Source organism: Hordeum vulgare, chromosome 2H (assembly GCF_904849725.1).
Source record: "Hordeum vulgare subsp. vulgare chromosome 2H, MorexV3_pseudomolecules_assembly, whole genome shotgun sequence".
NCBI lineage: Eukaryota > Viridiplantae > Streptophyta > Magnoliopsida > Poales > Poaceae > Hordeum > Hordeum vulgare.
In genome coordinates this window covers 68,966,426-69,110,604 of record NC_058519.1, presented here as the reverse complement: position 1 = coordinate 69,110,604, position 144,179 = coordinate 68,966,426, and the positions used below count along the sequence as shown (strand labels likewise).

The 144,179-nt window shown below is 44.1% G+C and overlaps 2 protein-coding genes across 2 annotated transcripts in view; both read right to left on the bottom strand.

The window, feature by feature from the left end:
* LOC123425067 (calcium/calmodulin-dependent serine/threonine-protein kinase 1) overlaps positions 1-1,842 on the bottom strand; it is a 5,855-nt gene extending 4,013 nt beyond the window's left edge. The window contains exon 1 of the mRNA XM_045108736.1: positions 526-1,842. Coding sequence (XP_044964671.1) covers positions 526-1,065 — 540 coding nt within the window. The 5' untranslated portion in view covers positions 1,066-1,842. The remainder of the gene's footprint in view (positions 1-525) is intronic.
* A 140,535-nt stretch (positions 1,843-142,377) lies between these two features.
* LOC123425065 (protein N-lysine methyltransferase METTL21A) overlaps positions 142,378-144,179 on the bottom strand; it is a 3,940-nt gene continuing 2,138 nt past the window's right edge. The window contains exons 5-8 of the mRNA XM_045108734.1: positions 144,087-144,138; positions 143,880-143,981; positions 143,656-143,764; positions 142,378-142,760 (exon numbers count right to left, since the gene is read on the bottom strand). Of these exons, the coding sequence (XP_044964669.1) occupies positions 142,640-142,760; positions 143,656-143,764; positions 143,880-143,981; positions 144,087-144,138 (384 nt within the window). The 3' untranslated portion in view covers positions 142,378-142,639. The remainder of the gene's footprint in view (positions 142,761-143,655; positions 143,765-143,879; positions 143,982-144,086; positions 144,139-144,179) is intronic.

The window sequence follows — 144,179 nt, the reverse complement described above, 5'->3', positions numbered from 1 at the left end:
GCTCCATCGCCATGAATGAATGCCGCGGGGTGGCGGCGAGCTTTGCCGTACCGGCAAGGGCGAGGTCGTTCTCCCTCCCACCAACAGTCACGACTCACGAGCGCCCCGGGAGCTGAAAGGAAAGATTGGGTTGCTTTTCGCCAAGCAATGGTTGAACCAAGCGACGCTCTAACGAATAATTAGTAGTCGTTGATAGGACTAGCACATATGCAACACGAGCTCAACGGATCCGATTTTCCAAATCTCAAGCAGAAAAAAAATGCCTAATCGACGAAATGCAAGTCTTGGTCAACACCTGGAGAACTCGAGATGAATCTAAAAGACGGATCTTGACGACAAAATGAGCAGAGACAGCATCATTCAGACGGACATGCTGATACCGAATCACGCGTAGAAAAAGAGGTGGTAAAATGCAGGGTATGCAACCGAACATGGACGGCGGCAAGAGACTGAATGGCAGATGCATTTCTGCAAGCAAGTCGAGAACGAGAGGGCGTGGCAATGGCGAGAGGAGGAGTGTCGGACCTTGGCCTTGGGGATGACCTTGACGGCGACGTCCTGGCCCTTGTGCTCGCCCTTCTTGGCCTTGGCGGCGCAGGTGTAGCCGAAGTGGCCGCGGCCGACCTCCTCGCCGAGCTCGTACTTGGCGAAGAAGTGCTTGGAGAAGCCGAAGCCCTTGTCGAGGCCCAGCTCCGGCTCGCCGCCCTCGGGGATGGACGCCTCGTTGGGCTTGACGGAGCCGTGCCGCCGCGCCAGGAGCGCGCGGATGTGCTTGGCCGGCGACGGCGGCGGGAAGGGCCGCTTGAACCCGCCGCGCGCGGGGGTGGACGCGACGCTCGAGTTGGCCGGCGAGCCGCCCTTGTAGCTCGACGCCGGGAGCGGGCTCGGCAGGTAGAAGGGGAACTTGGGCTGCTTGGGCGTGCCCGGCTTCGCCGCGGGTGCCTGCGCCGGCGAGGCGGCGGCAGCGGCGGCGGTGGCATCGCGGGCGCCGGAGGAGGCCGCGCGCGGGTCCTCCTCCGCCTCGGCCTCCGGGATTCGCGAGGGCTTCCCGTGACAGAGACCCATGGAGCCCGCGGATCAAGAACCGAGCTCAGCGGCCCCCGAATCGACGCAAATTCCGCAGAAAATCACGCGGAATTGCCCCCCGGGAACGGCGTCAGAGAGCCTCCCCGACTTCAAGAACCCGAGAAAGCATCCCAAATCCCTGTCCCGCCAACAAAGCAACCTCTCTCCACAGGACGACGAACCTGCCCCCAAAATTGGATCCCAATCACGGCAGAGACCAGGCCGCCAGAATCCCTTCCTTGCGGCGAGCCCCGCCGCAGCGAAATGCCGCCGGAGGAAGAAAGAACGACAGGAGCCTGGGCTTGGCTTGGCTTGAAGGAGGGACGAATGGATCAGAGGAGCAAGAACATATTCCGAGATTCTTGAAGTGACCAAACAATCGGCAAAAGCCGGGGGCTTTGAGCGAAAGGGTTGGATCAGAGCGAGGAAATGGAGGACCGGGGGGGGGCACCACCACTGCCTGCCTGCTCTCTCTGCTGGGAAGGAGGGGAGGGGAGAGGAGAGGAAGGAAAAGGAACACCCAGCTGGTGAGTGAATCCTGTGTTGAATTGGGAGGGGGGAGGTCTGCCTCTGCCTGCTTGGTTGCTTTCTTTTGGAGGAGCTCTTTTCCTTTTCAGCTTCTTCTTTTTTCCTCTTTTCTTTTGTAGCTGTAGCCCATCTCCACACACACCATCGCCATGTATGTGCCGTGCTGTGCTTTGGTGAAGGAGGGGGAGGGCAATGGGGACCTGGGAGGGGTGTGGGGGTGGCACAGCACAACATGGGTGGCTGGAGAGGCCAACTATTTTCTTTCTTTTTCTCCCCTGTTTCTGTTGCCATCTACTCCTTGTTTGCTGGTCACCACTCATCAGGGCAAGGCAAAGGAACAACTGTACTGACAAAACTTCCACGGGATACATGCAACTTATTCGGCACCATCGTCTACTTGGAGCCTCCTTGGGCCTCAAGGGGTCTGCCCCAGAATGATCCTGCCCTCAAACAGAGAATTTTTATCAAAGATTCAAACTTCAAACCCGCAAACGCTGCGTATTCGGTCAGTGATATTACAATTAAATACTACTCCCTCTGTCCCAAAATAACTGTCTCAACTTTATACTAGCTCTAGTATAAATTTATACTAAGCTTAAGGCACTTATTTTGGGACGGAGGGAGTACTACCTACTCTTTCCGTTCCATAATGCAGTGTAGTGTAAAAAAAAACGTCTTATATTATGGGACGAAGGGAATACTATTGTTCTAGCCTGCATTTTTTTAGTCTGTGGTAAGAGTTTTTTAGTATGTCAACAAAACACAACTTTTGCTAATACCACTTTTATTTATGGAGAAAACATGAGCTAATGGATTGTTCATCATTACTGATCAAATATACATTTTAGCAATTTCCAAGATTTTACTGAAAGGAAGCCTCATGTCTGTGTCACTCTGAATCTGAACTCTGAAGCCACCCTTCTCTTCTGCAATCCAAAAAAGGCCACACCGCACCGCACAGGCTGTCCTTGCGAGAGCCGAGCTGAGCTCCTCCAGTCCAATCCAACCTCCCCAAGGTATTAAACTGGGGAGTAATGGTGGCATCAATGCTGCTTGCTTGGTGCTCCTCTTTCATCCTCTCATTCATATCCCATTACCTAAGCAATGTTGACTTGAGCAGGCCGCCTCTGGATTATATACTTCATTTGCTCTTCAGATCTGAACAAGGCCACCTGTCACTGTCCTACTGTAACCTTGCATCACTTCTTTTTGTTTTCATGATTTTCTACCGGGGGTTTATTGTGTAAATTTATGCCGACTTCACATGCTTTTCCGGCTATTAAATAATTTGCATAATAAATGGCATAAATTTAAACAGAAAAAACCTAAGTGGTTCAGCTATTAGTTTACAAGGTAAGGTCACTTTCACTCATGCACCTTTCGGTCCCCATAACCTATGTGTGTCAAACTTGTAAACCCTTCTCCCCCAACACTCCAGGTCCAGTTTGAAACGCGGAAATTGTTTTCAGTTCCGGCGGAAAAACGACGAATATTCTCAAGAAACCAGATTATCAACGCGCTCCGAGAAGGACCTCGGAGATTTTGTGCGAGAAAATTAAAGCGTGTCGGATTGGATTGCAACGCTTTATGTGTGACCAGTTGGTCAGGGTTTTGGACTCCCTGCGGTGGTGGAGTCTAGAAATGTTGATTTTTCATGGATTAGAGGAACTTTCTGATTGAATTTTTCGAGAGATAACAATCGGTAAGAAATTGCGAGCATCTGATGAGACACTCCACGGGAAGCAACCTATTACCCATGCAGCTGGTTTTCTGTAAAGGGGTAAGATTCAGTGGAGAGATGTCTTTAAGCAATCATTTTCTCCTAATGGGAAAAGGCAGGCAGACAAGCGTCCATTAACTGAAAAATGCAGTGACAGGAATTCTCCTCACACGTGATCTAGATTAAAATAAGTCCTGGGCTCTGGTAGATTCTTTCTAGAAAAGACTGCATCGTCTTTTTTTCTTTTGCGAAGGAAAAGTACACAAACCCTAAAGCGTTGTATACTACGTATTTTGGAAAACTTCAGATTTTTTTTTATCTAAAACAAAGCAAAGAAATGAATATTATGTGTTATGTATCAAACCTAATATACTCGCTCCGTCCTGAAATAAGTGACTGGTACAAAGTTGAGTCACTTATCTCGGCATGGAGGGAGTACAGCTGTACTAAAACTGGTTTTCAGACAGCTGTATATTATATACATCTGATCTCTTGTCGAGCTTATCATTTATATTGGTAAAGACTTGCCCTCACCTAATACCAGTACTAACTACTTTTCCTTCAAAATTCCTGAACCTTTGTAGAGGATTGCATGGAATAATTCCTTTGTTTGTCCAGACCACAGATTATTTGCAGATACAAGCCCTGCCCTGCATTCTTGATTGGAGCAGTGCCTCCACATTGGGATGATTGATGCTGCCTCACCCTCACCTCACCTCCAAACAAAAAGAAGGAACAGGCAGCTTCAATGAAACTGTCTAATTCTGTTGTCCTCTCTCCTGCACCCCCCTCACATAAAAGAAAGAGGTTGGAACCAGTATTCTAAGCATGTTGGGACTAGGGCTGTCACCTGCCTAATTTTCAGGGCTGGCCCACCGTCCAGCATCATTAGCCCTGATTAATTATTGGGACACTCACACTGCATGCATGGCATTCTCCTGAAGTTTCTTCCTCTGCTGCTTAACAAGCAGGAACAGTGTACTATTTAGTACTATGATTTACAGTGGTAGTACTACTCATGTTGCACTCTGATCAACAAGGTTTTCATGGGTAACTGGAATGGGTGAAAAGTTTGTGGGTGTTGCCTAGTAGTGAGTAGTACATGTATGTAGTGCATTGTAGCCATGGCATGGGGCACTGTGACCTTCACCCTCACCAAATCCCAGATGAGCCAAGCAAACAGGACCATCTCATTCCCTTTATTTTAAATCAGTGGGGGAATAATTAAGGGGGATAGATAGATAATGAGATTGCTTTCACCACCCCACTATCTGCCTAAGCAAATTGCTTCCACATTTTGTCTGCCCCTTTTCTGGAGGTCCACTGGGGGGAAAAGGAGCAGCTAATGGGGACAATTCAGTTGGGGAATAAAGACAGCAAAGTGCTAATCACACGCATGCTTGCATCATAATATGCTTGCTCTCTTTGATGTATGGCGCTTGGAGTCATTTTTCTGGAGTATATTCCCTAACAGATACATGGATCTAACCATGTTTTGTTAGGCTAACAAATTTAAACAGGTTTTTACAAATTAAGATACTGAATCGGGCTCGACCCGTCAAATCATGAGGATTTTTTCGTTGCGAAATGGGGTTCGATATGGCGGTATTTATAAATCTTGTAAAATCTGTCGAAGAACTTGTTATAAATAAACGGTCCGCGGGCGAAAATGCTGCTTCTTCTACTACAGTGCACTACACAATGAGTCTTGGTCTAAGTAATTAAAACCCAATCAACTTGTTAATTCTGCACAGTCCAAGATCACAGCCAACAGCTCAGATACCCTAGCGCTAAAATAATCCCAGCCTTGGGTTCACCAGGTGTGAGCCCTGATTCCAAGTCAGTCCTATGCATGCTAAGCAAGCAGGCCCAGAGCTCATCATTCCTGAGCCCTCCCCTAATGCATCCATCAATCATCTCGCCCCCAAAAGATGAACATCTGCACCCACACTCCCATGTTTTTGCGTCCTAGGAAAATAATCAAGCAGGCGCATTGCTCCCGAGACCTTTCGGAATCCTTGCAATGCGATGATGCTCCATATCCCCTGCGTATCCCAGTGACTGCAACGTCGCCCAGCAAAACTGGTTGCTCTGGATATCAACGGAAGAGCTTGCAGGAGAAGCAAGCGCCCGAGGAGGGGGAAAACACAGGGTGGTTGGGGCAGGATATGATAAAGATGGAGGAACATGGGGGTAACATGGACACGATGGGCTGCTTTCATGCCATTGCAAGAAACCGCCCCCCCCTCTCTTTGCGGTTGAGCCATGCATCCATGCAATCCTTGTGGGTTACTTCCTACCTCTGATTGCAACCGTCTCATTGTGTGTCATCACCTGTGTGGAAGCCTCCATTTTTCTTTTACTTTTCTTGGGGGGGTTGTTGGGTAGTCCAGAGCAAGGAAGCGAGCTGCATTCTGCACTTGCTGCTCAGATGATCTCACTCTGTTTACTAGTGGTGCTTAACCACACCTGGTAAACTGCAACATCTTTGTCATCACACCAGGTAAAATAGACTAGTTCTTGATTACACCAGGTAAACTACAACATCTGTGTCATCACACGCCAGGTAAAATGGACTGGTTCTTCTTGCACAGAGCGTGTGGCATCATGGGAGGAGAAAGTTAATTAACGCGTCGTTGTCAGTAAAACCGTTTTTCTATGACCATGGATTGGAAGGGGAGGACTAGGCACCAATTTTGCTTGTCTGGCTCCTTGTTCTCTGGTGATTTGGTTGTATCGATCTTGAGGCGGTTTCTTGTCCTGTCTCTGCAGCTTTCTTCCTTTTGGTTTACATTTCAAAGAAAACGCGCCGACCTCGACAAAATATATTCCAAATGATATGCAGACGACAAGTACAACAGAACCACCTTTTGTTAGGTTTTGGGGTTGTGAGGTGTGATTTCTTCCACTAGGGTTCGTTGCTTATGTTTGAACGTGTGGGGCTGTGCACCCGCGGGAGCTTTGTGGGTTTGTTTCATGTCTCCTTTATTTGTAGGTGTGTGTTAAGAAGTCACACTCGCGTGTATGTGCGTGTGGTTGGATGTACACACGTGTGCGCCTCTCCTTTATTAACAACAACAAATCTCTTTTTCAAAAATTAATAATTAAAACAAAAGTTCACAAAAATTCTTCTGCATGCTGTCGAAAGTAGAAATTGGTGGCTTAAATAATAAAAAAAAACAAATATGCATACATTTTTCATTATATTAGAGCATCTCAAACAAGAGTAGTAAACGCAACCTCAAATGATTTTGAATGGATCGGGCTACAAACCTGGTCCAACAAGACCCCTACTAGAACCTCCAAAAATCAAAGGCCCTCAAATCCCCACACCCCATAGCCTCGGTCCTAGGGAATCTAAGCCGAACATCTATTCACAGTTAGCACGTTGGGTGGATAGCTCACCACGACCTTCATTGCAATGCATATCCTTCCTTCTTTGTGAAGGCGCCAACGCTCTCGCTCTCTTATGCGGCCCTTCTTTCCCTCTCGGAGCATACCCTGTTATTGGAGTTAAAAGCATAAAACTACTATATTTCAGACTTCTTTTGCAGAAAACGATGTGGTCGCTAATCATTTGCAAAAGCCACGCCGCATTCAGTAAACTTTTTTCAAATAGCACTAATCGGGTGATTTATAGCGTTTGAGGGCGTTTCCGATAGGTGGGTCCCGAATTTGGTGACGTGATGTAACAGCTTGGCGGACAGCGTTGTTTGACGTCGTCTCGTCAAAATGACTCGGTCAACTCGGTCAAACAGACACAGCGCGTCTAACCTCCACTCTCTCTTCTCTCTGGCACCCGCGAGCTCCCTCCTGCTCCTCTCCTATCTCCTCTGGTCGTCGTCGGCCGCCATGGTGTCGTGGAACGATGGCGATAGCAGCCAGTCCTCGGCCGCACAGTACATCTCCTCCGACTCCCCTGTTAAGGTTAGTTCGTTCGACTCTGACTGGGTTTAGGGTTTCGATTTGGGCATTTAGTATCTAGGGTTTGAGCCACTTTGGCTCGATTTGAACTCGTTTTTTCAGTTTGGCACACATACCAGCTAAAATAGATGACCCGTACTACTCTGGTGACAATCATATAGTGATGTGCGAGTGATACTTGTCATTTGTGTTGGGTTTTCCGTGAAGAGGAACGAGTTATCATACCACAATGTGGGTAAGTATTTTCCTCACTTATGAAATCAAAGTTTATCGAACCAATAGAAATATCAATAACAACTGTCTTGAGTGGTTGCACACAAAAGAACAAACAACTTGCACCCAACGCGGGCAAGAGGATTGTCAATCCTCTTATTCTTGTTATCTGCAAGCGAGTGAGGTGTGTAGATAATTGCGCATAGCAAGATAAAATAAAAACAAGTAAATGGCACCAAGGTATTGAAGGTTTTTTAATATATGTTGTGAATAGAGTCAGGGGCCATAGTTTTCCCTAATGACATCTCTCATGAAAAATAGCATACGTGTGTAAACAAATTACTATTGGGCAGTTGATAGAAAATCGGATAGTTATGCAATATTCACGTTAATGATCATGTGTATATAGGCATCACGTCCATAAACAAATAGGTCGCCTGTACCTATTACTATTATTCCACTCATTGACCCCTACCGGCATGCTTCTAGAGTATTAAGTAAAATAGAGTAATGTGTGCAGAACAATGTCATGATGTAGACAAAGTAAACTCAAGCAATATGAATAAACCCCATCCGTTTATCCTTAGTAGCAGCAACACAAAGACGCATCTTGTCCCCTTCTGTCACTGGGATATAGAAATTCGCGAGGTTAAACCTACTATAATGCACCTCTCTCACCGAAGAAATATCAATCTAGTTGATCAAACTATTTCAATAGATTATAGAGAATTACGAAGCTATCATAATCATGCACATAAGAATCATATAAGCATTCAGAGGAGACTCAAATATTTATCATGAATAATCTGAGCATAAACCCACAATCATGTGGATCAAGGCGAAGATGCGATGATCATTGTAATGAAGATCAAGAGAGAGAGAGAGATTGTCATCTAGGTACTGGCCATGGACCCATAGGTCTGTGGTGAACTACTCGCACATCATCGTGAGGGAATCAAGGTTTATGAAGAGGCCCTCCGTGTTCGATCCCCCTCCGACAGGGTGCCGAACGGAGCTCCAGATGACCTCCCGTCAGAACAAAGACTTGCGGCGGCGTAAAAAGTGTTTCGAGACTCCTTCTGATGGTTTTAGGGTATAAGAGAATTTACAAGACAGAGAACGGAGTCGGGAGGGCCTCGAGGGATCAACAGGCCAACACGGACACCCCTAGGTCGCATCGTGTTGGCTTGTGGAGCCCTCGTGTGGCCCCCGGCCTTCCTCTGATGCTTGTTGCTCTACTTTTGGTCCAGAAAAAGTCACCAAAAAGTTTCACGTCAATTGGACTTCGTTTGGTATGGAAAACCTAAAAAGTGAAAACATGCAGAAAACAACAACTAGCACTAGGCACTGGGTCAATAGGTTAGTGTTGGAGCATATATCTCCATATGTGGTTTTCGTACTTGATGACAATTCCTATGGACTAATGGTTGCCTTAAGTTACATTTATAGGATTTGTCCATAGGCACTTCTTGAAGCCCACCTGTTGGGTTCAAGGAGTTTATATGATGACCAAGATGGTATTCAAGGTATTATCCAAAGAATGGTCATAGAGACACATGGTTGATCAAGATCTCAGACAAAGAGTAAATCAAGATGATCAACACACAAAGCATACAAGATGTACCGAGAGGGATCAAGTGATCCCATGGTATGGATTTGTCCATAGGCACTTCTTGAAGTCCATCAGTTGGGTTCAAGGAGTTTATATGATGACCAAGATGGTATTCAAGGTATTATCCAAAGAATGGTCATAGAGACACATGGTTGATCAAGATCTCAGACAAAGAGTAAATCAAGATGATCAACACACAAAGCGTACAAGATGTACCGAGAGGGATCAAGTGATCCCATGGTATGGATTTGTCCATAGGCACTTCTTGAAGTCCATCAGTTGGGTTCAAGGAGTTTATATGATGACCAAGATGGTACTCAAGGTATTATCCAAAGAATGGTCATAGAGACACATGGTTGATCAAGATCTCAGACAAAGAGTAAATCAAGATGATCAACACACAAAGCATACAAGATGTACCGAGAGGGATCAAGTGATCCCATGGTATGGTAAGCATTGTCCATTACGTGTTTGTGTACTAACCCATGGTCTTCGTGAGAGTTCTATGTGGGGGTTAGGTGTGTTTACATGGGCTTGCGTCAAAGGGAAGATCTCATACAACCCATGGAGTATGACGTCAAGTTGTGATCATCATCAATGGTTGATCAAGATCTCAGACAAAGAGTAAATCAAGATGATCAACACACAAAGCGTACAAGATGTATCGAGAGGGATCAAGTGATCCCATGGTATGGTAAGCATTATCCATTACGTGTTTGTGTACTAACCCATGGTCTTCGTGAGAGTTCTATGTGGGGGTTAGGTGTGTTTCCATGGGCTTGCGTCAAAGGGAAGATCTCATACAACCCATGGAGTATGACGTCAAGTTGTGATCGTCATCAAGATTGCGATGTGCAAGTTCAAGTGGATCAGCACGAAGATAGCATGCTTGAAGCTTGCCGTCAATTGTGGTGGCAATGGACTTGTGAAGATATGCTGAAGAGTGGCTCACCCATAGTGAGTATGGGGGAGAAATCAACTAGTCTTCATCAAGCCAACACAATCAAGAAAGGTGGTCCATCTTGAGGAAGCCAAGATCATCATCATCTAGCTCAAGAGGACGAGGTGCAAGGTATAGGTTTGCCCTTGATAGGTTTTCTGGTTAGGATAGATTGTTGTTCTATCAAGGGGGGCTCTCAAGTGAGTAGCTTGATCGTATCGTTCGTTGAGAGCTCAAATCATTTGCATCCTTGCATCATACTTCTTGGTTCTTGTTTGGTGTCTCTCTTTGTGAGTTTTAGAGCTTATGGTCATCTTCGTGACAAGCTCGAGTTCATCGAAAACGGAGTCCATATGCATCTACTATGATGTTTTCGATGTTGGAGTTTTTGCCGGTTCTTCATTCATAGAGATCTCACATCTCTAGATCTTTGGCATATTCATAACCGCATGGTCTTTGGCATATGCATCTCGCTGTTTGGATAGCCCTTGTCGTCCTGAATCCAACAAGCTTGGGTTTGCTCGATTCGGAGCTCGTATGCGAAAGTTATGGCTGTTTCAGTGGCGAGCGGTAGTACCGCTGGACCTAGCGGTAGTACCGCTGGAGTTGGCGGTAGTACTGCTGGCCCTAGCGGTAGTACCGCTGGCTCGCGGTAGTACCGCCCCTGGTCAGCGGTAGTAACGCTCCAGGAGCTTAGTACCGCCTGCCTAGCGGTTGTTCGTGGACGGACCTTTTTGCGAAGACTTTCTTCGCGGTGGTAGTGCCCTTGCACTACGAGGGGCCCAGCGGTAGTACCGCTGGAGTGCCAACGGTAGTACCGCTGCAGCCAGCGGTAGTACCCGCGAGCTGGCGGTAGTACCGCTAGCTGGCGGTAGTACCGCTGGAGTGCCAGCGGTAGTACCGCTGGAGTGCCAGCGGTAGTATCGCTGCAGCTCGGGCAGAAAGTGGGGGTAACGGTCTGATTCTTTCCCCCACTATATAAAGGGGGTCTTCTTCCCCCTTGGCCTTATCCATCTGTTGAGCTCTTGTTCTGTCTCCATTGTTGACATTCTTAGAGCTTGATTACTCTCTATCCCTCCAATGATTCTTGCTTGTTCTTGAGGGAAAAGAGAGAGGAGATCTAGATCCACATCTCCACCAATCACTTTCTCCTCTATGTGAGGGGAACCCCTTGGATCTTGATCTTGGAGTTCTTTGTGAGGTCCTTGTTCTTCCTCTCATATTTCTCCATAGCTTTTGTTGTTGTGGAGGGATTTGAGTGTGAGGGACTTGACCACTTCGTGTGTTCTTGCCATTGCATTAGTTGCATCGGTTAGAGTTCTCCACGGTGATACGTGGAAGTGAGAAGTTGAGAAGCTTACTACCTTTGGTACTTAGTACCCTTGATATTGTTCTTCGTGGATTCTTTGGCGTCCTAGAAGCTTGGTGGTGTCTCGGAGCTCAATCAGTGTGGTGTGAAGCTCCGGGAAGTGTCAGGGTCTCCAATTAGGTTGTGGAGATTGCCCCGAGCAATTTGTACGGGTACCGGTAACCGCCCCCAAGGGTTGCCACGTGTACGGGTTCGGTGACCGCCCCCAAGGGTTGCCATTTGTACGGGTTCGGTGACCGCCCTCAAGGGTCCCTTAGTGGAATCACGGCATCTTGCATTGTGCGAGGGCGTGAGGAGATTACGGTGGCCTTAGTGGCATCTTGGGGAGCATTGTGCCTCCACACCGCTCTAACGGAGATTAGCATCCGCAAGGGTGTGAACTTCGGGATACATCACCGTCTCTCCGTGCCTCGGTTATCTCTTACCCGAACCCTTTACTTATGCACTTTACTTTGTGATAGACATATTGTTTATTGTAATATATCTTGCTATCACTTAGTTGTTTATCTTGCTTAGCATAAGTTGTTGGTGCACATAGGTGAGCCTAGTTGTTTGTAGGTTTTGTGCTTGACATATTAAACGATTAGTTTTATTCCGCATTTGTTCAAGCCTAAACCTTAACTATTTTAAAGCGCCTATTCACCCCCCCCCCTCTAGGCGACATCCACGTCCTTTTCAATTAGTGCTCAAAAATAAAATAAATTGGTAAATAAATACCACAAAAGTAGGTAAATGATAAAAACAAAAATTTGATGTTACATGCTATCCTTGATGTAACCTTACGCATGTATGCTCATTGAGAAACGATGAATTAAGATATATTAACACACCAATACTTATAGGTATAAGTAGGAGAATCAATTAATCTTTCAAAATATACAATCCTCAAAGATTGTTTTACCCCATTCATCTTATTATATTATCAAGGCATGGCTCCATCTTCACCACATTAATACAAATGTCAAGCACCACGGGGTCCAAGTCACGCAATTGGATCATACTTTTTCAATATGCGCCAACTTTTTATTCTTCACGCAATACATGAGCGTGAACCATTGGACATAGCATAAAGGTGGAATAGAATATAACACTACTAGGGAAAAACTTATACACACAAGCGTACCAGTAGCGCATTTTAAAAGGAGGCGCTGCTGCTACTTAGCAGTAGCGCGTGTACAAAAACAACGCTACTAATAAACTCATATCAGTAGCGTGGCTCTTATAAAACGCACTACTACTATATTTGCCACACCATTCCCGACAGGCTAGGTATAGTAGTAGCGCCCTTCCTAAACCAGCGCTGCTGCTAGTCTACTTAGCTGTAGCGCTTGGCACCAACACGTGATGCTGCTATGCCCACCTTATCCACCCCGTGCGCTCCCTCTCTCTTCCTCACTCCTGGCCCCTCAGTCCCCCCTCACACTGTCGCTCCATCTCAGCCCCCCGCCGCTCGCCACCGCCGTCGCCTACCCCTCCTCCCTCTGTCGTCGTCCCCTCCCCCTCCTCCCTAGACTCGGTAATCCCCCTCCGCCCTCTACCGCCGTCACCTCCCCCTCCTCCCTCCTCCCTCCTCCCCGCCTCACCTCCTCTGTCCTCCCTCCACTCCTCCATTCGCCGTCGGTCGGCCCCTCCTTGTTCCCTCCTCCATTCGTCGCCGGTCAGCCCCTCCTCGCTCCGCCTTCCTCCTCTGTCCTCCTTCCTCCTCCCTCCTTCAGTCGCCCCTCCTTCTCCCTCCTCCCTCCTCCATCCACAACCCCTCCTCCCTGCTACATTTTGATTTAGTAGGCTAGTTGATATTTTCTTGTTGATATGCAACATTCTGATTTACTTAATAGTTTGTAGTTGATATATAGCAATTTTGATTTAGTATGATTAATTGATTAGTAAAATTTTAGACATAGTTGATTGTTTTTAGTTGATATAAGCCTCTGTTCATATATAACACTTTGATTTAGGATAGTTTCTAGGGTTTAGTTGAACATTTGATAGGATTTAGGATAGTTTCTAGGGTTTAGTTGACATAGTTGATAGTTTTTAGTTGATATAAGCCTCTGAAACTATTTACTCATTTGCTCGAATGAACATGTCATATTTCTTCTTTATTTCCTTGTGCTACCTTATATTTCAATATAAGTATAATGTAGTTTTTTTTACTATTTTTAGTAAGTGTTTATTAGAAATAGTTTATTTAGTAAGTGTTTAATAGAGATAGTTTAATCGGTGAGGGAGTGTCCACCATATATGAGAGAAGAAGAATGCCGACTGTTGTCTTGGGGGTCGTTTCTCCTTCTTCTCCTTGTGCTAGATATTTGTTATGCACTAGGGGAAGTAGGAGTAGCAACCATCATCGACGGTCGAAAAATCGGTGAGGGAGTGTCCACCATATATGAGAGAAGAAGAATGCCGATTGTTGTCGTGGGGGTCGCTTCTCCTCCTTCTCCTTGTGCTAGATATTTGTTATGCACTAGGGGAAGTAGGAGTAGCGACCATCATCGACGGTCGAAAAATCGGTGACGGAGTGTCCACCATATATGAGAGAAGAAGAATGCCGACTTTTGTCGTGGGGGTCGCTTCTCCTTCTTCTCCTTGTGCTAGATATTTGTTATGCACTAGGGGAAGTAGGAGTAGCGACCATCATCGACGGTCGAAAAATTGGTGAGGGAGTGTCCACCATACATGAGAGAAAAGTGTCCATCATATGTCGTTTATTTAAGTTCCTCAACCATATTTATTAAGTAATTTATGTCGTTTATTTAAAAATATTTGACAACTAATTTCTTATTGTTTAATTTCTATTTATGTCATTCTCCTAGAGTTAGCGCCGCCGCCTCCAGCCACCTCCGACGTCGCCCCCGGCCACCTCCAACGTCACCCCCGGACGGTACTACCACGCTCTCGCTCCCCTCTAGTTCATACTACCTCAAACTTGCAAACATGCACAATCATATTTGGTTAATTTGTCATATGATGTTGTCATGAGCGTTGATCCCCTGAACATGAGCTAATTAGTTTTTGTCATATGAACTTGGTTAATTTGTCATATGATGTTCCCATGTTCTCTTGAGATAGCCTATGTAATATTTGGTTAATTTGTCATATGATGTTGCCATGTAATATTTGGTTCAAACATTAAACATGAGCTAAAAAATTCAGAGGAATTTGTCTCGACGTCGACGATGCCCATCCCTCATCCTCGTCGTCGACTCGGTGGCGGCCACCTGCTTGATAGGCGCTAGCATGTGTGGGACTGGGCTCCGCTGGTCTAGCACTGGGAGGTGCTACCTTCTGGGGGCGCACCTTGGTGCGGAATCCGGGTCTCATCGTTGACCCGGAGCTTCTTCGGTAGCGGTCGTGTGGGCCATTATCGATGACGAGGGAGCCGGCCCCCACGGAGGTGGTACGTCGCCGTGTCAGGGAGGAGGACGAGCACGTCTATCGCTACATGGCTGCGTTGGATGCCAGGTTCTCCAATACCTGGCAGGTTCTCCAGGGACATCACCCGAGCTATGATCCGATGATGGTTCCTTATCTTTGGGTTGCCACTGCCTGCACCGTGAGGCGTCAACTGTATTATTATTAGTGATATGAGTATGAGTTATATGAGTATGAGTTATATGGGTATGAGTTATATGAATATGAGCTATATGAGTATGAGTTATATGAGTATGAGCTATATGAGTATCAACTATATGAGTATGAGTTATATGAATATGAGTTATATGAGTATGAGTTATATGAGTATGAGCTATATGAGTATGAGTTATATGAGTATGAGTTGTATGAGTATGAGTTATATGAATATGAGTTATATGAGTTATATGAGTTGTTAAATGAGTATGAGTTATATGAGTTAAATGAGTATGAGTTATATGAGTTATATGAATATGAGTTATATGAGTCGTTATGTGAATATTCTGAATACTACTAATATTGTCGACGATGACGCATTCTGATAGTAAACGTTAGCAGTAGCGCTGGAAAATATTAGCAGCAGCGCTTTCTGTGAGCAAGTGCTCCTACTAAACTTACCAGTAGCGTTGTTAGTATCTGCGCTACTACTAGTTTTTAGCTGTAGCACGATAGCAGTAGCGCGTGGACCAGTGCTACTGCTACTCATATATCCAACGCTACTAGTAGGGTTTTCCCTAGTAGTGTAAGTGTATTAAAGCTCCACTGAAGCTAAGTGGGGTATGCATCCAACTTGCTTGCTCATGAAGACCTCGGGCATTTGAGGAAGCCCGTCATTGAAATATACATGTCAAGTTTTTGAAAAAGTTATTCCCACCATCATATGAATGACATAACATGAGACTCTCTATATGAAGAACAAGGTGCCACTTTGAGGCACAAAAGTGGTAAAGAATAGTGGCAAAGTCCCTTCTCTCTTTTTCTCTCATTCATTGTTTTCATATTTTTTTTCTTATGGTGGGCTCATTTGGCCTACTTCATTTTTATTTCCTCACTAGGACAATGCTCTAATAATGATGATCATCACACTTTTATTTACTTACAACTCAATATGGAAACTGATAGGATGATATGACTCTGTATGAATGCCTCTGGCAGTGTACCAGGATGTGCAAATATCTAGTGTGACATGTATCAAAAATACGATGAATGGTGGCTTTGCCACGAATACTATGTCACCTCTATATGATCATGCAAAGCATTATGATGATGAACGAACTAGTCATGTGAAGTGACGATGGCATTTGCATGGCAATATATCTCGCAATGGCTATGGAAATGCCATGATAGATAGGTATGGTGGATGCTCTGAGGAGGATATAAAAAGGCTTATGTGCAACAAAGCATATCATGTCACGAGGTGTGGATGCATCGGCGAAAGTTGCAGCAATCCTCAAGGTGAGAACGGGCGATGCACGGTACTGAAGAGGCTAGCAAATATGAGGAGGTGAGATTGCGTATGTCCATGATGTCACAATAGTCATGAAGAACCCATGTACTTATTGCAAAGTTCTATTAGTTTTATCATAGATCAAAGTACTACTCACATGCCCCGAGGGAGAGGGTTGGTACGAATTAACCATCGCGCGACTCCGACTCAAAACAACACTAGGATTTCTACGAGGAATAGAAATGCTCACACATCATCACCATGCCCTTTTAATTTTTTAGATGAACAAGAAGTTTAACATCTCTTAATATCGAGACCTTTCTAAATTAATAATAATGCACTCACACCTTTTTCATATCATCACATCAATATCATTAACCCATAATTTCTCTATATGTGCTACATGATGGTTTTAGTTATCACTCATTGAATACCCATTATTTTTTATCTAGTCTTATGACCCATGCAAATTACTGTAACTATTTATTTAACTCTCAAACAAATACAAGTGAAGAAAGAGAGCATAATATTTCTACAAAATCTACACGCCACCATGCACAAAAAGATATAAGTGAAGTACTAGAGAAACTGCTAAGCTCAAAAGATATAAGTGAAGCACATAGAGTATTCTAACAAATTATGATGATGTGGTGTCTCTCTCAAATAGGTGTGTCCAGAAAACGATGATTGTGGAACCTGAAAGTAAAATCAAACAAAATAAAATGACGCTCCAAGCAAAACTCATATCATGTGATGAATTAAAATGTAGCTCCAAGTGACATACCGATGGATTGAGACGAAAAGAGGGGATGCCTTCCGGGGCATCCCCAAGCTTAGACGCTTGAGTCTTCCTAAAATATTACCTTTGGGTGCATTGGGAATCCCCAAGCTTAGGCTTTTTCTGCTCCTCAATCCTTTGTCCATAGGGATAATACCCGAAACTTCAAAACTTCAATCACATATAACTCAACAAAACTTCGTGAGATCTGTTAGTATAAGCAACCTATCAAATACTTTCAGGTTATGTTATAAGCTTATTCTTATTTTATTTTAGCATAATTATTGTATTCTAACTTCTCCATGGCTTATACCCCCCCCCCCCCCGATACAATCCACATCATCATCAAAACAAGCAAGCTATGCAAGAAAAACAATATCTAACGGACAGAATAGTTTGTAGTAATCTGTAAAGAACCTATACTTTTGTAAGTCCAACAATTATGAACAATCAGTACAGCCTGAGTAATTTGTATAGCAATACTTTGTAAGAAATTCAGCTTAAAAAGACGTTCCAGTAAAATCAGAGAAATTCTGCACTAGACGTCAAAGTTTCTGTTTTTGCATCGTATCAATTCTACTCATCATACAAATCACCCAAAGGCTTTACTTGACACAAAAAGTAACTAAAACATAAAAACACAATAATTAGAGAGGCAATAATCATATTATCACAAACAAACAAAAATTACAAGACGAAAATAAAGATAACTATTGGGTTGCCTCCCAACAAGCACTATTGTTTTACGCCCCTAGCTAGGAATATTGCATAGTTTCAAATGTTGTCATCCTTGTCATCAAGCTCCTTAATAACACAACCATGGATAATAGGAACAAGAGGAGGATTTAGAATGTGATTCTTTATTAGGTTTATCAAGTTGGGGTGAACACTAATCGTTTTGAGATCTTCGTTTCTTTTGGTAGGAGGTGTGCTAATGCTCTTAGGAATGTATATGAACTTGGGACTTCTGTTTCGAGAAGTACTAGCATTAGTTTTAGGTGGTGTGAAGGTGGAACCCACTTTGTCAATCACCTCCTACATTTTATCAATTCTACTCAAACCTTGTTCTACCCTTTCATCAATAATAGTACCCTTCTCCTTTAAAGTTTTCAAAGTCATTCCTACACGTGACCTGCTTAGTCTCGCTGATACGTTAGTTTACCTCCAAGCTTAAAGGGTGATGTAGCATAACGACGACAAGTATTTCCCTCAGTTAAGAAACCAAGGTATCAATCCAGTAGGAAGATCCACAAGGCTATGTAAGCAGCACCTACACACAAATAGCAAATCCTCACAACCCAACGCGTGGAGGGGTTGTGAATCCCTCGTGAGTAAAGTAAGGATAGATTGATAGATGCAAATAAGAGTGATAGCAAATAGAACGCATCAATGTATTTTTGGGTTTTTTGATAATATAGATATGAAAAAACTGTTGGAAATATGCCCTACAAGCAATAATAAGTTAGTTATTATTATATTTATTTATTCATGATAATCTTTTATTATCCATGCTATAATTGTATTGATTGGAAACACAAATACATGTGTGGATACATAGACAAAACACTGTCCCTAGTAAGCCTCTAGTTGACTAGCTCGTTGATCAAAGATGGTCAAGGTTTCCTGACCATAGACAAGTGTTGTCACTTGATAACGGGATCACATCATTGGGAGAATGATGTGATGAACAAGACCCAAACTATAAACATAGCATATGATCGTGTTAGTTTATTGTTACTGTTTTCTACATGTCAATGTATCTATCCCTATGACCATGAGATCATGCAACTCCCGGACACCTGAGGAATACATTGTGGGTTATCAAGCGTCGCAAAGTAGTTGGGCGACTATAAAGGTGCTCTACATGTATCTCCAAAGGTGTCTGTCGGGTTAGCATGGATCAAGACTGGGATTTGTCACTCTGTGTGACGGAGAGGTATCTCGGGGCCCACTCGGTAATACAACATCACAACAAGCCTTGCAAGCAATGTGACTAAGGAGTTAGTTACGAGATCTTGTATCCGGGGCGCGCCTAGGGGGCTCGTGACCTCCCACGAGACCACCTGCCTTGGTTCTCAAGTCTTCTGGGTATCTTCTGTTATGGAAAAAATCATCCCGCAGGTTTTATTCCGTTTGGACTCCGTTTAATATTCTTATCTGAAAAAGGTCAAAAACACAGAAAAAACAGAAACTGACACTAGGCACTGAGTTAATAGGTTAGTCCCAAAAATGATATAAAATAGCATATAAATGCATATAATACATCCCAAGTTGATAATATAATAGCATGGAACAATAAAAAATTATAGATACGTTGGAGACGTATCAGGCGTCCTATTGGCTTGTGGGCCCCTCGAGGCCTCCCGAATGTGTTCACTCGCTTATAAATTCTATTATACCCTAAAACCATCAGAAGGAGTCCCAAAACACTTTTTACATTGCCGCAAGTCTCTATTCCGACGGGAGGTTATCTGGAGCTCCATTCCGGCACCCTGCCAGAGGGGGATCAAACACGGAGGGCCTCTTCATCAACTTGCTTCCCTCACGATGATGTGTGAGTAGTTCACCACAAACCTATGGGTCCATGGCCAGTACCTAGATGACAATCTCTCTCTCTCTCTCTCTTCATATTCAATACAATGATCATCGCATCTTTGCTTTGATCCACATGATGTAATTCCTTTTGTGCGGTGTGTTTGTTGGGATCCGATGAATTGTGGGTTTATGTTCAAATTATTCATGATAAATATTTGAGTCTCTTGTGAATGCTTATATGATTCATATGTGCATGATTATGATAGCTTCGTAATTCTCTCCGACCTATTTAAATAGTTTAGCCAACTAGATTGATATTTCTTCGGCGAGAGAGTGTATTGTAGTAGGTTCAACTGGCGAATTTCTATATCCCAGTGACAGAAGGGGACAAGATGCATCTTTGTGTTGCTGCTACTAAGGATAAAACCATGGGGTTTATTCATATTGCTTGAGTTTACTTTGTCTACATCATGTCATTGTTCTCCATGCATTACTCTATTTTACTTAATACTCTAGATGCATGTTGGATAACGGTCGATGAGTGGATTAGTAGTAATAGGTGTAGGCAGGAATCGACCTATTTGTTTATGGACGTGATGCATATATACACATGATCATTGTCATGAATATCGCATAACTTTGCGCTTTTCTGTCAATTGCCCAAGAGTAATTTGTTGACCCACCGTATGCTATTTTTCATGAGAGATAACAGTAGGGAAAACTATGGGCCCCGTGTGTATTCACAACATATATATATAACCTTCAATACCTTGCTTCTATTTACTTGTTTTTATTTTTTTTTCTATCTACAATTATCTACACACCTCACTCGCTTGCAAATAACAAGAACAAGAGGATTGACAACCCTCTTCCAGCGTTGGGTGCAAGTTGTTTGTTATTTTGTCTGCAGCCGTTGAAGACGGTTGTGGTTGATATTCCTATTGATTTGATAAACCTTGGTTTCATAACTGAGGGAAATACTTACCCACATTGTGCTGCGATAACCCGTTCCTATTCACGGAAAACCCAACGCAGATTACAAGTATCACGAGGCTAGGGCCAGCCCGAGAGTGTGTTTCCAAGTAATCGAATCCAATAAAAGATTTCAAAACCTTGGAAGGTCCTATAATTCCGCCAACTAAAGTAATCTTCTCAGGAGAAGGAGGAAGAGACCAAACTAAATGATCGGCACTACGTGTGACACGGGTGGCGCTATCAGCGGTGAGGCAACCGACGACGTTGCCAGTTCATGCTTGTAAGACTGAGAAACATAACCAACTTCACATAGTGTCTCAATCTCCGCTTGGCTGGCACAATAACGATAACCCTTGCATGCATCATAATTCAAGAGAGTTGCAAATCTAAGGCTCTTCTTCCTGGGTTGGCTAGAAGGATTTTTAAGAGCTGGTTTAATTGGTGGATTTTTCATGGCTTGTAATCCAAGCGCAAGCCAGTGTTTAGAGGGACACACAAGTGTCCACTATTGCTGGCATTCAAATTGCTAATTTCTAAACTCTTTCTCCCAATCAGGACCGCCATGGATCCAAAGATGAAAATGACATTTGAATTGCGGGCAAACAAAATTCCTCTGATTTGGAATAAAGAAGCCAACATCTTTGCAGGACCCATTGAAGGAAAAAACGCTATCATGTAGATAGGATACCTTGAGTGCGGAGCAATAACATCCAATGGTTTCTTCGAGTGCCAAGCCAACGCTATCCTCATCCAAATGAAAAGAGCTACTCAGAAATGACACCACCAGGGTGAAGTGCCCTGATCGATCTCAGGGATGGACTGCGTGACAAAAAACATGCCGGATCTCCTGTGCCATGTCCATTCCTGAAGAGAAATGCAAGCCGAGAGAGATGAAAGAATGTACCGACATTCAAGAGACAACTAGTAGGGGGAACCAAGTGTGCCGAAGAGAATGGCCGAATTAGATGGGAAAACCACCATCAGACGTGGAAATTGCCGGTGTCGGAGGTGTCTAGGGTTTAGTGGGAGGGTGAGAGCGTGGGAGCGTGATACGTCTCCAATGTATCTATAATTTTGATTGTTCCATGCTACTATATTATCATTCTAGGATACTTTTTGAGTAATAGTTTACCAATTTATATTTTTTTAAGTACTAACCTACTCACCTAGTGCCTAGTGCCACCTGTTGTTTTGTGCGTGTTTTTTTATTTTTTAGGTTTATAGTACCAAATGAAGTACAATTTCTCCGAAACTTGTTTATGATTTTTCTAGACGAAAAGAAAACTTGGAAGCCCTCGAAGAAGACCAGAAGCCACACGAGGGAGGCACAAGCTAACACGACGCAACCATGGGGTGGGTCGGCATGCCTGCTAGCTTGTCCCTCCCTGATGGCCCCTCTACCTTTGTTCTCTAGCCTATAAATGCACATACATTCCAAAAACCCTAGGGAGCATTGCGAAAAACTTTTTCCGCCATCGCAAGTCTCTGTTCCAGGGCGATCCCATTGGAACTCCGTTCCGGCACCCTGCTGGAGGGGGGTCGATCATGGAGGGCCTCGTCATCAACCTTGCTGCCCTCATGATGATGTGTGAGTAGTTCACCATAGTCCTACGACTCCATAGTTAGTATCAAGATGGCTATCTCTCTCTCTCTCTCTCTCTCTCTCTCTCTTGATCTTCAATACAATGGTCATCGCATCTTTGCTTCGTTCCATCTGATGTAATACCTTTGTATGGTGTGTTTGTTGGGATCCGATGAATTGTGGGTTTACATTCAGATTATTCATGAAAAGTATTTGAGTCTTCTCTAAAATTATTATGATTCTTAATTACATGATCATCATAGGTTCATAAATCTCTTAGATCTATTGAATTGCTTTGGCCAAGTAGTTTGATATTTCTTTAGTGAGAGGGGTGCGTTGTAGTGGGTTCAACCTGATAGGTTTCTATATCCCAGTGACAGAAGGGGACAAGATATGTATTTGTGTTGTTGCTACTAAGGATAAAACAATGGGGTTTATTCATATTGATTGAGTTTACCTTGTCTACATCATGTCATCGTTCTCCAAGCATTAGTTTGTTTTTCATGAACTTAATAAATAGATACGCAAGCATATAAGCGCTCTTGAAGTGGAGTAATAGTAGTATGTGCAGGAAGGAGTCAGCCTATTTGCTTATGGATGTGATGTGTATATACACATGACCATTGTCGTGAAAATCGCATAACTATTCACTTTACTGTCAATTGCCCAATGGTACTTTGTTTACTGATAACCCACAAGTACAGGGGATCAATTGTAGCCTTTCTCGATAAGTAAGAGTGTCGAAACGAATGAGGAGCTAAAGGTAGAACAAATATTCCCTCAAGTTCTATCGACCACCGATACAACTCTACGCACGCTTAACATTCACTTTACCTAGAACGAGTATGAAACTAGAAGTACTTTATAGGTGTGACAGGATAGGTTTGCAAGACAATAAAGAGCACGCAAATAAAAACTAGGGGCTGTTAAGATAAATAAACAACTAAGTTAGCCTTAGTAGAGAGATTTTTGCAACAAGAAGGTTATTTGTCCCTAGGCAATCGATAACTAGACCGGTAATCATCATTGCAATTTTATATGAGGGAGAGGCATAAGCTAGCATAGTTTCTCTACTTGGATCGTATGCACTTATGATTGGAACTCTAGCAAGCATCCGTAACTACTAAAGATCATTAAGGTAAAACCCAACCATAGCATTAAGTATCAAGTCCTCTTTATTCCCATATCTAAACAACCTACTTACTCGGGTCTCTGTTTCTATCACTCACGCCACCCACCATAAGCGAATCATAAACATATTGCAATCCCTACAGTGGGGATCCCTCACACTTGCGCGACACGGAGAGAACCGTAGGACAGCACCAATAATAAAACATGCAACTCAAACCAATCATGATCATCAATCAACCCATAGGACAAAACAGATCTACTCAAAAATCATAGGATAGCCATACATCATTGGGAAATAATATATAACATTGAGAACCATGTTTAATTAGAGATTACAACGGAGAGAAGGGGTGTTACACCACTGCATAGAGGGGGAGAAAGTTGGTGATGACGGCGGCGAAGTTGTTGGTGTAGATCGTCATCACGATGATGGCCCTGGCGGCGTTCCAGTGCCACCGGGTGAGAGGAAGAGAGATCCCCCTCCTTCTTCTTCCTTGTCGTTCCCCCTAGATGGGAGAAGGGTTTACCATCTGGTCCATGGACTCTATGGAGGCGAAGGGGCGGGAGCCCCTCCAAGATTGGATCTCTCTCTGTGTTTCTGTTTGTTTCTGCGCTCTAGATTCTGGCATTTCACCATTTCTTATATTCCGGGAGATCCGTAATTCTGATTGGGATTAAATTTTAATACGATTTTTATCCGAAAATTAGCTTTCTTGCACCGAAATAAGGGCACCAACCGCCTTAAGGGTTAGCCACAAGCCACTAGGGCGCGACCTTCCCCCCCCCCCCAGGCCACGTCCGTCTGGCTCGTGGGCCCCTCAGGCACCACCTTCTGTTGATTCCACTTCCCAAAATTCACAAATATTCCAGAAAAATCTTCGTAAGTTTTTATCCCATTTGGACTTCGTTTGATATTGATTTTCTGCGAAACAAAAAACATGCAACAAACAGGTTCTGGAACTGGGCACTGGATCAATATGTTAGTCCCAAAAATAGTATAAAAAGTTGCCAAAATTATATGAAAGTTGTAGAATATTGGCATGAAAAATAAAAAATTATAGATACGACGGAGACGTATCATTTACCCACCATATGTTGCTTTCATGAGAGATGCCACTAGAGAACACTATGGCCCCCAGGTCTATTCACTTATGTATTCACAAAACTTATCTTTACCTTGTTGTTCTTATTTGTATTTTATTTTATTTTGCAATTTACAATTGTATACAATTATCTACACACCTCATTCACTTGCAAATAACGAGATCAAGGGGATTGACAACCCTCTTGCCCGCTTTGAGTACAAGTTGTTTGCTTTTTTCTGTGCAGCCGCTGAAGATGGTTGAGGATTGATATTCCTATTGGTTTGATAAACTTTGGTTTCTTAGATGAGGGAAATACTTACCCGTATTGTGCTGCAATTACTCGTTCCTCTTCACGGAAAACCCAACGTAGATCACAAGTATGAGGAAGAATTTCTGGCACCGTTGCCAGGGAATATCATCACCAACTATCAAGTAACTTCACACAAATTGTCATTCACTTTTTCTCCTTTTTATTTGTTATTATATTTTGCTTTCTTCATAAAAACTAAAATACAAAAATATTTATCCTTGCTTGTTACTATGGCTAGTTCCTCTTCTATTTTGCTTGCTTCGGAGAATGAAGTGTTCAATTTTAAACAAAGGGGATGAGAAATTTAAAAGATGCTTGGTATAGGATTTGCAATTCTCAAAATACATGAACTCATAAGCAATTCAGTACCACCTTATTTCACAATTTTTATGCAGGTGTCACAACTTGGTATAGGTTTGTCCTTGACACTATTACCAGTGATAATTTCTTAATGTGTCACACTTTTGATGCCTATATCGCTAGTGAAAATCTTGTGGGGTCACCTCCCACTATTGTTAATGGAACCATTTTAACCTTGGAAGATGTCATGCGTAGGCTTGATGATATTGAAAATAAAATTACTACTAATGAACAAATTGAGAGTTAAACAAAAAGCTTCATAATCATATCACTCAATTTGGGTCACGTGTAGGAATGCCTTTGAGAACTTTGAAGGAGAAGTATACTATTATTGATGAGAGAGTAGAACAAAGCCTCGATAGGATTGATTAAATGGAGGAAGTCATTGATAAAGTAGTTCTGCTTTCACACCCTCAAAAACTAATGATTACCTCTCAAAGTAAAAGTCCCAAATTCATATATATTGCTATGAGCATTAGTAGCCCTCCTACCAAAAGGAACGAAGATCTCAAATTGATTAGTTGCATCCCAACTTTGTAAAATTGATAAAGGATCCTATTTTCAAGTCTCCTATTGTTATTGAGGAGCTTGATGTAAGGGATGAAAACACTTGATAATATGCATTATGCCTAGTTAAGGGCATAAAACAATAGCGCTTGTTGGGAGGAAACCCTATAGTTATCATATTTTTACTTTTTTACTTTCTATTTTGGTGTGATGACATGATTATTGCCTCTTTAATAGTTGTGTTTTTACGTTTAAATTAGTGTTTGTGCCAAGTAAAGTCTTTGGGATGACTTGTATGATAAGTAGAATTGATACAATACAAAAACAGAAACTTTGACGTCTAGTGCCGAATTTCTATGATTTTACTGGAATGTCTTTTTAAGATTATTTTTTTATACAGTATTTACGTACAAATTCCTTAGATCGTCCTAATGTTTCAGAGTTTCTGGAGTTACATAAGTATGGGTTCTGTACAGATAATTATAGATTGTTCTATTTTAGGTAGGTTTTGTTTTTTTGCTTGCATAGTTTGCTTATTTTCATGATGCTATGGATTGTATCGGGGGGTATAAGCCATGGAGAAGTTATAATACAGTACCTATTATTCAATAATAAAATATTAATCAATTTATAACAGTACCTAAAGTATTTGATTTGTTTCTTATAATAATGGATCCCACGACGTTTTGTTGAGTTTTGTGTGATTGAAGTTTTCATGTTTTGGGTGTTATCACGATGGACAAAGGAATAAGGAGAAGCAAGAGCCTAAGGTTCGGGATCGTCAAGGAACCCCAAGGTAACATTTTAGGAATACTCAAGTGTTTAAGCTTGGGGATGCCCCAAAAGGCATCTCCTCTTTCGGCTCAATCCATCATTATGTCACTTGGAGCTATATTTTTATTTGTCACGTGATATGAGTTTTTTTGGGGCGTCTTTTGATTTTATTTGCTTTTATTTTTAGTTTGCCAAAGTCATAATTTGCTGGAAAAACGAACTTAGAGAGACACATGATCATCATGATTTGTTATAATACTCTTATGTGCTTCACTTATATCATTTGAGCTTAGGAGTTGCTCAAGTACTTCACTTATATCTTTTCTATCACGGTGGCGTATAGATTTTATAGAAATATTTGCACTCTATTTATTCACTTATATTTGTTTCAGAGTTAATGAATAGTAGTTGTAATTTGTGTGGGTCATAAGGCTAGTCCAAAAATAATAGGTATTCAACGAATGATAATCAAAACCATCATGTATCACACATAGAGAAATTGTGGGTTAATGATATTGATGTGGTAATATGAAAAGGGTGTGACTTGATCATTGTTGATTTGAAGAACTATCGGTATTAAGAGGTGTTAATTTCTTGTTTGTCTGAATATTAAAAAGGCATGGTGGGGTTGTGTGAGCATTTCTATTCCACGTTAAAAGCCTATTGTTGTTTCGGGTCGGAGGCGCGCGATGGTTAACTCCTCCCAACCCCCTCCCATGGGGAATGTGAGTAGTGCTATGATTTGTGATAAAACTAATAAAACTTTGCAATAAGTATATGTGTTCTTCATGACTAATTTTAAATGATGGACATACGCAATCTCACCTCCTCATATTTTGCTAGCCTCTTCGGTATCGTGCATTGCTCATTCTCACCTCGAGGATCAGTGCAAACTTCGTCGGTGCATCCTAACCCCATGGCGTGATATGCTCTGTCACACATAAGCCTTCTTATATGTTCACATCCTCCATACCAACCTATCATGGCATTTCCATATCCATTCCAAGATATATTGCCATGCAAATTCCATCGTTACATCATATGACTAGTTTGATCATCATCATATTGTTTTGCATGATCATATAGAGCTGACATAGCATTTGTGTAGCGACCCGACTTAAAACGAGTCAAGCCTCTGTGTATCTGTGCCATCCCTGGATCAGTATGCTGGCACACACAGTACATCAATGTATATATCAAAGTGCAATCACATGGAAATAGCGTAAAACTGATATATACCTTAAATATCTCAGCGGAAGCAGTCAAGGGAGTGGAGTCCCAATAAACACCAACGGCAAGTTGAGTGTAGACCGTAACCCTGAATCGTACTCTTACTCGTCGAAGAAAAATATCTGCAACATAAGACATTGCAGCCGTGTAGGTCAGCATATTGAATATGCCGGCAAGTCACATATGAGAGGGGATAAAATATCATCTATACTATATGCATATATGGAGGTGGTGTTGTAAGTTTTAGCGTAAAGCAAATTTTCTCCTACAACAAGAGGGGCTAAAAGCAAAATGTTACTACGCTGTTGGTTGTTAATGAGATGGTTCCGCCAACCAGTTCTCATACCCAGGTTATCAATATTACCCACATCAAATATATATAAATGGTGTTGAGAATTCCAGATAACTTCAGTTCCTTTGGCTCAAGTTGTCCATGACCGTGGACACGGCTAATCGATTAGGTTTGAGTACTTTGCAGAGTTTTGCACACGTTCCCCACAAGATTTGATCGCCTCCGTGTATGTCCTCGCACTTCAGGGTGTTTGAAGACCGGATGATCAAAACATGGTCTTTCAACGTGTCCCTCTGAATCCCTGTCGGTGCCCATCCAAATCCTACCGTTCTTCTACATCTGCTGGCACCGCCTGTCCAGAGTCGCCGCGTTGTCCAACCAAGCCAGAGCCCATAATGACTTGTGGCTGTGCAGGTAAGCCTTGGGTCTTGAAAATATTCGTCCGTCTCTTTGAGCCTGGGTGAAGCTTTCCACAAGATGTCATGGCACGTCTCCAGCATCCCGGGTCATCCACTGGTTTCTCCAGGGAGCCAATCAACCATCCTTCACCCAGAGTTGCATTGCATCACGAGGTCTTAAAAAGCCTTGACTTAACCGGTCTTGGTTATTACATTATTCTCGCATCAGACGTGATAAACTCTCAACTAGAATCCCATCTACTCAAGCATAGCAATATGAAATTTGTCGTCCCGGGCCAAGTAACGGGGTTGTTGGGTTCCTACCACATGATACTACAATATGTAACCATAATTTCCAAGTACCTACTCAGCATGCAATTGGGCATAGGATGGTAGAACTACGATGCATAAAACATAGGTGATACGTGATCAAATGACTTGCCTGGTGATGTTGACAAGGAAGAATTATCGTTTCTCGAGAAATAACTTGATAGATTACTCGTCACTCTCCGATGAAATCTATATAACAAACATATCATTCACATAAGCACTCATACTATCAATCAAAACAAAAGAGAGAGCGAATAAGAATCCGAAAGAAACATCAAATAAAACTAGGGAGTCTTCTACTACATCAACACTAAATAGTTTTTGTCTAACAGAAAATAAAATACTTAAATATCAGGGAACTAAGATATAAATTTAACTAAGATAAAATAAAGTATTTTTCACAAAACTATTTGAAGGTATTTCCAAACGGGATTTGAAACAGTAGAGAAACCAATTTCAAGTTATTAGAGAACTAGAATTGATTTTATGATAACATATAAAAATAAAATCAAAACTTTTTGCAAACCTACTGTTAACTAACAGAAACAGAACATAATATTTCTGAAATATAAAACAAAAAATAATTTAAAACAACTAAAGAAAGAAATATAGTCATAATCCTAAAAGAAGTGAAACAGAAAGTGTTTCACCAGAAATGATGAGCTAAAATACTCAAACAATTCTGAAAATTTTACCACTGATAAATAAGATTACTAGTGATCAGTAGCAAAAATAATTAATTAAAAATATATTTTTAAACTCCCAGAATAACCAAAACAAGTTTTAAACTAAATCTGATCTAATTCAAATTTGAAAACTTCAAACATAGGCACGTAATATGTTTTTGAAAACTACAGAAAAATTGTGATCTACTGGAAAAAGAATCAACCTCATTGGATCTCTAGAATAAAAGTGATAAAGGAAATAAAATTTAAACTCTCTCCGTTTTCTAACTAAAACAGAAAAAAGAAAATTCGATCTAGCGGACACGGGGGGTATGTGGCAGCTCCTGATTGGCCTAGATGGTGTGTGCTGCGGGGCTAACTAGCAAACGGTCGATAACTAAACAAAACTCAGACTAAAAATAAGTGAGACAGAAAACTGTTCGGTTCTTTAACTAAAAACCGAAGGGGTAAGTTGTTTTTAATGTACGCAGTTGGATCTAGATCTAACGGTAGGCTACACAATACAAAAACAAAAACAAAACAAACAAAAGAAAAAAAAGAAAAGGAGTAGTTACCTCCCGTGGATGGAGTTGCTGGGCACGACAGAGGTGCTCCGGCGAGGGGGATACGCCAGCGAGGTGGGGGAGAGCAGCTCCGGCGTTGGGGAAAGGGTCGCCGGCGGGGTGGGGTGGCGGAGGAGGGGGCCGGTGGAGGAAGGGGTCGCTGGTGGGGGGGTCCTGGTGGGGCTCCTGATGCGAGGAGGAGCGGCGGGTTCCTGGTGTCGCTGCTCTCTGGCAGGGGCTCGATGGGGTGGGGGATGCAGGGGTGGGGCGGGGTAGGGGGTGGTGCGGCAGGGGGCCAGGGGTGAATGGGCGTGGCCTGGCGATGAAGGGGGGCGACGGGAGAGCTCGTGTGAGCTTCTGTCGGCAGAGAAGATGGAGGTGGTGGCGTCAAGGCTACGGGCAGGAAGGAGGAGATTTAACTGGGGGAATGGAACGAGGAGGACCTGGGGACTCTTATAGGGGCGACGGGAGGAGCTAGGAGGGAAAGGAATCTGCGAAATCCGGCGAGGAATTTTCATGGAGGCGCTGGTCATGGCCAGAGATGGAAGGCGCTCGAGGTAGGCGATGACGGAATCCCTGGGCCGGATCTGTTTCCTTTTGGGCCCAGATGCCTTTCCTAAATAAAAGTTGTTTCCTTTTTATTAAAACTAGGAAAGAAAAACGTGTAATAGGAAATAGTTGAAGCACAGAATATAGGGGTATTATATACCAAAATTTTCACAAAAATAATCTCTACACGATGAAAATTTTTCCACGGCCAAAATAAAAACTTCAAAAAATGTTTTTTCAGAAAAACCCATAAAGGTTTTATTTCCTTTTGTAATTATTTTCTCAATAAAGATCTGGTTTTCTTGGCTCAAAAATATTTCCAAGATGCCCCTGATTTTGGGAGGGTCATTTTCCTTCGCTCTTTCTTGCTTGCGAGAATTTATTTTTCGGGGTATTTCTCGGGGAAGAAAAATATAGAAGTGAGGGCAAATATTTGAAAGGATTCAAATGCAAACTCCGTTCAAATTATTTATAGTTGAAGAAGTCATGTCATCTTCTCTCTTTGCTTTTAAATGATTGAATTTGAATTCACCGGAGAAGGGGAAAGTCATTTTATTCCCTCTCATTCAAAAGTTTTGAAAAGTTTCATATTTCACTCAAGTTTCAATCACTCAAGAAAACAAACAAACAATCTAATAATTATTTTAACATTCCAAAATTTGGGATGTTACAAACCTACCACACTTAAAATGAATCTCGTCCTCGAGATTCGGAGGGGCTAGAAAGAAAAGGTTAGAGTTCGGGGTCTTCTAACAAATCCAACCTCCAGCAAATTGGGATGCTACCACACTTAAAATAAAGATTACTGGTCCCTCAAAATGTTTTAACGATTCTCTGGGGTTTTTGGCAACTGACTTCTCACAGTCTTCATACTAAATCCTTTAGTGATGCTCTCCCGTTATATTCATAACGTCTCCATCAAAATCGAAGGTTCTTTTGTTGATATAAGCTTCTTCCGTTACTGGGTCTTCTTAACTGACAGTCTCACAGTCAATTCTAAATAACCTATTGATGATTCTCATGGTGGTCTACCATTTGTGGTTATCCTGCAGAGAGAGAGGTCTTGTCTTCATCCTCACCGTAAAATTTCCTACGCGTGACAACAAATGCCATGTACATGGGGCTTTCATCATACCATTCTAGGGCTCAAACAAAAGCTTCAAAGAACATCGTCTCTCTCTATGGGTAAGTCCCTCAGATTTACCATTCCGAATAGCAAGAGAATGATAATAGTAAGTCGTCATGGTGGCCAAGCCATGTCGCACTGAAATCATTACCTTGTATAAGGCTTAGTGAATCTCGTATTCTAACACTTGGGCATCCTCACAAGCGTTGCAGAATTTCTCTTGTACACGGACGAAGTTCGGATAAATCCAATGATTCTGCAAGCTGAACAAAACATCTACCGTAACTTCACAACTCTCAGGTTTTCGTATGCTCCTAGGGAAATGTTGCTGATACAGGTTTCCTTTCCCAAAAGATAGTACTTGATCCTTGTTAGTCCAGGGGTTTGTGGGTTTCAGGCATACTTGGAATTACTCTGCCTTTAAATCCTATAGTGTTTCATTCCATCGTACTCTTGGGGTAACCATCATATAATAATAATCCTCAGACTTATTTTTGGTACATACTCCACTCCATGGGATACCATAAGAAGATATTGCTCATCGATAATTCATACTTTATTTCATATTCAATCCTTTATTACATCCTTAATTTCTTCTCAAAAACTCCAATTCAAAAGTACTCTATTACAATGCTGCCATCCACATTGTTCGGTATGGTCGAGCATTTCTGCCAACATTATTCATTCGTGTCTCTTGGAGGTACTTTAGTTCCACTCGAACTTTCCTAGGTGCTCCTTGAAATCATCCATCTTTTGCTTCATCATGGTGGCCATGAGCTTCATCTCCATCATCTCCGCACGTACCTCACTCAGGTATTCCTGGGTATGACGGAGTCTTGCTTCAAGTATTTCTCCAATCTGACGTATGGCTTCCATAGCAGCTTCACGAACAGCATCAAAGAAGGTTGCTCGTGGTACACGTGAAATGAAAAAGTATTGCCCCATAGTCTTTGGACAAACTCCTTTCACATGGTGGAGGTGTACTTCCACATACCAAAGTTCTACTCCACTTTCCATGAATGGGTAGGCTTTGTAGACTGCATCTCCTTCAAGATGAATGTGCTTCATCATGTCCTTCAGGATTTTCGGGTAATCATGATCAGTGGTCAGGGTCATGATCGTTTCTGTCCCTTGAGGAATGACTCGTAGAGAGTTGTCATCTGCAGGTGTCAGTAAATAGGTACTCAGAGGAGTGTATGTGTCTCCTTGGTAATGCATGGTACATTCGTACTCATTGGATCCTGTGGGTTCACTGATTACTACCACACTTAAAATGAGATATACTCATGCCTGCATGGACCATATTTTCTCATATCCTCATAAATGTTCATAGATCTTTGTTCGTAGAGAAACAACGCATACAGTTTCAACATAGGCAATCATGAGACAATAAATTCCATTTATTCATGAAGTTATTACAATCTCAGGGACTTCTGTTACAAAAATTCAACTCCATGATTTCATGAAAAACAAGAGTGCTTCAGATTACACTAATTGTCGCGGTCAAAACTTAGCTACTCCATTTTAGCTTTCTTCCTTTGTGGACAATCATTAGCAAAATGTCCTGCTTCCTTGCAACGAAAGCAAATGAGTTCTGACAAGTATCGAGGCGTCTTAGTGTTTGCTTTTGCTCCTTGGGTTTCCGGCTTCCTTCGTGAGCACATGTATTTGTGGTGGCCAAATTCCATGCACTTGTAACATCTGACATGACTCTGGTCTATATCTGCACAGATTTGGCTCTTCCGAGGGTACCTTTTTTCTTTTCTTTCCGGACACCTTTATTTTGGCCAGTTCTTCTATTTCAAGTGGATCAAACTCCACTTTTTTCGTCGGGAAGTTTCCCAGATACTCTTGGCTTCCCTTTGTGCAATCCTGTGAATAATGTCCTTCTTCTCCACATGAGTAACACGCATTGGAGAAAAATCTGGTCAAACCTTGTTCATCAGGGTCTTCTATATTTTCGTTCATCAAAGGTTCTTCTAGAATCTTCTTCTTGAGGGTTTCCTTCATTGCATCTTTCTGCTGCTTGACAACTTGTTGCACCTTGGGGTAAATGTGACACTGAGCTGGGTAGTGGGTGGTTCCTTCACAAAGGAAACAAGTCACCTGACTACTTGGGCACTCCTCAGCTGGGTGATTTTCTTCACAATGAGTGCATCCATCCTTGTGTTCTTCCTGGGTGTGTCCTATTTCTCCACAGATCTTGCATGCACAAGTCTTCTCCTTCGGATTATCATAGCACTTCTGAATAAGTCGGGATGTTAACAGAGTGTTCTTGAATTCGTCCCAAGTTTCTGCTCCACTAAATCCTTGTATGGCATGGTGCATTTTCCACCAGATAGCAGCACTTTGGGTAAAGTACTGGAGAGCGTGTTCCACTTCATACTTCCTTGAGATCAAGTTGCTCCCGAAGTGGTTCTCCATGTTCTGAATCCATATTTCAGCCTCCAGCCGGGTCATTGGTCCAGAGATTACATGTCCAGCTTCATACCCCATCTGGTAGGGTTGAGGTTTTGAGATGGGTAAGAGAGAGAGAGGGAGATACACACAATATAAACAATATTTTTGAGAATAGGTTTTACTTATGGCCGTCTGAAAACACACACCAAAGACGGCTCACAAATCATCGTATCTAACGTGGGTAAATAACAGGGGTTTGGACTTCTAATGGTCATATAAATATTCGAACGCTTCAGGGTCTTCGAATTCTTCGGGTCTTGAGAGTCTTCAATTGGTGCAGCTTCAATTCTTCAAATGCATGATGAAATCCTCTTTACCATGAAGTGGGACTCCGTTGATTCTTCATGAGGTCAAAGGGGTAAGGGAATTGTATAACTATTTGAGGTGAGAGAGAATATTTGATGAAATCAGAAGAGATGAGAAGTGAATGGTGTTCTCGAAAATAAGATTTTTGAGAGATCCTATCCTAAGAAGTTTCCAGTTTCTAGGGTCACGTCCTACAGTCAACATGTGCTCTGATACCATTTCTGTAGCGACCTGACTCAAAACGAGTCAAGCCTCTGTGTATCTGTGCCATCCCTGGATCAGTATGCTGGCACACACAGTACATCAATGTATATATCAAAGTGCAATCACATGGAAATAGCGTAAAACTGATATATACCTTAAATATCTCAGCGGAAGCAGTCAAGGGAGTGGAATCCCAATAAACACCAACGGCAAGTTGAGTGTAGACCGTAACCCTGAATCGTACTCTTACTCGTCGAAGAAAAATATCTGCAACATAAGACGTTGCAGCCGTGTAGGTCAGCATATTGAATATGCCGGCAAGTCACATATGAGAGGGGATAAAATATCATCTATACTATATGCATATATGGCAGGTGGTGTTGTAAGTTTTAGTGTAAAGCAAATTTTCTCCTACAACAAGAGGGGCTAAAAGAAAAATATTACTACGCTGTTGGTTGTTAATGAGATGGTTCCACCAACCAGTTCTCATACCCAGGTTATCAATATTACCCACATCAAATATATATAAAATGGTGTTGAGAATTCCAGATAACTTCAGTTCCTTTGGCTCAAGTTGTCCATGACCGTGGACACGGCTAATCGATTAGGTTTGAGTACTCTGCAGAGTTTTGCACACGTTCCCCACAAGATTTGATTGCCTCCGTGTATATCCTCGCACTTCAGGGTGTTTGAAGACCGGATGATCAAAACATGGTCTTTCAACGGGTCCCTGTGAATCCCTGTCGGTGCCCATCCAAATCCTACCGTTCTTCTACATCTGCTGGCACCGCCTGTCCAGAGTCGCCGCGTTGTCCAACCAAGCCAGAGCCCATAATGACTTGTGGTTGTGCAGGTAAGCCTTGGGTCTTGAAAATATCCGTCCGTCTCTTTGAGCCTCGGTGAAGCTTTCCGCAAGATGTCATGGAACGTCTCTAGCATCCCGGGTCATCCATTGGTTTCTCCAGGGAGCCGATCAACCGTCCTTCACCCAGAGTTGCATTGCATCACGAGGTCTTGAAAAGTCTTGACTTAACCGGTCTTGGTTATTACATTATTCTCGCATCACTCGTGATAAACTCTCAACCAGAATCCCGTCTACTCAAGCATAGCAATATGAAATTTGTCGTCCCGGGCCAAGTAACGGGGTTGTTGGGTGCCTACCGTATGATACTACAATATGTAACCATAACTTCCAGGTACCTACTCAGCATGCAATTGGGCATAGGATGGTAGAACTACGATGGATAAAACATAGGTGATACATGATCAAATGACTTGCCTGGTGATGTTGACGAGGAAGAATTGTCGTTTCTCGAGAAATAACTTGATAGACTACTCGTCACTCTCCGATGAAATCTATATAACAAACATATTATTCACAGAAGCACTCATACTATCAATCAAAACAAAAGAGAGAGCGAATAAGAATCCGAAAGAAACATCAAATAAAACTAAATCTGATCTAATTCAAATTTGAAAATTTCAAACATAGGCAAATAATATGTTTTTGAAAACTACAGAAAAATTGTGATCTACTGGAAAAAGAATCAACCTCATTTGATCTCTAGAATAAAAGTTATAAAGGAAATAAAATTTAAACTCTCTCTATTTTCTAACTAAAACAGAAAAAAGAAAATTCGATCTAGCGGACAAGGGGGGTATGTGGCAGCTCCTGATTGGCCTAGATGGTGTGTGCTGCGGGGCTAACTAGCAAATGGCCGATAACTAAACAAAACTCCGGCTAAAAATAAGTGAGACAGAAAACCGTTCGGTTCTTTAACTAAAAACCGAAGGGTAAGTTGTTTTTAATGTACGCGGTTGGATCTAGATCTAACGGTAGGCTACACAATACAAAAACAAAAACAAAACGAACAAAAGAAAAAAAGGAGGAGTTACCTCCCGTGGATGGAGTTGCTGGGCACGACAGAGGTGCTCCGGCGAGGGGGCTACGCCGGCGAGGTGGGGGAGAGCAGCTCCGGCGTTGGGGAAAGGGTCACCGGCGGGGTGGGGTGGTGGAGGAGGGGGCCGGTGGAGGAAGGGGTCGCTGGTGGGGCTCTTGATGCGAGGAGGAGCGGCGGGTTCCTGGTGTCGCTGCTCTCTGGCAGGGGCTCGGTGGGGTGGGGGATGCAGGGGTGGGGCGCTGTGGGGGTGGTGCGGCAGGGGGCCAGGGGTGAATGGGCGTGGCCTGGCGATGGGAGAGCTCGTGTGAGCTTCTGTCGGCAAAGAAGGTGGAGGTGGTGGTGTCAAGGCTACGTGCAGGGAGGAGGAGATTTAACTGGGGGAATGGAACGAGGAGGACCTGGGGACTCTTATAGGGGCGACGGGAGGAGCTTGGAGGGAAAGGAATCCGCGAAATCCGGCGAGGAAGTTTCCTGGAGGCGCTGGCCATGGCGAGAGATGGAAGGCGCTGGAGGTAGGGGATGACGGAATCCCTGGGCCGGATCTGTTTCCTTTTGGGCCCAGATGCCTTTCCTAAATAAAATTTGTTTCCTTCTTATTAAAACTAGGAAATAAAAACGTGTAATAGGAAATAGTTTAAGCACGGAATATAGGGGTATTATATACCAAAATTTTCAGAAAAATAATCTCTACACGATGAACATTTTTCCACGGCCAACATAAAAACTTCAAAAAATGTTTTTTCAGAAAAACCCATAAAGGTTTTATTTTCTTTTGTAATTATTTTCTCAATAAAGATCTCGTTTTCTTGGCTCAAAAATATTTCCAAGATGCCCCTGATTTTGGGAGGGTCATTTTCCTCCGCTCTTTCTTGCTTGCGAGAATTTATTTTTCGGGGTATTTCTCGGGGAAGAAAATATAGAAGCAAGGGCAAATATTTGAAAGGATTCAAATGCAAACTCCGTTCAAATTCTTTATAGTTGAAGAAGTCACGTCATCTTCTCTCTTTGCTTTTAAATGATTGAATTTGAATTCACTGGAGAAGGGGAAAGTCATTTTATTCCCTCACATTCAAAAGTTTTGAAAAGTTTCAAATTTCACTCAAGTTTCAATCACTCAAGCAAACAAACAAACAATCTAATAATTATTTTAACATTCCAAAATTTGGGATGTTACAATTTGTGGCAATGACAACGTTCATTATATTGCTGATACATGTCACGCTAGATCATGGAAGATCCCGGTACACTTCAAGAGGCATCCATATTAAGTCATATTGTTTCATAGTTCTTCATATCGAGTTTTCATTGAGTTGTAAGTAAATAAAAGTGTGATGATCATCATTATTAGAGCATTGACCGAGTGAGGAAATGAAAATGGAGGATGCCTAATGAGCCCACCGTAATAAAAAAATGTTTTTTTGGAAAAAAAGAAAAAATGAACAAGAGAAAAAGAGAGAAGGGACTTTGCTACTATCCTTTACCACACTTGTGCCTCAAAGTAGCACCTTGTTCTTCATATAGAGAGTCTCATGATATGTCATTTTCATATGCTAGTGGGAATCACTTTTTAATTATTATAAAGTTGGCTTGTATATTCTCGTGACGGGATTCCTCAAATGCCTGAGGTCTTCATGAGAAAGCAAGTTCGATGCACACCCCACTTAGCTTCACTTGAGCTTTCATACACTTATAAGTCAAGTGCATCATTTGCATGTCAATCCCCACTCCTAGCATTGACATCTACTGATGGGCATCTCCATAGCTCGTCGGTACACCTAGTTGATGTGAGAATATCTTCTCCACTTCTTACCCCTTTGATATCTACCACCATATTCTTTTCCACCCTTACGCTATGTCAATCCCTACTCCTTGCAATGATATCTACCGATGGCATCTCCATAGCTCGTTGGTACGCCTAGTTGATGTGAGACTATCTTCTCCACTTTTTACCCCTTTGATATCTACCACCATATTCTATTCCACCCTTATGCTATGTCCATGGTTCACGCTCATGCAATGCATGAAGAATAAAAAGTCAATTTACATTGAAAAAGTATGATCCAATTGCCTGACTTGGACACCGTGGTGCTTGACATTTTTATTGAAGTGGTGAAGACGAAGCCATGCCATGCTAATATGATAAGATGAATAGGGGTAAATATTCTTTTAAGATCATATAATTTGAAAGATTGATGATTTTCTTGCTTGTGCTTATAAATATTAATATGTTGATGTTTGTTAATTCATCGTTTCTCAATGTGCATGCATGCAAAATATTACATATTGGGTAGCATGTCACGTCAAAAATTCTATTTTCATCATTGACCTACTCGAGGACGAGCAGGAATTAAGCTTGGGGATGCTTGATACATGTCCAACGTATCCATAATTTTTTATTATTCCATGCTACCATATTATCGCTCTCGCATACTTTTTGAGTAACCATTTACCAATTTATATTATTTTTGAGCACTAACCTATTGACCCCGTGCCTAGTGGCAATTTTTGTTTTCTGCGTGTTTTTTACTTTTTAGGTTTACAGTACCAAACGAAGTCCAATTGGTCCGAAACATTTTTATGATTTTTTCTGGACCAAAAGAAAACCTGGAAGCCTCTGATGACAAGATGATGTATATACTTCTCGCACCTTGTTGGTTACCCCAAGTGGAAGGTTGAGATGTAGTCAGCAGCAAGTTTTCTCTCACACGAAAAGTGTAAGGTTTATCGAACCAGTAGGACTCCTAGGATCAACAAGTAGGTGTCTCCTGTCCTGGTCAGCAGAAGACGTGGATATGCACACACAACAAATAACTTTGTTCCCAACGAGTACGGAGATGTTGTCAATCTCTTCGGCCTTGTAGTTTGCAAAGGATCAAAACACAAGCGGGAAAAGTAATAGTGATTGCAGCGGGAAAGTAAATGAAAGCGGTAAATAATGGAGGTGTAAACAATGATGGTGATATGGACCGGAGTCACATGATGTTCACTAGTGATGTCTCTCTCCCAAAAGACGATAAACAACTATGCTTAGGTAAACAAATCATAGTTGGGCAATTGACAGAACTATGAACGCATCACAATGCTAGTTATGCTACTTGATAGTTAGAGGTTCAATAGTAATGGGAAGTACGCCAATACAAGTAGATCGTTTATTCATCAGCATGTACTTACTAATCATCCACCTTGAGATATCTATCTAGAACATCTCACCGGTATTAAGTTGCGAGCCCCACCCAAAGTGTAAACTCAAAGCAACGGACAACTGCATTAACGAACTATGTGTAAGGTAAATAATCCTTGCAACCGTGGTCACAAGCACCGTTATTTTCTCCCTAGTGGCAACGGCACATCCCCTAGTCTCATGTTTCTGTCACTCAAGCTAGACATCGAGGGGCATGAACCCACAATCATGCATAACACTCCCTCTTGGAGTTATAATCTACTACTCGGCCAAAGCAATAAATAGCAACGGAGAACATGCATGAATCACTAAGGAACATAATATAAAAGGATAATCAAATATATAACTCATAACAATCTGAACATAATCTCATAATCCATAGGATCCCACCAAACCGAGCATAGCAATAGCAAGAGAATTACATAGATGCCTTGATCATGTAGGGCAGCTCACAAGAACCACTGAAGCACAAGATTGGAGAGAAGACATCACATAGCTACTGGTCATGGACCCATGGTCCAAGGAGGACTACTCACGTCACGTCCGGGAAGCGTCCATGGCGGTGGAGAAGCTCCCGAAGGTCAATCCTCCCTCCGAGAGGGTGCCGGGAAGAGGTCTCGTGATGCTCCTGATTTCGGAAGCGTTGCGGCGACGGAACGATGGAGAAATTCGTGATTCTGGAAGATGTGGAATGGTTTCCTCTCGGAGGACTAAATATAGGCCAAAGGAGGGCACCGGAGGAGGTGGGGCCCACCCACGCGGCCTCCTGGCACGACCTAGGGCCTGGCCGCGCTAGCAAGTCGCGTGGGCATCCTCTAGCCCCCTCTGGCCCATCTTCGGTGATCTGGAAGCTTCTGTTTCGCTGATTTTTTATATATTTTTCCTGGAATTTTTCAGGCTTCGGAAAATTGGGTAAAAGCCCTTGCAAAATAGACATCAGCAGACAAAAACTCGCACTGGGTGCACTGAGTTAGTAGGTTAGTCCAAATATGTGTAAAATGATATAAAAGTGTAGCAAAACATATAACAATGTCACCCAAAAGATCGTGGAACAAGCAAAAATTATAGATACATTTGGGACGTATCAGCATCTGGAGAAGACCAGAAGCCACACGATGGAGGCGAAAGCCAATGCGACCAGGGGGTTCACAGCGCCCTGATGGCTTGTCCCTCCCTGGTGGCCCCTCTACTTTCGTTCTCTGCCTATATATTCACATATATTCCAAAAACCCTAAGGAGCATCGAAACACTTTATCCGCCACCGCAAGTCTCTGTTCCACGACGATCCCATTTGGAGCTCCGTTTCGGCACCCTGTCGGAGAGGGGATCGATCAAGGAGGGCCTCTTCATTGATACGTCTCCGACGAATCTATAAATTTTGATTGTTCCATGCTAATATACTATCATTTTATAATACTTTTGGGGTATTTATTTAACAATTTATATTATTTTAAGAACTAACCTATTGACCCAGTGCCTAGTGCGAGTTGTCATGTTTTGCATGTTTTCACTTTTCAGGTTTTCCATACCAAACAAGGTCCAATTGACCTGAAAATTTTGGTGATTTTTTCTGGACTAGAAGAAGACCAACGAGCATCGAAAGAAGGCTCCAAGCTTCATGAGGGGCCCACAAGCCAATAGGGTGCAGCCTTGGGGGCGTCCCAATGGCTTTTGCCTCCCTCGTGGCCCTCCCGACTCCGTTCTCTCACTTATAAATTCTCATCTATCCTAAAAACATTAGAGGGAGTCCCGAAACACTTTTTACTCCGCTCTAATTCTCTGTCCCGACGGGAGGCCATCTGGAGCTCCATTCCGGGACCCTGTCGGATGGGGATCAATCATGGAGGGCCTATTCATCAACTTTGTTACTCTCACGTTAATGTGTGAGTAGTTCACCACACACCTAAGGGTCCATAGCTAGTACCTAGATAACAATATATCTTTCTCTTTGATCTTAAATACAATGATCATCGCATATTTGCTTTGATACATATGATGTAATTCCTTTTGTGCGGTGTGTTTGTTGGGATCCGATGAATTGTGGTTTTATGTTCAGATTATTCATGATATATATTTGTGTCTCATTTGAATACTTATATGATTCTTATGTGCATGATTATGATAGCTTCGTAATTCTCTCTAATCTATTGAAATAGTTTGGCCAACTAGATCGATATTTCCTTGGTGAGAAAGGTGCATTGTAGTAGGTTCAACCTGGCAAATTTCTATATCCCAGTGACAGAAGGGAACAAGATGTGTCTTTGTGTTTTTGCTACTGAGGATAAAACGATGGGGTTTATTCATATTGCTTGATTTTACTTTCTCTACGTCATGTCATTGTTCTCCATGCATTACTCTTTTTAACTAATACTCTAGATGCATGTTGGATAGCGGTCGATGAGTGGAGTAATAGTAATAGGTGCAGGTAGGACTCAGCCTATTTGTTTGAATAAGTGATGCCTATATACACATGATCATTGTCGTGAATATCGCATAACTATCTGCTTTTATGTCAATTGCCCAATAGTATTTGTTTACCCACCGCATGCTGTTTTTCATGAGAGATACCATTAGGGAAAACTATGGCCCCGGGGTCTATTCACAACATATTGATAAAACCTTTGATATCTTGCTGCCATTTAATTGTTTTTATCTTGCTTTCTACAATTACCTACACACCTCACTTGCTTGCAAATAATAAGACAAGAGGATTGACAACCCTCATGCTTGTGGTGGGTGCAAGTTGTTTTTTGTTTTATGTGTAGCCGTTGAAGACAACTGTGGTTGATATTCCTTTTGATTAGATAAACCTTGGTTTCACAACTGAGGGAAATACTTACCCATATTGTGCTACGTTAACTTGTTCCTCTTCATGGAAAACCCAACGCATATCACAAGTATCACGAAGGATTTATGGCGCTGTTGCGGGGGAATATCATCACCAACTACCTAGTAACTCCACACAAAATTTCATTCACTTGTTCCTATTTTTATTTGATGGTATATTTCGTTTGTCTCATAAAATAATAAAAATACAAAAATATTTATCTTTGCTTGCTTAGCTCGTCACTAGATTGCATCTTCGCTCTCTAGTTTAATTGTTTGACGCCATGGCTACCTCCACTTCAGATATGCCTCTTCCTCCTTACCTTGGAGAGTGTTCCCCAATCTTGGATTTTGAGAAAATAGGTTATGAGTCGCTCAAAGAAGTTTGGGATAGATTACTAACAAAACAACCTTGTGCTAATCCTAAGAGTCATATTACATTGCTTTTCTGAAGATTTTATGTTGGTCTATTTCTTTCCCATAGACGTGTCTTGGACTCTATGTTCGAAAAAGATTTCCTTGGAAACAATGCTTTTGACACCTATGATAAGATGAAAAATGTATTTGGGCGCCTAAAATAGAAACCATTGAACCTGCTATACTAATATGCCACCGCCAAACTGAGCTAATCAAAGAGGCTAGAACTAGTATGGATTACAATTTTAGGGGGCTGTTCAATTCTATCTCTAAGATCCACGGGAATGTCATGCTACACAATAGGAGCTTGATACCATAGAAAAAATCTTGATGTTGTTTGTTCTAGGGAAAACAATGTTATGAGGGAGATTTCACCCCTTATGAACAAAGATGACAACACTTGAAACTATGCAATACGCCTAGCTAGGGGCGTAAAACAATAACGCTTGTTGGGAGGCAACCCAATTTTTTTTTTAACTTTTTGTTAGTTTGTGATAACATGATTATTTCCTATGTAATGTTTTTTTATGTTTTAATTAGTGTTTGTGTCAAGTAAGGCCTTTGGGATGATTTGCATGATGAGTAGAATTGATACGACACAAAAACAGAAACTTTCACGTCCAATGCAGGATTTCTGTGATTTTACACGAACGCCTTTTTTAGCTGAAGTTTTTACAGAGTATTGCTATACAAATTCCTCGGGTCTTACTATTTTTTAAAATTTTGGGACTTACAGAAGTATAGGTTCATTACGAGGATCCCACAAGTCAATAGGGTGCGGCCTGGGGGGCCTGATGGCTTGTGCCTCCCTCGTGGCCGCCCTCCCGAGTCCGTTCTCATGCTTTTAGATTCTAATATATCCTAAAACATCAGAGGAAGTACCGAAACACTTTTTACACCGCTGCAAGTCCCTGTTCCGATGGGAGGCCATCTGGAGCTCCGTTCTGGCACCCTACCGGGGGGATCGATCAGAGAGGTCCTCTTCATCAACCTTGCTACCCTCACGATGATGTGTGAGTAGTTCACCACAAACCTATGGGTCCATAGCCAGTACTGATACGTCTCCAACGTATCTATAATTTTTGATTGTTTCATGTTGTTATATTATCATTCTTGGATGTTTTACAATCATTTTGTAGTCATTTTACATCATCTTTTGGTACTAACCTATTGGCATAGTGCCCAGTGCCAGTTGTTGTTCTCTGTATGTTTTTTACATCGTAGGAAATCAATACCAAACGGAGTCCAAACGCAGTGAAACTTTTTGTGGATTTTTTATGGACTAGAAGACATCCAGTGGGCCAGAAATGCACCTGAGGGGAGCTCCGAGGGAAGCACAACCCATGAGGGTGCGCCTGGGGGCCCAGGCACGCCCCAGTGGGTTGTGCTCTCCTCGTTGGCCTCCCGCACCACCTCTTTGCTCTATAAATACCCCCCAATATTCAAAAAACCCTAGGAGACTCGACAAAAATCAATTCTAGCCGTCGCAGAGTCCAGAAACACGAGATCCAATCTAGACACCATCACGGAGGGGTTCACCATGTCCATTGGTGCCTCTCCGATGATGCGTGAGTAGTTCTTTGTAGACCTACGGGCCCGTAGTTAGTAGCTAGATGGCTTCCTCTCTCTCTTGATTATCAATACAATGGTCTCTTGGAGATCAATATGATGTAACTCTTTTTGCCGTGTGTTTGTTGGGATCTTATGAGCTTTGAGTTTATGATCAGATCTATGTTTTTATCCATGAAAGTTATTTGAGTCTTTTTTGATCTCTTATATGCATGATTGATTATATCCTCGTATTTATTCTCCGATATTTGGGTTTTGTTTGGCCAACTTGATCTATTTATCTTGCAATGAGAAGAGGTGCTTTGTGATGGGTTCGATCTTACGGTGCTTGATCCCAGTGACATAAAGGGAAACGACACGTATGTATCGTTACTATTAAGGATAACAAGATGGGGTCTATTTCTACATATATAGATCTTGTCTACATCATGTCATCTTTCTTATTGCATTACTCCGTTTTTCCATGAATTTAATACACTAGATGCATGATGGATAGCGGTTGATGTGTGGAGTAATAGTAGTAGATGCAGGCAGGAGTCGGTCTACTAATCTTGGACGTGATGCCTATATAATGATCATTGCCTGGATAACGTCATGATTATTTGAAGTTCTATCAATTGCCCAACAGTAATTGTTTTCCCACCGTTTGTTATTTTCTCGAGAGAAGCCACTAGTGAAACATACGGCCCCAGGGTCTCTTTTCATCATATTTGCCTTTGCGATCTATTTTCCTTTGCTTTTATTTTCAGATATATTAAACCAAAACAAATACCTTGCTGCAATTTATTTGTTCTGCGATCTATTTATCCCATCTACCACTTTTACCTTGCATTATTTGCCTACCTTGAGGCGTCGTACCTGAAAGGGATTGACAACCCCTTTAACACCTCGGGTTGTGAGTATTTGTTATTTGTGTGCACGTGTTGTTTACGTGGTGTGAGGAGGTTCTCCTACTGGTTCGATAACCTTGGTCTCATCACTGAGGGAAATACCTGCCGTCGCTATACTGCATCATCCCTTCCTCTTTGGGGAAATACCGATGTAGTTCTAGCAGACATCAAGTACCTATAAGGTGATCTCTCTCTCTCTCTCTCTCTCTCTCTCTCTCTCTCTCTTTCTCTTTAATCTTCAATACAATGATCTGTTGGGGAACGTTGCATTGGAAACAAAAAAATCCCTACGCACACGAAGACCTATCGTGGTGATGATCATCTACGAGAGGGAGATCGGATCTACATACCCTTGTAGATCGCTAAGCAGGAAGCGTTAAGAAACGCGATTGATGTAGTGGAACGTCTTCGCAATCCAAATCGTCGCCGTCCCACGATCCGTCCCGATCTAGTACCGAACGGACGGCACCTCCGCATTCAGCACACGTACAACTCAATGACGATCTCTGCCTTCTTGATCTAGCAAGAGAGACGGGGAAGTAGATGAGTTCTCCGGCAGCGTGACGGCGCGCCGGTGGTGGTGGTGATCTATTCATGCAGGGCTTCGCCTAAGTACCGCAGAAATCCGATCTAGAGGAAGAACTACGAACTAGAGGAGAGGGTTGCACGTGGCTGAAATTGTGTCTCAAAACCCCTCAAACCTCTAGTATATATAGGAGGAGGGAGGACGCAGCCTTGCCCACCAAGGGAAACCCCTTGGGGTCGGCCGAACCAAAGGAGGGCGGAGTCCTCCTCCAATCCTACTTGGATTAGGACTCCTTCCCAAATTGCCCACATCTTTTTGATTTTCCACCTTTTTCCACATGGGATTTCTTTGGTTGACTAGACAGCCCACTAAGGGCTATTGCGCTACCATTAAGTCCACGTGGCCCTCTTGGGGAGTGGTGGGCCCACCTGGTGGGCCCCCGGTACCCATTCGTCACTCCCGGTACACTGCCAGCAATGCCCGAAATCCTTCCGAAATCCAAATACCAACTTCCTATATATCAATCTTCGTTTTCAGACCATTCCGGAAACCCTAGTGATGTCCGGGATCTCATCCGGGACTCTGAACAAAACTTTGGTCACCAGCACCTATAACTCAACTATACCGAAACGTCACCGAACCTTAAGTGTGCAGACCCTGCAGGTTCGAGAACTATGTAGACATGACCCGAGAGACTCCTCGGTCAATATCCAATACGGGACCTGGATGCCCATATTGGATCCTACATATTCTACGAAGATCTTATCGTTTGAACCTCACTGCCAAGGATTCATATAATCCCGTATGTCATTCCCTTTGTCCTTCGGTATGTTACTTGCCCGAGATTCGATCGTTAGTATCCGTATACCTATTTCAATCTCGTTTACCGGCAAGTCTCTTTACTCGTTCCGTAATACAAGATCCCGCAACTTACACTAAGTTACATTGATTGCAAGGCTTGTGTGTGATGTTGTATTACCGAGTGGGCCCCGAGATACCTCTCCGTTCACACGGAGTGACAAATCCCAGTCTTGATCCATACTAACTCAACTAACACCTTTGGAGATACCTGTAGAGCATCTTTATAGTCACCCAGTTACGTTGCGACGTTTGATACACACAAAGCATTCCTCCGGTGTCAGTGAGTTATATGATCTCATGGTCATAGGAATAAATACTTGACACGCAGAAAACAGTAGCAACAAAATGACACGATCAACATGCTACGTCTATTAGTTTGGGTCTAGTCCATCACGTGATTCTCCTAATGACGTGATCCAGTTATCAAGCAACAACACCTTGTTCATAATCAGAAGACACTGACTATCTTTGATCAACTGGCTAGCCAACTAAAGGCTTGCTAGGGATGGTGTTTTGTCTATGTATCCACACATGTAAATGAGTCTTCATTCAATACAATTATAGCATGGATAATAAACGATTATCTTGATACAGGAATTATAATAATAACAATATTTATTATTGCCTCTAGGGCATAATTCCAACAGTCTCCCACTTGCACTAGAGTCAATAATCTAGCCCTCACATCACCATGTGAATTACATTGTAATAAATCTAACACCCATACAGTTCTGGTGTTGATCATGTTTTGGCCGTGGAAGAGGTTTAGTCAGCGGGTCTGCTACATTCAGATCCGTGTGCACTTTGCATATATTCACGTCCTCTCCCTCGACGTAGTCGCGGATGAGGTTGAAGCGTCGTTTGATGTGTCTGGTCTTCTTGTGAAACCGCGGTTCCTTTGCTAAGGCAATGGCACCAGTGTTGTCACAGAACAAGGTTATTGGATTCAGTGCGCTTGGCACCACTCCAAGATCCGTCATGAACTGCTTCATCCAGACACCCTCCTTAGCCGCCTCCGAGGCAGCCATGTACTCCGCTTCACATGTAGAATCTGCTACGACGCTTTGCTTGGAACTGCACCAGCTTACTGCACCCCCATTAAGAATAAATACGTATCCGGTTTGCGACTTAGAGTCATCCGGATCTGTATCAAAGCTTGCATCGACGTAACCTTTTACGGCGAGCTCTTCGTCACCTCCATACACGAGAAACATCTCCTTAGTCCTTTTCAGGTACTTCAGGATATTCTTGACCGTTGTCCAGTGATCCACTCCTGGATTACTCTGGAACCTACCTGCCATACTTATGGCCAGGCTAACATCCGGTCTAGTGCACAGCATCGCATACATGATAGAACCTATGGCTGAAGCATAGGGGACGGAGCGCATATGCTCTCTATCTTCATCAGTTGCTGGGCACTGAGTCTTACTCAATCTCGTACCTTGTAGAACTGGCAAGAACCCTTTCTTGGATTGTTCCATTTTGAACCTCTTCAAAACTTTATCAAGGTATGTGCTTTGTGAAAGTCCTATCAGGCGTTTTGATCTATCCCTATAGATCTTAATGCCTAGAATGTAAGCAGCTTCTCCTAGGTCCTTCATAGAGAAACTTTTATTCAAGTAATCCTTTATGCTCTCTAAAAACTCTACGTTGTTTCCAATCAGTAATATGTCATCCACATATAATATTAGAAACGCCACAGAGCTCCCACTCACTTTCTTGTAAATACAAGATTCTCCAACCACTTGTATAAACCCAAATGCTTTGATCACCTCATCAAAGCGTTTGTTCCAACTCCGAGATGCTTGCACCAGTCCATAAATGGATCGCTGGAGCTTGCACACCTTGTTAGAATTCTTAGGATCGACAAAACCTTCGGGTTGTATCATATACAATTCTTCCTTAAGGAAACCGTTAAGGAACGCCGTTTTGACATCCATCTACCAGATTTCATAATCAAAAAATGCAGCTATTGCTAACATGATTCTGACGGACTTAAGCATCGCCACGGGTGAGAAAGTCTCATCGTAGTCAACTCCTTGAACTTGTGAAAAACCCTTTGCCACAAGTCGAGCTTTATAAACGGTCACATTATCGTCAGCGTCCGTCTTCCTCTTAAAGATCCATTTGTTCTGAATGGCCTTGCGGCCCTCAGACAGTACCTCCAAAGTCCACACTTTGTTCTCATACATGGATCCTATCTCGGACTTCATGGCTTCCAGCCATTTGTTGGAATCTGGGCCCACCATTGCTTCTTCATAATTCGCAGGTTCATTGTTGTCTAACAACATGATTGATAAGACGGGATTACCGTACCACTCTGGAGCAGCACGTGGTCTCGTCGACCTGCGTGGTTCGACAGAAACTTGAACTGGATTTTCCACTTTCCCACCTCTTTTGGATTTTCCACTTTTTCCTCATGGGATTTCCTTGGATGATTTTGTCACACCATTATGCCTTATTTTGCATCCAATAAACCCTTGTGGACCCCTTGGGGCATGGTGGGCCCACCAAATGGGCCCTCGGAACCCATTCTTCACTCCCGGTACAGTGCCGGCAATGCCCGAAAACCTGCCGGAATCCAAACACCAACTTCCTATATATCAATCTTCGTTTCCGGACCATTCCGGAAACCATCGTGACATCCGTGATCTCATCCGGGACTCCGAACAACCTTCGGTCACCAACACATATAACTCAACTATACTAAAACGTCACCGAACCTTAAGTGCGTAGACCGTGCGGGTTCGAGAACTATGCAGACATGACCTGAGACACTCTCCGATAAATAACCAATAGCGGGACCTGGATGTCCATATTGACTACCACATATTCTACGAAGATCTCTATCGTTTGAACCTCTATGTCAAGGATTCATATAATCCCGTATACTATTCCTTTTGTTTTTCAGTATGTTACTTGCCCGAGATTCGATCGTCGGTATCCACATACCTAGTTCAATCTCGTTACCGGCAAGTCTCTTTACTCGTTCCGTAATACAAGATCCCGTGACTAAATCCTTAGTCACATTGCTTGCAAGGCTTGTTGTGATGTTGTATTACCGAGTGGGCCCCGAGATACCTCTCCGTCACATGGAGTGACAAATCCTAGTCTTGATCCATGCCAACCCAACAGACACCTTTGGAGATACCTGTAGAGCACCTTTATAGTCACCCAGTTACGTTGCGACGTTTGATAACCCACAAGGTATTCCTCCGGTGTCCGGGAGTTGCATGATCTCATGGTCATAGGAACAGATACATTGACATGCAGAAAACAGTAATAATAAACTGACACGATCATATGCTACGTTTATAGTTTGGGTCTTGCCCATCACATCATTCTCCCAATGATGTGATCCCGTTATCAAGTGACAACACTTGTCTATGGTCAGGAAACCGTGACCATCTTTGATCAAGGAGCTAGTCAACTAGAGGCTTACTAGGGACAGTGTTTTGTCTATGTATCCACACATGTATTTGTGTTTCCAATCAATACAATTATAGCATGGATAATAAACGATTATCATGAACAAAGAAATATAATAATAACTAATTATTATTGCCTCTAGGGCATATTTCCAACACTGATCTTGGCCAATGCGTTCAGGTGGCGGCAGGGCTCGTCGGCCGGAGGTCGTGCCTAAGCGCGGCACCTTCCGAGTGCTCCTGCACCGCCTCTCCTCGCTTGGTGCTCGTGGGACCCCTGGATCTATGTTGGTGGTTGTTTGGGTGACCAGATCTGGACCATGCGGAGCTCGGACTGACGAGTGTCGTGCTGGTGTGACTGCGGTCGTTCCGTGTGGTGGCGGCGGTGGTCTGGCGTTTGGCGTTGTGGCTCGCAAGTGAATACATGGGCGGCGGCGGGGATGCCATGGCCTTCCGCCTCGGATAGTTCAGGTGAGCAGTTTTACCCAGTTCTGTTGGAAATATGCCCTAGAGGCAATAATAAAATGGTTATTATCATATTTCCTTGTTCATGATAATCGTCTATCGTTCATGCTATAATTGTATTAACAGGAAACACTAATACATGTGTGAATGAATAGATCACAATGTGTCCCTAGCAAGCCTCTAGTTAGCTAGCTCGTTAGTCAATAGATGATCATGGTTTCCTGATCATGGACATTGGATGTCATTGATAACGGGATCACATCATTGGGAGAATGATGTGGTGGACAAGACCCAATCCTAAGCCTAGCACTAGATCGTATTGTTCGTATGCTAATGCTTTTCTAATGTCAAGTATCTTTTCCTTCGACCGTGAGATCGTGCAACTCCCGGATACCGTAGGAGTGCTTTGGGTGTATCAAACGTCACAACGTAACTGGGTGACTATAAAGGTGCACTACGGGTACCTCCGAAAGTGTCTGTTGGGTTGGCACAAATCGAGATCGGGATTTGTCACTCCGTGTGACGGAGAGGTATCTCTGGGCCCACTCGGTAGAACATCATCATGAGCTCAATGTGACTAAGGAGTTAGTCACACGATGACGTGCTACGGAACGAGTAAAGAGACTTACCGGTAACGAGATTGAACAAGGTATAGGTATACCGACGATCGAATCTCGGGCAAGTTCTATACCGACAGACAAAGGGAATCGTATACGGGATTGATTGAATCCTTGACATCGTGGTTCATCCGATGAGATCATCGTGGAGCTAGTGGGAGCCACCATGGGTATCCAGACCCCGCTGATGGTTATTGACCAGAGAGGTGTCTCGGTCATGTCTGCCTGTCTCCCGAACCCGTAGGGTCTACACACTTAAGGTTCGATGACGCTAGGGTTATAGGGAATTGTTATACGAGATTACCGAAAGTTGTTCGGAGTCCCGGATGAGATCCAGGACGTCACGAGGAGCTCCGGAATGGTCCGGAGGTAAAGATTGATATATAGGACGGATGGTTTCGGAGACCGGAAGTGTTTCGGGCATCACCGGTAACGTACCGGGACCACCGGGACCACCGGAGGTGGTCCCGGGGGACCACCGAAGGGGGGCTGCGACCCCAAGAGGTAAGATGGGCTAAGTGGGGGTGGGAACCAGCCCCTAGTTGGGCTGGTGCGCCTCCCCACTCAGCCCATGGCGCAGGGGAAAGAAAAAGAGGGGGGGGAACCCTAACTCAGGTGGGCCTTAGGCCCACCAGAGGGGTGCGCCACCCCCTCCTCCCCATATGGCCGCCACAAACCCCATCTGGGAGGGCTGCCGCACCCCCTAGGGTGGGAACCCTAGGGGTGGCACCCCCTCTCCCCTTCCCCTATATATAGTGGGCACTTTTGGCCTTTGGAGGATACAGTTTTCCCTCTCTCTCGGCGCAGCCCTGCACTTCTTCCTCCTCCTCTCTGCCGGCGCTTGGCGAAGCCCTGCCGGGAGACCTCGTCTCTCCACCAACACCACGCCGTCGTGTTGCTGGTCCTCTTCCCCAACCTCTCCCTCCTCCTTGCTGGATCAAGGTGCGGGAGACGTCACCGGGCTGCACGTGTGTTGAACGCGGAGGTGCCGTTGTTCGGCACTAGATCGGAATCGCTGCGAGTACGACTCCATCAACCGCGTTCTAGCAACGCTTCCGCTTAGCGATCTTCAAAGGTACGAAGATGCTCTTACCCCTCTCTCGTTGCTGGTCTCTCCATAGGAAGATCTGAACATGCGTAGGAAAAATTTTGAATTTATGCTACGTTACCCTACAAGTTCAACCGGTGCTTTTGAGTTTGGTTGTACATGCTCAACTCGGTGAAAGTCATGCTTTGACCATAGCCAATGACGGTGACGCCTACGGGCGCCGTGAACCTTCTTCAAGGCGTCGTTGTAGGTTGTTGGTTTGCCAATCTCTCCATGACTTCGGGGGAAACCATGGTTCCAGGCTTGCCCGGAAGGGATGATGGCGGCGCAATATGCGTTGCAACCCTTCCCGAAGGCATCATCTAGAAGTCAACTCGGTTGTCAGGTTGGGTAGATGCTTAGCGCGGGGATGTCGGTGGTTTTGCTGGTGGTGGTGATGCGGTCGGTTGGGGGTCGACGGTGGCATCATCTTGGCTCGGTCACTCCTTGGAGTGGTTCTTATTCTTGCATTAGAAGTCGGGTTATCGTTGCTGGTCTCTCCATAGGAAGATCTGAACATGCGTAGGAAATTTTTTGAATTTATGCTACGTTACCCTACAGTGGCATCCGAGCCAGGTTTTCTATGCGTAGATTCTATGCACGAGTAGAACACAAAAGTTGTGGGCGATGGTTTGTCAATTTGCTTGCCGTTACTAGTCTTATTCTTTTCCGGCGGTATTGTGGGATGAAGCGGCCCGGACCGACCTTACACGTACGCTTACGTGAGACTGGTTCCACCGACAGACATGCACATCGTGCATAAAGGTGGCTAGCGGGTGTCTGTCTCTCCTACTCTAGTCGGATTGGATTTGATGAAAAGGGTCCTTATGAAGGGTAAATAGCTTTGGCATATCATCGTTGTGGCTGTCACGTAGGTAAGAAGGCGTTCTTGCTAGAAACCCAAATCAGCCACGTAAAACTTGCAACAACAATTAGAGGACGTCTAACTTGTTTTTGCAGGGTTTGACATGTGATGTGATATGGCCAAAGTTGTGATGTTGCATGTATGATGTATGAGATGATCATGTTATTGTAATAGGTTTCACGACTTGCATGTCGATGAGTATGACAACCGGCAGGAGCCATAGGAGTTGTCTTAATTTATTGTATGAGATGCAACGCCATGTGCTTGCTACTTTTACTTCATTGCTAACGGTTAGCCATAGTAGTAGTGATAGTAGTAGTTGGCGTGACGACTTCACGAAGACACGATGATGGAGATCATGATGATGGAGATCATGGTGTCACGCCGGTGACGATGATGATCATGCGATGCCTGAAGATGGAGATCGAATGAGCAAAGATGATAATGGCCATATCATGTCACTATATGATTGCATTGTGATGTTTATCATGTTTTACATCTTATTGCTTAAAACGACGGTAGCATAATAAGATGATCCCTCCTAAAATTTCGAGAACGTATTCCCCTAAGTGTGCACCGTTGCGAAGGTTCGTTGTCTCGAAGCACCACGTGATGATCGGGTGTGATAGATTCTAACGTTCGCATACAACGGGTGTAAGCCAGATTTACACACGCAAAACACTTAGGTTGACTCGACGAGCTTAGCATGTACAGACATGACCTCGAATACAAGAGACCGAAAGGTCGAACATGAGTCGTATGGTTGAATACGATCAGCATGAAGTTGCTCACCATGGTGACTAGTCCGTCTCACGTGATGATCGGACACGGGTTAGTCAACATGGATCATGTATCACTTAGATGACTAGAGGGATGTCGATTTAAGTGGGAGTTCATACTTAATTTGATTAAATGAACTTAATTATCATGAACTTAGTCTAAAAGTTGTCTTTATAAATATTGTGGATGTCCAACGTCAACCTCAACTTCAACGCATTCCTAGAGAAAAACAAGCTGAAAGATGATGGTAGCAACTATGCGGACTGGGTTCGCAACCTGAAGCTCATCCTTGAAGCAGCTAAAAAGGCTTATGTCCTTAATGCGCCGCTAGGTGACCCTCCCGCTCCCGCAGCACCGCAGGACGTTCTAAACGTCTGGCAAGCGCGAAGTGATGACTACTCTCTGGTCAGGTGTGGCATGTTATACAGTCTAGAAACGGGGCTCCAAAGACGTTTTGAGCAACACGGGGCATATGAGATGTTCCAAGAGCTGAAGCTAGTTTTTCAAGCTCATGCCCGTGTCGAGAGATATGAAGTCTCCGACAAGTTCTTCAGCTGTAAGATGGAGGAGAACAGTTCTGTCAGTGAGCACATACTCAAAATGTCTGGGTTACACGGTCGTCTGACTTCACTTGGAGTCGAACTTCCGGATGATGCTATCATTGACAGAATCCTCCAGTCTCTCCCACCAAGCTACAAAGGCTTTGTGCTTAACTACAACATGCAAGGGATGGAGAAAACCATTCCCGAGTTGTACTCGATGCTCAAGTCTGCAGAAGTAGAAATCAAAAAGGAGCATCAAGTGTTGATGGTCAACAAGACCACTAGTTTCAAGAAAGGCAGGGGTAAGAAGAACTTCAAGAAAGACGACAAAGTTGTTGCCGCGCCCGGTAAACCAGATGCCGGGAAGAAGAAAAAGAACGGACCCAAGCCTGAGACTGAGTGCTTCTACTGCAAGGGAAAAGGTCACTGGAAGCGGAACTGCCCCAAATACTTAGCGGACAAGAAGGCCGGCAACGTTAAAGGTATATGTGATATACATGTTATTGATGTGTACCTTACCAGCGCTCGTAGTAGCTCCTGGGTATTTGATACCGGTGCTGTTGCTCACATTTGCAACTCAAAGCAGGAACTGCGGAATAAGCGGAGACTGGCCAAGGACGAGGTGACGATGCGCGTCGGGAATGGTTCAAAGGTCGATGTGATCGCCGTCGGCACGCTACCTCTACATCTACCGTCGGGATTAGTTTTAAACCTTAATAAATGTTATTTAGTACCAGCTTTAAGCATGAACATTGTATCAGGGTCTTGCTTAATGCGAGACGGCTACTCATTTAAGTCAGAGAATAATGGTTGTTCTATTTATATGAGTAATATGTCTTATGGTCATGCTCCGCTGGTGAATGGTTTATTCTTGATGAATCTCGATCGTGATGTTACACATATTCATAGTGTGAGTACCAAAAGATGCAAAGTTGATAACGATAGTCCCACATACTTGTGGCACTGCCGCCTTGGTCATATCGGCGTTAAGCGCATGAAGAAGCTCCATACTGATGGACTGCTAGAGTCTCTTGACTTTGAATCATTTGACACATGCGAACCGTGCCTCATGGGCAAGATGACTAAGACTCCATTCTCAGGAATAATGGAGAGAGCCACCGACTTATTGGAAATAATACATACTGATGTGTGTGGTCCAATGAACGTTGAAGCTCGCGGTGGTTATCGTTATGTTCTCACTCTCACCGATGATTTGAGTAGGTATGGGTATATCTACTTGATGAAGCACAAATCTGAGACGTTTGAAAAGTTCAAGGAATTTCAGAATGAGGTTGAGAATCAACGTGACAGAAAAATAAAATGTCTACGATCTGATCGTGGAGGAGAATATTTGAGTCACGAGTTTGGCACACACCTAAGAAAGTGTGGAATCGTTTCACAACTAACGCCGCCTGGCACACCGCAGCGCAACGGAGTGTCTGAACGTCGTAATCGCACCTTATTAGATATGGTACGATCTATGATGTCTCTCACCGACTTACCGCTATCATTTTGGGGATACGCATTAGAAACTGCAGCATTCACTTTAAATAGGGCACCGTCTAAATCCGTTGAGACGACACCGTATGAACTGTGGTTTGGCAAGAAACCTAAGTTGTCGTTTCTTAAAGTTTGGGGCTGCGATGCTTATGTGAAGAAACTTCAACCAGAAAAGCTCGAACCCAAAGCGGAGAAATGCGTATTCATAGGATACCCTAAGGAAACTATTGGGTATACCTTCTATCTTAGATCCGAAGGTAAAACCTTTGTTGCCAAGAACGGATCCTTTCTAGAGAAAGATTTTCTCTCGAAAGAAGTAAGTGGGAGGAAGGTAGAACTTGATGAGGTAATTACACCCCCTCTCGAACAGGAAAGTAGCGCAGCGCAAGAAGTTGTTCCTGTGGTGCCTACACCGACTGAAGAGGAAGTTAATGATGATGATCATGAAGCTTCGGATCAAGTTACTACTGAACCACGAAGGTCCACAAGGGTACGCTCCGCACCAGAGTGGTACGGCAACCCAGTGATGGAAATCATGTTGTTAGACAACGGTGAACCTTCGAACTATGAAGAAGCGATGGCGGGCCCGGATTCCAACAAATGGCTTGAGGCCATGAAATCCGAGATAGGATCCATGTATGAGAACAAAGTATGGACTTTGGTGGACTTGCCCGATGAACGGCGAGCCATAGAAAATAAATGGATCTTCAAGAAGAAGACTGATGCAAACGGTAATGTAACCGTTTACAAAGCTCGACTTGTCGCAAAGGGTTTTCGACAAATTCAAGGAGTTGACTACGAAGAGACTTTCTCTCCCGTAGCGAAGCTGAAATCAGTCCGAATCATGTTAGCAATTGCCGCCTTTTATGATTATGAAATTTGGCAAATGGACGTCAAAACAGCATTCCTTAACGGGAATCTTAAGGAAGAGTTGTATATGATGCAACCAGAAGGTTTTGTCGATCCTAAAGATGCTAACAAAGTATGCAAGCTCCAGCGCTCCATCTATGGGCTGGTGCAAGCATCTCGGAGTTGGAACATTCGCTTTAATGAGGTGATTAAAGCGTTTGGGTTCATACAGGTTTACGGAGAAGCCTGTCTGTACAAGAAAGTGAGTGGGAGCTCTGTAGCTTTCCTCGTACTATATGTGGATGACATATTATTGATGGGGAATGATATAGAGATGTTGGAGAGCATAAAGGCCTATTTGAACAAGAGTTTTTCAATGAAGGACCTTGGAGAAGCTGCATACATATTAGGCATCAAGATCTATAGAGATAGATCGAGACGCCTCATAGGTCTTTCGCAAAGTACATACCTTGACAAGACATTGAAGAAATTCAATATGGAAAACTCAAAGAAAGGGTTCTTGCCAGTTTTGCAAGGTATGAGATTGAGTAAGACTCAGTCGCCGACCACGGCAGCAGATAGAGAGAAGATGAGTTCTGTCCCCTACGCTTCAGCCGTGGGCTCTCTAATGTATGCCATGCTGTGTACCAGACCTGATATAAACCTTGCGATAAGCTTGGTAGGGAGGTACCAAAGTAATCCCGGTGCGGAACACTGGACAGCGGTCAAGAATATCCTTAAGTACCTGAAAAGGACTAAGGAAATGTTTCTCGTTTATGGAGGTGACGAAGAGCTCGTCGTAAAGGGTTACGTCGATGCTAGCTTCGACACAGATCCGGATGACTCTAAGTCACAAACCGGATACGTATATGTGTTGAATGGTGGGGCAGTGAGCTGGTGCAGCAGCAAGCAAGAAGTCGTGGCAGCATCTACATGTGAAGCGGAGTACATAGCTACTTCAGAAGCGGCTCATGAAGGAATTTGGATGAAGGAGCTCATCACCGACCTTGGAGTGGTTCCAAGCGCGTCGGGTCCTATGACACTCTTCTGTGATAACACTGGAACCATTGCCATAGCCAAAGAGCCCAAGTTTCACCGGAAGACGAAGCACATCAAGCGCCGCTACAACTCCATCCAGGACCATGTCCAAACTGGAGTGATAGATATTTGTAAAGTACACACGGATCTGAATATTGCAGACCCGTTGACTAAACCTCTTCCACGAGCAAAACATGATCAGCACCATAATGCTATGGGTGTTCGATACATCACAATGTAACTAGATTATTGTCTCTAGTGCAAGTGGGAGACTGTTGGAAATATGCCCTAGAGGCAATAATAAAATGGTTATTATCATATTTCCTTGTTCATGATAATCGTCTATCGTTCATGCTATAATTGTATTAACAGGAAACACTAATACATGTGTGAATGAATAGATCACAATGTGTCCCTAGCAAGCCTCTAGTTAGCTAGCTCGTTAGTCAATAGATGATCATGGTTTCCTGATCATGGACATTGGATGTCATTGATAACGGGATCACATCATTGGGAGAATGATGTGGTGGACAAGACCCAATCCTAAGCCTAGCACTAGATCGTATTGTTCGTATGATAATGCTTTTCTAATGTCAAGTATCTTTTCCTTCGACCGTGAGATCGTGCAACTCCCGGATACCGTAGGAGTGCTTTGGGTGTATCAAACGTCACAACGTAACTGGGTGACTATAAAGGTGCACTACGGGTACCTCCGAAAGTGTCTGTTGGGTTGGCACAAATCGAGATCGGGATTTGTCACTCCGTGTGACGGAGAGGTATCTCTGGGCCCACTCGGTAGAACATCATCATGAGCTCAATGTGACTAAGGAGTTAGTCACACGATGACGTGCTATGGAACGAGTAAAGAGACTTACCGGTAACGAGATTGAACAAGGTATAGGTATACCGACGATCGAATCTCGGGCAAGTTCTATACCGACAGACAAAGGGAATCGTATACGGGATTGATTGAATCCTTGACATCGTGGTTCATCCGATGAGATCATCGTGGAGCTAGTGGGAGCCACCATGGGTATCCAGACCCCGCTGATGGTTATTGACCAGAGAGGTGTCTCGGTCATGTCTGCCTGTCTCCCGAACCCGTAGGGTCTACACACTTAAGGTTCGATGACGCTAGGGTTATAGGGAATTGTTATACGAGATTACCGAAAGTTGTTCGGAGTCCCGGATGAGATCCAGGACGTCACGAGGAGCTCCGGAATGGTCCGGAGGTAAAGATTGATATATAGGACGGATGGTTTCGGAGACCGGAAGTGTTTCGGGCATCACCGGTAACGTACCGGGACCACCGGGACCACCGGAGGTGGTCCCGGGGGACCACCGAAGGGGGGCTGCGACCCCAAGAGGTAAGATGGGCTAAGTGGGGGTGGGAACCAGCCCCTAGTTGGGCTGGTGCGCCTCCCCACTCAGCCCATGGCGCAGGGGAAAGAAAAAGAGGGGGGGGAACCCTAACTCAGGTGGGCCTTAGGCCCACCAGAGGGGTGCGCCACCCCCTCCTCCCCATATGGCCGCCACAAACCCCATCTGGGAGGGCTGCCGCACCCCCTAGGGTGGGAACCCTAGGGGTGGCACCCCCTCTCCCCTTCCCCTATATATAGTGGGCACTTTTGGCCTTTGGAGGATACAGTTTTCCCTCTCTCTCGGCGCAGCCCTGCACTTCTTCCTCCTCCTCTCTGCCGGCGCTTGGCGAAGCCCTGCCGGGAGACCTCGTCTCTCCACCAACACCACGCCGTCGTGTTGCTGGTCCTCTTCCCCAACCTCTCCCTCCTCCTTGCTGGATCAAGGTGCGGGAGACGTCACCGGGCTGCACGTGTGTTGAACGCGGAGGTGCCGTTGTTCGGCACTAGATCGGAATCGCTGCGAGTACGACTCCATCAACCGCGTTCTAGCAACGCTTCCGCTTAGCGATCTTCAAAGGTACGAAGATGCTCTTACCCCTCTCTCGTTGCTGGTCTCTCCATAGGAAGATCTGAACATGCGTAGGAAAAATTTTGAATTTATGCTACGTTACCCTACAAGTTCAACCGGTGCTTTTGAGTTTGGTTGTACATGCTCAACTCGGTGAAAGTCATGCTTTGACCATAGCCAATGACGGTGACGCCTACGGGCGCCGTGAACCTTCTTCAAGGCGTCGTTGTAGGTTGTTGGTTTGCCAATCTCTCCATGACTTCGGGGGAAACCATGGTTCCAGGCTTGCCCGGAAGGGATGATGGCGGCGCAATATGCGTTGCAACCCTTCCCGAAGGCATCATCTAGAAGTCAACTCGGTTGTCAGGTTGGGTAGATGCTTAGTGCGGGGATGTCGGTGGTTTTGCTGGTGGTGGTGATGCGGTCGGTTGGGGGTCGACGGTGGCATCATCTTGGCTCGGTCACTCCTTGGAGTGGTTCTTATTCTTGCATTAGAAGTCGGGTTATCGGGGTGTGATCCTCTCTAGATCACCTCATTCATGTACGATACCTATTCCCCTTGTGGGGTGTTATTGGGTGGCGACCAGATGACCAATGTTCAAGGCTCACCTTGCTTGGTCAGATGACAGATGGAAGTTGAGACCCCGGGGGAAAACCTGAGCACAGGTCCTCCTCGTGCGGATGATGGCGGCGCAGCTATCGGCGCGCCCCTTCTTGAAGGCATCTGATACTTCTCCTATATATAATTTTTGATTATTCCATGCTATTATGTTATCATTTTAGATTCCAGTACCAAATGAATCCCAATTGACCTGAAAAGTTTTGTGAATTTTTTCTAGACCAAAACAAGACCGTGGAGCATCGGAATAAGGCCAGGAATTGCACGAGGCCCCACAAGCCACCATGACGCGACCTGATGACTTGTGGTCGCCTCGTGGATCTCCCGACCCCGTTCTCTGGCTTATAAATTCCTATTTACCCTAAAACCTTCAGAGGAGGTCCTCAAACACTTTTTACGCTGCCGCAAGTCTCCGTTCCGATGGGAGGCCATCTAGAGCTCCGTTCCAGCACTCTGCCGGAGGGGCGATCGATCACGGAAGGCTTCTTCATCAACCTTTCTGCCCTCATGATGATGTGTGAGTAGTTCACCATAGACCTATGGGTCCATAGCAGTACCTAGATGGCATCTCTCTTTCTCTCTTTGATCTTCAATACAATAATAATCGCATCTTCACTTTGATCCATATTATGTGACTCTTTTGTATGGTGCGTTTGTTGGGATCCGATGAATTGTGGGTTTATGTTCAGATTGCTCATGATAAATATTTGAGTCTCCTCTGATATAAAATATGATTCTTATGTGCATGATTATGATAGCTTTGTAGTTCTCTCCGATCTATTGAAATAGTTTGGCCAACTAGATTGATATTTCTTTGGTGGGAGAGGTGCGTTGTAGTAGGTCCAACCTGGCGAGTTTCTATATCCCACTGACACAAGGGGACAAGTTGCATTTTTGTGTTGCTTCTACTAAGAGTAAAATAATGGGGTTTATTCATTTTGGTTGAGTTTACTTTGTCTACACCATGTCATCTTACTCCAAGCATTACTTCGTTTATCATAAACTTTATATGTAGAGAGGCAAGCATAGAAGCGCTCTTGAAGTGAAGTAATAGTAATAGGTGCAGGCAGGAGTCGGCCTATTTGTTTACGGACGTGATGCCCATATTTACATGATCATTGCCGTAAAATCGCATAACTATCCTCTCGTCTATCAATTGCCCAATAGTAATTTGTTTACCCACCGTGTGATATTCTTATGAGAGATGCCATTAGGGAAAGCTATGGCCCCCGGGTCTATTCACAACATATTGCTAAAACCTCTAATACCTTGCTGCCATTTATTAGCTTTTATTTTATTTTGCATTCTATAATTATCTACAATTATCTACACACCTCATTCGCTTGCAAATGATGAGACCAAGGGGATTGACAACCCTTTTGCCCACATTGGATGCAAGTTGTTTGCTCTTTTGTGTGCAGCCGCTGAAGACGGTTGTTGATTGATATTCCTAATGGTTCAATAAACCTTGGTTTCATAACTAAGGGAAATACTTACCACTTTGTGGTGTGATAACCCGTTCCTCTTCAGGGGAAACCCAACGCAGATCACGAGTATCATCATCATCTTGGGGTCTGCTTGGGTGACGTGTCATCGGTGTTTGATGTGGTATGTTGTTGGTGGGGGTGCAACCGGATGGGTCGACGGTGGTATGTGATGTTTACGGTGGTGTTCTTCGGTGTCATCCTTGTTGTTATGCCAAGACATCCCATGGTTATCGTTGTGTTGCAGGGAGTTTCGTGTTCTTGGCGTCGGTTCTTCTTTGTCTTCGTCTGTCCTTCGTGTGGTCTTCGTCATGCTGGCATGCTTAAGACCCTGCCATGGTTGTCGTTGTGCTGCGGTGAACTTCGGGCTCTTGGAGTTGTTTTGGTTCACCTTTCCTCAATGACGAAGCAATGATGCCTCCTCAACCTGCTAATCGTTTCGACCGTCTGTGGTGGATCTCCTAGTCAAGGTTTGTGCTAAGTTTGACACTCGTTGTTTTGGTTGATTCTCTGCTGTGTTGTGGGGCTCGGTACGCATGCCGGTGCGGTGCGTTAGGTTTGCTTGCAGAGTCTTATAGTATTGTGATTCGTCGACAACACCCACATCTACTTGTGTCTCTCATGGTGTTGGTCTGTCTGCCTGCTAGCTAGGTCTTGCCTCCTCGTGGATGGCAATTTTTTTGTCATCTTTTGTAACCTTGTTATCTATACGGTTTTCGGCCCGGTTCCCCTCATAAACGGGGTCAACTTGTTTAGGTTTTCGATCCGGTTTCCCTTATAAACTGGATCAGCCAAAGCTCAAGGGGTGACTCTTGGCTTCGGTAGCTTTTTGAGCAATATATTCAGGTGGGGATCCTCTCCCATCGGTGACCGTTGAAAAAAATGTTTGACCCATGTTAGGACTAGGCGACCGTATTTTAGCATTGGTTGTTGCATATTAACCCAGATGGAGATGACCCCCCAAAAATGTTGGTGATTTCAACAAGATGAATAACTTTTGTGTTGAACGTTTTTTCTTATTTGACTCGAATGTGGAGGGCGAAATACTCCATGCCTCACCCTCGGCATGTATCACTGTGTGTCTGGGTCGGGCAACTGAACTTTGGTTCGAGAAAATATTAGGGTGAACTATTTTGGCTATAGAAGTTGCACACGACCTTGGATTAAGATGCTCCAAAAGGAAAACCATTCGCCTAAATGAGACCAAGAGTTTTTATGTTGATCACTTTTTTATTTGAGACGATCTCGAGGATACAACCATGCAAGCCAAAAAAAAACTAGTGTCAACACATTCTAGCATGTCAAAAAATAAGTTGCACCAAGTTTGTTTAAGAACGATGTCAACCCTCCATCGTCCACTTTATGTGCTTAGGGCAATAAATTTCTTTAGGACGATAATCATATATTGGTCATTTCTTTGTTTGGGCTTCTTGATGCAAACTTGGATGAAAGTTCTTCAACTTGTTTGATTTTTCAAGCATTTGAAAAGAATACCATCGACAACCCAACGATAAAAATCATTATGTACTCTAGTTGTAAGCCCTCAAATGTTCCTCCTTTTCACTCCAAAAAAAATGTTCCTCCTATCTTACCGGAGGAAATGCAGACGGTCAAAAATATTTTAGTATTAGCCATTCTCTTGTACTCCCTTTGTTCCTAAATATAAGTCTTTTTAGAGATTTCAATAGAGGGCTACATGCGGAGCAAAATGAATGAATCTATCCTTTACAGTATGTATATATACATCCGTATGTAGTCCTTTTAATGAAACCTATTAAAAGACTTATATTTAAAAACGGAGGGAGTTTAAATCAAGGTAGTACTAGATTTCTAACAAATCCCTTTCGCATGTACTTGTACTTGGAGATGAATCTTCGTTAGCCATTCCATTCAAAACGATTATACATGGGCATGCACGACCGGTCATGTACGGGGTCATGCATGAGCTGGTCGAGTCCAAAAAACAAAAAACAAAAACAGAGAAGTTTTATTTTATTTTTATTTTGCGGGGGAAAACAGAGAAGTTTGACTAATCAAAGTTGTTGGAACCAACCAAACAAAAACAGAGAAGTAATCCTTCAACTGATCTATGATATACTTGGACCCAATCAAAGGACTCGTCATTACACTACCGATGCGTGTACATATGTACAAAAGCGCGTTAGTCAGACAGCTAGTACAGCTACCTAGATTCTACCAGTACTACACATCGTATCTGTATGCATATACACACTATACTATTAGTAACCACAAGTGTTGTGTTGAAAACATAAAGACTAATTGCTCATATCATTGCATGCATACGGTTCATCAGACATTAAATCCCAGTCCAAACCTAACAAGGACCCATACAAATCCCTGCGGTTGCAACCAATCAGATCGTGGACATCTTCATCACAAACACGATGGTTACATCTTCCGTCACAGCTCACGTGAGCTCGCATTGCATTGCATTGGAGACGCACATCAATCAACCTCTTAATTTCGTGATCAGTTCCTTCAACTGCTAGCCTACTGCTCCCCAGCCTCCACTCAACAGCAGCAACTCGCTGTCATGAACCCAAAACGCCATTGACCTAGCTTGCTTGGTGTTTACACCTGACAGGGTGTCATGCTTTGCTTAAACTTGAACTGATCAACACCACCAAGCATAATAACCAAGCATACTATATAGGATGGTCAAATGAGCATAGGTTCATCCTGTCGTCCATGGTTGGTTGTTCCGTGCAAAGAGAGCCTTGGCTCAGTGGTTGGGCATGGGGTTGTGCAGCCCAACGACCCGAGTTCAATTCCTAAAATTAACAGGTGATGCACAGGGAGTTTTCTCCCATTTATTGAGGATCAAGTTTGGCGTTTATCTTGGTACTCATACTAAAATGACCGTATGCATCCCTTGTTGGTGCAGAGGCCGGGAAGTGAAAATATCTCCCATTTTTAAGCCCGCGCTCCTCTAGTCCGGAGCCTCGCGAGCACGTCGCCGGCACGCATCCTCTCCGCGTAGATACACGCACCGCGCCGCCATCGGACCCCCTCTCTGCCCCCCTCCCGCTTTGCCGCTGCCGGAGGGGACGCCGGCGAAGCCGCGCGCGCCCCGGGGATGGCGTCGGCGGGGCCCCTCGCGTCGGCCCTCGGGCTCTGACGGCGGCGCCCCGCGTCGACGGTTGCGGGATCCGGTGTGATCTCGCCAATCGGCGGCGGTGGAGGGTGGATCCGGGGTTCCATGGCCGGATCTAGCGAGGCGCTCGGCCCTGGTGGTAGGGAGCGGCAGCCGGGCGCGGCTGCGCTGGTCGGCTGGGCACGAGCAGTGTCCAGGGCGCGCGGTGCAGTGGCCTTGGTTGGGGGTCGTGATGGTGCGTGGCGGCCATGCTCAGCGGTCGGTGGCGGTGGCTATCCAACGCAGCTCTGGGAGAAATCCTTGCTCCGGTCTTCATCGGAGCCGCGACGGCGACGCCCGCGGGTGCCGCTATCTTTCTTGGAAGCGTCGTTATGGAGGTGTGTTGTTTCCCTTTGTCGGCCGGAGCCCACACCGCCACCTGTGCCCCACAGGTCCTGATCTGTGGGCCTCTCTCCTGCGGATTATTGGCGGTGCCGGCGTGGTTGCCGCGGCCCTTCCTGTGGGTCAAGCCGGTGGAGGAGATTCGGATTGGGGGAAACCCCTTGGTTGGCCCAGGCCGGCCGCGCCGCCGACGACGCTCAAGGACGCCGTTATTCTTTTTGGAGACGTCGGTATACATCTGCTCCTCTGCTCCCCTTCCTTGCCTCTCGGGTGAAAACCCTAACTCCGGTGGGCGGCGGCGGTGTCCTTGACGTCGTGACCTTCCTGAAGGCGTCGCCTTGAGGGCTGAGTGGTGGTGGGCACTGTGTGGGTCCTGAACGGTTGCTGGTGGTGGGCACTGCTTCGGGGGAAACCCTAGGATCTGGTCTTCCAGATCGAACGATGGCGGTACCGCGGTACCGTTTCTCTCTTGGGAGCATCGTTTGTGGAGCAGCACTGGCAGACTCAGGTAGGAGGTGGAGCGGCTTCGTCTTGCACGTAATTCGGTGGAGCTGTCAAGTCATGCCTGGCCGACAGGTGCTACGCTGAGTCATGCCTGGTTGGCAGGTGCTACGCACGACACATCTCCCGGAGTCTTCGCATCTGGACGGATGAGCGCAGGGCGGTGGCGCCGTTGGGCGTCATGGTGGCGTCGACGGATGATTGGACTGGCAAGGATGATGCGGATCTCTTTCCTGAAGATGGGTTAGTGGTTCGAGGATGATGGCGGCTGGTAAAACGTGTGCGTGAGGTGTGCGTTTTAGGTGTGCTGCGCCGACTGCTGTTCCCGATACATTATGTGGATGGATTGGAAACAACACCGGTCTTAGATATGTGGAGTGAAAGCACTCCACATTATCGAGTTTGTAGGTGTGAGTGGTGGTTTTGGATGGATTGATGTATACTCTTGTTAGACCTTTGTGGAATAATTAATAAAATGGCTGCATGCATCGATTGATGCAGAGACCGGGGGTTTAACCTCCTGCTCTAAAAAAAATGGTTGGTTGTTTCGTCATTCATCCGTGCTTAGTTTCCGCTGTGTTTGTTTGGGCTTCAACTTTCGCAGAAAAAACACGGCTTGCGGCGGTATGCCTTGCGAATCTGTACATAGGAAAAATTCTATAATTCTACTTCCTCCGTTCTTAAATGTAAGTCTTTTTAAAGATTTCACTAGAAGACTATATACGAAGCAAAATGAGTGAATCTACACTCTAAAGTATGTCTATAACCTTCTAATAAAACCTCTAAAAAGAATTATATTTAGGAACGGACGGAGTATAATCAAATGACAAGGTCAATTTATCAACTTGCGCCCCGATTAAGAGCAAGAACAGTTTTGAGGTGGTGGTTTGCCAATGAGTTTGTGTGAGGTCACGGTTTCATCACCAATGCTCTGCATTCATGTCATGCCATGCGTGTGACCAACAACTCCATCAGCTTATGCGCTGAGCACATACGCTTTCCAGATTCCCGTGGCATCACCTTCCCCTTCTTCCATGACATTATTTATACCAATCCATCATCACAAGAAAACAAACAGGCTTCTGAATTAACCTTCTGTCATGGCTGATCCAAACACCATCGCAAGACTGTCATGCACCTACCGGCCGGCCGGCCGGGGCGGCTGGTCGTCGCCGGCGGTGGACCGGACCGTGGCGGCGGCCGGCCGGTAGCCTAGACGTCACCGTTGGCCGGATGAGATCTCCTTGAAGGCCAAGTTGGCAAGCGTGTGTATGTATGTATGTATGTGTGTACCCATACTGGTGGCTGGACCATGCTGGTGCTAACTGACAGGGATGTTGCCACCGGCCGGCGCTTGCTATTAACACAAGCAAACGGACAGCAGGACACAAGGAAAATCTTGTATTTATCAGTTGGTCTCCGGTCATCCTGAGTCGTGAGTTTGGTACTCACTGCTGCTGCTTCTACATGTATAGCACTAGTACAAGAAATGTGTAGCATGTGCAATTGCTAGCCAAAAATCCTCCGTGACCTTGACTGTGTGGCCATTGAGGCGAGAGACACGTTACATTTCCCTCCGTCCATGAATAAGTGATGTGGTTGTAGTTCAAATTGAACGGAGGTAGTGCCTGAAAAACCTAACGGTTTCCTCATGCAGCTGGTCATGTCAGGTAGCAGGCAGACAGATAGCAGCCCATTATACTACGAACAGACAGGGGTACTGGCTAATTAGGCATGCATGTGCACGCCGTTGCATTATGTAATGGTGTTGGAAAAATTCTCCTCTCATGTGGAGTGATAGTACTACTGGATTATGCAGCCCAATCATTGGGCGGCCAATCAACCTTCTCTTCTTATATGTGTTCTTGTTCATCCTCTGTTTCAGTTCATGGAGGAGGAATCTCTCCAAAACACACACACACACATGCAAGCATGTTCTACAGTGGTGCCTGCAAGAAAGCAAGTAAAAGAAGAGGTGAAACCACGAAACGCTGCCAACGGTGAAGAGAGTAGTCACCCTCTTTTTTTCACACTTTTGCTTTACCCTCAGTGCATGCACAGTAATTTGCTCTTCTTTTCGTACGCCCTTTCAGGCGTTCGGATTGGGCGCCGCTCCTTTCCTGGCCCCCAATTTGACCTGACTGACACCTGCACTGCATGCATCAACCTCAAGCATCGGATGCGGCTGTGGAAAAGCCAGGGAAGAAAGAAAGAAAGAAACCAATCAAATCTTGATACCTTTCTCGTCTGATGATGAAGCAAGATAGATGCTACTACTACTAGCTGCAATCCCATCATGGTGAGTGAACGAGAGGCGGTGGTTAATCCAGAGCACATTGCCAGTGCCACTAAGTTGACCGATGTCGGTCATTAAGACAAGATCACTCGGATACGGTTATCAAAAGCGTGATGTTGTTTCCTTTATCGAAAACATAATTGATATCTTCATAGTATTAATATATATATTTTTATAACAAATATGATGCTGATTTTCATGACCTAACTTGTTGGCTAATAAACTCAGATGTTGACTTCGCTCTCCCCGTGTGAAAAGGCGTCGTACACTGCCTAAGCGACGGCTTCATGTTTATATAGACAAGCGTAATTCTTGGTATAGCGTATAAGTTGTTTGGATTACAAACTTGGAGAGAGATAGACTAGAGAGATAAGATTACAACCAACTCAAACTAACTAGCTATCTCGATTTGGAGTTTCCTTGCGATACACGTAAGCACCAGAACCTTCTCATGTAACGATCATGCGCGATGTGGTAGGTCCGCAATATCTCGTTTAACACCCTCCCTTAATCACAACTTGATCAAATTGAGATAACGCTTGAACTCCTTCAAATTTCTTGTGGGCAATGTTTTGGTGAACCGTCTGCAACTTGATATCTTGAATGGATGAAACGAATGTCCAACTGTTTGTTGGCAACTCGTTCTTTGAAAAAAAAAAATTATTTCAATCTGCTTCATCCTTGTATGAAAGATGGGATTAATAGATAGATAAGTAGCGAGAAGGGAGCGTAGCTCACTTGGCTAGTGGAGTGGATGTACAACCCAGCCACCGAGGTTCAAGTCCCCACGGGCGCGAATTTAGGCTCTTATTATTTGAAAAAACTCGCTGTGGGGGGTTTCCCTTACAGTTTTCCTTATACTAAGCTTTTGTACTGGACCTGGAAACAATGGCTTGTTTCTTTGCACACGAGGATATGAAATTTGGTCCAAAAAATATCGCAAATTCGCTAGTGGAGCATCTATGATCAGGATATCCTGCCGAGTCAGAGTCAGAGAAGACACTAACTAGTGTTGATGAAGAATTGCTGAAAGTTAGGCCAAGATTCATGGTACCATTCACATGTCTCACTATACGTTTTTGCAGCAGTCCAATGAGAAGTAGTGAGTGCATGAAGAAACTGACCCATTTTGTTTACAACAAAGGAAATATCAGGTCTTGTCACGGTTAGATAGTGAAGTGCTCCCACTAAACTTCTATACCTCGTACTGTCATCTTGACTTAGGAGTTCCCCATCTCCAAGTGACAACTTTTTTGTGCTACACAATGGAGTTGGCAAGGACTTACATCCCTATAACCCAACTCTTCTTACCAGGTCAACAACATATTTTTTTGGGAGAGATGAAGAGTATCTCCTTGCTTCTTGACTTCAATACCTAAGAAGAAATGCAAGTCTCTCAAGTCCTTGAGGGCAAACTCGGCACTCAAATCCTTTAACAGTATTGTCACTGCCTCATCAGATGAACTAGTGACAATGATATCATCAACATAGATAAGAACAAATATAGATGTTTTTAACTTGTTGTAAATGAACCAAGATGTATCCGACTTAGAAGGAATAAGTGCTTGTAATTTCTGACTGAGTCTTGAGTACCAATGCCCTCAGAGCTTGTTTCAGTCCATATAGAGCTTTATCACGTTTGCACACATGAAGTGGTTTGTATTTATTTTCAAACTCAGGAGGTTGTTTCATATAAACTTCCTCTTCCAGAACACCATGAAGAAACGCATTCTGCACATCTTGTTGTCTAAGGATCCATCCCGTGGAAATAGCAACGGATAACACAAGATGAAAGGTGGCATCTTTAACAACAGGACTAAAAGCTTCCACATAGTCTATGACATATCATTGTTCAAAACCTTTTTCCACAAGTCTAGCTTTATAGTTATCTATAGTTCTATCAGACTTTCTTTTAATTATGAAAAACCACTTGCAATCAATCAATTTTTTACCTTGTCGTGGGGGCAACTAAGTGCCCTGTATGTTTTTTCATCAGTTTCATGTGTACTTCTTCCACGGCTTTCTTCCACTTTGTATCACTGATGAAGGACGTGGATTTCGCCTAGAGGGCGGTGAATAGGCGCTTTAAAATAATTATAGTTTAGGCATGAACAAATGCGGAATAAAACTAATGTTTAATTTGTCAAGCACAAAACCTAAACAACTAGGCTCACCTATGTGCACCAACAACTTATTCTAAACAAGATAAACAACTAAGTGATAGCAAGATATATAACAAGAAAAAATATGGCTATCACAAAGTAAAGTGCATAAGTAAAGAGCTCGGGTAAGAGATAATCAAGGCATGCACAGACGACGATGTATCCCGAAGTTCACACCCTTGCGGATGCTAATCTCCGTTTGGAGCGGTGTGGAGGCACAATGCTTCCCAAGATTCCACTAAGGCCATCGTAATCTCCTCACACCCTCGTACAATGCAAGATGTCGTGATTCCACTAAGGGACCTGATACGTCCATTTTGCATCATGCTTTCATGTTGATATTTATCGCTTTATAGACTGTTATTATACTTTGTGGAACCATACTTATGCCTTTTCTCTCTTATTTTGCAAGGTTTATTTGAAGAGGGAGAATACCGGCAGCTGGAATTCTGGACTGGAAAAGGAGCAAGTCTGAGTCCTCTATTCTGCGCAACTCCAAATGCCCTGAAAATCAACGTGGATTTTTTTGGGAATATATAAAAAATACTGGGCGAAAGAAGTGTCACAGGGGGGCAACCAGGGGCACACAAGCCTGGTTGCCGCGGCCTACCCCCCTGGCCACGGCAACAGGGCTTGTGGGCACCCTGGTGGCCCACTAGCCCCCCCTCTTTTGCTATATGAAGGGTTTCGTTTGGAAAAAAATTAGGGTGGAGCTTTTTCGTGGATTCTCCGCCGCCACGAGGTGGAACTTGAGCAGATCCAATCGAGAGCTCCGGCAGGACGATCCTGCCGGGGAAACTTCCCTCCCGGAGGGGGAAATCATCGCCATCGTCATCACCAACACTCCTCTCGTCGGAGGGGAGGCATCTCCATCAACATCTTCATCAGCACCATCTCCTCTCCAAACCCTAGTTCATCTCTTATAACCAATCTCCATGTCGCGACTCCGATTGGTACTCGTAAGGTTGCTAGTAGTGTTGATTACTCTTTATAGTTGATGAGTTGGATTACTTGGTGGAAGAGTTTATGTTCAGATCCTTGATGCTATTCATTACACCTCTGATCATGATTATGATTATGCTTTGTGAGTAGTTACTTTTGTTCCTGAGGACATGGGATAAGTCATGCTGATAATAGTCATGTGAATTTGGTATTCGTTCGGTATTTTGATATGTTGTATGTTGTTTTTCCTCTAGTGGTGTTATGTGAATGTCGACTACATAACACTTCACCATATTTGGGCCTATAGGAAGGCATTGGGGAGTAGTAAGTAGATGATGGGTGCTAGAGTGACAGAAGCTTAAACCCTAGTCTATGCGTTGCTTCGTAAGGGGCTGATTTGGATCCACTAGTTTAATACTATGGTTAGACATTGTCTTAATACTTCTTTCGTAGTTGCGTATGCTTGCGAGAGGGGGTTAATCATAAGTGAGATGCTTGTCCAAGTAAGGGAAGTACCCAAGCGCCGGTCCACCCACATATCAAACTATCAAAGTAACGAACGCGGATCATATGAACATGATGAAACTAGCATGACAGAAATTCCCGTGTGTCCTCGGGAGCGTTTTTCCTCTTATAAGACTTTGTCCAGGCTTGCCCCTTGCTACAAAAGGGATTGGGCCACTTGCTGCACCGTTGCTACTACTTGTTACTTGTTACTTTTCGCTTGCTACGTTTCACCTCACTACACCACCACTTGTTACCGCTACTTTCAGTGCTTGTAGTTATTACCTTGCTGAAAACCGTTTATCAGAGCCTTCTCCTCCTAGTTGGGTTCGACACTCTTACTTATCTAAAGGACTATGATTGATCCCCTATACTTGTGGGTTATCAAGACTCTTTTCTGGCGCCGTTGCCGGGGAGGAAAGCGCCTTTGGTAAGTGGAATTTGGTAAGGAAACATTTATATACTGTGCTGAAATCTATTGTCACTTGTCACTACGGAAATTGTTCCTTTGAGGAGTTTGTTCGGGGTATCTTCACCATGAACGGAAGCACGAGGAGTTTCTCCTCAACCTGAGGTACCTACTGAAAATATCTTTTATGAAATTCCTTCGAGTATGCTTGAGAAACTGCTGGCTAATCCTTTCAGAGGAGATGGATCGTCACATCCAGACTTGCATCTGATCTATGTAGATGAACTTTGTGGTTTATTTAAGCTTGCAGGTTTGCCCGAGGATGAGGTAAAGAAGAAAGTATTTCCTTTATCTTTGAAGGATAAGGCGTTGACATGGTATAGGCTATGTGATGATACTGGATCATGGGACTACAATCGGTTGAAATTGGAATTTCATCAAAAGTTTTATCCTATGCATTTAGTACATCGTGATCGGAATTATATTTATAACTTTTGGCCTCATGACAGGGAAAGCATAGCTCAAGCTTGGGGGAGGCTTAAATCAATGCTATATTCACGCCCCAATCATGAGCTCTCGAGAGAAATTATCACTCAAAACTTTTATGCTCGGCTTTCTCATGAAGATCGTACCATGCTTGACACTTCTTGTACTGGTTCTTTTATGAAGAAGGATATTGATCACAAGTGGAATTTATTGGAAAGAATCAAACGTAACTCTGAAGATTGGGAGCTTGAAGAAGGTAAGGAGCCAAGTATGAATTTCCAGTTTTATTGCTTTAAATCTTTTGTTGAAACAAACACTTCTAGAGATTTTAGCGCTAAGTATGGACTTGACTCTGAGATAGTAGCTTCTCTATGTGAATCTTTTGCTGCTCATGTTGATCTTCCCAAAGAGAAGTGGTTTAAGTATCATCCTCCTGTAGAAATCAACATAGTTAAACCCAATCTAGTTGAAGAGAAAGTCATTGCATTTAGTGATCCTATTGTTCCTTGTGCCTATGCTGAGAAACCACCTTACCCTGCTAGGAAAAAGGATTATTCTAAAGCTCCAACTGTGATACGTAGGGGTTACATTAGACCACTTGCACCCCCTAAGGAAATTAGAGTTGAACCTAGTGTTGCTATTATCAAAGATCTCTTAGCCGAAGACATAGATGGGCATGTTATCAAATTTTGTGAGGACTCCGCTAGAATAGCTAAACCTCACGTGAAAGACAAATACGGACCTGTAGTTGGCCTGCCCGTTGTTTCTGTCAAGATAGTAGAACACTGTTATCATGGTTTATGTGATATGGGTGCTAGTGTTAGTGCAATACCCCGGTCCCTATATGATGAAATCAAAGATGAGATTGCACCTGCTGAGTTAGAACCCATTTATGTCACTATTACGCTAGCTAATAGAGACACTATTTGCCCTCTGGGAATTGTGAGGGACATAGAAGTCCTGTGTGGTAAGACGAAGTATCCTACTGATTTCCTCGTCCTTGCTACTGCACAAGATAGCTTTTGTCCCATCATATTTGGTAGACCCTTTCTCAACACTGTCAATGCTCACATTGATTGCATTAAACAGACTGTCACTGTTAGTTTCGAGGGTGTGTCTCATGAATTTAACTTCTCCAAGTTTGGAAGACAACCCCATGAAAAAGAGTCGTCTGGTAGGGATGAAATCATTGCTCTTGCCTCTATTGCCGTACCTCCTACGGATCCTTTAGAGCAATATCTGCTTGAGCATGAAAATGATATGCATATGGATGAAAGAGATGAGATAGATAAAATTGTCTTAGAACAATATCCTATTCTCAAGAATAATCTGCCTGTTGAACTGCTTGGGATCCTCCCCCGCCAAAGGGTGATCTTGTGTTTGAGCTAAAACAATTACCAGATACTCTTAAGTATGCCTATCTTGATGAGAAGGAGATATATCCTGTTATTATTAGTGCTCACCTCTCGAATCACGAAGAGAAGAAGTTATTAAAAACTTTGAGGAAGCACCGTGCTGCTATTGGATATACTCTCGATGATCTTAAGGGTATTAGTCCCACTCTATGTTAGCACAAGATTAAAACCGATCCTGATTCTAAGCCAGTTGCTGATCATCAACGGAGATTAAATCCGAGGATGAAAGAGGTCGTGAGAAAAGAAATATTAAAGCTTCTGGAAGCAGGAATCATTTATCCTGTTGCTCATAGTGATTGGGTAAGTCCAGTACATTGCGTACCTAAGAATGGAGGTATCACCGTCGTTCCTAATGATAAGAATGAACTAATCCCACAGAGGATTATTACTGGCTATAGGTGTTTGAAATATGCCCTAGAGGCAATAATAAATTAGTTATTATTATATTTATTAGTTCATGATAATCGTTTATTATCCATGCTATAATTGTATTGATTGGAAACACAATACTTGTGTGGACACATAGACAAAACACTGTCCCTAGTAAGCCTCTAGTTGACTGGCTCGTTGATTAAAGATGGTCAAGGTTTCCTGGCCATAGGCAAGTGTTGTCACTTGATAACGGGATCACATCATTAGGAGAATCATGTGATGGACTAGACCCAAACTAATAGACGTAGCATGTTGATCGTGTCATTTTGTTGCTACTGTTTTCTGCGTGTCAAGTATTTGTTCCTATGACCATGAGATCATATAACTCACGGACACCGGAGGAATGCTTTGTGTGTATCAAACATTGCAACGTAACTCGGTGACTATAAAGATGCTCTACAGGTATCTCCGAAGGTGTTCGTTGAGTTAGTATGGATCGAGACTGGGATTTGTCACTCCGTGTGACGGAGAGGTATCTCGGGGCCCACTCGGTAATACAACATCACACACAAGCCTTGCAAGCAATGTAACTTAGTGAAAGTTGCGGGATCTTGTATTACGGAACGAGTAAAGAGACTTGCCGGTAAACGAGATTGAAATAGGTATGCGGATACTGACGATCGAATCTCGGGCAAGTAACATACCGAAGGACAAAGGGAATGACATACGGGATTATACGAATCCTTGGCACTGAGGTTCAAACGATAAGATCTTCGTAGAATATGTAGGATCCAATATGGGCATCCAGGTCCCGCTATTGGATATTGACTGAGGAGTCTCTCGGGTCATGTCTACATAGTTCTCGAACCCGCAGGGTCTGCACACTTAAGGTTCGACGTTGTTTTATGCGTATTTGAGTTATATGGTTGGTTACCGAATGTTGTTTGGAGTCCCGGATGAGATCACGGACGTCACGAGGGTTTCCGCAATGGTCCGAAAATGAAGATTGATATATAGGATGACCTCATTTGATTACCGGAAGGTTTTCGGAGTTACCGGGAATGTACCGGGAATGACGAATGGGTTCCGGGAGTTCACCAGGGGGGGGGGGCAACCCACCCCGGGGAAGCCCATAGGCCTTTGGGGAGACACACCAGCCCTTAGTGGGCTGGTGGGACAGCGCACAAGTGCCCTATGCGCCAAGGAGAAGAAAATCAAGAGAGAAAGAAAAAAGGAGGAGGTGGGATGGAAGGGGGACTCCCTCCCACCAAACCTAGTCCAACTCGGTTTGGGGGGGAGAGTCCTCCCCCTTGGACTCGGCCGACCCCCTTGGGGCTCCTTGAGCCCCAAGGCAAGGCCCCCTCCCTCCCACCTATATATACGAAGGTTTTAGGGCTGATTTGAGACGACTTTTCCACGGCAGCCCGACCACATACCTCCACGGTTTTTTCCTCTAGATCGCGTTTCTGCGGAGCTCGGGCGGAGCCCTGCTGAGACAAGGTCATCACCAACCTCCGGAGCGCCGTCACGCTGCCGGAGAACTCTTCTACCTCTCCGTCTCTCTTGCTAGATCAAGAAGGCCGAGATCATCGTCGAGCTGTACGTGTGCTGAACGCGGAGGTGCCGTCCGTTCGGTACTAGATCGTGGGACTGATCGCGGGATTGTTCGCGGGGCGGATCGAGGGACGTGAGGACGTTCCACTACATCAACCGCGTTCTCTAACGCTTCTGCTGTACGGTCTACAAGGGTACGTAGATCACTCATCCCCTCTCGTAGATGGACATCACCATAATAGGTCTTCGTGCGCGTAGGAAAATTTTTGTTTCCCATGCGACGTTCCCCAACAGTGGCATCATGAGCTAGGTTCATGCGTAGATGTCTTCTCGAGTAGAACACAAAAGTTTTTGTGGGTGGTGATGTGCGTTTGGCTGCCCTCCTTAGTATTTTCTTGATTCCGCGGTATTGTTGGATTGAAGCGGCTTGGACCGACATTACTCGTACGCTTACGAGAGACTGGTTTCATCGTTACGAGTAACTCCGTTGCTCAAAGATGACTGGCAAGTGTCGGTTTCTCCAACTTTAGTTGAATCGGATTTGACCGAGGAGGTCCTTGGATGAGGTTAAATAGCAACTCATATATATCTGTTGTGGTGTTTGCGTAAGTAAGATGCGATCCTACTAGATACCCATGGTCACCACGTAAAACATGCAACAACAAAATTAGAGGACGTCTAACTTGTTTTTGCAGGGTATGCTTGTGATGTGATATGGCCAATGATGTGATGTGATATATTGGATGTATGAGATGATCATGTTGTAATAGAAAATATCGACTTGCACGTCGATGGTACGGCAACCGGCAGGAGCCATAGGGTTGTCTTTAAACTAACGTTTGTGCTTGCAGATGCGTTTACTATTTTGCTAGGATGTAGCTTTAGTAGTAATAGCATGAGTAGCACGACAACCCCCATGGCGACACGTTGATGGAGATCATGATGATGGAGATCATGGTGTGACGCCGGTGACAAGAAGATCGTGCCGGTGCTTTGGTGATGGAGATCAAGGAGCACGTGATGATGGCCATATCATGTCACTTATGAATTGCATGTGATGTTAATCCTTTATGCACCTTATCTTGCTTAGAACGAAGGTAGCATTATGAGGTGATCTCCCACTAAGATTTCAAGACAAAATTGTGTTCTCCCCGACTGTGCACCGTTGCGACAGTTCGTCGTTTCGAGACACCACGTGATGATCGGGTGTGATAGACTCAACGTTCACATACAACGGGTGCAAAACAGTTGCGCACGCGGAACACTCAGGTTAAGCTTGACGAGCCTAGCATGTGCAGACATGGCATCGGAACACATGAGACCGAAAGGTCGAGCATGAATCGTATAGTTGATATGATTAGCATAGAGATGCTTACCACTGAAACTATTCTCGACTCACGTGATGATCGGACTTGAGAAAGTGGATTTGGATCATGTACCACTCAAATGACTAGAGAGATGTACGTTTTGAGTGGGAGTTCTTAAGTAATATGATTAATTGAACTAATTGTCATGAACATAGTCTAATGGTCTTTGCGAATTACGATGTAGCTTGCGCTATAGCTCTACTGTTTTTATATGTTCCTAGAGAAAATTTAGTTGAAAGTTAATAGTAGCAAACTTTGCAGACTAAGTCTATAAAACCGAGGATTGTCCTCGTTGCTGCGCAGAAGGCTTATGTCCTTAATGCACCACTCAGTGTGCTGCACCTCGAGCGTCGTCTGTGGATGCTGTGAACATCCGACATACACGTTTCTGATGACTACACGATAGTTCAGTGCAAAAATACTTATTGGCTTAGAAGCAAGGCACCGAAAACGTTTTGAAACATCACGTAACGTAAGTGATGTTCTAAAAGAGATGAAATTATGATTTCATGCTTGTGCCCTTGTTAAGAGGTACGAGACCTCCGACAAGATTCTTTGTCCACAAAGTAAAGGAGAAAGGCTCAATCGTTGAGCGTGTGCTCAGATTGTCTGAGTACGACAATCGCTTGAATCAACTGGGAGTTAATCTTCCAGATGAGATAGTGATAGTTCTCCAAAGTCACTGCCAACAAGCTGTGAGAGCTTCATGATGAACTATAACATATCAAGGATACATACAATGATCCTTGAGCGATTCGCGATGTTTGACACTACGAAAGTAGAAATCAAGAAGGAGCATCAATAGTTGATGGTTTGTAAAACCACTAAGTTTCAAGAAAGGCAAGGGCTAGAAGGGATACTTCGTGAAACGGCAAAACAGTTGCTGCACTAATGAAGAGACCCAAGATAAAAACCCAAACCCGAGACTAAGTGCTTCTGTAATGAGGGGAACAGTCACTGAGGCGGAGCAACTCTAGATACTTGGTAGATAAGAAGGCTGGCAAAAGTCAAGAGAAGTATATTAGATATACATGATGTTGATGTGTACTTTACTAGTACTCCTAGTAGCATGAGGGTATTGGATTCCGGTTCGGTTGCTAAGTGATTAGTAACACGAAATGAAAGCTACGGCATAAATGGAGACTAGCTAAAGGCGAGGTGACGATACGTGTTGGAAGTGTTTCCAAGGTTGATATGATCAAACGTCGCACGCTCCCTCTACCATCGGGATTGGTGTTAAACCTAAATAATTGTTATTTGGTGCTTGCGTTAAGCATGAACATGATTGGATCATGTTTATTGCAATACGACTATTCATTTAAAGAGAATAATGGTTACTCTATTTTCTTGAATAATCACCTTCAATGGTTTACTGAATCTCGATCATAGTGTTACACATGTTCGTAATATTGGTGCCAAAAGATACAAGTTGATGATGATAGTACCACTTACTTGTGGCACTGCCGCTTGAGTCATGTTAGTATAAATTGCATGAAGAGGCTCCATGCTGATGGATCTTTGTACTCACCTGATTTCGAATCACTAGTGACATGCAAATCATACCACATGAGCAAGGCCTTGTTTTCATTGAGATGAAATAAGATAGTAACTTGTTGGAAGTGATACATTTTGATGTATGCAGTCCAATGGGTGCTGAGGCACGCAGTGGATATCATTATGTTCTTACTTCACTGACGATTTGAGTAGATACAGGAGTATTTACTTAATGAATCACAAGTCTGAAATGTTGAAAAGTTCAATTCCGTTTCAGAGTGAAGTTCTTCGTAACAAGAGGATAAACTATCTACGATATGATCATGGAAATGAATATCTGAGTTACGAGTTTTGGTACGCAGTTAAGACAATGTGGAAATTGTTTCGCAGTTCATGCCACCTAGAACATCATACTGTGATGATGTGTCTGAACATCATAGACACACACTATTTGGTATGGTGCATTCTATGATGTCTCTTATCGAATTACCACTATCGTTTATGGGTTAAGCATGAGAGACAACCACATTCACTTTAAATAGGGCACCACGTATTTCCGTTGAGATGACACAGTATAGACTGAGGTTTAGAGAAATCTAAACTGTCGTTTCTTGAAAGTTTGGGGTTTCGACACTTATGTGAAAAAGTTTCAGGTGATAAACTCGAACCCAAAGCGGATAAATGCATCTTCATAGGATATCCAAATCAGTTGGGTACATCTCCTATCTCAGATCCGAAAGCAAAGTGTTTATTTCTAGAAACGGATCCTTTCTCGAGGAAAGGTTTCTCTCGAAAGAATTGAGTGGGAGGGTGGTAGAACTTGATGAGGTTATTGAACCATCACTTCGACCAGTGTGTAGTAGGGCGCAGGAAGTTGTTCCTGTGGCGCCTACACCAATTGAAGTGAAAGCTGATGATGGTGATCATCGAGCATCGGATCAAGTTACTACAAACCTCGTAGGTTGACAAGGTCGCGTACTACTGCAGAGTGGTACGGTAACCCTGTCTTGGAGGTCATGTTGTTGAGCAACAGTGAACCTACGAGTTATGAAGAAAGCAATGGTGGGCCCGGATTCCGACAAATGGCTGGAGGCCATGAAATCCGAGAGAGGATCCATGTATGAAAACAAAGTGTAGACTTTGGAAGAACTACTTGATGGTCATAGGACTATTGAGTAACGATGGATCTTTAAAGGGAAGACAGACGATGATGGTGATAAGTCACTATTAAGAAAACCTCGACTTGTCGCAAAGATGTTTCCGACAAGATCAAACAGTTGACTATGATGAGACTTTCTCACTCGTAGCGATGCTAAAAGTCTGTTAGAATTATGTTAGTAGTTGCTGCATTATTTATGAAATATTGCACATAGGATGTCAAAACATGGTTTCCTCGATGGTTTCCTTGAGAAAACATTGTATGTGATACAACCAGGAGGTTTTGTCGATCCTAAAGATACTAGCAAGTATGCAAGCTCCAGCGATCCTTCAATGGACTGGTGCAAGCATCTCGGAGTTGGAATATACACTTTGATGAGATGATCAAAGATTTTGGGTTTGTACAAGGTTTATGAGAAACTTGTATTTCCAAAGAAGTGAGTGGGAGCACTATAGAATTTCTGATGAGTATATGTGGTTGACATATTGTGGATCAGAAGTAATGTAGAATTTCTGTAAAGCATACAAGGTTGTTTGAAAGGAGTTTTCAAAGGAGTACCTGGATTACGCTACTTGAATGTTGAGCATCAAAGATCTATGGAGATAGATCAAAAGCGCTTAATAGAAGTTTCAACAAGATGCATGCCTTGACAAGTTTTTGAAAGAGTTCAAAATAGATCAGCAAAGAAGGAGTTCTTGGTTGCGTTGTGAGGTGTGAATTTGAGTAAGACTCAAAACCCGACCACGGCAGAATAAAGAGAATAGACGAAGGTCGTCTTCTATGCCTTAGCCGTAGAATCTAAAGTATGACATGCTGTGTACCGCACCTGATGTGTGCCTTGACTCAAAATCTGTTGAGAGGTACAGAGAATGATCCATGATTGAATCACTAGCAGCGGTCAAAATTTATCCTTAGTAACTAATGGACTAAGGAATCTTTCTCGATTATGAAGGTGGTTAAAGAGTTCGTCGTAAAGGGTTACGTCGATGCAAGCTTTGACACTAATCCGAATAACTATGAGTAGTGAAACGGATTCGTATAGTAGAGTAGATATTTGGAGCATTTCCGAATAGCACGTAGTAGCAGCATCTATAAGATGACATAAAGATTTGTAAAGAACGCACGGATCTGAAAGTTTTAGAACCGTTGATTAAAACCTCTCTCACGAGCAAAGACGTGATCAGACCCCATAACTATATGGGTGTTGGATTCGTTGGAATCACATGGTGATGTGAACTAGATTATTGACTCTAGTGCAAGTGGGAGACTGTTGGAAATATGCCCTAGAGGCAATAATAAATTTGTTATTATTATATTTCTTAGTTCATGATAATCGTTTATTATCCATGCTATAATTGTATTGATTGGAAACACAATACTTGTGTGGACACATAGACAAAACATTGTCCCTAGTAAGCCTCTAGTTGACTGGCTCGTTGATCAAAGATGGTCAAGGTTTCCTGGCCATAGGCAAGTGTTGTCACTTGATAACGGGATCACATCATTAGGAGAATCATGTGATGGACTAGACCCAAACTAATAGACGTAGCATGTTGATCGTGTCATTTTGTTGCTACTGTTTTCTGCGTGTCAAGTATTTGTTCCTATGACCATGAGATCATATAACTCATGGACACCGGAGGAATGCTTTGTGTGTATCAAACGTCGCAACGTAACTGGGTGACTATAAAGATGCTCTACAGGTATCTCCGAAGGTGTTCGTTGAGTTAGTATGGATCGAGACTGGGATTTGTCACTCCGTGTGACGGGAGGTATCTCGGGGCCCACTCGGTAATACAACATCACACACAAGCCTTGCAAGCAATGTAACTTAGTGGAAGTTGCGGGATCTTGTATTACGGAACGAGTAAAGATACTTGCCGGTAAACGAGATTGAAATAGGTATGCGGATACTGACGATCGAATCTCGGGCAAGTAACATACCGAAGGACAAAGGGAATTACATACGGGATTATACGAATCCTTGGCACTGAGGTTCAAACGATAAGATCTTCGTAGAATATGTAGGATCCAATATGGGCATCCAGGTCCCGCTATTGGATATTGACCGAGGAGTCTCTCGGGTCATGTCTACATAGTTCTCGAACCCGCAGGGTCTGCACACTTAAGGTTCGACGTTGTTTTATGCGTATTTGAGTTATATGGTTGGTTACCGAATGTTGTTCGGAGTCCCGGATGATATCACGGACGTCACGAGGGTTTCCGGAATGGTCCGGAAACGAAGATTGATTTATAGGATGACCTCATTTGATTACCGGAAGGTTTTCGGAGTTACCGGGAATGTACCGGGAATGACGAATGGGTTCCGGGAGTTCACCGGGGGGGGGGGGGCAACCCACCCCGGGGAAGCCCATAGGCCTTTGGGGAGACACACCAGCCCTTAGTGGGCTGGTGGGACAGCCCACAAGTGCCCTATGCGCCAAGGAGAAGAAAATCAAGAGAGAAAGAAAAAAAAGGAGGAGGTGGGAAGGAAGGGGGACTCCCTCCCACCAAACCTAGTCCAACTCGGTTTGGGGGGGGAGAGTCCTCCCCCTTGGACTCGGCCGACCCCCTTGGGGCTCCTTGAGCCCCAAGGCAAGGCCCCCTCCCTCCCACCTATATATACGGAGGTTTTAGGGCTGATTTGAGACGACTTTTCCACGGCAGCCCGACCACATACCACCACGGTTTTTTCCTCTAGATCGCGTTTCTGCGGAGCTCGGGCGGAGCCCTGCTGAGACAAGGTCATCACCAACCTCCGGAGCGCCGTCACGCTGCCGGAGAACTCTTCTACCTCTCCGTCTCTCTTGCTGGATCAAGAAGGCCGAGATCATCGTCGAGCTGTACGTGTGCTGAACGCGGAGGTGCCGTCCGTTCGGTACTAGATCGTGGGACTGATCGCGGGATTGTTCGCGGGGCGGATCGAGGGACGTGAGGACATTCCACTACATCAACTGCGTTCTCTAACGCTTCTGCTGTACGGTCTACAAGGGTACGTAGATCACTCATCCCCTCTCGTAGATGGACATCACCATGATAGGTCTTCGTGCGCGTAGGAAAATTTTTGTTTCCCATGCGACGTTCCCCAACAATAGGATGGTGTTAGACTTCCGAAAACTGAACAAGGCAACCAGGAAACACCATTATCCTTTGTTGTGTATCGACCAGATGCTAGAAAGGCTATCTAAACACACACACTTCTGCTTTCTAGACGGTTATTCAGGTTTCTCGCAAATACCTGTTGCACAATCTGATCAAGAGAAAACCACCTTCACATGCCCCTTCGGTACCTTTGCTTATAGACGTATGCCTTTTGGCTTGTGCAATGCACCTGCCACCTTTCAAAGATGTATGGTGGCTATATTCTCTGACTTTTGTTAAAAGATTGTTGAGGTTTTCGTGGATGATTTCTCCGCTTACAGTTCTTCCTTTGACGATTGCCTCAGCAACCTTGATCGAGTCTTACAGAGATGCAAAGATACCAACCTTGTCTTGAACTGGGAGAAGTGCCACTTCATGGTTAATGAAGGCATCGTCTTAGGACACAAAATATCTGAGAGAGGCATTGAAGTTGATAAGGCTAAGGTTGATGCAATTGAGAAAATGCCTTGCCCCAGAGATATCATAGGTATACGAAGTTTCCTAGGTCATGCTGCTTTCTATAGAAGGTTCATTAAAGACTTCTCTAAGATTTCTAGGCCTCTTACCAACCTCTTGCAGAAGGATGTTCCTTTTGTTTTTGATGAGGATTGTGAGGAAGCTTTTGAAATACTTAAGAAGGCCTTGATAACCGCACCTATTGTTCAACCACCTGATTGGAACTTGCCCTTTGAAATCATGTGCGATGCTAGTGATTATGTCGTTGGTGCTGTTCTAGGATAAAGAGTTGACAAGAAGTTGAATGGCATTCACTACGCTAGTAAAACTCTAGACAGTGCCCAAAGAAACTACGCCACTACGGAGAAGGAGTTTTTAGCAGTCGTGTTTCCATGTGAAAAGATCTTATATAGTTGACTGCAGAGTCACTATTCACGCTGATCATGCTGCTATTAAGTACCTTATGGAGAAGAAGGACGCTAAGCCTAGACTAATCAGATGGGTTCTCCTGGTACAGGAATTAGATTTCCACGTTGTTGACCGAAAGGGTGCTGATAACCCTGTAGCAGATAACTTGTCTAGGCTAGAGAATGTCCTTGATGACCCACGACCTATTGATGACAGATTTCCTGATGAGCAACTGAATGTCATCCGCACTTCACATAGTGCACCGTGGTATGCTGATTACGCAAACTATATTGTAGCCAAATACATACCACCCAGTTTCACCTACCAGAAAAAGAAGAAATTCTTCTTTGATTTGAGACACTACTTCTGGGATGATCCTCACCTTTATAAGGAAGGAGTAAATGGTGTTATTAGACATTGTGTGCCTGAACATGAACAGGGACAGATCCTGCAGAAGTGTCATTCCGAAGCCTACGGAGGACACCATGCTGGAGACAGAACTGCTCATAAGGTATTGCAATCAGGTTTCTATTGGCCCACTCTCTTCAAGGATGCCCGTAAGTTTGTCTTGTCTTGTGACGAATGCCAAAGAATAGGGAACATCAGTAAGCGTCAGGAAATGCCTATGAACTATTCACTGGTCATTGAACCATTTGATGTCTGGGGCTTTGATTATATGGGACCTTTCCCGAGTTCCAATGGGTATACTCACATCTTAGTTGTTGTGGATTATGTCACTAAGTGGGTGGAAGCTATCCCCACTAGAAATGTTGATCACCACACCTCTATTAAGATGCTTAAAGAGGTCATTTTCCCAAGATTTGGAGTCCCTAGATATCTGATGACTGATGGCGGTTCACACTTCATTGATGGTGTTTTCCGCAAGATGCTCGCTAAGTACGATGTCAGCCATAGAGTTGCATCTCCTTATCATCCTCAGTCTAGTGGTCAAGTGGAGTTGAGTAATAGGGAGATCAAATTGATCTTACAAAAGACCGTTAATAGATCTCGAAAGAATTGGTCTAGCAAACTTGACGATGCACTATGGGCTTATAGGACTGCTTATAAGAATCCCATGGGCATGTCGCCATATAAAATGGTTTACGGTAAGGCCTGTCATTTACCTCTTGAGCTGGAACACAAAGCTTATTGGGCAATCAAAGAACTCAACTTCGATTTCGAACTTGTTGGTGAGAAGCGGTTGTTTGGCATCAGCTCATTAGATGAATGGAGGGCCCAGGCATATGAGAATGCCAAGTTGTTCAAGGAAAAGGTTAAGAGATGGCACGACAAAAGAATACAAAAATGAGAGTTCAATGTAGGTGATTATGTCCTGCTATACAATTCTCGCTTAAGATTCTTTGCAGGCAAGCTTCTCTCTAAATGGGAAGGTCCCTACGTTGTCGAGGAAGTATATCGTTCCGGTGCCATCAAAATCAATAACACAGAAGGTGATTTTCCTAGAGTGGTAAATGGGCAAAGAATCAAGCATTACATCTCTGGTACTCCCATAAATGTTGAGACCAATATCATCAATATCATAACTCCAGAGGAGTACATAAGGGATGTTTATCAGCCTATTTCAGACCCTGAAAACGAAGAGGTATCTGTTTCGGTAAGTAATTGGACTCCAAAACTTTTCCAATAGGAAATTTTCTCCGTTTTGGAATTTATGGAAAATTAGAAAAATAAAAAGCAGTCCAGAGAGCGCACGAGGCGGCCACAAGCTTGGTTGTCGCAGCCTCCCCCCTGGCCGCGGCAACATGGCTTGTTGGCACCTCATGTGCCTCCCGGACTCCGTTTTCTTGCGGAGCACTCCTTCTAGTCTAGAAAAAATCATTATATATACGCCCGAGGGTTTTGATCTTCGTATCACGCAGTTTTCCTCTGTTTTCGTTTCGAGCCTGTTGTCTGCCGCAAATTTAGAGCAAAGATGTCTCAGGAATCTGTTGGGGAGAAAAATATCCCTCAAGCTCATGAAGAAGTAGGTGCTGATCTGAAAAGGGTAGAAGTTAGGGAAGCCAGGGACAAAACTAAGGACAAAACCCAAGCTAGGGAGGAAGTTCAACCTATGTTCAACATTGAAGACGTTGAAGGAGTAGATTTTCTCCAACCCTTCCTCCACGTGATGTCTCCATCCTTGATTGAACTCTTGAGGTTTTGTGAAACAACTCGTGCTCGCAATATTTCCCTTTCTCGTGAAGTTGTTTTGCTGGAAAACCATGTCGCAGATCTCAAAGGTATACATCAAAGATTGATAGCTCTCTTGGAATCAAAGGCAAAGACTACTTCATCAACTCCACCACCATCACCACCAAAGGAAGACAACTAAGCATTGGTATGGGCAACTCCCTTGGCTTATGCCAAGCTTGGGGGAGTTGCCCTGGTATCGTATCACCTTTATATCTTTTTGCTTTTACCTTTGTTTTAGTTCTTTCCTTTTCAGTTTTATTTCTTCTCCTAGTGGTTTAAGTCTTTAGTGTTTGGTTTGAGTCTTTTGCCTTGTGTCTCCCCCGATGTATTCGAGCTTGCGAGCTTTATAATAAAGAGTATCTTAGTCAAGGGCTTTGTTTTGTGCCGTGATCAAAAGTATGAAAAGAACGATAGAATGAAAGATCATGAGATGATCCTATGGAAAGTGATAGCTTCACATATAACAAGTATGATGATTGAAACTTGTTGAGAATAGACCAACATAGACCCCAGTCATTGTTGCAATTAATGAGAAGTAATAAGGAAAGAGAGGTTCACATATAAATATATCATCTTAGACACTTTCTATAATTGTGAGCACTCACCAAACTATTACATGCTTAGAAGTAGATGTTGGACAAGGAAGACAACATAATGAATTGTATTTGCTTAGTTCCAAACAATGTTATATGATTAGAGATCCCTTAGCATGTGACGATTGCTTCCACCTCATATTAGCCAAAACTCCCGCACCAAGTAGAGATACTACTTGTGCATCCATAAACCTTGAACCCAGTTTTGCCTTGAGTGTCCACCATACCTACCTATGGATTGAATAAGATCCCTCAAGTAAGTTGCCATCGGTGCAAGCAATAAAATTGCTCTCTAATATGTATGATCTATTAGTGTGTGGAAAATAAGCTTTGTACAAACCTGTGATGAGGAAGACATAAAAGCGACAGATTGCATAATAAAGTTCTTTATCACAGGAGGCAATATAAAGTGAAGTTCCACCGCACTAAGAGGACACGCATCGAAACCTCAAAAGCGCATGACAACCTCTGCTTCCCTCTGCGAAGGGCCTATCTTGTACTTTTACTTTTTGCCCTTGTAAGAGTCTTGGTGATCTTCACCAATTCCTTATTTAGCCTTTTTCTTGGTGAACGTCATATGCTTGGGAAAGATCTATATTCATCTATCAACTTGGAACTAGGTACTTATGCTTTATTATTGTTGACTTTACCCTTGAGGTAAATGGTTGGGAGGCAAAATTATAAGCCCCTATCTTTCTCTGTGTCCAACTGAAACTTTGATATCATGAGTACCACGTGAGTTGTAAGAATTGTGGAAAACAAAAGAGATGATTGAGTATGAGGGTTTGCCTTACAAGCTCTTATTTGAATCTTTCTGATGTTATGATAAATTGCAATTGCTTCAATGACTATGGACTGTTGTTGGCTACTTCTCGGTAAGTTTTTTTTTCATACTTTGCTTTGTGAAGGAATTTTTACTTTCCCATAAGAATCTCTATGATTTATTGCTGTTCTATGTGTGATCATGATGCCCTCATGTCCGTATTATGTTTTATCGACACCTTCATCCCTAAACATGTGGACATGTTTTGGGTCTTGGTTTTCGCTTGAGGACAAGCGAGGTCTAAGCTTGGGGGAGTTGATACCTCCATTTTGCATCATGTTTTCATGTTGATATTTATCGCTTTATGGACTGTTATTATACTTTGTGGAACCATACTTATGCCTTTTCTCTCTTATTTTACAAGGTCTATTTGAAGAGGGAGAATACCGACAGCTGGAATTCTGGACAGGAAAAGGAGCAAGTCTGAGTCCTCTATTCTGCGCAACTCCAAATGCCCTGAAAATCAACGTGGATTTTGTTGGGAATATATAAAAAATACTGGGCGAAAGAAGTGTCAGAGGGGAGCAACCAGGGGCCCACAAGCCTGGTTGCCGCGGCCTACCCCCCTGGCCACGGCAACAGGGCTTGTGGGCACCCTGGTGGCCCACTAGCCCCCCTCTTTTCCTATATGAAGGGTTTCGTCCGGAAAACAATCAAGGTGGAGCTTTTTCGTGGATTCTCCGCTGCCACGAGGCGGAACTTGAGCATATCCAATCTAGAGCTCCGACAGGACGATCCTGCCGGGGAAACTTCCCTCCCGGAGGGGGAAATCGTCGCCATCGTCATCACCAACACTCCTCTCGTCAGAGGGGAGGCATCTCCATCAACATCTTCATCAGCACCATCTCCTCTCCAAACCCTAGTTCATCTCTTGTAACCAATCTCCGTCTTGCGACTCCGATTGGTACTTGTAAGGTTGCTAGTAGTGTTGATTACTCTTTGTAGTTGATGCTAGTTGGATTACTTGGTGGAAGAGTTCATGTTCAGATCCTTGATGCTATTCATTACACCTCTGATCATGATTATGATTATGCTTTGTGAGTAGTTACTTTTGTTCCCGAGGACATGGGATAAGTCATGCTGATAATAGTCATGTGAATTTGGTATTCGTTCGGTATTTTGATATGTTGTATGTTGTTTTTCCTCGAGTGGTGTTATGTGAACGTCGACTACATAACACTTCACCATATTTGAGCCTAGAGGAAGGAATTGGGGAGTAGTAAGTAGATGATGGGTTGCTAGAGTGATAGAAGCTTAAACCCCAGTCTATGCGTTGCTTCGTAAGGGGCTGATTTGGATCCACTAGTTTAATGCTATGGTTAGACGTTGTCTTAATACTTCTTTCGTAGTTGCGGATGCTTGCGTGAGGGGTTAATCATAAGTGGGATGCTTGTCCAAGTAAGGGCAGTACCCAACCGCCGGTCCACCCACATATCAAACTATCAAAGTAACGAACGCGAATCATATGAACATGATGAAACTAGCATGACAGAAATTCCCGTGTGTCCTCGGGAGCGTTTCTCCTCTTATAAGACTTTGTTCAGGCTTGCCCCTGTTGGAATTATGCCCTAGAGGCAATAATAAAAGTATAGTTATTAATATAATTCCTGTATCAAGATAATAGTTTATTATCCATGCTATAATTGTATTGAATGAAGACTCATTTACATGTGTGGATACATAGACAAAACACCGTCCCTAGCATGCCTCTAGTTGGCTAGCCAGTTGATCAATGATAGTCAGTGTCTTCTGATTATGAACAAGGTGTTGTTGCTTGATAACTGGATCACGTCATTGGGAGAATCACGTGATGGACTAGACCCAAACTAATAGACGTAGCATGTTGATCGTGTCATTTTGTTGCTACTCTTTTCTGCGTGTCAAGTATTTATTCCTATGACCATGAGATCATATAACTCACTGACACCGGAGGAATGCTTTGTGTGTATCAAACGTCGCAACGTAACTGGGTGACTATAAAGATGCTCTACAGGTATTTCCGAAGGTGTTAGTTGAGTTAGTATGGATCAAGACTGGGATTTGTCACTCCGTATGACGGAGAGGTATCTCGGGGCCCACTCGGTAATACAACATCACACACAAGCCTTGCAAGCAATGTAACTTAGTGTAAGTTGCGGGATCTTGTATTACGGAACGAGTAAAGAGACTTGCCGGTAAACGAGATTGGAATAGGTATGCGGATACTGACGATCGAATCTCGGGCAAGTAACATACCGAAGGACAAAGGGAATGACATACGGGATTATACGAATCCTTGGCACTGAGGTTCAAACGATAAGATCTTCGTAGAATATGTAGGATCCAATATGGGCATCCAGGTCCCGCTATTGGATATTGACCGAGGAGTCTCTCGGGTCATGTCTACATAGTTCTCGAACCTGCAGGGTCTGCACACTTAAGGTTCGACGTTGTTTTATGCGTATTTGAGTTATATGGTTGGTTACCGAATGTTGTTCGGAGTCCCGGATGAGATCACGGACGTCACGAGGGTTTCCGGAATGGTCCGGAAACGAAGATTGATATATAGGATGACCTCATTTGATTACCGGAAGGTTTTCGGAGTTACCGGGAATGTACCGGGAATGACGAATGGGTTCCGGGAGTTCACCGGGGGGGGGGGGGCAGCCCACCCCGGGGAAGCCCATAGGCATTAGGGGAGCCACACCAGCCCTTAGTGGGCTGGTGGGACAGCCCACAAGTGCCCAATGCGCCAAGAGAAGAAAAATCAAGAGGAAAGAAAAAAAAAGGAAGGAGGTCGGAAGGGAGGGGGACTCCTCCCACCAAACCAAGTCCAACTCGGTTTGGGGGGGGAGTCCTCCCCCCCTTGGCTCGGCCGACTCCTTGGGGGTCCTTGGACCCCAAGGCAAGGCCCCCCCTCCCTCCTCCTATATATATGGAGCAATTAGGGCTGATTTGAGACGACTTTCTCACGGCTGCCCGACCACATACCTCCACGGTTTTTCCTCTAGATCGCGTTTCTGCGGAGCTCGGGCGGAGCCCTGCTGAGACAAGGTCATCACCAAACTCCGGAGCGCCGTCAAGCCGCCGGAGAACTCTTCTACCTCTCCGTCTCTCTTGCTGGATCAAGAAGGCCGAGATCATCGTCGAGCTGTACGTGTGCTGAACGCGGAGGTGCCGTCCGTTCGGTACTAGATCGTGGGACTGATCGCGGGATTGTTCGCGGGGCGGATCGAGGGACGTGAGGACGTTCCACTACATCAACCGCGTTCTATAACGCTTCTGCTGTACGGTCTACAAGGGTACGTAGATCACTCATCCCCTCTCGTAGATGGACATCACCATGACAGGTCTTCGTGCGCGTAGGAAATTTTTTGTTTCCCATGCGACGTTCCCCAACAGTGGCATCATGAGCTAGGTTCATGCGTAGATGTCTTCTCGAGTAGAACACAAAAGGTTTTGTGGGCGGTGATGTGCGATTTGCTGCCCTCCTTAGTCTTTTCTTGATTCCGCGGTATTGTTGTATTGAAGCGGCTTGGACCGACATTACTCGTACGCTTACGAGAGACTGGTTTCATCGTTACGAGTAACCCCCTTTGCTCAAAGATGACTGGCAAGTGACGGTTTCTCCAACTTTAGTTGAATCGGATTTGACCGAGGACGTCCTTGGATGAGGTTAAATAGCAACTCATATATCTCCGTTGTGGTGTTTGTGTAAGTAAGATGCGATCCTACTAGATACCCTTGGTCACCACGTAAAACATGCAACAACAAAATTAGAGGACGTCTAACTTGTTTTTGCAGGGTATGATTGTGATGTGATATGGCCAACGATGTGATGTGATATATTAGATGTATGAGATGATCATGTTGTAATAGAAATATCGACTTGCATGTCGATGGTACGGCAACCGGCAGGAGCCATAGGGTTGTCTTTATACTAACGTTTGTGCTTGCAGATGCGTTTACTATTTTGCTAGGATGTAGCTTTAGTAGTAATAGCATAAGTAGCACGACAACCCCGATGGCAACACGTTGATGGATGATCATGGTGTGGCGCCGGTGACAAGAAGATCGTGCCGGTGCTTTGGTGATGGAGATCAAGAAGCACGTGATGATGGCCATATCATGTCACTTATGAATTGCATGTGATGTTAATCCTTTTATGCACCTTATTTTGCTTAGAACGACGGTAGCATTATGAGGTGATCTCTCACTAAAATTTCAAGACAAAATTGTGTTCTCCCCGACTGTGCACCGTTGCTACAGTTCGTCGTTTCGAGACACCACGTGATGATCGGGTGTGATAGACTCAACGTTCACATACAACGGGTGCAAAACAGTTGCGCACGCGGAACACTCGGGTTAAGCTTGACGAGCCTAGCATGTGCAGACATGGCCTCGGAACACATGAGACCGAAAGGTCGATCGTGAATCATATAGTTGATATGATTAGCATAGGGATGCTTACCACTGAAACTATACTCAACTCACGTGATGATCGGACTTGGGATAGTGTAAGTGGATCATGAACCACTCAAATGACTAGAGAGATGTACTTTTTGAGTGGGAGTTTAGCATATAATTTGATTAAGTTGAACTCTAAATATCTTGAACATAGTCTAAGTCCACTTTGAATATATTTGTGTTGTAGATCATGGCTCACGCGACAGTCATCCTGAATTTTAATACGTTCCTAGAGAAAGCTAAGTTGAAAGATGATGGAAGCAACTTTGTAGACTGGGCTCGTAATCTTAAGCTAATCTTACAAGCTGGGAAGAAGGATTATATCCTTAATGTTGCGCTAGGAGATGAACCACCCGCTACGGCTGATCAGGATGTTAAGAACGCTTGGTTAGCACGTAAGGAGGACTACTCAATAGTTCAATGTGCAGTCTTGTATGGTTTAGAACCGGGACTTCAACGTCGCTTTGAGCGTCATGGAGCATTTGAGATGTTCCAGGAGTTGGAGTTTATCTTTCAGAAGAACGCCCGGATCGAGAGGTATGAGACCTCCGATAAATTCTATGCTTGCAAGATGGAGGAAAACTCGTCTGTCAGTGAACATGTGCTCAAAATGTCTGGGTACTCAAACCGTCTAGCTGAACTGGGGATTGAACTCCCGCAAGAAGCTATCACTGACAGAATCCTTCAATCACTGCCGCCAAGCTATAAAGGCTTTGTGTTGAACTACAACATGCAAGGGATGAACAAGCCTCCCGGCGAGTTGTTTGCGATGCTGAAAGTCGCAGAGTCTGAACTCCGTAAAGAGCATCAAGTGTTGATGGTGAGGAAGACCACTAGTTTCAAGAGAAACGGCAAAGGCAAGAAGGGCAATTCGAATAAGAGCGGCAAGCCTGTTGCCAATCCGCCGAAGAAACCCAAGGCTGGACCTAAGCCTGAAACAGAGTGGTTCTATTGCAAGGGTATGGGTCACTGGAAGCGTAATTGCCCCAAGTATCTGGCAGATAAGAAGGCGGGCAAAGAAAAATCAGGTAAATTTGATATACATGTTATTGATGTGTACTTAACCGGCTCTCGTAGTAGTGCCTGGGTATTTGATACCGGTTCTGTTGCTCACATTTGCAACTCGAAGCAGGAACTGCGGAATAGACGAAGGCTGGCGAAAGACGAAGTGACGATGCGCGTAGGAAACGGTTCCAAGGTTGATGCAATCGCCGTCGGTACAGTGTCACTTCAGCTACCATCGGGATTAGTGATGAACTTAAATCATTGTTATTTAGTGCCTGCGTTGAGCATGAACATTATATCTGGATTTGTTTATTGCGAGACGGTTACTCTTTTAAGTCTGAGAATAATGGTTGTTCAATTTCTATGAGTAACATCTTTTATGGTCATGCACCGAATGTGAGAGGATTGTTCATATTGAATCTTGATAGCGATACGCATATACATAACATCGAGACCAAAAGAGTTAGAGTAAACAATGATAGCACCATATTTTTGTGGCACTGCCGTTTGGGTCATATTGGTGTAAAGCGCATGAAGAAACTCCATGCTGATGGACTTTTGGAGTCACTTGACTTTGATTCACTTGAGACGTGCGAACCATGCCTCATGGGCAAGATGACTAAGACTCCGTTCTCCGGAACAATGGAGCGTGCAAGTGACTTGTTGGAAATCATACATACAGATGTGTGTGGTCCAATGAGCATAGAGGCACGCGGCGGATATCGTTATTTTCTCACCTTCACTGACGATTTAAGTAGATATGGTTATGTCTACTTGATGAAGCACAAGTCTGAAACATTTGAAAAGTTCAGGCAATTTCAGAGTGAAGTGGAAAATCATCGTAACAAGAAGATCAAGTTCCTACGGTCTGATCGTGGGGGTGAATATGTGAGTTTCGAGTTTGGTGCGCACTTCAGACAATGTGGAATTGTTTCGCAGTTAACACTGCGTGGAACACCACAGCGTAATGGTGTGTCCGAACGTCGTAATCGTACTTTGTTAGAGATGGTGCGATCTATGATGTCTCTTACTGATTTGCCGTTATCATTTTGGGGTTATGCATTAGAAACAGCTGCATTCACTTTAAATAGGGCACCATCAAAATCCGTTGAGACGACACCATACGGACTGTGGTATGGCAAAAGGCCAAAGTTGTCATTTCTTAAAGTTTGGGGATGTGATGCTTATGTCAAAAAGCTTCAGCCTGAAAAGCTGGAACCCAAAGCGGAAAAGTGTGTCTTCATAGGTTACCCAAAAGAGACAGTTGGGTACACCTTCTATCTCAAATCCGAGGGCAAAGTGTTTGTTGCTAAAAACGGAGCTTTTCTCGAGAAGGAGTTTCTCTCGAGAGAATTGAGTGGGAGGAAGATAGAACTTGACGAGGTTGTCGAACCTCTCATCCCTCTGGATGGTGGCGCAGGGCAAGGGGAAACCTCTGTCGTTGCGACGCCGGTTGAGGAGGAAGTTAATGATGATGATCATGAAACTCCAGTTCAAGTTTCTGTTGAACCACGCAGGTCGACGAGATCACGCGCTGCTCCAGAGTGGTACGGTAACCCCCTCTTATCAATCTTGTTGTTAGACAACAATTAACCTGCGAATTATGAAGAAGCAATGGTGGGCCCAGATTCCAACAAATGGCTAGAAGCCATGAAATCCGAGATAGGATCCATGTATGTGAACAAAGTGTGGACTTTGGAGATACTGCCTGAGGGCTGCAAGACTATTCAGAACAAATGGATCTTTAAGAAGAAGACGGACGCTGACGGTAATGTGACCGTTTATAAAGCTCGACTTGTGGCAAAGGGTTTTTCACAAGTTCCAGGAATTGACTACGATGAGACTTTCTCTCCCGTGGCAATGCTTAAGTCCGTCAGAATCATGTTAGCAATAGCTGCATTTTTCGATTATGAAATCTGGCAGATGGATGTCAAAACGGCGTTCCTTAACGGTTTCCTTAAGGAAGAGTTGTATATGATGCAACCCGAAGGTTTTGTCGATCCTAAAAATGCTGACAAGGTGTGCAAGCTCCAGCGATCCATTTATGGACTGGTGCAAGCATCTCGGAGTTGGAACAAACGCTTTGATGAGGTGATCAAAGCATTTGGGTTTATACAAGTGGTTGGAGAATCTTGTATTTACAAGAAAGTGAGTGGGAGCTCTGTGGCGTTTCTAATATTATATGTGGATGACATATTACTGATTGGAAACAACGTAGAGCTTTTGGAGAGCATAAAAGGTTACTTGAATAAAAGTTTCTCTATGAAGGACCTAGGAGAAGCTGCTTACATTCTAGGCATTAAGATCTATAGGGATAGATCAAAACGCCTGATAGGACTTTCACAAAGCACATACCTTGATAAAGTTTTGAACAGGTTCAAAATGGAACAGTCCAAGAAAGGGTTCTTGCCAGTTTTACAAGGTACGAGATTGAGTAAGACTCAGTGCCCAACAACTGATGAAGATAGAGAGCATATGCGCTCCGTCCCCTATGCTTCAGCCATAGGTTCTATCATGTATGCAATGCTGTGCACTAGACCGGATGTTAGCCTGGCCATAAGTATGGCAGGTAGGTTCCAGAGTAATCCAGGAGTGGATCACTGGACAGCGGTCAAGAATATCCTTAAGTACCTGAAAAGGACTAAGGAGATGTTTCTCGTATATGGAGGTGACGAAGAGCTCGCCGTAAAAGGTTACGTCGATGCAAGCTTTGACACAGATCCGGACGACTCTAAGTCGCAGACCGGATACGTATTTATTCTTAATGGGGCTGCAGTAAGCTGGTGCAGTTCCAAGCAAAGCGTCGTAGCAGATTCTACATGTGAAGCGGAGTACATGGCTGCCTCGGAGGCGGCTAAGGAGGGTGTCTCGATGAAGCAGTTCATGACGGATCTTGGAGTGGTGCCAAGTGCACTGGATCCAATAACCTTGTTCTGTGACAACACTGGTGCCATTGCCTTAGCAAAGGAACCAAGGTTTCACAAGAAGACCAGACACATCAAACGACGCTTCAACCTCATCCGCGACTACGTCGAGGAGGAGGACGTAAATATATGCAAGGTGCACACGTATCTGAATGTAGCAGACCCGCTGACTAAACCTCTTCCACGGCCAAAAAATGATCGACACCAGAACTGTATGGGTGTTAGATTTATTACAATGTAATTCACATGGTGATGTGAGGGCTAGATTATTGACTCTAGTGCAAGTGGGAGACTGTTGGAATTATGCCCTAGAGGCAATAATAAAATTATAGTTATTATTATAATTCCTGTATCAAGATAATAGTTTATTATCCATGCTATAATTGTATTGAATGAAGACTCATTTACATGTGTGGATACATAGACAAAACACTGTCCCTAGCATGCCTCTAGTTGGCTAGCCAGTTGATCAATGATAGTCAGTGTCTTCTGATTATGAACAAGGTGTTGTTGCTTGATAACTGGATCACGTCATTGGGAGAATCACGTGATGGACTAGACCCAAACTAATAGACGTAGCATGTTGATCGTGTCATTTTGTTGCTACTGTTTTCTGCGTGTCAAGTATTTATTCCTATGACCATGAGATCATATAACTCACTGACACCGGAGGAATGCTTTGTGTGTATCAAACGTCGCAACGTAACTGGGTGACTATAAATATGCTCTACAGGTATTTCCGAAGGTGTTAGTTGAGTTAGTATGGATCAAGACTGGGATTTGTCACTCCGTATGACGGAGAGGTATCTCGGGGCCCACTCGGTAATACAACATCACACACAAGCCTTGCAAGCAATGTAACTTAGTGTAAGTTGCGGGATCTTGTATTACGGAACGAGTAAAGAGACTTTCCGGTAAACGAGATTGAAATAGGTATGCGGATACTGACGATCGAATCTCGGGCAAGTAACATACCGAAGGACAAAGGGAATGACATACGGGATTATACGAATCCTTGGCACTGAGGTTCAAACGATAAGATCTTCGTAGAGTATGTAGGATCCAATATGGGCATCCAGGTCCCGCTATTGGATATTGACCGAGGAGTCTCTCGGGTCATGTCTACATAGTTCTCGAACCCGCAGGGTCTGCACACTTAAGGTTCGACGTTGTTTTATGCGTATTTGAGTTATATGGTTGGTTACCGAATGTTGTTCGGAGTCCCGGATGAGATCACGGACGTCACGAGGGTTTCCGGAATGGTCCGGAAACGAAGATTGATATATAGGATGACCTCATTTGATTACCGGAAGGTTTTCGGAGTTACCGGGAATGTACCGGGAATGACGAATGGGTTCCGGGAGTTCACCGGGGGGGGGGGCAGCCCACCCCGGGGAAGCCCATAGGCATTAGGGGAGCCACACCAGCCCTTAGTGGGCTGGTGGGACAGCCCACAAGTGCCCAATGCGCCAAGAGAAGAAAAATCAAGAGGAAAGAAAAAAAAAGGAAGGAGGTGGGAAGGGAGGGGGACTCCTCCCACCAAACCAAGTCCAACTCGGTTTGGGGGGGGAGTCCTCCCCCCTTGGCTCGGCCGACTCCTTGGGGGTCCTTGGACCCCAAGGCAAGGCCCCCCCTCCCTCCTCCTATATATATGGAGCAATTAGGGCTGATTTGAGACGACTTTCTCACAGCTGCCCGACCACATACCTCCACGGTTTTTCCTCTAGATCGCGTTTCTGCGGAGCTCGGGCGGAGCCCTGCTGAGACAAGGTCATCACCAACCTCCGGAGCGCCTTCACGCCGCCGGAGAACTCTTCTACCTCTCCGTCTCTCTTGCTGGATCAAGAAGGCCGAGATCATCGTCGAGCTGTACGTGTGCTGAACGCGGAGGTGCCGTCCATTCGGTACTAGATCGTGGGATTGATCGCGGGATTGTTCGCGGGGCGGATCGAGGCAAGTGAGGACGTTCCACTACATCAACCGCGTTCTATAACGCTTCTGCTGTACGGTCTACAAGGGTACGTAGATCACTCATCCCCTCTCATAGATGGACATCACCATGATAGGTCTTCGTGCGCGTAGGAAAATTTTTGTTTCCCATGCGACGTTCCCCAACAGCCCCTTGCTACAAAACGGATTGGGCCACTTGCTAAACCATTGCTACTACTTGTTACTTGTTACTTTTTGCTTGCTACGTGATGTTTGTTGTGTATCCCCGGCAACGGCGCCAGAAATACTTCTGCTACCTCAAAAGGATCCCCGGCAACGGCGCCAAAAATACTTCTACTACGGCACGTTGGTATTCCCTCGAAGCGGAAAGGGTGATGTAGCACAGCGACGGTAAGTATTTCCCTCAGTTTGAGAACCAAGGTATCAATCCGGCGGAAGAGTATCTCACCAACTTCCACAAACACAAAAGCTTGCACCCAACGCTATGAAGGGGTTGTCAATCCCTTATAGATTGTTTGCCAAGTGAGAACTGAAAGTAAGAAAGTAACAAAGCAAAGTAAAAGCGGAGTTGTAAACGATGGATGTGAATAGACCCGAGGGGGGGGCGTAGTGTTTACTAGTGGCTTCTCTCATGAAAGCAAGTAGACGGTGGGTGAACAAATTATTGCCGAGCAATTGATAGAACTGTGCAGAGTCGTGACGATATTTATGCAATGATTATTTCTATAGGCATCATGCCCGAAACAAGTAGACCGATACTTTCTCCATCTACTACTATTACTCCACACATCGACCGCTATCCAGCATGCATCTAGTGTATTAAGTCCATAAGAACAGAGTAACGCCTTAAGCAAGATGACATGATGTAGAGGGATAATCTCAAACCAATGATAAAACCCCCATCTTTTTACCCTTGGTGGCAACTGCTTGGTGTGTGCCTTGCTGCCCCTTGTGTCACTGGGAAAGGTCACCACATGGCAGAACCCAAAACCAAGCACTTCTCCCATTGCAAGAATCATAGATCTAGTTGGCCAAACAAAACCCAAGACTCGGAGAGACTTACAAGGATATCAAATCATGCATATAGGAAATCAGCAAAGACTCAAATATATATCATAGATAATATGATCACAAGTCCACAGTTCATCGGATCTCGACAAACACACCGCCAAAGAAGATTACATCGGATAGATCTCCATGAAGATCATGGAGAACTTTGTATTGAAGATCCAAGAGAGAGAAGAAGCCATCTAGCTACTAACTACGGACCCGTAGGTCTGAAGTGAACTACTCACGAGTCATTGGAGGGGCGATGATGATGATGAAGAACCTCAACCTCCAAAGTCCCCTCCCGCAGGGCGCCGAGAAGGGTCTCCAGATGAGATCTCGCGGAAACGGAAGCTTGCGGCAGCGGAAAAGTATTTTCGAGCCTCCCCTGATTTTTTGCGGAATATTTGGGAATATATAGGCGCAAAACCTAGGTCAGGAGGCGGCCAGGGAAGCCACAAGCTTGCCCACCGCCGCGTCCCCCTGGTGGCGGAGTGGGTCCTTGTGGGCTCCCTCGGGCCCACCTGGCCTGGCCCAAAGTCTCCCTGGACTTCTTCCGTTCGGGAAAAAATCATTTTGGGGTTTTTCATCCGTTTGGACTCCGTTCCAAAATCAGATCTGAAAAGAGTCAAAAACACGGAAAAACAGGAACTGGCACTTGGCACTGAATCAATAAGTTAGTCCCCAAAAAGATACAAAAAGGTACATAAAACATACAAAGAAGACAAGATAACAGCATGAAACCATCAAAAATTATAGATACGTTTGAGACGTATCCAGCATCCCCAAGCTTAACTCCTGCTCATCCTCGAGTAGGGAAGTGATAAGAATGAATTTTTGATGCTTTCATGATACCTAGCATAGGTGTCCTTTGTAATTCCTCTTATGTGACGTGAATGTTCAGATCCATTAGATTCAAAACAATAGTTTTCTATTGACGTGGAAACAATAATAATTCAAGCAAACTAGCAAAGTAATCATGAACTTTCAAAATAGCAAGGCCAAAAGAAAGTTATCCCTACAAAATCATATAGTCTGACTATGCTCTATCATCATTGCACAACGAATTTAAATCATGCACAACCCCGGTATTGGCCAAGTAATTGTTTCACACCTTTACTTTCTCAAACATTTTCAACTCTTACGCAATACATGAGCGTGAGCCATGGTTATAGCACTATATATGGTGTGGAGTATGGTGGAGGTTGCAAGACAAAAAGGAGAAGATAGTCACATTAACTAGGCATATCAATGAGTTGTGGAGATGCTCATCAATAGATATCAGTGTGAGTGAGTAGGGACTGCCATACAAATGATGCACTAGAGCTACAAGTAAGTGAAAGCTCTTAAAGAAAACTAGTGGGTGTGCATCCAACTTGCTTGCTCACGAAGACCTAAGGCAATTTTTGAGGAAGCCTATCATTGGAATATACAAGCCAAGTTATATAATGAGAATTTCCCACTAGCTATATGGTGGTGACAAAACGAGAGAATCTCAATCATGAAGATCATGGTGCTCAAAATGCACAAGTGTGGAAAAAGTGGTAGCATTGTCCCTTCTCTCTTTTTCTCTCATTTTGTTATTTTGGTGGGCTCTTTGGCCTCTTTTTTATGGGCTTCTTTGGCCTCTTTTATTTCCTCACATGGGACAATGCTCCAATAATGATGATCATCACACTTTCAACTCAAAACTTAGAGCAATTATAACTCTATATGGAATGCCTTTGGTAGTGTACCGTGGCAACGATCTAGCATGGCATAGTCATCAATGGAAACATCATGCTAGCTATCTTACGATCATGCAAAGGCAAGTGGACGTGGTGGCACATGTCATGGTGGTAGTTGCATGGCAATATATCTCGGAATGACTTTGAAAAAGCCATAGTAGGTAGGTATGGTGGCTGTTTTGAGGGAGGCTAATGGTGGGTTTTGTGCACCAACGAAAGTTGCACGGCACTAAGAAGATAGTGATGGTGGCAGTTGAAAGTGCATCTAAACCATGGACTCAACATTAGTCATGAAGAACTCATATACTTGTTGCAAAAGTTTTATTAGTAATCGAAACAAAGCATTCAACGCATACTCCTAGGGGAAGGGTTGGTAGGTATAAACCATCGCGCGATCCCGACCGCCACGCAAAGGATGACAATCAATATACTAATCATGCTCAGATTTCATCACATAGCGATTCATCATACGTGCATGCTACGGGAATCACTAACTTCAACACAAGTATTTCTAGATCCACAACACCTTACTAGCATGACTTCAATATTACCATAACCACAACTCAAAACTAATTGAGATGAATCAAACTTCTCCAACTATTCAATGCACATGAAGGAGGAAGTTTTCGTATCCCTTTGGATAACTACCCCTTTTGAGACTACTTTCAAAGCATAGATCAACTACCAAGCCATGCACCGCTGTGCTCTAAAAGATATAAGTGAAGCACACAGAGCAAACGTATCTAGATCAAAAGATATAAGTGAAGCACATGTGAGCTGAATTGTCTACCAAAAGATATAAGTGAAGCTCGACAAAATCACGGTGTGTGCATGTCTCTATCTCTAGGTGTGCAGCAAGGATGATTGTGACACAACAAAAATAAAAGACTCCTACGATACAAGACGCTCCAAACAAAAACACATAACATGTGGTGAATAAAAATATAGCCCCAAGTAACGTTACCGACGGATTCAAGACGAGAGAGGGGATGCCTTCCCGGGGCATCCCCAAGCTTAGGCTTTTAGGACATCCTTCAATCTCTTGGCGTGCCTTGGGCATCCCCAAGCTTGATCTCTTGCCACTCTTTATCATTTTGTCCATAAGAACTTCACCCAAAACTTGAAAACTTCACAACACCAAACTTAAACAGAAACTCGTGATAACATTAGTACAAGAAAGCAAACCACCACTTCCTTAGGTACTGTAGCAAACTGAAATTCTACTTGTGCTGATGTTGGGTTACTATACTTTCAATCTTCCATGGCTAATACCACCCGATACTATCCATAGTTTCACCAAAGTAAGCAACCAACACAACAAAAACAAAATCTGTTAACAGCAGACCAGTCTGGAGCAATCTGTATGTTTCGTATACCTCTGGTACTTAAATAATTCTGAACAATTACGACAGTCTGAAGACTTTGCGTAGCAATCAGCAGCAAAAAGAATCAACTCAAAAGCTCTTACAGAAAGAAAAAAATGAAAATTCTTTTCGAGAGCAGAAAGTTTCTGTCTTTCCCAGCATGACCAAACGATCATCCTCAAGACTAATCATAACGGTTTTGCTTGGCACAAACTCAAAAAGAAACACAAAAACACAATCATAACAGAATTATGAAAGTGTGAAAAACACAAAACAGAAAGAAAAAGGTTAGATTCGTTGGGTTGCCTCCCAACAAGCGCTTTTGTTTAACGCCCTTAGCTAGGCAAAAGTGATGGAATCACGTATAGTCATCTTTGGTGCTCAAACCATAAGTAGCCCTCATCATAGATTCATATGGCAATCTTATTTTCTTTCTAGGAAAGTGCTCCATGCCCTTCTTTAAGGGAAATTGAAATCTAATATTCCCTTCCTTCATATCGATGATAGCACCAATAGTCCTTAGGAAAGGTCTACCAAGAATAATGGGACGTGAAGGATTGCAATCTATGTCAAGTACAATAAATCCACGGGTACATAGTTCTTATTTGCAACAATAAGAACATCATCGATCCTCCCCATGGGATTCTTGACGGTAGAATCTGCAAGATGCAAATTAAGAGAACACTCTTCAATCTCATGAAAACCAAGAATATCACATAAAGACTTTGGAATCGCGGAAACACTAGCACCCAAATCACACAGAGAATTACACTCATAGTTTTCTTATCTTGATTTTGATAGTAGGTTCCCGCTCATCATGAAGTTTTCTAGGTATCGAGACTTCTAGTTCGAGCTTCTCTTCAAGAGATTTCATCATAGCATCTACGATATGCGCGGTAAAGGCTTTTCTTTGGCTATAAGCATGTGGATAGTTTGCAATGGATTGCATCAAAGAAATGCATTCAAACAAGGAGCAATTATCATAATTGAATTCCTTGAAATCCAAAGTGGGAGTTTCATTACTACCCAAAATTTTGACTTCTTCTACTCCACTCTCCACACCTTTATCATCAAGATAGGTGGACTCCGAATCGTCGGGGCGTTTTTCAACCAAAGTGGATTCATATCCAGCCCCTCCATAAGTAGGTTTGACACGCGAAAACAAAGATTCAAGAGGAGACACACCAAGCACTTTAAGATCTTCGTGATTTGCATCACTAGAACGCACCCTTTTAAACCATTCATGTCTAGCGCGAATTTGGGCGGTTCTTTCTTTGCTCTCATTCATGGAGATACGCATAGCTTTCAAAGTTTCATCGAAGTTGATCTTGGGAGGAGCGCATCTAACTTTCAAAGCATCAATATCACAAGACATCCTATCAACGCTCTTAGCCAAATCATCTATTTTGAGTAGTTTTTCCTCTATGGACGCATTGAAAATCTTTTGAGAGTTGATGAACTCTTTGATATTACTATCTAGATCAGAGGGTAATTTGTTATGATTTCCATAAGTGTTGCCATAGGAATTGCCATAATTGTTAGAGGAGTTACTAAGAAAAGGCCTAGGAACATAGTTTCCTCTAAAAGCATTGTTGTTCCCAAAATTGTTCCTACAAACAAAATTCACGTCCAAACTAGCGTTGCTACTGTCAATCAAAGAAGATAGTGGCATGTCATTAGGATCTACGGTAGCGTTTCTACTAGCAACCAAATTCATCAACTCGTCCATCTTAGCACTAAGCGAGTTAATCTCTTCTATAGCGTGCACCTTTTTGCTAGCAGGCGACCGTTCAGTGTGCCACTAAGAGTAGTTGGTCGTGATATTGTCTAGGAGTTTTGTAGCGTCTCCTAACGTGATTTCCATGAACGTTCCACCTGAGGCGGAGTCCAAGATATTGCGAGAAGCGAAATTCAAGCCTCGTAAAAGATTTGTATAATCATCCACAAACTCAAGCCATGAGCGGGACAATTTCTAATCATAAGCTTCATCCTCTCCCAAGATTGTGCAACGTGTTCATGATCAAGTTGCTTGAAATTCATGATATCGTTGCGTAAGGAGATGATCTTAGCCGGCGGAAAATACTTGGATATATAAGCATCTTTGCACCTATCCCAAGAGTCGATACTATTTTTAGGCAAAGAAGAAAACCAAGTTTTTGCGCGATCTCGCAACGAGAAAGGAAAAAGTTTCAACTTAATCACGTCATTATCCACATCTCTTTTATTTTGCATATCACAAAGCTCAATGAAGTTATTGAGATGGGATGTGGCATCTTCACTAGGAAGGCCAGAGAATTGCTCTTTCATAACAAGATTCAGCAAAGCTGCGTTGATTTCATACGATTCCGCACTAGTGGCGGGAACAATCGGAGTACTAATAAAATCATTATTATTAGTGCTCGAGTGTTGGGGAACGTCGCATGGGAAACAAAAAATTTCCTACGCGCACGAAGACCTATCATGGTGATGTCCATCTACGAGAGGGGATGAGTGATCTACGTACCCTTGTAGACCGTACAGCAGAAGCGTTATAGAACGCGGTTGATGTAGTGGAACGTCCTCACGTCCCTCGATCCGCCCCGCGAACAATCCCGCGATCAGTCCCACGATCTAGTACCGAACGGACGGCACCTCCGCGTTCAGCACACGTACAGCTCGACGATGATCTCGGCCTTCTTGATCCAGAAAGAGAGACAGAGAGGTAGAAGAGTTCTCCGGCAGCGTGACGGCGCTCCGGAGGTTGGTGATGACCTTGTCTCAGCAGGGCTCCGCCCGAGCTCCGCAGAAACGCGATCTAGAGGAAAAACCGTGGAGGTATGTGGTCGGGCAGCCGTGAGAAAGTCGTCTCAAATCAGCCCTAATTGCTCCATATATATAGGAGGAGGGAGGGGGGCCTTGCCTTGGGGTCCAAGGACCCCCAAGGAGACGGCCGAGCCAAGGGGGGGAGGACTCCCCCCCCCAAACCGAGTTGGACTTGGTTTGGTGGGAGGAGTCCCCCTCCCTTCCCACCTCCTTCCTTTTTTTCCTTTCCTCTTGATTTTTCTTCTCTTGGCGCATTGGGCACTTGTGGGCTGTCCCACCAGCCCACTAAGGGCTGGTGTGGCTCCCCCAATGCCTATGGGCTTCCCCGGGGTGGGTTGCCCCCCCCCCCCCCGTGAACTCCCGGAACCCATTCGTCATTCCCGGTAACTCCGAAAACCTTCCGGTAATCAAATGAGGTCATCCTATATATCAATCTTCGTTTCCGGACCATTCCGGAAACCCTCGTGACGTCCGTGATCTCATCCGGGACTCCGAACAACATTCGGTAACCAACCATATAACTCAAAATACGCATAAAACAACGTCGAACCTTAAGTGTGCACACCCTGCGGGTTCGAGAACTATGTAGACATGACCCGAGAGACTCCTCGGTCAATATCCAATAGCGGGACCTGGATGCCCATATTGGATCCTACATATTCTACGGAGATCTTATCGTTTGAACCTCAGTGCCAAGGATTCGTATAATCCCGTATGTCATTCCCTTTGTCCTTCGGTATGTTACTTGCCCGAGATTCGATCGTCAGTATCCGCATACCTATTTCAATCTCGTTTTACTGGCAAGTCTCTTTACTCGTTCCGTAATACAAGATCCCGCAAATTACACTAAGTTACATTGCTTGCAAGGCTTGTGTGTGATGTTGTATTACCGAGTGGGCCCCGAGATACCTCTCCGTCACACGGAGTGACAAATCCCAGTCTTGATCCATACTAACTCAACTAACACCTTCGGAGGTACCTGTAGAGCATCTTTATAGTCACCCAGTTACGTTGCGATGTTTGATACACACAAAGCATTCCTCTGGTGTCAGTGAGTTATATGATCTCATGGTCATAGGAATAAATACTTGACACGCAGAAAACAGTAGCAACAAAATGACACGATCAACATGCTACGTCTATTAGTTTGGGTCTAGTCCATCACGTGATTCTCCCAATGACGTGATCCAGTTATCAAGCAACAACACCTTGTTCATAATCAGAAGACACTGACTATCATTGATCAACTGGCTAGCCAACTAGAGGCATGCTAGGGACGGTGTTTTGTCTATGTATCCACACATGTAAATGAGTCTTCATTCAATACAATTATAGCATGGATAATAAACTATTATCTTGATACAAGAATTATAATAATAACTATACTTTTATTATTGCGTCTAGGGCATAATTCCAATAGTCTCCCACTTGCACTAGAGTCAATAATCTAGCCCTCACATCACCATGTGAATTACATTGTAATAAATCTAACACCCATACAGTTCTGGTGTCGATCATGTTTTGGCCGTGGAAGAGGTTTAGTCAGCGGGTCTGCTACATTCAGATCCGTGTGCACCTTGCATATATTTACGTCCTCCTCCTCGACGTAGTCGCGGATGAGGTTGAAGCGTCATTTGATGTGTCTGGTCTTCTTGTGAAACCTTGGTTCCTTTGCTAAGGCAATGGCACCAGTGTTGTCACAGAACAAGGTTATTGGATCCAGTGCACTTGGCACCACTCCAAGACCCGTCATGAACTGCTTCATCCAGACACCCTCCTTAGCCGCCTCCGAGGCAGCCATGTACTCTGCTTCACATGTAGAATCTGCTACAACGCTTTGCTTGGAACTGCACCAGCTTACTGCACCCCCATTAAGAATAAATATGTATCCGGTTTGCGACTTGGAGTCGTCCGGATCTGTGTCAAAGCTTGCATCGACGTAACCTTTTACGGCGAGCTCTTCGTCACCTCCATACACGAGAAACATCTCCTTAGTCCTTTTCAGGTACTTCAGGATATTCTTGACCGCTGTCCAGTGATCCACTCCTCGATTACTCTGGAACCTACCTGCCATACTTATGGCCAGGCTAACATCCGGTCTAGTGCACAGCATCGCATACATGATAGAACCTATGGCTGAAGCATAGGGGACAGAGCGCATATGCTCTCTATCTTCATCAGTTGCTGGGCACTGAGTCTTACTCAATCTCGTACCTTGTAAAACTGGCAAGAACCCTTTCTTGGACTGTTCCATTTTGAACCTCTTCAAAACTTTATCAAGGTATGTGCTTTGTGAAAGTCCTATCAGGCGTTTTGATCTATCCCTATAGATCTTAATGCCTAGAATGTAAGCAGCTTCTCCTAGGTCCTTCATAGAGAAACTTTTATTCAAGTAACCTTTTATGCTCTCCAAAAGCTTTACGTTGGTTCCAATCAGTAATATGTCATCCACATATAATATTAGAAACGCCACAGAGCTCCCACTCACTTTCTTGTAAATACAAGATTCTCCAACCACTTGTATAAACCCAAATGCTTTGATCACCTCATCAAAGCGTTTGTTCCAACTCCGAGATGCTTGCACCAGTCCATAAATGGATCGCTGGAGCTTGCACACCTTGTCAGCATTTTTAGGATCGACAAAACCTTCGGGTTGCATCATATACAACTCTTCCTTAAGGAAACCGTTAAGGAACGCCGTTTTGACATCCATCTGCCAGATTTCATGATCGAAAAATGCAGCTATTGCTAACATGATTCTGACGGATTTAAGCATCGCTACGGGTGAGAAAGTCTCATCGTAGTCAACTCCTGGAACTTGTGAAAAACCCTTTGCCACAAGTCGAGCTTTATAAACGGTCACATTACCGTCAGCGTCCGTCTTCTTCTTAAAGATCCATTTGTTCTGAATAGCCTTGCGGCCCTCAGGTAGTATCTCCAAAGTCCACACTTTGTTCTCATACATGGATCCTATCTCGGATTTCATGGCTTCTAGCCATTTGTTGGAATCTGGGCCCACCATTGCTTCTTCATAATTTGCAGGTTCATTGTTGTCTAACAACATGATTGACAAGACGGGATTACCGTACCACTCTAGAGCAGCGCGTGATCTCGTCGACCTGCGTGGTTCAACAGAAACTTGAACTGGAGTTTCATGATCATCATCATTAACTTCCTCCTCAACCGGCGTCGCAACGACAGAGGTTTCCCCTTGCCCTGCGCCACCATCGAGAGGGATGAGAGGTTCGACAACCTCGTCAAGTTCTATCTTCCTCCCACTCAATTCTCTCGAGAGAAACTCCTTCTCGAGAAAAGCTCCATTTTTAGCAACAAACACTTTGCCCTCGGATTTGAGATAGAAGGTGTACCCAACTGTCTCTTTTGGGTAACCTATGAAGACGCACCTTTCCGCTTTGGGTTCCAGCTTTTCAGGCTGAAGCTTTTTGACATAAGCATCACATCCCCAAACTTTAAGAAACGACAACTTTGGCCTCTTGCCATACCACAGTTCGTATGGTGTCGTCTCAACGGATTTTGATGGTGCCCTATTTAAAGTGAATGCAGCTGTTTCTAATGCATAACCCCAAAATGATAACGGCAAATCAGTAAGAGACATCATAGATCGCACCATCTCTAACAAAGCACGATTACGACGTTCGGACACACCATTACGCTGTGGTGTTCCAGGCGGTGTTAACTGCGAAACAATTCCACATTGTCTTAAGTGAGCACCAAACTCGAAACTCAGATATTCACCCCCACGATCAGACCGTAGGAACTTGATCTTCTTGTTATGATGATTTTCCACTTCACACTGAAATTGCTTGAACTTTTCAAATGTTTCAGACTTGTGCTTCATCAAGTAGACATAACCATATCTACTTAAATCGTCGGTGAAGGTGAGAAAATAACGATATCCGCCGCGTGCCTCTACGCTCATTGGACCACACACATCGGTATGTATGATTTCCAACAAGTCACTTGCACGCTCCATTGTTCCGGAGAACGGAGTCTTTGTCATCTTGCCCATGAGGCATGGTTCGCACGTGTCAAGTGAATCAAAGTCAAGTGACTCCAAAAGTCCATCAGCATGGAGTTTCTTCATGCGCTTTACACCAATATGACCCAAGCGGCAGTGCCACAAAAATATGGTGCTATCATTGTTTACTCTAACTCTTTTGGTCTCAATGTTATGTATATGCGTATCGCTATCAAGATTCAATATGAACAATCCTCTCACATTCGGTGCGCGACCATAAAAGATGTTACTCATAGAAATAGAACAACCATTATTCTCAGACTTAAAAGAGTAACCGTCTCGCAATAAACAAGATCCAGATATATTGTTCATGCTCAACGCAGGCACTAAATAACAATGATTTAAGTTCATCACTAATCCCGATGGTAGCTGAAGTGACACTGTGCCGACGGCGATTGCATCAACCTTGGAACCATTTCCTACGCGCATCGTCACTTCGTCTTTCGCCAGCCTTCGTCTATTCCGCAGTTCCTGTTTCGAGTTGCAAATGTGAGCAACAGAACCGGTATCGAATACCCAGGCACTACTACGAGAGCCGGTTAAGTACACATCAATAACATGTATATCAAATATACCTGATTTTTCTTTGCCCGCCTTCTTATCTGCGAGATACTTGGGGCAATTGCGCTTCCAGTGACCCATACCCTTGCAATAGAACCACTCTGTTTCAGGCTTAGGTCCAGCCTTGGGTTTCTTCGGCGGATTGGCAACAGGCTTGCCGCTCTTCTTCGAATTGCCCTTCTTGCCTTTGCCGTTTCTCTTGAAACTAGTGGTCTTGCTCACCATCAACACTTGATGCTCTTTACGGAGTTCAGACTCTGCGACTTTCAGCATCGCAAACAACTCGCCGGGAGACTTGTTCATCCCTTGCATGTTGTAGTTCAACACAAAGCCTTTATAGCTTGGCGGCACTGATTGAAGGATTCTGTAAGTGATAGCCTCTTGCGGGAGTTCAATCCCCAGCTCAGCTAGATGGTTTGAGTACCCAGACATATAGAGCACATGTTCACTGACAGACGAGTTTTCCTCCATCTTGCAAGCATAGAATTCATCGGAGGTCTCATACCTCTCGATTCGGGCGTTCTTCTGAAAGATAAACTTCAACTCCTGGAACATCTCAAATGCTCCATGACGCTCAAAGCGACGTTGAAGTCCCGGTTCTAAGCCATACAAGACTGCACATTGAACTATTGAGTAGTCCTCCTTACGCGCTAACCAAGCGTTCTTAACATCCTGATCAGCCGTAGCGGGTGGTTCATCTCCTGGCGCAGCATTAAGGACATAATCCTTCTTCCCAGCTTGTAAGATTAGCTTAAGATTACGAGCCCAGTCTACAAAGTTGCTTCCATCATCTTTCAACTTAGCTTTCTCTAGGAACGTATTAAAATTCAGGATGACACTCGCGTGAGCCATGATGTACAACACAAATATATTCAAAGTGGACTTAGACTATGTTCAAGATAATTAGAGTTCAACTTAATCAAATTATATGCTAAACTCCCACTCAAAAAATACATCTCTCTAGTCATTTGAGTGGTTCATGATCCACTTACACTATCCCAAGTCCGATCATCACGTGAGTTGAGTATAGTTTCAGTGGTAAGCATCCCTATGCTAATCATATCAACTATATGATTCATGATCGACCTTTCGGTCTCATGTGTTCCGAGGCCATGTCTGCACATGCTAGGCTCTTCAAGCTTAACCCGAGTGTTCCGCGTGCGCAACTGTTTTGCACCCGTTGTATGTGAACGTTGAGTCTATCACACCCGATCATCACGTGGTGTCTCGAAACGACGAACTGTAGCAACGGTGCACAGTCGGGGAGAACACAATTTTGTCTTGAAATTTTAGTGAGAGATCACCTCATAATGCTACCGTCGTTCTAAGCAAAATAAGGTGCATAAAAGGATTAACATCACATGCAATTCATAAGTGACATGATATGGCCATCATCACGTGCTTCTTGATCTCCATCACCAAAGCACCGGCACGATCTTCTTGTCACCGGTGCCACACCATGATCATCCATCAACGTGTTGCCATCGGGGTTGTCATGCTACTTATGCTATTACTACTAAAGCTACATCCTAGCAAAATAGTAAACGCATCTGCAAGCACAAACGTTAGTATAAAGACAACCCTATGGCTCCTGCCGGTTGCCGTACCATCGACGTGCAAGTCGATATTTCTATTACAACATGATCATCTCATACATCCAATATATCACATCACATCTTTGGCCATATCACATCACAATCATACCCTGCAAAAACAAGTTAGACGTCCTCTAATTTTGTTGTTGCATGTTTTACGTGGTGACCAAGGGTATCTAGTAGGATCGCATCTTACTTACGCAAACACCACAACGGAGATATATGAGTTGCTATTTAACCTCATCCAAGGACCTCCTCGGTCAAATCCGATTCAACTAAAGTTGGAGAAACCGTCACTTGCCAGTCATCTTTGAGCAAAGGGAGTTACTCGTAACGATGAAACCAGTCTCTCGTAAGCGTACGAGTAATGTCAGTCCAAGCCGCTTCAATCCAACAATACCGCGGAATCAAGAAAAGACTAAGGAGGGCAGCAAAGCGCACATCACCGCCCACAAAACCTTTTGTGTTCTACTCGAGAAGACATCTACGCATGAACCTAGCTCATGATGCCATTGTTGGGGAACGTCGCATGGGAAACAAAAAAATTCCTACGCGCACGAAGACCTATCATGGTGATGTCCATCTACGAGAGGGGATGAGTGATCTACGTACCCTTGTAGACCGTACAGCAGAAGCGTTATAGAACGCGGTTGATGTAGTGGAACGTCCTCACGTCCCTCGATCCCCCCCGCGAACAATCCCGCGATCAGTCCCACGATCTAGTACCGAACGGACGGCACCTCCGCGTTCAGCACACGTACAGCTCGACGATGATCTCGGCCTTCTTGATCCAGCAAGAGAGACGGAGAGGTAGAAGAGTTCTCCGGCAGCGTGACGGCGCTCCGGAGGTTGGTGATGACCTTGTCTCAGCAGGGCTCCGCCCGAGCTCCGCAGAAACGCGATCTAGAGGAAAAACCGTGGAGGTATGTGGTCGGGCAGCCGTGAGAAAGTCGTCTCAAATCAGCCCTAATTGCTCCATATATATAGGAGGAGGGAGGGGGCCTTGCCTTGGGGTCCAAGGACCCCCAAGGAGTCGGCCGAGCCAAGGGGGGGAGGACTCCCCCCCCCCAAACCGAATTGGACTTGGTTTGGTGGGAGGAGTCCCCCTCCCTTCCCACCTCCTTCCTTTTTTTTTCCTTTCCTCTTGATTTTTCTTCTCTTGGCGCAGTGGGTACTTCTGGGCTGTCCCACCAGCCCACTAAGGGCTGGTGTGGCTGCCCCAATGCCTATGGGCTTCCCCGGGGTGGGTTGCCCCCCCCCCCCCGGTGAACTCCCGGAACCCATTCGTCATTCCCGGTACACTCCCGGTAACTCCGAAAACCTTCCGGTAATCAAATGAGGTCATCCTATATATAAATCTTCGTTTCCGGACCATTCCGGAAACCCTCGTGACGTCCGTGATCTCATCCGGGACTCCGAACAACATTCGGTAACCAACCATATAACTCAAAATACGCATAAAACAACGTCGAACCTTAAATGTGCAGACCCTGCGGGTTCGAGAACTATGTAGACATGACCCGAGAGACTCCTCGGTCAATATCCAATAGCGGGACCTGGATGCCCATATTGGATCCTACATATTCTACGAAGATCTTATCGTTTGAACCTCAGTGCCAAGGATTCGTATAATCCCGTATGTCATTCCCTTTGTCCTTCGGTATGTTACTTGCCCGAGATTCGATCGTCAGTATCCGCATACCTATTTCAATCTCGTTTTACCGGCAAGTCTCTTTACTCGTTCCGTAATACAAGATCCCGCAACTTACACTAAGTTACATTGCTTGCAAGGCTTGTGTGTGATGTTGTATTACCGAATGGGCCCCGAGATACCTCTCCGTCACACGGAGTGACAAATCCCAGTCTTGATCCATACTAACTCAACTAACACCTTCGGAGATACCTGTAGAGCATCTTTATAGTCACCCAGTTACGTTGCGACGTTTGATACACACAAAGCATTCCTCCGGTGTCAGTGAGTTATATGATCTCATGGTCATAGGAATAAATACTTGACACGCAGAAAACAGTAGCAACAAAATGACACGATCAACATGCTACGTCTATTAGTTTGGGTCTAGTCCATCACGTGATTCTCCCAATGACGTGATCCAGTTATCAAGCAACAACACCTTGTTCATAATCAGAAGACACTGACTATCATTGATCAACTGGCTAGCCAACTAGAGGCATGCTAGGGACGGTGTTTTGTCTATGTATCCACACATGTAAATGAGTCTTCATTCAATACAATTATAGCATGGATAATAAACTATTATCTTGATACAGGAATTATAATAATAACTATACTTTTATTATTGCCTCTAGGGCATAATTCCAACATCGAGAAGTCGCAAAGTTTGGTATTTTCAGACATGATGTCTTCAACAAACAAACAAGCACACAAGCAAGCAAGAAACCAGCGAAGGAAAACGACAAAGGCAAAGGAAAACGGCGAAGGAGAAAGGCGAATGAAAACGACAAATGTGAAGTGGGGGAGAGGAAAACGAGAGGCAACTGGCAACAAAAGTAAATGCAAGAGAAGAGTTTGTGAGACCTACTTGGATAGATCTTTATTTCTCCTTCCCGACAACGGCGCCAGAAATAGGCATGTTGTCGGGAGAATATTCTTCACGATCCTCCTCGGCAAGCGATCCTCTTCCCCGGCAACGGCGCCAGAAATACTTCTGATGTTTGTTGTGTATCCCCGGCAACAGCGCCAGAAATACTTCTGCTACCTCAAAAGGATCCCCGGCAACGGCACCAGAAATACTTCTACTACGGCACGTTGGTATTCCCTCGAAGCGGAAAGGGTGATGTAGCACAGCGACGGTAAGTATTTCCCTCTGCTTGAGAACCAAGGTATCAATCCGGCGGAAGAGTATCTCACCAACCTGCACAAACACAAAAGCTTGCACCCAACGCTATGAAGGGGTTGTCGATCCCTTATAGATTGTTTGCCAAGTGAGAATTGAAAGTAACAAAGTAACAAAGCAAAGTAAAAGCGGAGTTGTAAACGATGGATGTGAATAGACCCGGGGGGCGTCGTGTTTACTAGTGGCTCCTCTCATGAAAGCAAGTAGACGGTGGGTGAACAAATTACTATCGAGCAATTGATAGAACTGTGCAGAGTCGTGACGATATCTATGCAATGATTATTTCTATAGCCATCATGTCCGAAACAAGTAGCCGATACTTTCACCATCTACTACTATTACTCCACACATCGACCGCTATCCAGCATGCATCTAGTGTATTAAGTCCATAAGAACAGAGTAATGCCTTAAGCAAGATGACAAGATGTAGAGGGATAATCTCAACCAATGATAAAACCCCATCTTTTTACCCTTGATGGCAACTGCTTGATGTGTGCCTTGCTGCCCCTTCTGTCACTCGGAAAGGTCACCACATGGCAGAACCCAAAACCAAGCACTTCTCCCATTGCAAGAATCATAGATATAGTTGGCCAAACAAAACCCAAGACTCGGAGAGACTTACAAGGATATCAAATCATGCATATAAGAAATCAACAAAGACTCAAATATATATCATAGGTAATCTGATCACAAGTCCACAATTCATCGGATCTCGACAAACACACCGCCAAAGAAGATTACATCGGATAGATCTCCATGAAGATCATGGAGAACTTTGTATTGAAGATCCAAGAGAGAGAAGAAGCCATCTAGCTATTAACCACGGACCCGTAGGTCTGAAGTGAACTACTCACGAGTCATTGGAGGGGCGATGATGATGATGAAGAACCTCCACCTCCAAAGTCCCCTCCCGCATGGCGCCGAGAAGGGTCTCCAGATGAGATCTCGCGGAAACGGAAGCTTGCGGCGGCGGAAAAGTATTTTCGAGGCTCCCCTGATTTTTTGTGGAATATTTGGGAATATATAGGCGCAAAACCTAGGTCAGGAGGCAGCCAGGGAAGCCACAAGCTTGCCCACCGCCGCCTCCCCCCTGGTGGCGGAGTGGGCCCTTGTGGGCTCCCTCGGGCCCACCTGGCCTGGCCCAAAGTCTCCCTGGACTTCTTCCGTTCGGGAAAAAATCATTTTGGGGTTTTTCTTCCGTTTGGACTCCGTTCCAAAATCAGATCTGAAAAGAGTCAAAAACACGGAAAAACAGGAACTGGCACTTGGCACTGAATCAATAAGTTAGTCCCCAAAAAGATACAAAAAGGTACATAAAACATACAAAGAAGACAAGATAACAGCGTGAAACCATCAAAAATTATAGATACGTTTGAGACGTATCACTACGTTTCACCTCACTACACCACCAGTTGTTACCGCTACTTTCAGTGCTTGCACTTATTACCTTGCTGAAAACCGTTTATCAGAGCCTTCTCCTCCTCATTGGGTTCGACACTCTTACTTATCGAAAGGACTACGATTGATCCCCTATACTTGCGGGTTATCAGGACCCTTGAGGGCGGTCACCGACCCCATACAAACAAGGTTGGGGCAATCTCCACAACTTAATTGGAGGCTCTTAACAACACCACGAAGCTTCACCGCAATAGACTGTGGCTCCGAGATGACCTCAAATGCTCGGGGCAATTTTCACAACCTAATTGGAGACCCCGACGCTTGCACGAAGCTTTACACCACAATGATTGAGCTCCGAGGCACCACCAAGCTTCTAGGATGCCAAAGCATCCACGAAGAACAATCTCTAGGGTACCAAGCAACCAAGGGTAATAAGATTCTCAACTTTTCACTTCCACGTATCACCATGGAGAACTCAAATCGATGCAACCAATTCAATGGCAAGAACACACGAAGTGGTCAAGTCCCTCACACTCAAATCCCTCCACAAGAACAAAGGCTATGGAGGTGTTGTTGGGGAACCTTGCATGTGAAACAAAAAATTTCCTACGCACACGAAAACCTATCATGGTGATGTTCATCTACGAGAGGAGATTAGATCCACATACCCTTGTAGATCGCTCAGCGGGAAGCATTAAGAAACGCGGTTGATGTAGTGGTACAACTTCGTGATTCAAATCACCGTCGTCCCATGCTCCGTCACTCGAACCGTCCCACGATCCGTCCCACGAACCGTCTCGCGATCCGTCCCATGATCTGTCCCGATCTAGCGCCGAATGGACGACACCTCTGTGTTCAACACACGTACAGCTCGATGACGATCTCGGCCTTCTTGATCCAACAAGAGAGACGGAGAAGTAGATGAGTTCTCCGGTAGCGTGACGGTGCGCCGGTGTTGGTGATGAACTATTCCTGCAGGGCTCCGCCCGACCTCCGCAGAAATCTAATCTAAGGAAGAACTATGAGGTGTAGGTTTGAGTTGCACGTGGCAAAGTTGTGTCTCAAAAGCCCTAAACCTCTAGTATATATAGGAGGAGGGGAGAGGCAGCCTTGGGCAGCCTTGGCACACCAAGGAGTCCTCCTTGGTTCGGCCAAAGTGGGAGAGAGGGAGGAGTCCTTCTCCAATCCCACTTGGATTAGGACTCCTTACTTGTTTTTCCACCTCTTTTGGATTTTCCACTTTTTCCTCATGGGTTTCCTTGGATGACTTTGTCAGCCCATTATACCTTATTGTGCATCCAATAAACCCATGTGGACCCCCTAGGGCGTGGTGGGCCCACCCAGTGGGCCCCCGGAACCCATTCGTCACTCCCGGTACACTGTCGGTAATGCCCGAAAACTTGCTGGAATCCAAACACCAACTTCCTATATATCAATCTTTGTTTCCGGACCATCCCGTAAACCCTCGTGACATCCGTGATCTCATCCGGGACTCCAAACAACCTTCAGTCACCAACACATAACTCAACTATACTAAAACATCATCAAACCTTAAGTGTGCAGACCCTCGAGTTCGAGAACTATGTAGACATGACCCGAGATACTCCTCGGTCAATATCCAATAGCGGGACCCTCGAGTTCGAGAACTATGTAGACATGCCCATATTGGATCCTACATATTCTACGAAGATTTACCAGTTGAACCTCTGTGCCAAGGATTCATATAATCCCGTATGTCATTCCCTTTGTCCTTCGGTATGTTACTTGCCTGAGATTTGATCATCGGCATCCGTATACCTATTTCAATCTCGTTACCGCCAAGTCTCTTTACTCGTTCTGTAATACAAGATCCCGTGACTTACACTTAGTCACATTGCTTGCAAGGCTTGTTTGTGATGTTGTATTACCGAGTGGGCCCCGAGATACCTCTCCGTCACACGGAGTGACAAATCTCAGTCTTGATCCATACTAACTCAACGGACACCTTCGAAGATACCTGTAGAGCACCTTCATAGTCACCCAGTTACGTTGTGACGTTTGATACACACAAGGTATTCCTCCGGTGACAGTGAGTTATATGATCTCATGGTCATAGGAATAAATACTTGACACGCAGAAAACAATAGCAACAAAATAACACGATCACATGCTATGTTTATAATTTGGGTCTTGTCCATTGATACGTCTCCAACGTATCTACTTTTCCAAACTCTTTTGCCCCTGTTTTGGACTATAATTTGCATGATTTGAATGGAACTAACCTGGACTGACGTTGTTTTCAGCAGAATTGCCTTGGTGTTATTTTTGTGCAGAAATCAAAGTTCTCCAAACATCCTGAAAATTTACGGGAAGCAGTTTTGGAAAATATCAAAAATATCTGCGCCAAGTTCCACCTTAGGGGGTGGGCTAGTGGGCCACAAGCCCCTGCTCCGCCACCACCCCCCTGGTGGCGGTGGGCAGGCTTGTGGGGCCCATAGGCACCTGCCGCCCCCAACTCCAGCTCTATAAGTTGCCTTTCGTCCCAGAAAAAATAAAAAAGAGAAGTTTTCATCGCGTTTTCGATACGGAGGCGCCGCCACCTCCTGTTCTTCATCTGGAGGGCAGATCTGGAGTCCGTCTTGGGCTCCGGAGAGGGGAAATCGTCGCCATCGTCATCATCAACTTTCTTCCCTCTCCAATTCCATGAAGCTCTTCGTCGTTCGTGAGTAATCTATTCGTAGGCTCGCTGGGCGGTGATGAGTAGGATGAGATCTATCATGTAATTGAGTTAGTTTTGATGGGGATTGATCCCTAGTATCCACTATGTTCTGAGATTTGATGTTGCTAGTACTTTGCCATGCTTAATGCTTGTCACTAGGGACCGAGTGCCATGGTTTCAGATCTGAAATTATTATGTTGTCACCAATATATGTGTGTTTTAGATCCGATCTTGCAAGTTGTAGTTACCTACTATGTGTTATGATCCGGCACCCCCGGAGTGACAATAACCGAAACCACTCCCGGTGATGAGCATAGTTTGAGGAGTTCATGTGTTCACCAAATGCTAATGCGTTGGTCCAGTTCTTTATTAAAAGGAGAACCTTAATATCCCGTAGTTTCCTTTTGGACCCTGCTGCCACGGGAGGGATGGACAATAGATGTCATGCAAGTTCTTTTCTCTAAGCACGTATGACGACACACGGAATGCATGCCTACATCACATTGACAAACGGGAGCTAGCCACTTATCTCTCCGTGTTATAGCTGTTGCATGATGAATATCATCCAAAAAAATCACCGACCCATTGCCTACGAGTTTGTCCTACTACTGCTGTTACTTGTCTTGCTCTGCTGCTGCTACTAATGTTGCTACTGCTGTTACTTGTCTTGCTCTGCTGCTGCTGCTACTACTGTTGCTACTGCTGTTACTTGTTTTGCTGTGCTGCTACTGTTGCTACTGTCGCTTGCTACTATTGCTACTTGCTACTGCTGTCACTACTGATGTTCCTTGCCACTGCTATTGCTCGTTACACTGCCGTTACTCACTACTTTGCTGTTACTACTGTGCTTGCAGATACTAATCTTTCAGGTGTGGTTGAATCTGACAAATTCAGCTGCTAATACTTGAGAGTATACTCTCACCTCCCGACTGGTAAACCAACAAATTGGGTCGAATACTCTACCCTCGAAAACTGCTGCGAACCCACGCGCTGGTGGGCCATCAACAGCATTCTTCCAGTTTCATTGTCGGGGAGTGCTAGCAGCATTCTTCTGGTGCCGTTGCAGGAGAAGGTTCGTTGTCATAAGCATTCGTCTAGCTAACGCCAGAGATTGCAGGATCAACCCTTTTCTGGAGCCATTGCCAGGGAAGCACAACTGACGTCAGCATTTTTGTGGCGCCGTTGCCGGGGAGGTATTGCTATATTCTCTGAGTCACTTGGGATTTATGTCTGCTGATCACTATGAAGAATCTGAAGGATCCGAAGACCAAAGTCTTGCCCTCAACTATGAGGGGAGGTAAGGAATTGCCATCTAGCTCTGCACTTGATCCACCTTCAGTTATGAGTAAGTTTGCGACTTCACCTCCTGCTAGAAATCTTGATATGTCGCATGTGCTTGATGATGCTTGTGATACTATGCGTGATGATGCTATGCTTGATACTACTGCTAGAGATGCTATGCTTGATACTATGCCTGATACTGCTAGAGATGCTATGTCTGATACTGCTAGAGATGCTATGCTTGATACTGCTTTGCCTGATGATGCTAGAGATGCTATTTTGCCTGATGATGCTATGCTTGATACTGCTAGAGATGCTCTTTTGCCTGACGTTCCAATAGGAGTGTTCCTTGATGCTCATATTGCTAGAGTTACTGCCAATGCCCGTGATGCTTCTGAAATTGCCGATGCTATTGAGATAGAACCTGATTTTGCTCCTGCTAGATCTAGCTCTCCTAGATATGAATTGCCTGATATACCTGAGGGTTACGTTATGGAGGGATAGATAGCTGAGGATTTTCTTGCGTGTAAGGATGCCTATGACGCTGAGAAATTAATTCTCAAGTGGAAGGAAAAATCTCGGGAAGCTAGGATGAAAAATGACCCGAAGTTTGCCACTTCGCCTATCTTTGTCAACGATAAGGATTATGAATTCTCTGTCGACCCTGAGATAATCTCTCTAGTCGAATCTGATCCTTTTCATGGTTATGAGTCTGAGACGGTCATAGCCCATCTTGCCAAACTATCCGAAATAGCCAACCTTTTCACTAATTAGGAGAAGATCCGCCACTACTATATCCTTAAGTTGTTTCCTTTCTCTCTAAAGGATGACGCTAAAGCCTGGTTCACCTCTCTTGCCCCTGGATGTGTACGTAGTCCCCAGGAGATGGTCTATTACTTCTGTGAGAAATATTTCCCTGCCCATAAGAAGCAAGCTGCCTTGCAGGAACTATACAATTTTGCTCAACTCCAAGAAGAGAGTCTTCCACAAGCTTGGGGGAGGCTCGTCCAGCTACAGAATGCTTTGCCTGATCACCCTCTCAAGAAGAATGAGATACTTGATATACTCTATAACGGACTTACCGATGCCTCTAGAGACCACCTAGATAGTTGTGCCGGTTGTGTTTTTAGGGAACGAACTATAGAACAAGCTGAGACTCTACTGAATAACCTCTTGATCAACGATAATGCTTGGACTTTTCCTGAACCACCTACTAAGCCAACTCCTAAGAAAAGAGGTATTCTATTCCTCAGTCCCGAAGATATGCAAGAAGCCAAGAAATCTATGCAAGAGAAAGGCATTAGATCTGAAGATGTCAAAAATCTACCACCTATCGAAGAGATCCACGGTCTCGATAACCCGATACAGGTAGTAGAAGTGAATTCTCTGCGTAGGTTTGACGAGAGTGATATTCTTTTTGATAAACCTGCTAGCCTATGCTTTGATGAATTTGACAACTTTGTTGCCAAACAACAGAGTTTAAATGATTATGTTAGCAGACATTTGGAACAAAGTGTTCGTATGCTTAGCCATTTAAGTGCTTGTGTAGACATAAATGTCAATGCTCTAAAGCTTTTGAGTAAACATGCCTCTATGATTACTACTCAGGTAGAACAAGTACTTAAAGCTCAGAATGACCTGCTCAATGAATTAAATGACAACTCTGTCAGAGTCATTACTAGAGGAGGCAAAATGACTCAGGAACCTTTGTATCCTGAAGGTCATCCTAAGAGAATTGATCAAGATTCTCAAGGAATCAATGCTGATACACCTAGTCATCCTAAGGAGAAGAAGAAGGGTGATAGAAACCTGCACGCCAGTTCACCAAATACTATCACACCTGAAGAACCTAATGATATTTCTGCGTCTGATGCAGAAACACAATCAGGTGATGAACATGAACCTGGTGACAATATGGACAGTTATGTTCATAATAATGCTCAACCTAGCCATGATGAGGATGTGGAGATTGAACCTACGGTTAATCCTGATAATCCACAACCTAAGAAATACGATAAGAATGACTTCACTGCTAGGAAGCATGGTAAAGAAAGAGAGCCATGGGTTCAGAGACCCATGCCCTTTCCTCCTAAGCCATCCAAGAAAAAGGATGATGAGGATTTTGAGCGCTTCGTTGAGATGATAAGACCCGTCTTTCTGCAGATGCAGTTAACAGATATGCTCAAGATGTCTCTGTATGCCAAGTACATGAAAGATATCATGACTAATAAACGGAAGATACCAGATCTTGAGATCTCCACCATGCTTGCCAATTACACTTTCAAGGGTGGAACTCCTAAGAAACTTGGTGATCCCGGAGTGCCCACTATACCTTGCTCTATTAAACGAAACTACGTAAGAACTGTCTTATGTGACCTTGGAGCCGGTGTTAGTGTTATGCCGCTTTCTCTTTATCGTAGACTTGAATTGGATAAGTTGACACCCACTGAAATTTCTCTGCAAATGGCCGACAAATCAACTGCTTTCCCTATAGGCATTTGCGAGGATGTGCCTGTTGTGGTTGCTAACACCACTATCTTAACAGACTTTGTTATCTTGGATATTCCTGAGGACGATGCCATGGCTGTCATCCTCGGAAGACCCTTTTTAAACACTGCAGGGGCTGTTATAGATTGCAACAAAGGCAATGTCACTTTCCATGTCAACGGTAATGAGCACACCGTGCACTTTCCGAAGAAACGATATCAAGTACATTGCATCAATGCTATGAAAAGACTTCATCGATTCTTATTGGGAGCTTTGAATGCCCTATTCCTCGTGTCAAGATGAAGTATGATTTTCTTGTCGGGGAGATTCATATCCCCATTGAGGTGACTTAGTGGCTATTCGAAAATTCTCCGTTCTCTCTTGCGATTCAAGAAGGTTTTGTCATAAGGACTTGATCAATCCCATTAACGGATTTCTTTCGATGACCATGAAACGGATGAATCAAGGAGTCACATACCTCTGTTTTGAGTTTTCTTTTTCTGTTGCTTAGAAGAAAAATGATAGAATTAGTTTAGCTTTTCCTGTTTTCTGTTCTAGCATCCCGGAGAAAAATACCTCGAAAATAAAAGTTTTCCAATGGTCCTGAAAATTTAGTATGATTTTTTCTGGAATTTTTGAAAATTTCTGGGCCTGAGAGCTGGTCTGGGGGCCTGACCAGTGGGCCACAAGACCCCCCACCACCAACTATCCCCTGGTGGCGGGGTGCAAGCTTGTGGGCCCCACAGGCATCCCCTCCACTCATTCCAGCTCCGAGCCTCTTCTTCCACCTCCAGAAAAAATTGTTTCGTAGCTCAAACTCGTGTTCTTGCTCACTTGGCTGTGATTTTCGATCTCCTTGCTCAAAGCACCATTCTCCGAACTGTTTTGGGGAAATTGCTCCTTGGTAAGTGACTCCTCCATTGGTCCAATTAGTTTTTGCTCTAGTGCTTTATCCTTCGTGAATTCTTGCTACCTTGGTGACCCTGTTCTTGAGCTAGAAAAGTTGATTTTAGCTGGTCCCAAGTAGTTTTTGTTGGAATTATGCCCTAGAGGCAATAATACATATAGTTATTATTATAATTCCTGTATCAAGATAATCGTTTATTATCCATGCTATAATTGTATTGAATGAAGACTCATTTACATGTGTGGATACATAGACAAAACACCGTCCCTAGCAAGCCTCTAGTTGGCTAGCCAGTTGATCAAAGATAGTCAGTGTCTTCTGATTATGAACAAAGTGTTGTTGATTGATAACTGGATCACGTCATTAGGAGAATCACGTGATGGACTAGACCCAAACTAATAGACGTAGCATGTTGATCGTGTCATTTTGTTGCTACTGTTTTCTGCGTGTCAGGTATTTATTCCTATGACCATGAGATCATATAACTCACTGACACCGGAGGAATGCTTTGTGTGTATCAAACGTCGCAACGTAACTGGGTGACTATAAATATGCTCTACAGGTATCTCCGAAGGTGTTAGTTGAGTTAGTATGGATCAAGACTGGGATTTGTCAGTCCGTGTGACGGAGAGGTATCTCGGGGCCCACTCGGTGAAACAACATCACACACAAGCCTTGCAAGCAATGTGACTTAGTGTAAGTTGCGGGATCTTGTATTACGGAACGAGTAAAGAGACTTGCCAGTAAACGAGATTGAAATAGGTATGCGGATACTGACGATCGAATCTCGGGCAAGTAACATACCGAAGGACAAAGGGAATGACATACGGGATTATATGAATCCTTGGCACTGAGGTTCAAACGATAAGATCTTCGTAGAATATGTAGGATCCAATATGGGCATCCAGGTCCCGCTATTGGATATTGACTGAGGAGTCTCTCGGGTCATGTCTACATAGTTCTCGAACCCGCAGGGTCTGCACACTTAAGGTTCGACGTTGTTTTATGCGTATTTGAGTTATATGGTTGGTTACCGAATGTTGTTCGGAGTCCCGGATGAGATCACCGACGTCACGAGGGTTTCCGGAATGGTCCGGAAACGAAGATTGATATATAGGATGACCTCATTTGATTACCGGAAGGTTTTCGGAGTTACCGGGAATGTACCGGGAATGACGAATGGGTTCCGGGAGTTCACCGGGGGGCAACCCACCCCGGGGAAGCCCATAGGCCTTGAGGGTGGCACACCAGCCCTTAGTGGGCTGGTGGGACAGCCCAAAAGGGCCCTATGCGCCTAGGAAAGAAAATCAAAGAGAAAAGAAAAAAAAAGAGGAGGTGGGAAGGGAAGGAAGGACTCCCACCCACCAAACCAAGTCCAACTCGGTTTGGGGGGGGAGCCTTCCCCCTTGGACTCGGCCGAACCCCTTGGGGCTCCTTGAGCCCCAAGGCAAGGTCCCCTCCCTCCCACCTATATATACGGAGGTTTTAGGGCTGATTTGAGACGACTTTTCCACGACAGCCCGACCACATACCTCCACGGTTTTTCCTCTAGATCGCGTTTCTGCGGAGCTCGGGCGGAGCCCTGCTGAGACAAGGTCATCACCAACCTCCGGAGCGCCGTCACGCTGCCGGAGAACTCTTCTACCTCTCCGTCTCTCTTGCTGGATCAAGAAGGCCGAGATCATCGTCGAGCTGTATGTGTGCTGAACGCGGAGGTGCCGTCCGTTCGGTACTAGATCATGGGACTGATCGCGGGATTGTTCGCGGGGCGGATCGAGGGACGTGAGGACGTTCCACTACATCAACCGCGTTCATTAACGCTTCTGCTGTACGATCTACAAGGGTACGTAGATCACTCATCCCCTCTCGTAGATGGACATCACCATGGTAGGTCTTCATGCGCGTAGGAAATTTTTTGTTTCCCATGCGACATTCCCCAACAGTTTTAGCGCGTGATACGGTCTCTAGGCACTAGTAGGAGTAGTTTCTACAAGGTGTGGTGGGTCTTTATTCACTTTTCTCTTGAACTTCAAAAATTTCAACAAAAGGAAATTATGTTCAGGAGGAAGTTTCATGGTGGTTCCTCAAATAAGAAGGGTCCCCGTCTCTCTTTTCGGGAGCCCGAACCTTTTCAACTAAGGGACGCACCGGTGCAACCATGTGAATGGCCTTCCGATGAGTTCATGATCGAAGCAGGCTTCAAGGATGAGTTTGATGCACTTGTCCGCAATGCCGGGTTAGAAGAATTCCTCTCAGATAAATGTGACCAGTATGCTATGCTCACTGCCTCTTTCGTGCGTAGATTTAAATTTTTACTTGGTCGTGAATCATCCATACTGTTTGATCTGTACGATAAATCCTATACTGTGGGTCTGGAGGATTTCAATAGGATTTGCAAGATACCCGATGGAGGTAGTGTTATTGATCCTCCTAAGTCTTCGGTCAGAGACTTTGTCTCCAGTATAACTGTTGGAGAAAACAGAGATATCACGCAAGCCACCATAGGAAGCATCCATTTCCCTGCCTTACACTACCTTGCCCTCTTCATAGGTAGGTGCATTAACGGCAAGGGTGCACATTGTCACCTATGCGCTTCCGACCTTAGTATCCTTAAGAGCACAGTAACAGGTGATAGGAGCTTCAATATGGGAGCTATTATAGCAAGGAGGCTGAATAAAAATGCCAGTGAGGGGGATTTCTTTGGTGGAGTTTATGCTACACGCTTAGCAAATTTTCTTGGAGTATACATCTGTCCAGAAGACCCTCCTCTCCGTACAGCCTACCTTGATTGTGCCGCTCTAACACACTACCAGTTCCTTGAGAGAGATCATGGATCCCTCCTATACCGCTTGATATTTAACCGGCAACGTGTTTTCCATATTACCCTTCCTGGTCCTGCTTTCTTTGACTTTCAGGTTAAACAAAGATACTACATAACCATAGGAGAGGCAGAGGAGTATGAGAGGGAGGCGACTGCTGCTCGACTTCGTGAGGCAGCTATTCAGGCAGTGGCTGCAGCACTCCCATATAACACCCATTATGACTTTGGGTTTCGCCAGGATCATCCATGGGAGTAGACCAAGCTAGGCCAAAAGCCTAAGCTTGGGGGAGTACGTGTTCTCACCGACTTTACATTCATGCTTATGCTTTCACTTTGTTAGCCGGTGTTCACACTTTGCCACTGTATTATCCATGCTAGTTTCTTTTCGTTTTCTTGTTTTCTTGTTTTCTGTCCTTTTGAGAAAACCCAAAAAGATTTTTCTTTCTTCTTTTGCTTGTTGGGAGCTTTCCCATGTAAATAGTTTTCTTTCTTTGTTTCAAGGTAGAAGATATTGGTTACAATGCTTAGTGGTTCTTACATGCTTACCTATTTAGCTTTCAAAGAGCCATATTATTTTGTCTTCTCCTTTGTGTTTGCCTGCAGATTCGGCTTAGTCCAATGCGCTTATTATCATTTTCATCGTTCGATCGTGCAAATAAAAGGCAACAATGATGATATATGATGAAGTGACTGAGACTGAAAAGCTAGTATGAACTCTATCTATTTTGTTTTTGTAAATATGACTAGCTTGTCAACCCAGATTTAGCTTTGTTGTGAGAGAACCATGTTTGCAATGACAACTTAGAGATCACAGTTTCTGATGCCATGCTTATTTAGCTAAGAGCTTATAATGGTTTGTCTTGATTGCCAACATAGATTTTGAGATGACTGTGATGTAGTATGATAGGATGGTATTCTCCTTCGAATGTTTCAAGTGGCTTGACTTGGCGCATGTTCATGCATGTAGTTGAAACAAAATCAACATAGCCTCTATGATGTTCGTGTTCATGGTGATTTATATCCTGTTCATGCTTGCATTTAATGTTAGTCAAACTCATTGTATCTTGATGACTGTTGTCGCTCTCTAGTTGGTCGCTTCCCAGTCTTTTGCTAGCCTTCACTTGTACTAAGCGGGAATATTGCTTGTGCATCCACTTCCATGAACCCAAAAGTTTTTCCATGAGAGTCCACCATACCTACCTATTTGCGGTATCTACCTGCCGTTCCAAGTAAATTTGCATGTGCCATTCTCTAAACCTTCAAGAAATAAATCTGTTTTGCATGCCCGAACCGCTCATGTGGTGACAGAAGGTATTGGTATCTTCCATGCTAGGAGTGTTATCCTTGACATGTGTTTATTCACAGTCCTTCACGAGAAAGGGGCCGGTATTTGGGATGCCCAGTTCCATGCTTAAATCGAAAACATAACTGTAAAACAAGACTCCCCGGGATTGATGTTAGTATGGACGGTACCCGAGGATTCGGCTAGCCGTGGAGTGTGATTGATTGGTGGTGGGGGAGTTAAAACTTTACTTTTCTGTTTGGGAACCGCCTATAGCATGAGTAGCATGGAAGATATTGAGAACTCTTGGTCATTGCGTTGACAATGAAAGCATGCCACCCAAAATTATTATCTCTGTTTTCAAAGCTTGAGCTCTAGCACCTCTGCAAATCAATGCTTCCCTCTGCGAAGGGTCTGTCTATTTATTTTCCTGTTGAGTCATCCTCCTCTTATATAAGCACCAGTTAGAGAGCACCTCTATCATTTTTATGCTTTGCTTTTGATTGATATTGAGTATGACTATGACTGGATCTTCGTTGCTATGAATTACAATGTTTAGTCAGCCCTTGATCTTTGAAAGTGCTCTGCATTTATGTTTTGCTCTTCGTCGTTCGTGAGTAATCTTTGAAAGGCAGATCTGGAGTCCGTCTTGGGCTCCGGAGAGGGGAAATAGTCGCCATCGTCATCATCAACTTTCTTCCCTCTCCAATTCCATGAAGCTCTTCGTCGTTCGTGAGTAATCTATTCGTAGGCTCGCTGGGTGGTGATGAGTAGGATGAGATCTATCATGTAATCGAGTTAGTTTTGATGGGGATTGATCCCTAGTATCCACTATGTTCTGAGATTTGATGTTGCTACTACTTTGCCATGCTTAATGCTTGTCACTAGGGCCCGAGTGCCATGGTTTCACATCTGAAATTATTATGTTGTCACCAATATATGTGTGTTTTAGATCCGATCTTGCAAGTTGTAGTTACCTACTATGTGTTATGATCCGGCAACCCCGGAGTGGCAATAACGGGAACCACTCCCGATGATGACCACAGTTTGAGGAGTTCATGTGTTCACCAAGTGCTAATGCATTGGTCCGGTTCTTTATTAAAAGGAGAACCTTAATATCCCAGAGTTTCCTTTTGGACACTGCTGCCACGGGAGGGATGGACAATAGATGTCATGCAAGTTCTTTTCCCTAAGCACGTATGACGACACACGGAATGCATGCCTATATCACATTGACGAACGGAAGCTAGCCACTTATCTCTCTGTGTTATAGCTGTTGCGTGATGAATATCATCCAAACAAATCACCAACCCATTGCCTACGAGTTTGTCATACTACTGTTGTTACTTGTCTTGCTCTGCTGCTGCTACTACTATTGCTACTGTTGTTACTTGTCTTGTTGTGCTGGTGCTGCTACTACTGTTGCTACTGCTGTTACTTGTTTTGCTCTACTGCTACTGTTGCTACTGTCGCTTGCTACAGTTGCTACTTGCTACTGCTGTCACTACTGTTGTTCCTTGCCACTGCTATTGCTCGTTACACTTCTGTTACTCACTACTTTGCTGTTACTACTGTGCTTGCAGATACTAATCTTTCAGGTGTGGTTGAATCTGACATATTCAGCTGCTAGTACTTGAGAGTATACTCTCACCTCCCGACTGGTAAACCAACAAATTGGGTCGAATACTCTACCCTCGAAAACTGCTGCGAACCCACGTGCTGGTGGGCCATCAACAACATTCTTCCAGTTTCATTGCCGGGGAGTGCTAGCAGCATTCTTCTGGTGCCGTTGCAGGAGAAGGTTCGTTGTCATAAGCATTCGTCTAGCTAACGCCAGAGATTGCAGGATCAACCCTTTTCTGGAGCCATTGCCAAGGAAGCACAGTTGACGCCATTCATCACATGATTCTCCTAATGATGTGATCCCGTTATCAAGTGACAACACTTGCCTATGGTCAGGAAACCTTGACCATCTTTGATCAATGAACTAGTCAACTAGAGGCTCACTAGGGACAGTGTGTTGTCTATGTATCCACACATGTATTTGAGTTTCCAATCAATACAATTCTAGCATGGATAATAAATGATTATTATAAACAAGGAAATATAATAATAACTAATTTATTATTGCCTAGGGCATATTTCCAACAGGTGTTAGACCATATTTCTCCATATGTGGTTTTGGTAATTGATGACAATCCCTATGGACTAATGGTTGTCCTAAGTTATATTCGAAGGATTTTTCCATAGGCACTTCTTGAAGTCCATCTATTTGTTTCAAGGAGTTTATATAATGACCAAGGTGGTATTGAAAGTATTATCCAAAGATTGGTCATAAAGACACAAGGTTGATCAAGACTAAGCAGAGAGTAAATCAAGATAATCAACACACAAAGCGTACAAGATGTACCGAGAAGGAACAAGTGATCCCATGGTATGGTAAGCATTGTCCATAATGCTTTTGTGTACTACCCATGTCTTCGTGAGAGTTCTATGTGGGGTTAGGTGTGTTTCCATGGGTTTGTGTCAAGAGGAAGATCTCATTCAACCTATGAAGGATGACATCAAGTGGTGATCGTCATCAAGATTGTGGTGTGCAAGTTCAAGTGGAGCATCATGAAGATGTCATGCTTGAAGCTTGCCGTCCATTGTGGTGGCAATGGACTTGTGAAGAATGTGCTGAAGAGTGGCCCACCCATAGTGAGTATGGGGGAGCAATCAAGAAAGGTGGTCCATCTTGAGGAAGCCAAGATCATCATCATCTAGATCAAGAGGACTAGGTGCAAGGTATAGGTTTGCCCTTGATAGGTTTTTCTAATGTAGGATAGTTTGTCGTACTGTCAAGGGGGGCTCTCAAGTGAGTGGCTTGATCGTATCGTTCGTTGAGAGCTCAAACCATTTGCATCCTTGCATCATACCTTGGTTCTTGTTTGGTGTTTCTCCTTGTGAGTTTTAGAGCTTATGGTCAGCTTCATGAGAAGCTTGAGTTCATCGAAAATGGAGTCTATATGCATCTTCTATGATGTTTTCGATGTTGGAAGTTTTTGTCGGTTCTTCATTCATAGAGGTCTCACATCTCTATATCATTGGCATTCTCATGACTGCATGTTCTTAATATTTCCATTCGCTGTCGGATAGCTCTTATCGTTGTGAATTCAACAAGCTTGAGTTTGCTCGATTCAGAGTTCGGATGCGAAAGTTAGGGCAGTTTCAGTATCGAGCGGTAGTACCGCTCCTCGTACCAGTGGTAGTACCGCTCCTGGAGCGATAGTAGTTTTTTACTACCTCTCCCGGGCGGTAGTACCGCTCCCTCAGACGTTCTGGCAACGATAGTACTGCTCCTAGCAGCGGTAGTACCGCTCCGATCGGGCTATGAGTGGGGGTAATGGTTGGATTCTTTCCCCCACTATATAAAGGAGGTCTTCTTCCCCATTGGACCTGATCTATCCGTTGAGCTTGTGTTCTTGCCCCATTGTTGACCTTCTTAGAGCTTGCTAACTCTCAATCCCTACAATGATTCTTGCTAGTTCTTGAGGGAAAAGAGAGAGGAGATCTAGGAACTAGAAGATACGGAACAGAAGATACGCACCAGACTTGAGAACCAAGGCAGGGGCCAGCAGGGGACCCCACAAGCCCCCTAGGCGCGGCCAGGGGGCCGCGCCTAGCACGCTTGTGGGCCCCTGTGGCTCGTCTGCCCTACCCCTTCCGCCTATAAATTTAGAAAAATTCCAAAACTGACGAGGAGATCCACGCAAATACTTTTCCGCCGCCACAAGCTTCTGTCTCCGCAAGATCCCATCTGGGGCACATTCTGGTGCCCTGCCAGAGGGGGGATTCGGATACGGAGGGCTTCTTCATCAACACCATGACCTCTCCGATGATGCGTGAGTAGTTCACCATAGACCTTCGGGTCCATAGATAGTAGCTAGATGGCTTCTTCTCTCTCTTGGATCTTCAATACAAAGTTCTCCATGATCTTCATGGAGATCTATCCGATGTAATCTTCCTTTGCGGTGTGTTTGTCGAGATCTAATGAATTGTGGATTTATGATCAGATTATCTATAAATCTTATTTGAGTTTCTTCTGATCTCTTATATGCATGATTTCATATCCTTGTAATTCTCTTCGAGTTGTGGGTTTTGTTTGGCCAACTTGATCTATGATTCTTGCAATGGGAGAAGTGATTGGTTTTGGGTTCATACCGTGCAGTGACCTCACCCAGTGATAGAAGGGGTAGCGAGGCACGCATCGTGTTGTTGCCATCAAGGGTAAAAAGATGGGGTTTTCATCATTGGTTTGAGTTTATCCCTCTACATCATGTCATCTTGCTTAAAGCGTTACTCTGTTCCTCATGAACTCAATACATTAGACGCATGCTAGATAGCGGTCGATGTGTGGAGTAATAGTAGTAGATGGAGAAAGTATCGGTCTACTTGTCTCGGACATGATGCCTATATGTATGATCATTGCCTTAGATATCGTCATGACTTTGCGCGGTTCTATCAATTGCTCGACAGTAATTTGTTCACCCACCGTTATTATTTGCTATTTTGAGAGAAGCCTCTAGTGAACACTATGGCCCCCGGGTCTACTTCACACCATATTTTCAGCCTTACAATTTTACTTCGTTGCACTTTCCGCCTTCAGATCTCACTTTGCAATCAATCTTGAAGGGATTGACAACCCCTTTATAGCGTTGGGTGCAAGCACTTTTGTGTTTGCGCAGGTACTTTCGACTTGGCGTGATTCTCCTACTGGATTGATACCTTGGTTCTCAAACTGAGGGAAATACTTACTGCTCATGTGCTGCATCGCCCTTTCCTCTTCAAGGGAAAAACCAACGCAAGCTCAAGAGGCAGCAGAAGGATATCTGGCATCGTAGCAGAAGAATTTCTGGCGTCGTTGCCGGGGAGGATCAAGTCAAGAACTCATCCAAGTAAGTGTCACAAACTCATCTCTTGCATTTACTTTTTTTTGGTTTTCCTCTCCCCCACTTCTGAAAAACAAAAATTTACAAAAATATTTGCCTTTTTCGTTTGCCCTTTTCTCTCGCTTGCTTTCTGTTCACTTGTGTGCTTGCTTGCTTGCTGAAGTCACAATGACTGAAAACACAAAACTTTGTGACTTCTCGAATACTAATAGTAATGATTTTATTAGTACTCCGATTGCTCCCGCCACTAGTGCGGAATCATACGAAATCAATGCTGCTTTGCTGAATCTTGTTATGAAAGAGCAATTCTCCGGCCTTCCTAGTGAAGATGTCGCATCCCATCTTAATACCTTCATTGAGCTTTGCGATATGCAAAAGAAGAAAGATGTGGATAATGATGTGATTAAATTGAAGCTTTTTTCCTTTCTTGTTGAGAGATCGAGCAAAAACTTGGTTTTCGTCTTTGCCCAAAAATAGTATTTATTCTTGGAATAAGTGCAAAGATGCTTACATATCCAAGTATTTTCCGCCGGCTAAGATTATCTCTCTCCGTAATGATATTACGAATTTTAAGCAACTTGATCATGAACATGTTGCACAATCTTGGGAGAGAATGAAATTGATGATTAGAAATTGTCCCGCTCATGGCTTGAGTCTTTGGATGATTATACAAATCTTCTACGCTGGCTTGAATTTCGCTTCTAGAAATAGCTTGGACTCCGCCTCAGGTGGAACGTTCATGGAAATCACGTTAGGAGAAGCCACAAAACTCCTAGACAATATCATGACGAACTACTCTCAGTGGCACACTGAAAGGTCACCTACTAGTAAGAAGGTACACGCTATAGAAAAAATTAACTCGTTGAGTACTAAGATGGATGAGTTAATGAATTTGGTTGCTAGTAGAAGTGCTCCTTTAGACCCTAATGACATGCCCTTGTCTTCCTTGATTGAGAGTAGCAACGCTAGCTTGGACGTTAATTTTGTTGGTATGAATAATTTTGGCAACAACAATGCTTTTAGAGGAAACTATGTTCCTAGGCCTTTTCCTAGTAACCCCTATAATAACTTTGCCAACTCCTACAACAATACTCATGGAAATTACAATAGATTACCCTCTGATCTAGAGAGTAATATCAAAGAGTTTATCAACTCGCAAAAGATTTTCAATGCGTCCATAGAGGAAAAACTACTCAAAATTGACGATTTGGCTAGGAGCGTTGATAGAATGTCTAGTGATATTGATGTTTTGAAAGTTAGATGTGCTCCTCCCAAGATCAATATGGATGAAAATTTGAAAGCTATGCATGTTTCCATGAGTGAGAGCAAAGAAAGAACCGCCCAAATTCGTGCTAGACATGAATGGCTTAAAAGGGCGTGTTCTCATGATAAGAATCACGAAGATCTTAAAGTGCTTGGTGTGACTCCCATTGAATCTTTGTTTTCTTGTGCCAAACCTAATGATGATGGGGCTGGATATGAATCCACTTTGGTTGAAAAAGGCCCCAATGATTCAGAGTCCATCTATCTTGATGCTAAAAGCATTGTAAGTTGAGTAGAAGATATTAAAACTTTGAGTAGTAATGAAACTACTACTTTGGATTTCAAGGAATTCAATTATGATAGTTGCTCCTTGATTGAATATATTTCCTTGATGCAATCCATGCTAAACTCTCCACACGCTTATAGCCAAAACAAGGCCTTTACCGATCATATCGTCAATGCTATGATAAAATCTCTTGAAGAGAAACTTGAATTGGAAGTTTCTATCCCTAGAAAGCTTCATGATGAGTGGGAACGTACTATCAAAAACAAAATCAAAAACTATGAATGCAATGCTTTGTGTGATTTGGGTGCTAGTGTTTCCGTGATTCCAAAGTCTTTATGTGATGTTCTGGGTTTTAATGAGATTGAGGAGTGTTCTCTTAATTTGCATCTTGCGGATTCTACTGTCAAGAAACCCATGGGAAGGATCAATGATGTTCTTATTATTGCAAATAGGAACTATGTACCCGTGGATTTCATTGGATTATTGCAAATAGGATCAATGATGCCCTATCATTCTTGATAGACCTTTCCTAAGGACTATCGGTGCTATCATCAATATGAAGGAAGGGAATATTAGATTTCAATTTCCTTTAAAGAAGGGCATGGAACATATTCCTAGAAAGAGAATAAGATTGCCTTATTTAGCTATGATGAGGGCTACTTATGGTTTGAGCACCAAAGACGACGATACGTGATTCTATCGCCTTATGCCTAGCTAAGGGCGTTAAACGATATCGCTTGTTGAGAGGCAACCCAATGAATTTATATTTCTATTTCTGTTTTGTTGCGTCCACACCATCATAATTCTGTTATGATTGTGTATTTTGTGTTTCTTTTTGTGTTTGAGCCAAGCAAAACCTTTATGACTAGTCTTGGTGATGGTTGTTTGATCCTGCTGGAAAAAGACAGAAACTTTTCGCTCACGAGATTATTTTTCATTTTTATTGATAAAGAGATTTTGAGTTGATTCTTTTTTCTGCTGGTTGATATGCCTTTTTCCCAGGCAGTCGTAAATTTTCAGAATTTTTGAGGTACCAGAAGTATACGAAGTATACAGATTGCTACAGACTAGTCTGTTTTGACAGATTCTGTTTTTATTGAGCTGGTTCCTTGTTTTGATGAAACTATGGATAGTATCGGGGGGGGGGGGGGGTACTAGCCATGGATAGTGAGAATACAGTAATCTAACACCAATATGAATAGAAATCAAGTTTTCTACAGTACCTAAAGAGGTGGTAGTTTGTTTTCTTGTGCTAATGATATCACGAGTTTCTGTTTAAGTTTTGTATTATGAAGTTTTCAAGTTTTGGGTGATGTTCTCATAGACAAAGGGATAAAGAGTGGAAAGAGATCAATCTTGGGGATGCCCAAGTCATCCTAAGCCAAATTCAAGGACACCAAAAAGCCTAAGCTTGGGGATGCCCCGGGAAGGCATCCCCTCTTTCGTCTTCAATCCATCGGTAACATTACTTGGGGCTATATTTTTATTCACCACATGATATGTGCTTTGCTTGGAGCGTCTTGTATCCTAGGAGTCTTTTCTTTTTGTTGTGTCACAATCATCCTTGCTGCAAACCTTTTGAGAGAGACATGCACTCATCGTGAATTTGCTAGAATGCTCATCGTGCTTCACTTATATCTTTTGAGCTAGATAATTTTGCTCTATGTGCTTCACTTAGATCTTTTAGAGCACGGCGGTGCGTGACTTGGTAGTTGGTTTGTGCTATGAAAGTAGTCCCAAAGGTGATAGGTACCCAAAGAGGATACAAAAAACTTCCATCTTCATGTGCATTGAGTAGAAAGAGAAGTTTGATTCCTCTCAATTAGTTTTGAGACGTGGATTTGGTAATATTAAGAGTTATGTTAGTAGGGTGTTGTGAATCTAGAAATACTTGTGTTGAAGTTAGTGATTCCCGTAACATGCACGTATGATGAACCGCTATGTTAGGAAGTCGGAGCATAATCGATCTATTGATTGTCATCCTTTGTGTTGCGGTCGGGATCGCGCGATGGTTAACACCTACCAACCCTTCCCCTAGGAGTATGCGTTTAGCACTTTGTTTCGATTACTAATAAAAACTTTCGCAACAAGTATGCGAGTTCTTCATGACTAATGTGAGTCCATGGTATAGATGAACTTTCACCTTCCACCATTTCTAGCCTCGGTAGTACCACGCAATTTTTGCCGGTGCACAAACCCACCATATGCCTCCCTCAAAACAGCCACCATACCTACCTACTATGGCATTTTCATAGCCATTCCGAGATATATTGCCATGCAACTCCCACCGTTCCGTCTCATGACTTGTGCCGTCACTCTCATATTTCCATTGCATGATCGTAAGATAGCTAGCGAGATGTTTCAACGTCATACGCCAAGCTAGATCGTTGCACATCCCGGTACACTGCCGGAGACATTTCCTATAGAGTCATCATCGTTCTAAGCTTTGAGCTGTGAGTAAATAAAAGTGTGATGATCATCATTATTAGAGCATTGTCCCATGTGAGGAAATAAAAAAAAGAGGCCAAAAGAGCCCAAAAAAAAGAGAAGAGATAAAAAAGAGGCCAAAGAGCCCAAATAAAAATAAAAAAAGAGAGAAAAAGAGAGAAGGGACAATGCTACTATCTTTTTCCACACTTGTGCTTCATAATAGCACCATGTTCTTCATGATTGAGAGCCTCTTGTTTTGTCACCACCATATGCTAGTGGGAATTTTCATTATATAACTTGGCTTGTATATTCCAAGGATGGGCTTCCTCAAATTGCCCTAGGTCTTCATGAGCAAGCAAGTTGGATGCACACCCACTAGTTCTCCTTTTGAGCTTTCACATACTTATAGCTCTAGTGCATCCTTTGTATGGCAATCCCTACTCATTCACATTGATATCTATTAATGGGCATCTCCACTAGTAATTATTTTAAAGCGCCTATTCACCCCCCCTCCTCTAGGCGACATCCACGTCCTTTCAGGAGGAATATGAGAGGAAGAACAATGAGCTCACAAAGAACTCCAAGACCAAGATCCAAGGGGTTCCCCTCAGATAGAGGAGAAAGTTATTGGTGGAAATGTGGTTCTAGATATCCTCTCTCTTTTCCCTCAAGAACTAGCAAGAATCATTGGAAGGATTGAGAGTTACCAAGCTCAAAGAAGGTCAACAATGTGCGGAAATACGAGCTCAACATATAGAAAACAATTGGGGAAGAAGACCCCCTTTTATAGGCCTCCCCAAATCCAACTGTTATATCCACACGTCGTGCACAAGCGGTACTACCGCTCGGCTAAGCGGTACTACCGCTGGGGCGGTACTACCGCCCAACCCAAGCAGTACTTCCGCTAAAAAGGGCAACGGCTCATCGGAAGCCAGAGAGAAAAACAAGCGAAAGTAGGGACAGAAGGGGAGGGCGGCAGTACCACTGGAGCGGTACTACCGATGAAGCCACATAGAAATTATTAGTGGAATAGAGGCCGATAGGGGAGGGCGGCAGTACCGCCAGAGCGGTACTACCACTCTGCCCCAATGGTACTTCCGTCTGAGAGAGAAAACCTCCTTAGAACTGCCATAACTTTCGCATACAAGCTCTGAATTAAGCAAACTCAAGCTTGTTGGATTGAGGACAACACGGGATATCCAGCAGGGAAATATTAAGAACATGCAGCTATGAAAATGACAATGATATAGAGATACAAAACCTCTATAAATGAAGAACCGGCAAAAACTCCCAACATCAAAAACATCATAGAAGATGCATATGGACTCCATTTTCGACGAACTTGAGCTTGTCATGAAGATGACAATAAGCTCTAGAACTCACAAAGAGAATCAACAAACAAGAACCAAGAAAGGTGATGAAAGGATGCAAATGGTTTGAGCTCTCAACGAACGATACGATCAAGAGCTACTCACTTGAGAGCCCCCCCCCCCCAGATAGTACAACAATTTATCCTAAAATTGAAAAAAGCTATCAAGGGCAAACCTATACCTTGCACATAGTCCACTTGAGCTAGATGATGATGATCTTGACTTCCTCACGATGGACCACCTTTCTTGATTGCGTTGTCTTGATGAAGAATAGTTGATTGCTCCCCCATACTCATTATGGGTGAGCCACTCTTCAACACATCTTCCCAAGTCCATTGCCACCATAATGGACAGCAAACTTCAAGCATGATACATTCATGATGCTCCACTTGAACTTGCACACCGTAATCTTGATGATGATCACCATTTGATGTCATCCTTCATGGGTTGTAGGAGATCTTCCTCTTGACGCAAGCCCATGGAAACACACCTAACCCCACTTAGATCTCTCACGAAAACCATGGGTTAGTACAAAAGCATAATGGACAATGCTTACCATACCATGGGATCACTTGGTCCCTCTCCATACATCTTATACGCTTTGTGTGTTGATAAACTTGATTCACTCTTTGACTTAGTCTTGATCAACCTTGTGTCTTTATGACCAATCTTTGGATAAAACCTTGAATGCCACCTTGGTCATCATATAAACTCCTTGAAACCAACAGATTGACTTGAAGAAGTTCCTATGGACAAATCCTACAAATATAACTTAAGGCAACCATTAGTCCATAGGGATTGTCATCAATTACCAAAACCACATATGTATAAACATGCTCTAACAAGTGAGTGCTTCCTTAAGAGTAAGTGGTTCACCTATAGAGCATGTGATACCAAATTTTGTTATCTACTTGTAATTTACATGTTTCCTTTGTGTAGGCGTGTATGCGGAGCAAGAAATGGTGCAACAGGTTTGGGTGGTGTAGAGGATCCATCACCTGATCCACCGATCCTAATGCAGATTCCCCTCGAACTAGGGGCGTCGTGGGTGACCCACGATGATCTTCTCTAGCATCGGGTGATGAAGGCGATGCTGAAAGCGGCGTAGACGATCCCGAGCCGCGGCACAGATCCACCGAAGGCCCATCATGCTGCAATGATGAGGTGGACCCAGACAAATCAACACCGAATCACGTGTGATGTACCATAGGAGAATCGACGCTGGGATCCGCGCCTGGATCCTGTCGGCTGGATGGTGTGCGCGTCGGTTGATGGCGCGCATAATGGTGGGGCCCACCCATCGTCCAGCAAACCACGGGGGGGGGGGGAGGGGCACGCAGAGGCCACTAATTGGTTCGGTCCTGATGGTGTGCCCGAGACCATGTAGGATTGTCGCGTGTCAGGTGCAGGATTGCTGATGGGGCGCCTGATGGGCGGCGCAGAATCCATCGTGTTGTCGTCCTACTGTTGTGCAGATCTCGAGGCGGATCGCTTCTCGAGTGTCGAACTCGAGGAGGAATTGCGCCCCAAACCCGGGCACATAAAATGTGACCTATTTGGAGCATTTTCATCATCAGTTTGGCTGTTTTCTGCATCCTTTTCTTCATAGTTTTCACCTGCAGCATCACAAGGCTCATGTGCATGGTTATGAGAATTAGTCACTGTTAGGTCACTGCAATTATTTCCCCCTTGATCAAGATCAGTAAGGCTAGGTGGTAACAGAAGAATCTCTTTGGAAAGAAAAGAACCGGCGTTAGGATGAAGATCGGAAAAAGGAATTTTGATCTCATAGAAAACAACATCACGAGAGATGTAGACACGACCAATATGAATATCTAGGCACTTGACACCTTTATGTTGAGCACTATAACCAAGGAACACATATTTTCTCAATCTAAACATGATTTACGATTGTTGTAGGGGCGAAGGTTTGGCCAGCAAGCACAACCAAAGACACACATAGATGTTTAGTCAGGTTTTGTGTGAAGAAGTCTTTCAATGGGAGTTTCATTATTGATGTCACGACTAGGTAGCATATTGATGATGTGGACAACAGTGAGAAAAGCCTCGTCACAAAATTTTAGAGGCATGGAGGCGCCCGCTAAAAGTGCTAGGCCAACCTGTATGATGTGTCTATGTTTGCGTTCAGCTGAGCCATTTTGTTGGTGAGCGTGTGGACAAGACACATGGTGAGAGAAACCAAGTTTCTGAAAGATAGAATTCTACTTTTCATATTCCCCTGCCCAAATAGATTGGAGAGCGAGAATTTTGCTATCAAATTGTCATTCAACAAGAGCTTGGGAGTTCAGAAAAACTTGGAAAACATTGGATCGCTTCTTAAGAAGATAGATCAAAGAAAAATATTTGTAGTCATCAATGAAACTCGCATAATATGTATGTCTACCAACAGAGGAGGGGGTAGGCCCCCAAACATCAGAAAAGATGAGTTGCAAAGGTTTGGTAGAAATACTTGTAGAAATTGGATAAGGCAACTGATGGCTCTTAGACTTTTGACATGAATCGCAAATTGTTTCGACATCACGATCTCCATTATAAGGGAGTTTATTTTTTCCTAAGCAATCGCTCAACTAAATAAAAAGATGCATGGCCTAGACGATCATGTCACCGTGTTGAAGACACTTTGGTGGCACTACTTGCTTATTCAATCTTCTAATATCCGAAATCAACGGGTAAAGCCCACAAACTCATCTACCTCGAGATAACACCTTCTTCGTTGCCTGATCCTTGATCAAAAAGAAGAACACGTGAAATTCAAGAAATACATGATTGTTAATAGCAATACGGTGAACGAAAAGAAGATTCTTTGAAGCACTGGGCACATGCAAAAAAAATTATGAGATGGATTTTTCTATGGTTTTTTTAATAACTAAGTGACCAACGTGACTGATTTTCATTCCTTCTCCATTTGCGGTGTGGATGTGATCGTTGTCACGATACTTCTCACGTATGGTCACCTTTTCCAGCTTCCCGGTGATGTGATTTGTGGTGCCGTTGTCGACGTCCCCGGCCACCTTCTCATCTTGAGATGACTCACCATCATCATCCTCAAAACGGTACCAACAATCTTTCGCCGAGTGTTCCCGCATCCCACAGATTTGCCACCTGATCGAGTCATGGCGCGATCTGTTGTTGGAGTTACTGTTGTGTCGGCCCCTAGTGTTGTTGGAGGGAGGCCGATCGTCACATGAGTTGTTGGAGCCGCTGCTGGCGCCCTTGCCCTTGTTGTCTCGAGGCGGACCGCCGTAGCGAGAGCCCCCGCCTCTGTCGCGAGTGGCGGCGTTTTCTGAAGATTTGAAGCCGCCTCATGCGCCTTGCAAGAGAGCCACCGGTTGACCAAAGTTGCTCATTTGAGAGAACAACTCGTCGAGGGTGATCGGAGTAGTCCGTGCGTCGAGGGCGGAAACCAACGACTGGTACTCCATGTCAAGTCCGTTGAGGATGCAGTACACCAGTTCATCATCCGGCAACGACTTGCCAGCCGATGCGAGCTCGTCGGTGAGGCCACGCATATGTGCGAAGAAGGAAGCCACATATTGTGTCCCCTTTTGCGCATTGGTGAGAGTTGCGCACATGTTGCTGACACGGGACAACGAGATCGACGAGAACATGGTCGCCAATGCCGTCCAGAGCTCGTGTGCATGAGCGATGGAAGTCACCCGCACGAGGACTTCTTCTAAGAGATTATTCAAGAGATAACCGAGTATCCGATGATCCTCTCTAACCCAGATGGAATGAAGCGAATTTGGGATGCTTTCCTCCTTTTCATCCTTGTCCTTGCTGACGACGATCTTGGTTGGCTTCACCATGCTTTCATCAACATAGCTGAAGAAGCCCGCCTCCTCAGCTGCGGCGTAATCTGAGTACACCACGTGATGTGGTTGGTGTGGGTGAGGCGCTTAGTGATCTGTCCGGTGAGGGTAGAGGAGAGCGAGCTGAAGGAGGCCATGGCAGGGAGGTGCGGTGAAGGAGGAGAATTACAAGATGGAAGACTCTACGGCGTACAAGTTGTTTGGATTACAAATTTGAAGAGAAAGAGATAGACTAGAGAGATAAGATTACAACAACTCAAACTAACTAGCTATCTCGGTTTGGAGTTTCCTTGGGATACACGAGAGCAGCAGAACCTTCTCACGTAACGATCAAGTGCGATGTGATAGGTTCACAATATCTCGTTTAACACCCCTAAGTTATGACGCTAAACAAGACGGGCATCCAAACGGATCTTTAATCGTGTTGGTTGCAACTTAGTGGTTGGAGTGGTTTCAGACTCCATCCACGGCACCACGCCACTACTCTCTTCTTTCTTTCCATCCGCCGCGCGGGACCATTTCCAACCTCCAATCGCCAGCTCCTCCTCACCAGTAACAAACCATTAAGAACAGCACCACAACGAATTGCTCATGCGCTCCCTGTACACTGCTACTGATAGCAAGCAAGTCGCCTACCATCTGGCAGCCTTTAGAACTTAGTGATATAAGTTAGGTTCCAAAAATAAAATAAAATCAGAGAAGTGAAAGTAAGATTCTTCATCGTCAAGTCAATGGTCTTCACACAGACACACTGCACCTGTGCGTGGCTGCACCTCCCCGTAATCGAGATCGAAAACAACCAACGTTTTCCACTGTACCAGAAGCACTCCGGCTCGTCCCGGTTTCGGATGATAGCGGGGAGGCCGCTGGTCCAGGCGCAACGCATCGGCGTTCAGCAACAGGATCCGGCACAGCTTCGTGACCTCCTCTGCGCCAGCGACGGGGCTCCAAAATCCCGGGCTGCTTCCGAATGCCAGACGAAGTAAAGAAGAAAGGCAAAGCCGCCGACGACGCCTCCGTGTCCGTGACCAGGCCCGCTCTGCTGGCTACGGCAGGCAGGCCTTGACGAGTTGTCGCGACGAGATTCGCGGCACGGCGAGGGAAGCAGGCAGGCTAGAGAACAGCCCAGGGGTTTTGGATCCACGTCGCATGCATCGCATCACCGGCAACTTGGCATGGCAGCGTTGCGGGACAATGTATGGCAGGGATGATGAAGATTCATTGATTCATTCAGTGTGGGTCATGGTGTCTACCCAGGCGACGCCAAGCACGAGCCCATGGCGACCCAGAGCATTTTTTTCAGACCCTGTCAGCAGCAGCCTCTCAAGTATATATATGATGCCGCCTGCTTCTTCTGGCACCTCTTCCTCCATAGATTCCTCTCGATCAAGGACTATCATTCATCAGAGTGCCTGGTGGTCATCTCATTGCTACTCTGATGATAGACGGTCTAGATTAAAAAAAAAAGAGCTGTAACAACGACGCGACTCGATGCTATGCTCGTGCCCAGAATCGCTTCTTGATTTGGCGAAAAAGGGCCACGACCGACCGTCGAATAATTTGAAAGTTGCGCTGAATCAATCAATCAGCGCAGTATCAGGACTGATGCTAATGTTGTTGTAGTACTGTTTTCTCCCATGGAGTGGAGGGATGCAGACTAGAGACCGCATCATGTTCAGGCCCAGCTCGGCAGGTCATGCCGGCGGTAACATTGGCTTTCCTGATAGGAGGAGGCTCCACACACATGCCTGATGGAATTGTCACCCAACCATTACATCGGAGGCGTCATTTGAGGGTGATGTCGAATATGACGCCTTCGAGATCTGTGATGCTTGTTCTTGTCCCGTCCACTTCCTTGACAAGCATTCCGCGTTTTTCAGCTTCCTTCAGTACCAGTGCATCCATGCTGACCATATCGAGAAGAGAAGCGTCTTGGTTAAGAGAATATACACATCATCATTTAAAAAATACGTATGCATTAATACTGGAATCGGTGTAAAAGAATATGACAAACAAAGAAAGTTAGTTGGAGAACAAAATAGGAGATAAAATCTGAAGCAGACATAAGTGGCCTACTAAAGTGCTGGAGCTGCTCTCAGATCACACTTGTATGAGTTATGACAACCTCGCAAAAATCTTTACAAAAGTACGAAAGGCAACACTAAGATAACCGGACATAATATCCCAGGAAAAGATAGGTCATTTATTGTTGATATTTGTACTTGTAATGCAAGCTTTAGTAAAAGGACATTCTGGCCATTTATTGGAGTACATGTCAGTATGCTACAAGTTGTAGCTGTCAGTAAATGATAATCTAAACTACTCCGAGCCAGCCTGTACATTGTAATATGCTCAGGAATGCATTTGGAGAATCATTGCTGCACAAAGAAAACGAACTAGCAGGTGCAGTGTATCTCCAGCAAGCAACAAACTGATAAAAGAGTGGGCAACATGACACTCTGCTTGTCTGTAAATCGGCAGAGGTACTGTAGCTCTACATAGATACATGTCACTCCGAATTTGGAATTTTCAGCAAATCTTTTATCTTTACGTACAAGTGAATCACAGCGTGTGCAATTTTGACTCAAGGGATCAATGCTCATTAGCATATGCAATGTGTTGGTTCTTTGGAGCCATTGTAAGTACTTCTTAGGACTTTCTAATCTGACTATAATGTCAGTATTCCTTAGTGCAATCAGCACATCGTGATGAACGGCATTTATCTGCACCTTTTTTCTAGAAAGCATTTAAAACACTACACATATATTGGACGGGAAGATAATGAGTTAAAAAATACATACACTTTGGCTCGTGATACATAAGCCAGTATAAATCTACATTTATTGGCCTGCATACGAAGAAGCTTCTCTACAGTATCAAAGAGACATGGAATGCTAGATTGCTGGAAGCTTTCTGCGAGTCAAGGTCCACAAAAAGCAGCAATTGATATATGCATAAGGAATAGAGAAAAAAGAGGGTCAGAACTGAATATAACGACAAGGACATAAAAATGTTAGAAGGATATAGATATCAGCTCCAAGAATGAGATCAAATCCAGCAGGATGTTTTTCAATGATATTGCTTAGATGATCATGATTTCCCCATTCTAGCTTCTCAGCAGTCAACACTGCAACAAAAGTATCAGTTCAGATCCAATTTCTGGATAGTTTTATTTTAGCTAATGTCAGAGCAATGAAACATAGCAATAAGCTGCAGATTACAAAGTGGTAACCTGCATCCGCATTGCCAGCACATGACTGCGTCTCTATATTTTTCTTTATAATCTGTGAAATAGATGTAAAGACTTATGTCCAAGGAAAGATCC